General features: G+C 33.3%; 5 protein-coding genes, 2 long non-coding RNA genes and 1 pseudogene across 30 annotated transcripts in view; 4 read left to right on the forward strand and 4 right to left on the reverse strand.

Annotated features, from left to right (window-relative positions):
* LOC105325140 (myoneurin) overlaps window positions 1-3,226 on the reverse strand; it is an 18,338-nt gene extending 15,112 nt beyond the window's left edge. For all 7 annotated transcript variants that reach the window (XM_034482718.2, XM_034482721.2, XM_034482725.2 and 4 more), the window contains exons 1-3: window positions 3,140-3,226; window positions 1,749-1,893; window positions 216-1,348 (exon numbers count right to left, since the gene is read on the reverse strand). In XM_034482718.2, the coding sequence (XP_034338609.2) occupies window positions 216-1,348; window positions 1,749-1,874 (1,259 nt within the window). In that variant the 5' untranslated portion in view covers window positions 1,875-1,893; window positions 3,140-3,226. The remainder of the gene's footprint in view (window positions 1-215; window positions 1,349-1,748; window positions 1,894-3,139) is intronic.
* Window positions 3,227-11,432: 8,206 nt separating this feature from the next.
* LOC105325138 (myoneurin) lies at window positions 11,433-35,256 on the forward strand. 18 transcript variants are annotated; one of them, XM_034482765.2, is made up of 6 exons: window positions 11,433-11,551; window positions 14,368-14,544; window positions 15,503-16,932; window positions 17,216-17,493; window positions 29,692-30,156; window positions 30,410-30,550. In XM_034482765.2, the coding sequence occupies exons 2-5, from the start codon at window positions 14,419-14,421 to the stop codon at window positions 30,105-30,107; spliced, it is 2,250 nt and encodes a 749-aa protein (XP_034338656.2). In that variant the 5' UTR covers window positions 11,433-11,551; window positions 14,368-14,418; the 3' UTR covers window positions 30,108-30,156; window positions 30,410-30,550. The 18 variants fall into 18 exon arrangements, with proteins under 18 accessions (XP_034338656.2, XP_011422844.3, XP_011422838.3 ...); XM_011424542.4 differs by lacking the exons at window positions 29,692-30,156; window positions 30,410-30,550 and adding exons at window positions 24,908-25,283; window positions 25,531-25,690; XM_011424536.4 differs by lacking the exons at window positions 29,692-30,156; window positions 30,410-30,550 and adding exons at window positions 21,205-21,654; window positions 22,258-22,397.
* Window positions 35,257-37,445: 2,189 nt separating this feature from the next.
* Window positions 37,446-40,098, reverse strand: LOC105325137 (M-phase inducer phosphatase). The gene is made up of 8 exons (XM_011424534.4): window positions 39,689-40,098; window positions 39,403-39,460; window positions 39,124-39,249; window positions 38,810-38,989; window positions 38,452-38,697; window positions 38,189-38,319; window positions 37,942-38,059; window positions 37,446-37,825 (listed from the first exon to the last, which is right to left on the reverse strand). Exons 2-8 carry the CDS (start codon window positions 39,457-39,459, stop codon window positions 37,691-37,693), a joined length of 993 nt encoding a protein of 330 aa, XP_011422836.3. The 5' UTR covers window position 39,460; window positions 39,689-40,098; the 3' UTR covers window positions 37,446-37,690.
* A 5,195-nt stretch (window positions 40,099-45,293) lies between these two features.
* On the forward strand, window positions 45,294-67,885 carry LOC105325136 (uncharacterized). The gene is made up of 4 exons (XM_066085799.1): window positions 45,294-45,467; window positions 62,743-63,021; window positions 64,136-64,373; window positions 65,792-67,885. Exons 1-4 carry the CDS (start codon window positions 45,318-45,320, stop codon window positions 66,244-66,246), a joined length of 1,122 nt encoding a protein of 373 aa, XP_065941871.1. The 5' UTR covers window positions 45,294-45,317; the 3' UTR covers window positions 66,247-67,885.
* Window positions 67,886-69,734: 1,849 nt separating this feature from the next.
* On the forward strand, window positions 69,735-70,464 carry LOC105335501 (putative nuclease HARBI1; annotated as a pseudogene).
* A 1,855-nt stretch (window positions 70,465-72,319) lies between these two features.
* LOC117693005 (uncharacterized) lies at window positions 72,320-80,001 on the forward strand. Its single transcript, XM_034482867.2, has 4 exons — window positions 72,320-73,499; window positions 74,513-74,791; window positions 76,476-76,710; window positions 79,056-80,001. Exons 1-4 carry the CDS (start codon window positions 73,350-73,352, stop codon window positions 79,508-79,510), a joined length of 1,119 nt encoding a protein of 372 aa, XP_034338758.2. The 5' UTR covers window positions 72,320-73,349; the 3' UTR covers window positions 79,511-80,001.
* Window positions 80,002-81,956: 1,955 nt separating this feature from the next.
* LOC105346076 (uncharacterized) lies at window positions 81,957-93,445 on the reverse strand. The gene is made up of 4 exons (XR_903158.4): window positions 93,261-93,445; window positions 88,461-88,577; window positions 85,491-85,573; window positions 81,957-82,036 (listed from the first exon to the last, which is right to left on the reverse strand). It is a non-coding gene; the product is annotated as an uncharacterized lncRNA (long non-coding RNA).
* A 14,042-nt stretch (window positions 93,446-107,487) lies between these two features.
* On the reverse strand, window positions 107,488-120,987 carry LOC105346074 (uncharacterized). Its single transcript, XR_903156.4, has 4 exons — window positions 120,376-120,987; window positions 118,164-118,277; window positions 108,678-108,760; window positions 107,488-107,563 (listed from the first exon to the last, which is right to left on the reverse strand). It is a non-coding gene; the product is annotated as an uncharacterized lncRNA (long non-coding RNA).
* Between the last annotated feature and the right edge of the window lie 23,192 nt (window positions 120,988-144,179).

Raw genomic sequence — 144,179 nt, forward strand, 5'->3', positions numbered from 1 at the left:
AAAAAGCATTTAATAATCAAAATATAAATTCTGAAAAGGGCATTAATACTTTTACATTTACCATCACACACCAACTATCAAATGATCAAAAACCAATTTAATTCATTTACCTTTCTAATAAAATCTTCTCAACTGCATGAGGTACAAATAAGTAATTTTGAACATCATGTTTTTAATGTAATTGAATTGTTTACTGAAAAAACATCATAACAAACCTTTGTTCCTCTGCAGACTTATTTGAGCTGACTCTGTTGGTGCTATTTGTATCAGAGTTATGTGTCTTTTCATACAAATTGTGAGCAATATCTGCAGATTTATAACTTGAGCTAGATGGTATGGAAAAAGGCCCATGATCAGATGCTGCTGCCACTGCTGAACCTAAAGCAAATGATCTGTGTATATCTTCTGTTCCTATTCGCTGTTTCTGAACACTTTTTGGTGGACTAGAGCTTAATGGTAATGATCTGACAATGTTTTCTCTGGCAGTGGTTGATGACATGTACTTGTTGGAATCTTCCATATGCCTCACAGTACTTGGTATATGACTATGTCTCTCTGATAAACCCGAGGAGGTCCCCGCCCCCAGAGTGTCACTTCTAGAGTCCTCCATTCTGCCAAATGTATTCTGCTGGTCTCTCCTAATTGACTGTACATCAATGATCTGTATGTCAGAGTTACCTCCCTGCTGATGGGCCACTGACACAGAAGAGCTTGTTTTCAGTGGTGGCAAGTCTGTATTAACAGGCCATCCATCTGGATCTCGAGCTGCTGGTCCAACGTTCACAAGCTCCACACTTTCTTCACTAATGTCAATCACTCCTTCATTCTGACCTCTAGCAGCACCTTGGTCATGTGATCTACTGTAGCTGTCATTCATAGACATGTGATCATCTGGTCGATTTGCTGCAAGACTGGAAAAAGGTTGTGATCTAGGTCGTTTTGAGGCGGGACCTGTCATGTTCACATCATCAAACTGTCTCTTGTTTTGAGAATCTGGAGCCATTTTTTGCAAATCTGTTGTATAGACAAATCGAAAATCGACACTGTCTTGTAAATCAAAGTTGAGTCCTTGGTATGAGCTGTAACCTCTCTTTGCATTCATGCATTTTTGAAAGTCAGAACAACATTTTGTTACACTATCCACATGAAGCATCTTTGCAATTTTCTCCACTTCTCTGCAGTTTTCTTCTGTTAACATCATGTATCCTTCATAGAGATACTGCAAAAAAGTATTCACTGCTGCCTCACTGATGTCGGAATTAAGACGCACCTCTAAATGTGAACCCACGGAAGCGTTCTCTCTGTCTTGTAACATTGGACAGGCAGCAATTAACACCAGTCTATGAGCCTGCAATAAAATAAATAACAAAACATATTCAAATGGAATCAATTACATTCCATGGTGTAATGCAGAACTAGAAACAAAAGTACCAGTACTGAACTGTACAAGTCTCATATGTATGGACTTAAGGACTACATTGCCATGTTACTCTGTTGCAATGATTTATTAAATATTATGCACTTATTTAAAAACCAGCAGAAAATTAACAGAAAATCTTGTCAATACATTATTTACAAACAGAAAATGCACATAAAACTAGGAACAAATGTGCAAAATCTCAGACAAGGCAAGGAATACTACACGTATAATAGTTAAAAAAATTGAATGATTATGTAAACACTGTGCTGGTGCCTATTTATGAGTGGTGTTCAGCTTTAATGTAACAATCATAAGATGGTGTACTTACCTTTGTTTGAATGTTTCCTGTCTTGATGACTGCGTCACACAGCAGCTGGTTTTTCCACATCTGAGCCACCTGCCTCATGATGGAGCTCGAGTAGATCTGGTTCATGTAAACCTTCTGGTAACTCATCCTGGGTTCTGCGGCTTTTCTGCAATATTGACGAAAAAAATGGATTATATGGGATTTTTTTAATATGTGCAGAATTTATTTATCTTATTTATTTTACTTTACACGTCCAAAGAGGTCTATAAATAACATTTCTAAAATTGCAGTCTACTGACAGAGCTACATTTCCATCCTTTTGCCTTAATCTGTTGCACAAGAAATAATGTACATGCAGACCTTTACAATGTGCATTTTCTACATTTTTTTTTTATTTACCAGAAAGTTGAACCCAACTGTTTGGTTAATGCATATATTTTGGTCCTTACACGGCTCAAAGTAGACTTTTGCACAAAGGCAACCTAATTCTAATTTAACTTGATGTATTAAAATTTAGGTAATCAGTTATAAAGCATAACACAGCATTCAGATATTTGCATATTTTCTCTCATTAAGTATACTGTTACGGTAGAAAATATAAGAGAATTGTATTGTAGAAAAGGTTTTATTTTTTGCACGCATGTCTTTTACGTCTAGTGGAAAGAAAAAATGAAGAAAAAAACAATTTCCATCCATCCAATATTGAATAATATCAGTCAAAAATCATACTCATTGTTACAATATTTTCTGGCACTAGTTTTCTTTTACTAATCCTATGATTCTTTAGAGACAAGTCAACTAACTCCAAAATTGAACATTGTTTTGGGGAGATACATCAAACGATAATCTTGTATTAATTTCTTTCCCCCTGGCCTAACAAGATAATTTCACTTTCTTGTTAGGTCTCACAAACTTTCCTTAACATGTTTCAAATTGTCTCATGCAATTTTGCATATATAAAACTTCTTTTGGACAGTCTCTTTTTGTATAAACTAATATATGACTGGGACAACTTTAAGTTCTGCTTTAGATTGAAATCAAAATTGATTTCATTATGATTATTTTGTGGCAAAAAATTTACAGGGCATTGGATTTAATGTTCTATTGTGTACTTTGCAGCCTTTAAAAAGTTACATTAAGAATTAGTAAAACTTGTCTGCATGTATGCAGTTTCAATCAGATTAGGAATGAATTATCCATTTTGATAAGACATTTAAAATTATAAAAGGCTCATTCATAAAAATAAACAGGAATGTAATATAAATAATCATAAAGTAAAAGTTCATGACAAGCCCCCATGGCCATGTTTTTCGCTGTTCAGTACAGCATGTACAGGGTAGCGTAAACATGGCGAATGCCTAAACCTCTAATAAGATATGTACATAAAAGTTCTAATGCATAATTTCTAATACCTTCAATGACAATTAAAATGATCAATTCTACAGTCCGAGAAACACTAATTTGGTTTTCAACTAGTTTCCTGGACAGACCGGATACCATTAAATAGTAATTTTAAAACAAATACCGGTATGATTTTTTCCGGAATTTTAATTCTTTACAAGAAAAACTTGTTTGGGAAATTACTCTTCGCATTAGAAGATCCAGGAAATTGTTCGGGGAAGGTTCCAAATGATAATCGCTGAGGTCTATTTTCGGTTATATTACTGTGTGAATTTAATGCCGAAATCTTGGCAGAAAAAGAGGATAAACCCTAAATCCTAATTCAGAAGGGGCCGGGGGGGGGGGGGGGTCTAAACGTATATGTAGTTGTAGAAAGCTACTGTCAATGTTCATTGTTTCTGAAATAAAGCACGTAGTGGTGAAATTAAATTAAAATCATTGATTCATTCATTCATTTAGATTTTGTCTACACCCCCCCCCCCCAAAAAAAAAAGGGGGGGGGGGTCCCGGATGGGAGCTTACCCCTCCTATATGCCTGAATAGATTTACTTTCTATTTTATACATAAAGAAACATTAACCTTGTTAGTAATATGCATACAGGTGAAAATGAGTGCCGCACATGCACGATATAAAATCTTCAAACACAGTCAACTCCAAGAAGTTGCATCAGAGACATAATTAACATGTTATTTATGTCTCTGGTTGCATTTAGAGGTATTAATTATTCAAGAACAGCTAACACAACCCTCGTGCATTTTACCAAAGCATAACAAAAAAAAGGCCACATGATACGTTGAATTTGATATCACACTGTTTTGATATTTTTAACGTATTTAAAATCATAGTTCAAATCCGTTCAAATGAAAGTAATCCATGAAAGATATTCTTTGCAGATCAATATATGTACCTGCTGGCATGCACAAAACTTTCCTAAGATATGACCTAAGTGTGTTCCTAAGATATGACTTAGGAAAAAAGTTAGGAACATCCTAAGATCAACTTAGGACACGTCTTAAGATGTAGCTCGACGGTTACTTAGGAACATCTTAAGTTAGGATATCCTAACCTTCTACAACCATTCTTATTTTTCACAATTATTCATTCAGATCGAATTTGAGAGACTTGTGTAGGGATGAATCATTAAACATTTTGCCAGAGAAAATTGTACGTCTCGGTAGTTAACACAAAAGGCCTAAAACCAGTAATTTTAATGTATGCATTTTAATAATTTTACATTTACCTAAATATATATCAGTTACCAATAACAATTTAGTTTGTTTTTCTTTAAATGGGGGTCATTTAAAGAAAAACAAACTAAAAATATTACAAGCCCCAAAAAATTCAAATAACTGTTCTTTAAAAAAAAATATTTATCAGGAAATAATTGGCTTACAAGTAGATATTTATGTAAACAAGACGTCTGTATTGTCAATTCATAATTAACATTTGAGAATCTTGTCATTCAAGTATATGTAATACATAAACACGCGATTTTCATAGAATTTGAAACGCTACATGAGGAAACACATGTACTCGTACAAACACAACCAATTTCCCTTTAATCTGCAATATATAAATACACGAACATGTTAAATAAGAAATAAGTTGTAACATATTTCGAAAATATATAAATACAGTTCATTCAACATTACAAATGTTTTAAAGATTATATTTTTCAGACTAAAGTGATAAAAATTAGGAATGATCATGCATGGTATATGTAACCCGATGTAAATTTACTTTTTATAGCAAAGGACATTTAAATAATTGTTATCCAAAATTATTATAATCAAAACAATGAATGTAACTCATTTAGTGTACAATGTAGATAAAAAAAAATAAGTGAATAACTTTAATTCGTCAAACAGAGATAGTATTTGCAAAAAAAATAAAATCTTAATTTGTCAGCTCCAAGGCAGGCATGTAGCAACGGGAAGTGGTGAAAGTTCGCCCCCCCCCTCCACATCATTTTGTTAAAATGAACATACATGATAGAATAATTGACTATGCCCCCCCCCCCCTCCCGGATTAGGAATTTGGTCTTTGTTGAAAATGCTGGAACTGTGGAAAATATTGCCTTATTCCACCGGTCTTAGAAAAAGGCTTCACAACATCCCCATATACCTAAAAACGTGATTTTATAGCTTTAGGATGGTCTTAGCGCTAGGACAAGGTAGGTGATGTCTTAAAGTTAGGACAAAGTTATGGCGGTTCCTAAATTTAGGAGAGCTTCGAGAAACAGACTTAAGACTAAGACGTATCCTAAGATGTACTTAGGACATACCATAGTCCTAAGATAGCTTCGTGAACATGCCTGCTGCTCTGTTGTTATTATCTAATGGTGCATCGTCGTACATTTGCAAAAATATTTACATGTAGAACCGTTGCATTTAGGGTACCGTCAATGTTTTCATTAGGGCTTTTATCTTGTACAAAACTTGAAGACTGATGTGCGTCAGAATATGTAATATACGGTTTACAATTCAGACTGTTCCCTTACTTTCTATGTTTAAAATAAAAAAAAAAATTCTAATTCATAACAGAGAAGGTGTTGCAGTTCCTATGCTAATTTTCCCTAAAGGAGTTGCAGATAAAATGGAAAAATTAAAGTTACAGAATTTGATGTAATTCTTTTTTTGCTTGCAACGTTGAATATAAAGCAGGGTAGAATTTTATCTGGAAAGTTGATATTAACTTTTATAAGAACATTATATAGAATTGAAAATGGTTACACAGACAAATGTGTCAGATTTCACGCTTTATGAAAGAGGAATCCTCATTGTTGTAAAAAACTGCCTCCTTGAAACAAAATTAATTTTATCTTAACGTTTAGAGTAAGACAATTTCTTGAAAACTGCCATTTCCGATTTTTGTTTCATAGAGGCATATTTTTAAAAAATCTAACTTTTGGGAAAAAATCATTAATACCTTTGAAATGTAAGAACTCTTTATTAAATTCCCCGTCGAAAAGTCATCTCTAGGTTAGTCGAGTGGTAACGAGAGAGAATATGTAGTAGGTAATCATGGCCGACTTTTTTGATAGGGGTTCAAATCCCGAAACAGTTGGAAATTTTTTATACATATTTCTTTTAATTGCATGAAAAGGTATTGTACATAGAATAAAGTTATTTAAACTTTTGTCAATGAAATTTTTTGCGTGCGTGCTTATTTTTTTTTTTCAAGGTTTCTTGCTGTGTCCGTGTGAAGTCCCCATTATAAACTTGAATTATAAACATTCAAAGGATTTTAAAAGAATGTACGCATACATGTAGAAAGTTGATTTTTTCTCCTTTTTTATGAAATAAGTGGGTACGCCGATTTCAGAAATACATGTACAGGTTTTAAAAGCTAAAAAAAAAAAAAAAAAAAAAAGAAAAGAAATCATTAAAAAAGTATGAATCGGTAATGAAGCAGTAGGTTAATGAAAATATGTACGGATAAATTTGTTCAATCTTTTTATCTGGACTTAGTGTTTATATACATGTAGATATTATAGAAACATGCGATGATTATAATTACAACTCTGACGGTTTTGAAGAGCCCGAATCAGACATTTCCATGTTACTCCATAGAATGATACTTAAAACACGCTGGACAATTGAAATCCATATATGTTAACACCAAAATACAGAATACATGGCCATCTTCCTTACTGTATTTGGTGGTTGCCGTGTTCGATATAAATACGCGTAAAATGTTTTGTATCACTGTATTTTGCCTACATACGGAACATACCCGCTATGTAAATATAGTCGTCTACGTAATGTGTCTATATTTAGATAAGACTCTTCAAGCGATACGGATATTTAAGGTTCTTTTCACGTTAGGGAATATTCCCGCTGTTCTGCAACACTCTCTTTCTATACGTGTTATAAAAGATCAAGACGTCTTTAGGTACCTCTGTTTAATAATAGAATAAAAAGTACAACCTAACATGTTTCTTTATCGTGTGTTATCTCCTTTTGTTTTATTTATTACCTTGATGTTTTATTTATATACATTTATTTAATTTAATCCGAAAAGATGTGATTATATGAAACTGACTTATAAAATAAACAGGTAACATTTCATTTACAAAATGCTGTCATTGTACATATAGAGGCACATAAGATATCACACCAACCCCTGAAGAAAAAGCCAACACAGCAGATCGTATGTGAAACTACGCACGAGAGAGAGAGAGAGAGAGAGAGAGAGAGAGAGAGAGAGAGAGAGAGAGAGAGAGAGAGAGAGAGAGAGAGAGAGCTATCATGAAACAACAGTAGTTCGAAATGTTTAAACTATGAGAAAAACAAATGCCACTCTATCACATTTGATGAAAGGGGGTCCAAAAATTCTAAGAATAAATAAATGGGTGTTTTACTATAGAGACATACAGGATTTTTTTTTACATTTTAGGGGAGGATAAATTGTTGCCTTGTTTGCTAACAGGCAATATTAAAACAACCCCGCAATCCTCCTCCACCCCCTACCCCCGGTTTCTTCTGATTGCGTATAAATTTAATTAGATTTTACAACAACTCTAAACTTGAATAGACTATAATTTAAAAAAAAACGCCATATGCATACCATGCTTCATAAGTGGAATATATGCTTGTAAATGTACCTTACATATGTATATATGTCAACTGGAGCTTTCTTCTACATGTATATAATTCAAACTTCTATCATCAAATAAAGTCCACTTAAGAACAAGTGTTTTACATGCTATGGTGTCTAGATAGGGCCATAAATTTGCCAAAGGTTAAGGGGGAAATCGCCAAGCTGTCGCATTGTCACACAATACAGGTTCAGAGTCATCCTAACACAACTAAACTCGCCGTCGCGCTGTCGCAAAACATGTTATCTTTTAAAAAAACGTAAATGTAGGCCTGTTCATCTTCGCTATAGCTAAGGGGTTTTGGTCAACTCCGCTCCATGGCGGAGTACTAGTGGACCGAAAACCCTTGGCTAGCGAAGATGAGGCATATGTTGTGCGAAGAGGAGTTGGCGCGACGGCATGTTAAAACCTATTGAACTGTGCATGTTTTGTTAATTACATGTATTGTATGCCGTGTGACATCATTTAACCCTTTGTAATTGTGTAACAAATTTGATACTTAAAGAAAAAAAAAGTCATAGTTCATTGTAAACGTACGTACTATATCACGGGGGGGGGGGGGGTTGTTTGCTTGTTTGGGGGGGGGGTTAATTTTTTGTTTTAGGTTCTGTAAAAACGAATGTCATGCAGACATTTCGTTTAAAAATATTGAACACTTCTTCCTTGTTTAATGAAACGTATGAAAAAATCCTTACGCTTTGAATTCGTGATCACGTTCTCCCTTCCGTTACCTTTCCAAATCCACAAGATCAAAGTTTACAGCCCAAACATTGATAACAGCCTCATTCAACCCACAATAACCTGTCTTTCATAACTTACAGCATGGTAGTCCATTGTCCAAGTACATGTACGTTGCCTTTCTTGATACACAATTAGTATTCGATAATTTGGACCCTCATTGACGGTTGTCATACAGTGAGACACAGTTTGCTCCGTTGCCGTAACTCCCCCCCCCTCCCCCCTAAAATATTTGCAGCATATATCAAAAATCGTTCACAAATGTATTCGAACATGTTTCTACTACATATAATTGTGATGAAACATTTTTCTAGAGAAGCTTGGTGGCAAACTGTTATAGAAAATTTCGACATCAATTAATCTGCTGAACTATGTGGACTTAGTAGTAATGATCTCTATTTATCTTTTAGGCGCAAGGTCACTCCTGGGCCTTTCATTTACAGATTTTTCGTGTAGTTTGCGATTGCAACTTCATAATTTCCGCTTAATTAGGGATGCAGCAGCATGGCATAATAGAATGTCACGTGTAACCGCCTGTCCTTACACAAAGATGTCACACAATTACATTGTATTCTAAGTGTCATTGTATCGATTTTAGAGTGTGCTAGCCTGCAAAATTGTTGTTAACTAAGCAATAGCGTATGTACTGAATCACTGCATCCCAGTAAAACGTGCTACATTATCTCCTTTTCATCATTGAGTCAATGTTAAATTTTGTTTTTTTGAATTTATATATATTTTTTAAATATGTATCTAAAAACATTATGTTGAATAACATAAAAATTGGCAAAGTAAGTTATATTTTGTCCATTTAGAATGAAAAATGATAACAATAACAAATCTGGCCTAAAACACACATTATATGGTTAAATTTACATATTCACAAAATCTCTCAATTAACATTTCTATGAAACCACTGATGAATTATCATGCAAGTACATGTCTTATATTTTTTATTCTCAGTATTGAGATTTTGGTAATACTTTATCACAAATGTACATGATATTGGTGATATTGCAATTGACTAGTTGACCTTGGCGACAAAAAAATACAAATTTCATGAAACACTCATAAAATGAACGAATGCTCGAATATCATTTGATAGAAGAGTCAATGCAAGCATTCGATGATTTTATGTAAATTAAGGGACTCCGTGACTCTATAGCATGCAGGCTCAAGAGAACGTGCATACATTCGATTACTCATTCTATAAAGCCAATGCTGGTATTCATGCAACGACAATCTCTATCGTCATTACAGGCATTGGGCAACTCTAGAACTAATGCAGACTTTGAACCAGTCTCTATAAAGCCAATGCAGGCGTAAGACGACAATCTATTGAGCCAATGCAGGCATCCGATCACTCCCTGTAGAACCAATGCAGGCATTGGACCACTTTGTTTATCTTGTTGATTACTCTCGATGATAATATTTAGTGAGTCAACACCAAAGGTGTTTTAAAAAATGTCTCTACAAAATCAAAACCTATTGCCGATATGTTTGTATTCTTGTGAATATGCTGTAATATTTAAATTTTCTACTGTCTTTGTCTGTGAAAACATTATGAATGAATTTTGAAGGCTAAAACCCAATAATTTCATGAAAGATGAGCGACACAAAATGGGCGTGTCTTATAGCATAACCGAAAAATGATATCGGCTGCACCGCGTAGTAATTAATACGTAGCATGTGCTTCATGAAAAAATAGTGGTTTAAAAAAGTTCTTTTAAAGTATAGTGGAAATAATATGAATATACTGGTATAAGTAATAAGGAATCATTCTTTGAATATTATGAGGTGACAATTTCGGTCGGTCGGAATCCATCATAAAGCCCTTCGGTCTTCATTGGGTTTGACCACGCCCCGACCAAAATTACAACCTCATATAATACTCAAATAATGATTCCTTATTCCTTAATTAATAAATAAAGAAAGATCAGTCTATTGTAGAGAAATCTTATAAGTTTCCACAAAATTGATAATTACATTGTAAGAATAACAAGTTGTTCTTTTCTTTGCAAAAAAGGAGTATGATTTAACTTTGTTTTGACAATTTATACTTAGTTCCTACCCCCCCCTTCCCCCCCCCCCAAAAAAAAATCAAAACAAAAAAAAACCCTAAAAAAATCCGCCAATGATTATATTATCTAGATCTGTAAAAGATAAGTTCAATAATATTACATGGTCGCAATAGGTCGCTCACAGTATCGCTGAAAAATATGCTTGGATTCACATTTACATGTAATAACTGGTAATATACATTAGTGAAACATCACAATCATACCAATCTTTACAGTTTAGAATGCTTGGGAAAATGAATGCATCACAAGAAACCCCATCATTATTTTACTCGGTGTAAAAATTTCGCATGTACGTAGAATTGTGTGTGTAAAAACGTGAAACAATGATTGCGGACGTGCATGTAAAAAACAATACGGCACAAAATAAATTATATTTGCATAAAATGATTTTTTTTTCTAATATTTTGTTTTTTGTTAAGTTTAAATTTCTTCGTAAAATATCATTGTTTAATTAGTGCTTTACTTGTTATTTGTTACATGTATTCTTTAGATTTTATTCATAGATTTAAAAGATATAAAAATAATAACAGTTTTAATTTTCAGAAATATTTATTTAATCATAAAATACAAAATTGACCAGGGAACCGGACCACTTTAGCATATATTTATTCATAATCCTATTACGCATCAATTGAGATCAAGTTTTTTAAAAGCTCTAAAAAAGTTTACAGTCAAAACAAGTTTCCAATTTCACTGAAAATTTACCCCAAAAAATCATATAAAATAAGGGTCTTTGTGTCGAGGAAACTTAATTGATTAATGATGTTTAATTACTTTTGCTGTTTCTATCTTTATAGTTAATCACAGTTTGCATGGGAAAATCATTTTCATAAAGGCATTCTTCATGTAGATTATAAATATTGATTTCTCCGCTCTTCCGGATAATGTTGTTGTGTTCAGTTCGGTTTTAATTATTAGAGAAGAATATTATAATGGTGGGAAGCAGGTGCGCGAAGCAGCATTAGAAATCATCCAAAACTTGATGCTAGCGCAAATTGAGAAGGTAAATACTGATGCCATTTGTTGCAAGTAATCATAAATATGTATTATAGAGCACATTTGTTAAGATTTTAGCTCGAAGTGGCCGTCAACTCGTTTTTCTATATATAGACCTTAAAAGCGCGATAACTGGACGTGTGAAACAAGATGTGAAACAAAGGCATTTTTAAAAACCCACAATTTTTCATTGTTTAGAATGCATGGTATGTGTAAGTTTATTTCATGGTCATTGATTAATTCTTTTTTCACTGAAAGTTAGATAATTTAATGTCTTTTGTATGCCATTTATTTAGGTAAGTTCAACTTTTCTAAACGGAGAAATCTGTTTAAAGAGATGTACATGGAATGCATCGAAAATAAAAATGGCCGATATCTAGGAGCCTGGTGACATGAGAGTGATAGCGATGTGCATGAATTTATTTAGGGACGTTTATGCTAACTAGTTCAGATGAAATAAATGTTTTTTTATCATTATGTGTGAATATGAAAGTGTTTTGATATATAAATCTTGATTATGATTTGTTAAAATATTTAATTTTATTTAAACAATAAAATGCTTTCTTTGGTTATTCATGCAGGATATGAAAATGTCGGCATTGATGAAAAAATATCTAATCTGCATTAGCACGTTTTATAAATTTTTACTGCAATGATCGCTACCTTCAGTCCACATGAATAATTTATAGAGAAAGCAGTTTATTGTTTATAATTATTTACATTTTTCTTTTTTTAACAAATAAAATGGATTTATATCTAAAATTAATTATATTGTTGTAATAAATGTACATTATTTATGTAAAATTTGGGATATGGCATGAAATAAGCTAATTTTATGCAAACATTGGACAGGTTGGGACCACTCTCCCAAATGGGATATAATAGCCCGTTTGGGATATAATAGCCCAAATGGGATATACATTTTAAGTGCAAAAATAATATTTTTTTTTTTTTTAAATTTTTGAAATAATTCCGCATTAATGTAAATAAAACACAACAACTTTTGGTTAAGAAGTTTTTCTATATTTCTATAGTTTGTAAGATTGATCCCCAAGAAGTTTTGGATAAACTGAGGGATCAATCTCAGTAATAGTACAGCTACAGAAAAAGTTGTTTACCAAAAGTTGTTGTATTTCATCTATTCTAATGCGGATTTATATCAAAAATTTCAAAATCAAATTTTTTTATTTTTTGCACTTAAAATTTATATCCCATTTGGGCTATTATATCCCAAACCGACTATTATATCCCAATTGGGAGAGTGGTCCCAACCTGTTGGAGTTATTTTTCCTTGACTCTATGAAAAATATATGTTCATATGCCAATATCATTAAAGAATTTTTCTAGTACCATGTTTTTCGGAGCAAACTGAAGATATCCCAATGCACTAACTTTCTGGAAATATTGTCTGCATTGAAAATAGGAAGCTAATGTTACAGTTCTCTAGAGCTACTGAGTTATTAAAAATGTTTATTTCCTTATTGAAAACCTTCCATCGTGAAATATGGTCCCTTTCTTAACTCTATAAATAAGTAATTTTCTCTTGAATAATTTATACAATATAGTTTTTTTGCAGGGCTGTCACAGCTCTTTTTGGTACAGGGACCAGGTCCCTTTCCATTGGGAAAATTATCAACATTTTTTGTCAAATTGGGAAAATTTAAGATATATTAATATATCATCTAAATGCCTTCTTTATATTCACATGATGTTCTCAGGAACTAACCAAGAGTAAAAAGGAAGACACAAAAAATATAGGGAAATTGTCAGAATTATGAAGAGTTTAATTTGTTTTAAAAATTTTATTTACACATGTTGATTTACAGAATTTGAAATTGTGCAGTGGGCAGGAAAATAAGGAGACTTCATTTTTTTCAAATGATTGAGACGTGTTGATTTACAATTTTTTTTAAAAACCCACAGACAGATTAAAAAATATTTTTTTTTAAATACTAAATAGAAAAAAAATCAAATCAAATTTAGGAAAGGGAACCAAATCTACATGATGTGAAATTATTATATTTCATTTCAAAGATAAGATATTTCTAATATCTTATAAGCATAATTCTGTCTAATATGTTACAGATATCTTGTGTATTTACGGGTATTAGTAAAACCCTGTTACCCAATTACAGCCGTAATGCAGAAGATCTGTTCACAAAGTCTACATGTACCTACGTGTAAATGATTTCCTGATAATCTAAGCATTTACTTGGAAGGTTTATTATCTTATTACCAGATATCAACCAATGCTTCTGTCTTCCCGATAATTTACCGGGGGGGGGGGGTGTATGTAAATTTCTGATCACTTTAAAATGCATCACTCATAACAGCATAAACTGCATAATGCTGTGCATGCTGTATAACCCAATTAACCAACCCAAAAGATGACTCTGCTAGTTGGGCTTCTTAGGTCACCACAGGGGTTCAGTCCAGTTGTAAGAAGCTCTTAAAATAATTATCATCAGTGTTGTCCCCATTACTTGATCATTCAGGATAGAATTAAGCAAGCTTTAATCAATTACGGCAAATCCACTGACCAAAAAGCAGCTCCACAAACGCAAGTTGTAAATAATTATGCATTTGGGAATTTTTTATCCTGAAATTGTTAAGAAAGCGGACCTGAAATTGTTAAGAAAGCGGAAACAAACTTTTTTTTTTTTTAAATTGTCATAACTTCTGCAAAAACAAACGTTTGTTACTTATGTACCTGCATTGCATTTCTTCTCACCATAATTGTAACATTGCATTAAAATCAAATCACATTGTAACTGACAGCTAGTTTTATAAAATGAATCAACATTATTTTTTATTTCATTTCAGGCAGAATTATCATCCAACAAAGATTCTTGTAAGGACATCTGAACATTCAACATGAACTACCAGAAGGTGTACATGAACCAGATCTACTCGAGCTCCATCATGAGGCAGGTGGCTCAGATGTGGAAAAACCAGCTGCTGTGTGACGCAGTCATCAAGACAGGAAACACTCAAACAAAGGTATGCTAAAAAATTGTATTACAACATACAAAGATTGCAGTATTAATTAGAAATTACATTGGTGGAAACATAATCCTTCATCAATTTATTTCCATATAGCTAAACTTGATTAAAATTGACATACTGTTTTATCAAAGATATTCATTATTCAAGCAGGGCACATGGCTTTGTAAAACTTCAATTGGCATGCACCACTGCATTATTTTTCATTCTTTTTAATATAATCTTCAGTCCTTTCATCTCACTTTAGGTTTAGCTTATTTTGAAGAAATAGATTATATAGAAAAGAGAATTAGTGAAAGAAATTTAAGGGTGCCAAATGTTCAGTCTATGACCTTGACCTTACAATTCCTTATATTTTGTTTATCTTATATATCTGTTTTATAATCATGTATAAAATTTTTTCAAATGACTTTGATATGTGAATTTAACACTTTTCTAATATTGATTTTAGTTCGATTTTCTGAACCAGTAAAGAATTTCTTTTCTGATGTTTGGACATGCCACAAATAGAATCTTTCAGTCATAGTAGAATTTTGTGACTTTAGTCCTCTTTTCTGTGAAGACAATAACTTCAAATAAAATGTACTGGTCATATCATATGTACATGAATTCATAAATTTGCTACATAAAGAGAGAAGTTGAATTTGAAATGATCAGATACTGGAATTTTTATAAAATGAATTACAGACTTCATTCTTAAAAGGACAAGAACAAGTCTGAAAGTTATTGATAGGTATACCAGAGTATACAATATACATGGTATTTAAAAATAAATGAAAATTCTTTATTCATTCATATTTTTTTTTGGACTAGGTGAGTTCAAACATTCTTCATTTAAAACAAATCTCAATGCTGAACCCCGAAATTACCCCAACAAATACTTTACAATGTTATTATATCTATATCGAGAATGATCTTGAGTGAATGAAATGTTTATCCATTGATGTTTTTGCAGGCTCACAGATTGGTCCTGATTGCTGCCTGCCCAATGCTTCAGCACATGGAAAATGCATCAGTAGGATCTCATCTGGAAGTACGACTCAATTCTGATATAAAACAGAACTCTATTAATACATTTTTGCAGTATTTGTATGAAGGCTATATGATGTTGACAGAAGAAAACTGCAAAGATGTTGAGAAAATTGCGAAACTTCTGCATGCGGACAGTGTAGCAAAATGCTGTGTTGATTTTCAAAAGTGTTTAAATGCTAAATCTGGTATGTCATCATATGAAGGTGCTAATTTTGAGGTGCAGGACAGTGTAGAATTCCGTTATGTCTGTTCTACAGACATACAAAAGACTGTGCAGGATGGTGCGATGAAGAGATCCTCTGAAAGCAGTGGAAGACCTCCTAGTCCAGGTAGCAAGAGGGCAAGAGTGCAGTCTGGGGGTCCAGGCATGATGGGTAGAGTTGATGATAGGTTCAGCATGGCACACAGTTACACACAAGACCCATTTGAACGTGTTCCAAGGCTTGGGTCAGGTTACCAACAACCAAAGCCACAACCAGGGGTAATCGAAATTCTAGAGGATACCATAGAGATGGTAACATCTGAACCTCCAGAAAGAGATCCAGATGGGTGGCCCAGGAAGTCAGATAGACCCCCTATCCAGAAAAGTATGTCTATATCTGTTGCTGGCCAGGTGAAAGGTGGAGACAGCGACTTACAGATAATAGATGTTTCAAGTTTATCAGTACCCTCACAAAGCAAACCATCAAATACCAGTAGAGTGCGTTCAGACTCTACAAATGATAGACCTTCTACAAGTTATGACATTTCACAGCCAGGAAGATCAACACAGAGACAGTCTCCATACAGTTCCGACCAGTCCCAGTCTCCAAGGACTGAAGTAGATGGATCTTTCCAAAGACAGCAACAACAGTTCAGCCAATCAGCAGCTGCTAAACAGACACAGCCAAGAGCAGCACCACACCCAAGTCACCCTCCACAGCTGAAGCACATGTCAATGTCTGGTGTACAAAACTCTCAAAAGTCCTTTGCTGCTGGCAGTCCTTCTCAAGCCAGCTTTGCTGCAGGCAGTGCATCGCAAGTTAGTTTTACAGGGGTTAGCAGTTCACAGTCAAACAGTCCTCAGATACCACCCACCCCTGCTAGCACTACTGCCATGAGTCCCAGGAATGTTGCAGAAACTACTCCAACATTGCCATCACCCACTAAATCCTTAACAGAAGCATCACGAAGACAACAAACAGTTGTGATTGACCAGCCTCCTACAGATAATGCTAAACAAGGTCAACAGGCACAAGAGCAATCGGCACACAAATCTCAAGAAAAAGACCCAGTTAATCAGAAATCCATTGAGATGCATGCTGAAGATGTAGAAAGGTTGCTGGCTGCATCTGAGCCTGTAGCTTCTCAGAGGTAAGAAATAAGAAGTGTACTGATTTTAATTATCTTAAAAAAAGGCACTTTTGTAAATTTGCTATATATCAGCAATGGTAGTAACATTTGACAAATGAGAAGAAACAAGATAGTAATTGTAACTTGAGTATGTTCAGTAACCAATTCACTTGCAAATATATTTGGATAGAAAAATGACAGTGTTAAGAGGTGAACCTTTTTAGGGATAAAAAGGAGTTTGGAGAGATGCCAATAGGAAGTGTTAAATGTATTGTTGATGTATGTATAACAAAACTTATTACAGTGGGAATACTGGGGAAAAGTCTAAAGAGTCTGTTGCTGACTTGACTGTAATCAAGATAGAGGAGGAGGATGAGGAAGATACTGGGGGTCTGGACATGTATGTAGACGTCCCTGACGACAGCAAGCAGCCCCTTAATCTGGGCAGTCGGGACGATTCCACGGAACAGAGCGAAATAGAAGACCCTCCAGGGGACTGGTCGAGAGAAGATTTCTCCAATGAAAGTGGCAGTTTTGGTGCAGATCCAAATATCTCGTGGCAAGATGCATCCTTTAATAAAGGTAGGCAGAAAGTTTTATCTTCATAGCATTAAGGATGGTGAAATTTTAAAGCGAGTTTTAAATAAAAATGAATGAAAATTCTAGCTTACATTTGATATATTTAACCATCCAGATCCTTTGCCTAGAACAATAGTATATTAGTGTTGTCAGGGAAAAATCATTTCCTATGAGTATTTTTAAGTTTGCATTCTTAACTTTACTTTCAAAATACATCTAGTATCATTAAACAAAATTTAAGACTTCCTAAATAGTTGTCCATGTTGGCTTACTGTTGAGAATGTAAATGTATTTCGGATTTTTTTTAATATTCTATTGCATGCATTTAAATCCATAGTAAATTTTTTAAATTCAGAAATCTAATATGGTAACAAAAATATGTCAGCCATATAAATTTTACAAACAACACTAATCTAAGAATTTCATGTGACATTCACATTATAAAACAATTTGTTTACATTAAGGGGGTTGGGGTGGGGGGAGGGGTTATATTTAACGTCTTTTCCTTACTGATTCTGAGGCTATATTTATTGCACCAACAGATGTAGTGCATAATTAGCCAAAATAATCGGCTAGTCTAAATTCAAAATCTGATAATGCAGTCAATTTATATATTAATAAATATGACTAAGCATTTGATTTGAGTGAACAATCCAGTTATTGAGTAGTTGAGTTACTTTTCGTTGGAAATGTCTCCTTACAAATTTCACCATTCTTAACAAATTATTAGGAGAATATTGCATCATTGCAGGTCAGACAACTTATTTTTGGGATTTTTGATACCCATGATACCCTCAAGCAATTTTTAAGAAACAAACTTTAATTGACAAAGAGTTTGCAAAAAGTTTCATCTTTCAGTTTCTGCTCATTATTTCATGTATTTTAAGATCATATATTATAGATCATTTTGGTCATCTTCTTATATCAACATGCAAGAAAATCATTTATTTGTATAAAAATTTTTAATTAAACATATACACACAAATTTTAAGGTTAAATTGGATGACTAGCAATGTTGAAATAAAACTCCATTGATTTTAATCATATGTTTATTAACACCTATGCATTTACTAGTTTATTCAACTGTGGAACAAGAAAGATTTGTACCATATGCAATATTAAGAAAAAAAACAACTCATCAGAAATGAACTTGTAAACTCAGGTACTGGCTTTAGTGCATGTTCTGTGTGAAATGTTTGCAATGGTACCAAACATTCATGATCCACATGATCTACACTCATTCAGTTCATCTCCTGTTTATTGCTTTGGTGATATGGAATGAATGAATTCACCCAGGCGAGGCTAAAACATACCATACTTCAAAAAATTATGAGAATTGTGGGTCCTTATAATTGAAGTAGGGACCAGACTCTTGAGAAATGAAAAGCGCATGAAAGTCAGAAATGCAATGCTGAAGTAATCTTTATTGTCATTAGAGCTCTTATTTAAACCACTTAAATGTGCACATGGCAGATCATGGTTTGTGTATTACATGTACAGATGTATTGGGGTGAGACAAGTGTGGATTTTTTTCTGGCAGTGTTGCATAAGAAACGAAGGCAAAGTTGTCTATTCTTCATGGGTTTGATTTTGTCACCATAGACAGTGTAATATAATTATGTAAGAATGTGTACTATTAGTGTTTCAAGGAATGTTTTTAAGACAGATGAATTGTACTCCAAGAAGGATCATTAAGTTGATCATTGTATGTCCTGTATAATAGTAAGTGTTAATAAAGATAGTGGTTTGTCACAGGTATAAAGAGTAAATGAGTTTGTTGTTTTTCTCTTGATTAAGTTGAAACAATACTATTATCTCTCATCTAGCATTTTTACACAAATGATGTAGAGACTGCTGTGATGTGGCTATAGATTTTAATTTCTACAAGCAGAAAGTTAAAAAAGTCCTGGCCTAGGACGACATACCTTGTTGGTTTACACAATTTATTGCTTACATTGAACAACTCAGATTTATCAACCCTATGTTTATCTCTTAGTTGTTCAAATGTGTGAAATGCATTTGCATGTATATTTTCAAATTTGAATTAATTTATTCGGTCAACAAACAACAATGCATGTCCTTATTACTGTTATTTTGTATAATTATTAAAGGAATGACTTTCCTTGGTTTTTGAGTGTAAGGCTGCCGGGCAATGCACAGTTATTGATCACCTGAATTATGCCAGATGAGTTACATTTAGTATTTACTATGTTTTTTTTTTCATTTCAAATTTGACTCATTTTGTTCTTGCAAATAATGGTTGTCAGTTTTAGATTTTTTTATTTGTTCATCAGTATGTGAATGTTTATTCCATGTATTCAGTATATTGGTTTTTAAGGTATCACCCAAAAATTTACAATTGACGTATACAAAGTATTCACACACCAATAATTTTGATTTTTTTTAATACATGTATATTGCAATGTTGACTGGTTATAAAACTGAGAAAGCTTATTGAAATATTTATATGAACTTTTTTTTTTACAAGTACATTTACAGTACAAGCAATGTAGTAGTTTGTCAAAATACATTTTACATTCGAAATCTATGATAATGTGTTCATTAATTTTTATGAAATAAAAACAGTTTTATTGCCCTATTGACATGTATTATGTTAATACGAACCTTCAAATTTATATGAAAATGTATGTTATTGTGGTACAAATACGGGTACATTAAGTTTATGCATTTGAACAGGTTATGGAATGTATAAAATATTTGATGGTACACGTACATCTTTGTACATGTACTAAATAGGTCAAAGATAGACACAGAATAGTAAATTACCTAAGAAAAATTGATGATGCATACCAAATCATAGAAAAAAAGGAGCCACAATAAAATAAAAAAATGAAGTGTTTTAAGAAAGAGAACCAGTCCACCATTTATTGTCCATTTTTGTTTTTGATAGGACCAATTTCCCAGTCTTCTCTCCGCGAGAGCAACACAACACTACGATGTAAAGATTGCAACCTTGTGTTTGCAGACTCCAGAAGTTTCACTAGCCATAATTTACGCATTCACGGGTACAGGGCTTACTGCTACCATTGCAGTAAGCCGTTTAAGTCTCAGCTAGGTTACAATTATCATAACAACATGAAACATGGGTCTGGTAGTGAACTTTTCTCTTGTTTAATCTGTGGGAAGAAGTTCCAGTCTCCAAGTCTTGTAAAACGGCATATGGCATGTCACTCGGAAAATCGACCCTTTGTATGTCACGTGTGTCACAGAGGATTCCGGTTTAAAACAAACTTAACGGCCCATATGAAACTCCACACTTCATAGATCTCATATAGTTCACATATAATGCATCACTTATTGTTTATTGGTGTACCATGTGGGTTTTTTTGTAAAAAAAAAAAAAACTGCATTAGCATTTCATGTTGCATGTTAAATATGGTTGCAAGAAAAACTTTTTTTCCAAAAAATAATGTTTTCTTTAATTACATACTTTGTAAATAATAAATCCAATGATGTTTTGTGCTTGTTGCTTTTATTGTTAACTTATAAGAACTTGGTGAAGTCTGACAAGTATTGCGCACCTTATATCGGCACCGTACTGTTTTTGAGGACAAAATAAATATGTGCCTGATTCCGTCTTACCAAGTTTCGGTATGTTACATATACTAGAAGTGAATTCTTCTTTAATACACTTGTTCCTCCTTACATCCTGTCCTGATTGAGAAATTGACGAAGTCTTCCCTCTTTTCGTAGGACTTAAGCTGTCACAAGAAAGATCAGAAATCCAATGGCAGACGGACAGTGAAGATTCATTTGAATATAGGTGTAAAATCTGCGGAATGAGTTGCCAATCTAAGTTAGAATTGCAGCAGCATTTCAAAGAAGTTCAAAATCATGGCTACGTCTTTATTTGTGAGATATGTGGAAAAGGTTACCGGTCTCTACAAGGATACAATACACATAAAAAGATGAAACACGGTTCCAAATCGGATTTACCATCTTGTAAAACCTGTGGGAAATGTTTTCCAGCCGCTAGTAATTTACTGATTCATGAAAGAAGCCATTCTAATGAAAAACCGTTTGTTTGTGGCAAATGTGGAAAATCTTACAAACATAAACAAGACTTGCAACTTCACTTGAAATTCTCATGCAAAGACGGCGATAATTCAAAAAAGATACCCAAGTAATGGATAAACCTTTTAAGTATGCTATATATATATATATATATATATACTTTGGACGTTGGCAATTTAAATAAGATTTACAAGAATGAAAACGAAATCTCGATCAAAATATGTGTTCTTCAACTGTTGAAGAATTGCCAAAACTCGAACGCATGGTGTTTTGCACTGAACAAGGCAGAACAATTCATAACATGGAGCACGGACTTGACCAGGAATACTCCAACCTGCAAATAATGCTATTTTTCGTTAACTTAACCAACTGCAAATGCATTGAAGATTCACCAGTAGTAAACGATCTACAAAGACATGAAAAATATATTGAGCTTGAAATGAACAAGCATTCTTGTTTAAAAGTTGTGAAAATTATGCAAAGACGACAAAAATACTCTGTAACAGTTACTGTCTGAATTGGTGGTTTCTTCAATAAGAAGTTTAAATGGGGCTTCAAACTTAAATTTGTATGATTTTCAAATGAAGGTGCTTATAGTGTGTTAGCATGTTATTTAACAAGGCAAGACCACAATCGAATATTGATTATAACATAACGATGCATGCATACTAAAGCCAGTTGTAGGAACCATCAATAAACTGATTCCAAAAAAGGTTCTATTTTCTTTGTCAGGCAAGCGTGCTGATGCTACCACATCCGACTTTGCCATCAACACCTGTCGTCTTTGCTGTGGATTGGCATTCCCTAATCAAGATTCCCTGCTCAAACATTCAATGGAAAATCACCAAGTTGCCATTTGTGGATTGTGTGGCAAAACGTTCAAGTCGAAATCCGGCTATAACTACCACATGAAACTAATGCACGGGTCAACGTCAGCGGGAGAAGTTCATTTTTGTCCTATATGTGGAAAAAGCTTTCAGGGTCCCAGTTTTGTTAAAAGACACCTGCGTTGTCATTCTGACGATCGGCCGTATACTTGTAGAGTGTGTTATAGAACATTCAGATTTAAAGAAAGTTGGAAGAGACATGAAAGTAGTCATTTATCGGTACAAGAGAACGACAAAGATCCTCCTCAGTGATATCTGTTTCCCGTAGCATAATGATAGAAATAGTGTTTGCTTATGTAACTAGTACACTGTGTACTATAACAACAGATTTGCCCTGATCACTTATTTGATTGTTTTATTCTTTTCAATAGAACCTATCGAGATTTCAAAAACCAAAGAGTGTTGCAAGAAATGTGGAGTGTCGATTGAAAAGTCCCGGATAGACTTCCATATGAGGAACGTCCATGGACTCGTGGAACAGTGTCAGTCATGCCACACTTACTTTGACACGCACGACCAGCTGCTAGATCATGCAATTTCCTGTCATTCACCTGTTGAAAACCCGTCTTCACATCTTGTCGACCTGTTTGTTGATAATGCTTGCAAGGTGTGCGGACATTTTGTGGAACCCACTAATAAGTTGGAACACTTGCGAGTCTATCACGGTTATATAGCAATGTGTGAAATTTGTCCAAAGTATTTTAAGTCAAGAGAGGGATATGGACACCATATGATGATGTTTCATTCTGATCAGAGTCTAAGCCACCCGTGTTCGAAATGTGGTAAGAAATTTCAAACCCCAAGTCTGCTGAAGAGACACATGAAGATTCACTCTTCCTCGAGACCTTTCGTCTGCAAAGTTTGTACGATGGCATTTAAATTCAATTGGGTATTACAGAATCACTTGAAACGCCATGAACAGGGATCATAAACATTTTTTTTTTATCATAGACACGTTTTCTGTGTGTGTAATGTGCATGTTGTAACTGTAATGATTTCTTTGTATAATTGTATTTGATTAATTAAAAAGTTTGAATCAGTATTTTAATCTTGTATGTTATGATTTCCCTGCAGCAACTGTCTGTATCATAAAGAATACCGAGTTTTTTCTCAGTTGCTGCTAATACTTGTTGCAGTTTTGTATAGAGTGTATAATATTCTACACATAAAATGCAATAGTAAGCCATGAGTCATTTGGCCTAAAGAATAAACAATTAACAATAACAAGCGTCCGTTATTAATCGAAATTGCCCATTGCTTTGGTACATGTATTGGTTCCTCAATTTTTTTAAAATTTTTAATTACATGTATTTAGTTATCTCCTTTTTGAAATATTGTAATTAGTGATTTGGAAAGTGAATTATGTTTGTATCAAACAGGTAGTTGTTGCCTTCCTTTTATTGTCCTCGTATATAGAGAAACGTGAGCCCATTCGTATCGATACAAATACATATAAACGTTTTGTATTATACCTCTATTTAATTGGTTTGTTTTGTTTTAGGAGGAATTAAGAGAATGAAAGAAAGGTCGCCATACCGCGTTTCTAGGAAACTGGATATGTACACCTGCAAAATATGTTCGAAAACTTTTCAGAACAGTACGGAGTTAGTTCGTCATATTAAGGTTGACGAAGGAAGAAGTTTCTGTGAGAAATGTGAAAAGTGCGACAAAGTGTTTTTTGTGCCATCCACGTACAAGTACCATCTACAGGCCAAACACAAGGTTCCGCTCAATTTACCTGAGTGTGAAGTGTGTGGGAAGTGTTTCCAGGATAACTACAACCTGAACCGCCACATGGTGGTTCACACGGGGGAGAGACCATTCCACTGCTCAAACTGCTTCAAAGCTTTCAAATCGAAAGACAATGCTAAAAACCATTTGCGCTTTTGTAAAAATCAGGAGTATGTACAACAAGAATAATACCGTAGATCTCGGTACTCATCCATGTTTGTTGCAGATCATCTATTTTAATTTGTGCAGAGTAACAAATTACTGGATGATGTTCTAAAGTGCTGTTTCCTTTGTGTGCGCTTTTTAGTTGTTATTAACTACCGTAGCTTTAGGATCATAGCTTGTTAAAGCCATACTTTGTTATTCATTTATTTGAAAAATACTGTGTAATATGGACTTCTTAATTGTAATGCTTTTAAATGTATAGATATACAATGTCCAGCTGCAGAAATAAGCACATGTCTATATAAACTTAAAGCTGTTCAAGGGACACACATTTTAGTTGTTGTTCAACACGATATTGATTGAATTGTGTTGCAAGAAGTCGCAGGATAAACACTTGAGTCTCGAAATTGATTTCGTCGTATGTAGTGTATTGGTCACATCAACTTGTCTTGCTTAGAAACGATGTGACATTTATATGAACTTCTAAGTGCAGCCACACACAGATACACACTTAATGGTGAAGGGAAAATTGCATATACATGCATAATTTTCAAACTGACTTGCAACGATATCTTAACGAAACTTTGCTGTATTTTCAGCACATCAATCTTTCGGGACAAGCGATCTACGAACTTTAAACAGAAGCAAGTGTCAGTTTTGCAATGAGATATGTAGCAGCGATGCAGAGTTAGATTCTCATTTAAGATCCCGACACAGTTTTACTGGAAGAGATGTAAGGGAGGGAGGTTCGGTGGAACACGCACAAAAACCACAGGAAGAAAATGAACCGTACATTTGCCCTCATTGCCAAAAGACATTTAGTTTCTTGTGTCACTACAAGAGGCATCTGGTAATTCATTCCCAAGATAGACCACATAAATGTGAACTATGCGCCAGTTGTTTTAAACGGAAAGACCATTTATGGGATCACGTTCGAAGGAGACACGGAAAACCGTTTGCACCTAGCAGCAACACGTAAACGCAACTATAAAATGTTGTTATATAAACTATTCGTTACAAGTACTGTCATTTAGATTATCGACAATTTATACAGAATGTTTTTTCAGGTGTTTAAAAATCGAATGTTGGGCTAGTTACAAAAATTGAAATGCATGCGATGACTGTGTTTTGAGGAATGTCATTTCGATATTGCACAAAAATATGCCCATTGAATTTCGAGAAAAAATCATGACTCTTAACTGCAATTTAATCTCTTCTACAGGACTTGCCATTCATAATGGATCGAAGTCTTCTCAGCCGTTTCAAGGAATGTCTTGCAGGAATTGCGGTGCCTGGTTTGTTGATGAAAAACAATTCCTGCATCATATGGCAGTCATTGAGAATCAGAGCGTGTGTGCTATTTGTAGGGAATGTGGAAAATATTTCATTTCGGCCGACGGTTTCAAGTTTCACATGAAAATGAACCATGGATCGGCCGAAGAATGCCCCGAGTGCAACGTATGTGGAAAACGATTTCAGACTAAACATCATTTGCGGCGGCACATGACCATGCATTCCACGGCTAAACCGTTCTCTTGTTCTATTTGTGGCACTCGTTTCAAACGCAAAGACCATCTACAAAAACATGTGATTTGTACTCATCATAAGAGTCCTTCTTAACTTATGTTTTAATCATTTCGATTTTGAATGTTTTTTCTCCTTTTTTTGTATGCTGGATTTATACGTACATCATTTTGTTATAATTTATAGGTGTAGATGTAATTCTATGGATAAAATTCAAAAACAGATTACAGACCTTTGATTTTTTTTTTTAGTTTTACAGAGAACGAAATTGCTAAACTACCTTAATTTAGTCATGGTCACCCTCCCCTTCGTTTTAAGGAGTGCATGAATCTCATTACCTTAAGCAACAGAATTTTTTTTTCTGTCGCGTGAAAAAAAACAAATAAGTGAGCCATACTTGTGCGGATTCTTAATTCTGAATTCCCTTTTTACTTTCTTTAGGGACATATGTTCAAGTTCAACATTGCACAATGGCTGGTACGGGACAAAGACGTCCAATAAAATTTTCCCGGAATTTTCAGGAATATGACCAAAGTGCGCCCTCGCAGTTTACGTGGTTCTGTTACATGTGTAATAAAGGATTTAAATCCTCGTCTGGATATTCAATCCACAAAAAGATATACCACACAGTCAGACCGGATTTCCCAAAATGCCCCGTATGTGGAAAACAGTTCGCAAGTGCTAGTCGACTGATGCGGCACCAACTCTCCCACTCTAGTTCAAAGGCATTTACTTGTAAACGATGTCAAAAGTCGTACAAATATGCCAGCTCCCTTAAATCTCATGCGTGTGCCGATGAAGTATAGTTCTTATGAATCCTTTAAAAAGAATTAGGAAGTGTACGAATTCATTATACTATGAAATGTAATTTTGATTAAGAAAATATCAATGTTACTGTATTGTTCTATAGGCCACTTGTGACAGTTGTTAAGTTTCTTATTGAATTTTCATTTGCTCTCTATAATTTGTTTTGTTTGTAATTATGTTTGAACGAGAGTAGACATATTTTTTAAATAAATACATTGTTAAATATGAGTTTGATGAGCATTTTTAAGCAGAGTAAAACAAATTACACAATGTCAACAAATTTTATGTATACCTGGGTAGATTTTTTGATACCTGTTTGTCGAATGTCGACGTAATACAGTGCGCATTACACAGATTGGGATAGTATTATAAATGGGTTAACTTTCGTCGCTATAAACATCTATATTTTTCCTGTAGATCAACCAGAACAGGACACTTCTACAGAACAAGAGGTAACAGAATCTGTTGCGGTGCCAATGTCTTGTGTCATCTGCGGGTTTCGGGCCCCGAACCAGGATGGCGACGCATTCGGCGAGCACGTCAGGAAGCATGGCTACGCTACGTATTGCGACGTGTGTGGTCTGATGTTCAAAACGCAGCAAGGGTGTTATCTGCATAAAAAAGTTCATTTTCCAGCCGTGCAGCTTAAGTGTGATTTTTGTGGAAAGGTTGCGCAATCCCGAAGTCACCTCAACCGTCATATGAAGTCACACTCGGAGCAAAGACACTTCAAATGCCAGTTTTGTATTTCAACTTTCAAGCACAAAGCGGACATGAATCGTCATTTAGCTAACCGACACAATAGCAAATAACGGAACTGTAACAGCCTTTATTCACTAAGATATCCGCACCAACGTTGATCTGAGTTGCTAACAAATATTTTATTGTATAAACATGTATAAATGTAAAAATATTGAAGTAAATTGTACTTAAATGTATTTTGATATATTCATCCATTTATTAATGCATTTGTAAAATACAAGATGGTTGTACAGATTTTATAATGAATAAAGATTTCTATTTTTGTACTAGAAATTATTTTTTTGTCTTTAACAGATGACAAAAAAGAGAATCTGTGGTGGCTTGGTGTTAGAATTTGCAAATTTATCCATACATGTTTGTTTTAATTATTTTAGGTGAAAAAAAAGATCGGAACACATCTGATGTTATGTTACATTTCTTTTGCTAGGATTCTCTATGGGGCTTCAAGAACAAGGCACTTTCTCCTGCCCAGAGTGTAACGGCTCTTTTTCTAGCATGGAGGCCCTTCTAGAACACAGGAGAACTGTGCATAAATCGTCTTACCACGTTATGTGTGAAGAATGTGGAAAAGTCTTCAGATCGACCTCTGGCTATCGGAACCATCAGAAAATACGTCACAGCTCTGACAGCAACGTCCCTTTTTGCAAGATTTGTGGGAAAAAATTCTCCAGTTCGAGTCGACTTTTTGAGCATCGGAAAAAGCATTCGGATCAGACATATTATGCCTGCCAAAAGTGTGGAAAGTCCTTCAAGCATGCGCGATCAGTGAAGAGGCATGACATAGTCTGTAAACAGTAAATTAGGATTCCACAATGAATATGAGGTCAACACTTTTGCCATCAGTGTCCGCTGAATAATGTATTATTGTATAGTGCATTTGAGCAGCACTGGACTAACATGTAAATATAAACTGTATACTTTTGCCATATGTGTCCGTTGAATAATGTATTATTGTAGAGAACATTTTAGCAGTACTGAACTAATATGTAAATGTAAACTGTGTACTTGTCTGTGTGTCAGGGTACTTGCATACATTCATGTATACTTTACATTGATGTAGAGTATGTATATACACAATGTTGAAATATCAGAAAAAGTTTTATTTCTCATGTAATATTGTTTTTTTTTTATTTTGTTGTTGTTGTAATGTTAATGTTGTAGTAGATTGACTCGCGATAAAAAAAGGTGCAACAAAATTTAATTTGCATTGTTTTTTACTCTTCACATTGAACAACCTCTGGCCAACCCTAGTCAGTTGGCGATGATGTTAAGTGGTGTGGATTAATAAAGAGATGGCTATGTTGAAATCATGCAATTATTGTAAAAACAATTTTGTGTGTACATCTATTTGTGAAGTCGAGAGGGGTTTATATTTCACTGTTCCTTTGCATTAGAAATAAAAGGTGTTGAAAACAGTACAGACTGTATTTATTGTGCAACTTTTTACCCCATATTTCATTCACCAAAATCAAAATGAGCATAACGTTTCCCATACATAGCACATCATTTAGCATCTTTATATCGACGTTTTTCATTTTTCAGAAATCGGTATTAAATCTCGCCAGGCACAAATTATGGAAAACTTCCGTATGACCATTTCCCCTGTTGCAGCGAAAACCTTTCCCAGGGAATTCCTGGATTACTTTTCGGATCACAACCTTATATACAACGAGGGCCGTAAACAGAAATCCTGTTGGAACTGTAAACTTGGCGGAGTAAAATACGAATCTGGCAACATGATTATAACTCGCTACCATTGCCAAAAGTGTAATATACCCCTATGTCGGGGCAATAGAGAATGCCATACAGCCCATCACTGGCGTGAGTGGTTAAAGCTCTGTAGTGACGTTCGTTCAAAGGACCCTGCTTCAGTTGTTCAGCAGTAGACCCCATACTCGACGGATTCGCGTCGTCGATCGTTGAGTAACTGTACATATTAAGTATTGTTATGAGACGGACTTCACCGTTTATTCAGCCTTCTTAAGTAGAATATAATGCTTTTTTTGGTTTAATAAGTATTTTTTGTTTTTATTGTTTGTGTTGCTGTTGTATTTCCTATAATTAGTCATATTTTGTATATTTCAAATAATGGTGCTATTTTTCCATGTACATTAGGTATTTTATCTAAAAACAATGTCCAATAATTTTCATTTGTATATTTCAACCTCTTGAATGCATATTTATGCATTTGTATTTAGTTATTATGTAAACCTGTATATTTTTGGTGGCGGCTCAGAAAGGAAAGCATTTGGTAGCAGAATTTTACTTAATATGTTTTCTTTCTATTCAGGGCGTGATCATCCAATTTATCGTGATTTTCCCACAAATATCGTTGTTGTTCCTTGTCATATGAAAGGAAATCTCCGGTTAGTTTCTGATGAGCCTATTGGAACACCACCTGATTATCTAGGCGAGGAGCACGAAATGGCGGGATTCAGGGATGAGTTCGCGAAACATAAAATAGTTTCATTGACAGGCAACAAGAAGAGGTTGTGTTTAATCTGTAAAATAACAAGACGGCGAACTTCCGGTGGCTGCAGAGTCTCCGCTAGACACAAGTGCGGCCTGTGTGACGTATATTTGTGTAAAGGCGAAAGGGGCTGCTACTTGCACTATCATCAGATTCTTTATCAAAACGGTGGTTCCACGAATAATCCTGAGAGACTGATAGCAGATGCATTTGGGATATCTTATGAAAACATATGACATTGAAGCTACTTTTCCAGCTCTAATTAGCATCATCGTTTAATCAGATGTAAATACCATTCAAACGTGTATATATGTACACTTAACATTATTTAAGAATGATCTACAAAAACAAATATGTTGAAAAAATATATATTGCTTGTGATGTTGATGCAGTTAAGACATTTTTGATTTATCGGTGTCGTGTAATGTAAATAATGATTGTACCGTAGATATAGTTTTGAATTTCATGCATATAACTTAAGGTAGTAATTTCTAATATAAAAAATACAGGAGCTAAGGCAATTGAGTTTTACCTGTAGGTCACGGACAAACCTCGTCTACAGCATACCCAACATTTACCATTCCCCGCGCACCTGCTCCGGGTCACACCTTGGCGTACTATGAAGACAGAAAAGAGAGATATTGTGTCTTTTGTAAAAAGCATAAAATCAAAACCCGGTCCGGCTGGCATCCCAAGTCGCTGTTCCGTTGCAGGGAGTGTGACGTGTGTCTGTGTTCCGGAAAACAGGGCAACAGGAACTGCTTTCTTTTGCATAGCCATTATCCACAGCTTTCATAGTATTGTGCTCCAGGAGCTTGGAGTGGGGAAAGACAATCCCTTTTTGCTTGTTTTTTGGACATTATTTTTATATCAGCCTATTTTTTAATCGTCATAAATGCATATTTGGTAACTGCCACAAGTGCATGTTTGATAATAAAAATCATGTTGCATGGAGTTAAAAATAAATATTGTGTTTACTTCGTTTTGTTTTATGTTTTTGTGAAGAATGTTTTAAAGAAATTCTGAAATGATATTTTTGCTTTTACTTTGTAGAAAATACTGTTGATAATATCAAGGTATATTGTCAAGGAAATGCGTTTTTCAAAAAAGGAGAACTTGATCTATATTTATGGTATTCAAAACCTTGTCTACGTTATGGATAATAGTTTAGATATATTGGAAGGTGACATTCTCTAATGTTAGTGTAAACAATATTATCCGCTTTTTGCATCAGATAAGTAGAATTTTTGTCAAACTTTGCGTTGTGAAAATGGTAACTTTCATAGACGAGAGCCCATGTGGGTATTTCAGCATATTCATAAGAATTGTATTCTTTGGGTTTATCAGTGACATTTTGCCCACTCAAAGAAAGTGTTAGTTCTGATGGTAAAAATTTAACAGTAATTACAAATTCTCATGACATTTTTTTGTTTCAATTACGTTTATTATCAGTCGATATACTAGTTTCTGAACTCAGTAGCTCTTGCACGGTATGCCAGAGGCCCTGGGTTCGAGTCCTGGATTACGCTTGACTTTTCGTACCTGTAACGCGTATCTTATGTCGAACCTAACGTTTACTTAGTAACCAAGGAAATATTTATTCTCAGAGGTGAACCAAGATGATTATGATATACGAGTCAAAAATAAAGAGATAGGTTTAAATACTTATTTAAAATTGAAAATTTTGTTATGATATTATTGGTTTTGATTTATGAATTACGTTAATAAGATTAATTGATAAATACTTGAAAAATAATCTTTACATTTATTACAAGAAATTTGTTTTAAAAAATTACATACTAATCAGCACACAAATAGCAACTGTAAAATCCAAAGTAACTGATTCATTTACATGTAGCACTTTTTCAACTTTTTTAACCGTATTCAAGGTGGAAAGGTAGTTTGCTACAATTTTGTATGAGATAAGACAATAAAAAATAGTTAAAATTGCATATGTATGCAAATCTTCTCTAAATCTAGACTCGAGTTTTGTGTGCATGTAGTTTCCGTATATACTATTGTGAGTGAATACAAAGTAAAGGCACATGTATCTCGTAGGTTTCAAATTATCTCCACCAAATTGTATTTCAGATTGCCCAGGAAATGGGAGACTTCTTGTTTATCGAGACCAATTTGGTTCAGAACACGTGGCCAGAAGACTTGAGAATAACAAGGACAAATATTGTTATTTTTGTAAGATTAATAGAGTAAAAACCAAGTCTGGGTACAATATCAAATCACGGTTTAAGTGTTCGAAATGTGATGTCAGTCTTTGCCTTGGCGAGAGAATGAATCGAAATTGCTTTTACATGTATCATGAAATGCTAAGAAACAAAGCAAAGTAGTATCAGTGTCATCGGGTTTTATGGATTTGTTTCATGAGGTATTATAATTGAAATACCATATTTTGCGATGCATAAATCATAATTATTTGTTGTACATACTTGTATTGTTTTTCATTATGAGAATTTGTTATTATGTCAAAACGAATTGTTAATTTACTTGACATGGTTGTCACATGATAAATGTTTTTCTTGAATAAATATCAGTGAAACTTTCTTTCAGATGTATGGTTTTGTGATTAAACAATACACACGCTTTTGCATGCATACTTATCTGGTTTTTTTGTAAGTGTGTGGAACATGTAACAGGTCAGCTGATCCTTCATGTATTGCACATTTCTTTTGCCAGGATCCTCTGTGGCGTTCCATAGTCCACCACAGAAAGGTGTTCTCTCCTGCCCAGAGTGTAACGCCGCTTTTTCCAGCATGCGGTATCTTATAGAACACAGGAAGGTGGACCATAAGTCGGTGTACGTAGCTTTTTGCGATGCATGTGGGAAAGGCTTCAAATCGGCCTCGGGATACCACATCCATAAGAAAATGTTTCACAGTGCAGAATGCAACTACCCGATGTGCAAGATTTGTGGAAAGAAATTCGCAAGTTCGAGTCGACTTCTCGTTCATTTGAGATCGCATTCAGATCAGAGAAACTTTTTCTGCTCGAAGTGTGGAAAGTCTTTCAAATACGAAGGATGTCTGAAAAAACACGGCGACACTTGTAGATAGATTTTAAATGTATGACAGATCTGGCATTTGGTACCACCTTGTAACTATTGGGGTCAAATTGTTTAATGTTTTGGTTTGTTATAATTTTCATTATCACATTTTATGAAATTGTCTTGACCTTACAGTGGTTTCATGATTTGCAGTTTGTGGTTTTGCAATGGAAAATACAAGTGTATCAAAATTAAACAGGGGCACTTCTTTCTGTGCACGGGTAAGCAAGGCAACTGGAACCTTTGTCCAAAATTTAATCGTATTCAATAATCGAAGATCTAGGACTTCTGAAACCATGCACTGGAATAAATAGTCGTCGAAATTTGCGTTAATGAAACTTTCTCTTTACACCTGCTTATTTACTGTCATTCAGAAAATGTAGTATTATGATTTTTTTTCTTAATTAGTTGTGAAAGAAATGTTTTATTACGATGGCATTATATATTCTGCCCGTGTCGTAATGGAATTGTTCTCAATAACGCTAGAAATTAAAAAAAACCTTCGCATCAATGAGTAGTAGCATCGATTTGCTTTGTAATGATTGTAACTTTAAATGACGATTGTCAACAGACGTAACAAACTAATCTACACGGATCCAGAAAAATGTCCAGGGGGGATCCCAGGGATAACTATGTTTGGATAATAATTTGCGATATAATTTTAATATCATGTAGGATCTTATCCAGACAACAGATGTATATTACACGTACTTCGTGATTGTAAAATTAAACATTGTAAATTTTAGATACAATAAAACGGTGTTTTATTTTTATGTCAAATGGTGAACATGTATTGATTACAAATGGTAGCTTACTAAAGTTTCATAAACCAGTTCGTGAGTATATGTATAGATACATATATAAAAAGACTTCATTTCAAATTATCTCGTCTGAATTGTTTTTCAGAGAACCCAGAATTTGGAGGATCTGTGAGTTCTAGAACCAAATTAGATTTTGGACATGTGGCCACAAGAAATGAAAATAACAAGAATAGGGGTTGCTATTTTTGTAAAATACAGAGAATTAAAACCAAGTCTGGATGGAAAACCAAATCCCGATTCAAGTGTGCTAAATGTAACGTTATTCTTTGTATCGGAGAGAGGGGGAGTCCGCGGAATTGCTTCCATTTGTATCATGAAATGTTGAAAAACAGAATAGCGTACCAATGATCATTGTTTATTTGGTTTTTGCTCTGATCACCGGTAAATTAAATGTTGATTTTATTTGGAATCAGACCCAGACATAATATGTATAACAGATGTATATTATGCATGTACTTTAAGATTGTGTAATTGAATTAAACATTTTAAGAATTAGATGTGATATAATTGTGTTTTATCTGTTATGGAAAATGGTGAAATTGTATTGCTTATAAAACGGTATAGTATGGGCGGATCTCGAGGAAAATCAGGGGGTCCATACCCCCCCCCCCCCCCCCTGCAAAAATTATGCCTTGAATCCCCCCCCCCCCCAATGGCAAACGCAAATAACTGTCGAAACCCCTTGATCCGCGCATGGGTAGAAGTTTCCATTTATCACTGAGTACGTAGTTATAAGTTGGTAAGTGTATTTAAAAGACGTTGGTTATTTTGAGCATGAGTTTTTTTATTGTACCAATTTAGAATTGGGATCGGGCACAAGTTCTGTCAGATTGTCCTCTCCCTATTCAAACATATGATACAATATAACTAGTATTGCATGATTACACAGCATATGGAGGTCAGTGAAATGCAAGGAAGATTAAATTACAATTAACATAGTAAACGTGTGCATGAAATTGTAAATCAGGTAAATTTTCCAGTATTTTTAATGTAGCGATTAACTAACAATAAACGTGGATTCAAATTATCTTATCGAAATTGCATTTCAGATGACCCAGTGTTTGGAGGACGTGTGAATTATCAAGGCCAATTACATGTAGATACGGATCACGTGGCCACAAGAAATGACAATAACAAGAACAAATATTGCTCTTTTTGCAAAATGCAAAGAATTAGAACCAAGTCTGGATGGAATACCAAATCCCGGTTCAAGTGTGCTAAATGTAACGTCACTCTTTGTATCGGTGAGAGAGGGAATCGGAGGAATTGCTTTCACTTGTATCATGAAATGTTGAAAAACAAAGTTATAGCGTAACAGTGTAGGTTATTTTTCAGTTTTTGGAATCTGTAAATATTTATTTACTGGTCCACAGATCAAATTTGGTGATACGTATTACCTGTTTTGATTACAAAGAAAAGCTTTCTATCTTGTGATTAAACAGCGGAAAACTAAAAATACGTTGTTTTACCTGCAGAAATGGAAATTAAACATATTTTGATATATTATGTTGATGCTTTATTTCTTATACAAAAACATCTAACTAATATACGGCCTCAATGAGCATTTGAACGTCCCGATACGGACAAGTTTTATTGTACCATTTCCGTTTTCCGCTCTGAACCGACTTACTAATTCATTATAGCGAATACATTACTTTGAGAATTTTGTAACAAAAAAACCAATTTTATAAATTTTAACAAAATAGAACTTTGTCATAATATTAAATCCTTTGGAAAACATGACATCGTGTTTATTTGTCGGCTATTGATCATTGTACACTTTCTGTGTAAGACTGTTACAATATGTAGTCAAGTTTAATGTGTCATTGTATAAGCTAAAGAGGGAATAAGCGGTTTTAAAGAAGTTTGTCTCATTTTAAAAGTCATACTGAAAATAAAATCGCCATTTAAAAACTTTCAACGTGCACAATTGAAGCATTAAATAACATTTGTACATTTCTATAAGATATAATGTATTTAGGTGAAATAACACATCATTTAAAAATTGCTGACCCCCGATCGAAACGACATTTCGTTTTTGGGAGTTAATTTTTAATCAACTCTCCTATGCAGTTACTCTGGCAAACCGAAGGTGAAACAGTGTTTGGACCTAAGCACAAATCATCACCGCTGACAAGACTTAGTTCTTGAAAATAATAGAAAAATTCGATGTAATGTATGCTGAAGCATTGTTATTCAGGGAAACTTATCCATAAACACTTTGAAAATAGTCAGATGTTATATAATACGAACAATTTAGATATTATTGTAGTCTCATGTGTTCCTACGCCAGAGATTAATAAAGTCTCGTACAACCAGACGCTCGGCTGTCTCCGTAAATCTCCGACAAGCAGAGAGGCTATTAACGGAGACAGCCGAGCGTCTGGTTGAACGAGACTAGAGTTCGATATCAATAGTGCTTGGATCCATACGATTTTTAGAATTGTTTCGATTACTAAATAATACATAGTTTGAAATCTATCTTTAAATATTACACAGCACGATTCATACGGGGTTTCTAGAAATTCTTGTCGGAAAAGTCTAAAAATTCATAAAATAAAAAGTGCGTAATTCAAATACAGACTAGAAACTAATTGCCATGCAAGATAAGTTGATTTTAAAATAAATGATAATCGATTAAATCAACTCCCGTCAGTACTTCTGTAATCAGTACTTTGATATTAAAAGGATTTTATCGACGGCAGCGTGCAACTTACTCCATAGCCGAGTGGATAGAGTGTCGGGCTTATAATCCGTACATACCAAGCAGGGCCTCTTGTTACTTACTGAATTAAATTTTTTTAGAGAGATTTTTTTTCCCCAAACTGCAAATTTTTCGCTTATTTGACATATGTGCAGTTTATTCGTCATTATATCTTTCATAATCAAAAAATTTACTGTTAATTTGAGCGATTTTGATATAAAACCGAACCAAGCAGCTTTAAATATTTTGTTATATTGTTCGTATCGATTGAGTTGGTTAAATACTCTTAGCTCAGTGGTTAAGGTACAGGCTTGTTAACTGCAGATCTTGAGTTCGTATCCACATTGGGCTCTTGATCGTATTCGTTTTTAGAAGTATATTTTTTTAAATGTTAAATAAAATGTTACATGATTACTGGGCCCTTAAATTATTACTTAATCGAAAAATAATGTAACGAAACCTTTTTTTAATATATCATTTGAATATTGATTATTGGTAATTATTTTCTCGAGTGTATAAAGGGTAAAAAAGTGATTTATTATTCCGTTGGGGTGGATGTTACATGTAGGTATTGATTTACAAGTACATGTACTCCAAATAAATGCGTCTTTATCATATCGACAATTCATGTTTTTCTTGTCTAAAATATTTTACAAAATATATAACATCTTGACATCCCATCTCAAGTCGTCAAACATTGTCACATTCCTAAAGTGTGTAGGGGGAAGGGGTCATGACCCCTGGACACCTCTAGCCATTAGAACAACTCTTACAAATGATGCATGTCCTGCTTGCAATCTTTGGTTTTGCATGGTGGTCTCGTTACAGTAGTATCCCTGGTCAGGTACTTGTGAAGAGCATGTTTACATATGATTTAAATGTATATTACATAATATTTGATATTGGTCATTTGACCAGAGATTTTATTCCCCGCAATCTTGGTATTCTAAACAGAAGACTTTTTAAATGAATGAATAAATATTTATTGGTGTCGATAAACTTAAACAATCGTTGAAATAATATCACAGACTACAGAGCACTATACCTCTAAGGTAACAATAACAACAGTTAACAAAAGTAAATAAACAACAAGCAATTAACGGTAATAATCAACATAAAGATTTGGTTGAATGTCACGAAATATGCAGCAGAATTTGTCTGTAAATGTTCATTTGGATGCTGGATTTCAAAAAGTCCGGGGATTTCCTTCCTCATCGAAACACTGTGTCTGTGGACTTAGAATCTAAGGGAGTTCCGAGCGAATTTCTTGGCTCCTGCTGTCATGGATTTGGATTTCTTTCGGAAAAACTTCAGATCGTTGGTGTGATCTTTGTCCAGCATTGGTTTGTAGCTCTGAGGTTGACACAAAGTCTACAGAAGAAATACCAAATTGAATGTCAAAATAATACTTAAGACAACCATCAATTAACCGTTCGTTTGTTTTTGTCTGTTCCAATACACGTAGAGTGTTATCATTGCCTATTTACCTTGTTTGTGGCGTAAAACTCCTTGTACCCCTGATGTAGGAGGTAGATTTCGGGGAAGTTGAGCAAAGGGTAGTTTTCTTTATTCAGGTCCCTATCTCTGTTTCTGAGGAATCTACACCTGGATGACAGAAAACGCTAGTTTAGTCAACATATTCGTTTATCGACATCGATAGATAAGTATTAAGACAAGTGTATAACTGATAGTGAGGTACAATTATTTATCACAAAGCTGGATTGTTGAACTTACTTCTTTGGGCCTCGCTCTGACGAGAACTCACAGTGAAAAATTAAGATGTGCCGCTTTGTGTTGTCCTGATCTTTGTTGCGTGAATATAGTAATTCTAGAATTCCTTCCTCTGTGTAAATATTTTCAGCACCCTGCAAAAATTAATTGATGTTGATATATATTCACGATGACCTGTACAGGATGCAAAATATATATACATTTCATTGATCATAATATATAATTTCTAAATTCTCTTTAATATGTTAAGGTTCATGTCTAGTTACCTGAATGTGCCCTCCGTCAAACTCATACGGATATCGACAGTCAATGATGCGGTAACTGCCGATGCTCTCCGAATATTTGCCTCCGATTAGATCAGCCAGTGTTTCTGGGGAGATTATGTTAAGGTCATTGTGATTCCCGGGAATTATTGGTAAACCGAGTTTTTTCTGTCCGTCCCCGGTAATCCCGTCGTTCTGTAGTACAGCTTCCATGGCCTGGGTTATGCTCGTCAAACCATCGTGTTCTTTCTATAATATAAACAGACATACTGTTAAAATACGACATACTTCATAATGACAAAAGTTCAACATACACAATTCCTTTTTTCCATCTATTTGGTAGGGATGGGGTGTAAAGTACCTTAGGCAGACTGGAGAAGGACTGGTTATCCGTTAGTTTATTTCGTTTGTTTGTTTGTTCAGGGGAACTCTCCAAAATGTCCAAAGTTCTTTTACAGGAGAAGAACGAACGTCTGCTCTCAAAGGTAGAGAATCTTCTTAACTGGGTTTTTTCACCGTCATTTCTGTTGTCCTTGAAAATCTATATTGAAAAAAAAAAACATTACAAAATTAAAAACTTGACAATAAAAATCTTTGTAATTTTTTTTCTCGTTATATTTAGCTGCTTGACTAATCCACACAATTAAGAAAACGCGGGAATTAAGTGTACTTTACCTCCCGGTTGATGCACCGCGGCGTCCGTCTACTGCCGGGGGTGGGGAGTTTGTTTGGAGTGATTACGGACGATAAGTCTTCATCTGCAGAGTCAAACCGAAGTGACAGCATCAGCTGCTTGGTGAGCTGTGAGAGAAAGAAGCCGACATTAAAATAAAGAAATTTGAATTTACGAAAATAACACGGAAAATACAGTGTCTAAGCGCTTTTCAACTTTTAATTTAATTTATCATTTATTTTATGAATCTCGTCATATAATGCGATGCTTAGAATATTTACCGGTGACATTGTGCCGCTATTTTCCAAGGTTGTTTTAGGAGAAGTCCACAAATGCATTCTGAAATCGATTCATATTAAAATTGCAATGATAGATTAAGATATATCTCATTAATATTATTTTTTTAAAGATACTTATGAATGCAAAGCAAATTAACATAAAGAACTATAAATTTATCAGAAATTGAAAATTACCATGATTATATTTCCTATATCTCAATATATATTAATAATAAACTATTACAACGTAATCAGAGGCAAATGATATAATTAGTCTCGGGTAACTTACATGATGAAATCTTGGTCCAACGTTGTATGCTGTAAAGAAAGTAATTGATTATGTTTTTTAATTTGAATATCCGTATTATTTATACTGTAGTAACTAACTCATCGTCAACTCAGAACTCTAGATGAAAAGTGTTCACCCATCGCTGTGTGTGATTCTTGTCGAGTTCACCGCTAATTCACCGACAGAGTGAAAACTGAACGCCAATTATCACACGTTAATTAATGTTTGTGATTAATTATTTATCGGCGTCATTGATAGCGGACGAAAACGACCACTTTACTCGCGGGGTGTCTTATCAATATCGATTAACTGATTGGTTTTGATTGATTGATGATGTTAAGGAGGTTTACCTTAATATTTAATTTTTAAACCAGAATTATAATTACGCAAAATAAACAGTTTTTTTTTAAATCAAAATTTGAATATTAACTGTACATGAAAATACACATTGCTCTCTTTAAGATATTTAAATTGCTTTTTTTTTTTATCGTTAATGTATATGACCAGATGTTTTATTAGAGTGACGTGGTGTAGAAATGTATATTGGTTTAGCAAATAAAAATATATCACATTCTATTGAGTAAATAAAAACATTTAATAAAATTGACCGGTAAGCCTATCTCTACAGTAAAACTTCATATATACGTATTTAAAAATTGTCAATCTATGTGCACATATATCTTAAGTTAGTGTAACCCGAAATTGAAACTGTTAAGGAAAAAATAATTCGTTTCGCACTGGTATAAAATTCTGTTTTCAGCCTTGCACGAGAGTTACCCTGTTAATCTTTGACATTGCATATCGGACATTTACGAAATAGGTACATCGACACACCTTATTATTGACATTTATATAGCAAAGCTATAAGCCTACAATAATGCTATTAATTTCACTACACTTTCCTTAGTTTGAACAATCTGTGTCTCGGGAAAGGCCCTCACCACAGTTAGAATCCCTATCTTATACACGTAATGTAGCAGAAAATTGCAGAATCGCTCCGGAACGATTTTGGAGAAAGTTAATGAAGTTGCATTGAAAATAACAGTTAAATTCATCACAACAAACCTTTTTGAGACTGCAAATACCTTTCAACTAAAAATGTTAGTCTATAGAATGGAAGAATTCAAAACCTTTTCACCAACGTACACGTATTTTCTTTGTAAAACTGGGTACGTAGGACATTATTTATTTTTACGATAAAACATATTCTATCTTCACTCTCCTATCGAATCTAATGTAACTTTTTGCATGTAATCAAATATTTTTTGTCATCACAAAGACAAAAGTAAGTACTTAGTTGAAATGTATAATTGTTATTTTATACTTTCTCTCATAAGAAATCATTAATATATATGAACATAATATATAGCAAAAGTCCAATGAAAATTTAACCGTATCTGTATTATCATTTCTGAGTTTATTCATGGAGATGTGATATTGTGGAAATAAAACTAAAGATCCCGTTAGCGTGAATGTATTGCGCAAGCGCAAGATTGTAAATCCAAAAAACAGGTGATTTCCGGGATTTTTGAGGAATTTTCGTCGATTATTAATTAGCGAAGCTTAACTGAGAAAAAATAAAAACAAATTGGTAATCTCCAAGTATCAATGATGTTTAAAATATATAAAACAAAAGAAAGTATTCTTCCGATTTCTCGGTATTAAAGACCAAAAATTCGAGTCTTTTATTTTAATATAGTAGTTGAGATAAACAATAAGTACAACTTATCGAGTTATTTTCCCGCACCCATTACCCCCCCCCCCCCCCCCCCCCGAACTGTGAGGTTTGGGAATGGCTATGGGGACGCATTTTATTTTGGAATCACTTCCAAAAGTTCCGTTTGTATGAACGTAGAAACACTTTTAAAATAGTTCTACAGACACATGAGGAACTATCTAATGGACGAATGCCGAATCATTATGAAGCTTCTTAATAAAGAGAAAACTTTCGAGTATTCAGTAAATTAAAATTGGATTTAGTAAGCAGCAAAGTTTCTGTAAGTTTATGATATAGATATCTTGTATGTGCAACTCGATTTTGGAAAAAAAATTAACGTTAGTATTTAGAATTAAGGTTGAATAATACGCCTGGAAAAATCACTTAAATTAACAGTATTTTTTTTTATTATAAAAAATATAATGATAAATAGACTGTGCATATGTCAAATAAACGAACATTTTGCAGTTTGGGGATAAAAAATATCTAAAATATTCAATTCACCAAGTAACCAAAAAACCCCACACACTTCAGAGACACTTTATATACGCGGATATGGAGTAAGTTACACATTACCGTCAAGAAAATCGTTTTAATAAAACGTATGTCGTTTCGATCAGGGATCAGCCATGTTGTGATGATGTGTTATTCCTCCTTAACTTTAAAAATATTATCAAAATCACTTTATAGATTTATAGAACAAGATGGAGTTATTAAATCGGATTGCTAAAAGATTATGATATTATTAATGAAATAACATCAGAAGGGTAACGGATGGAAATCAAGAAGCGGAGAGGTCAGTAAATCTCCGGTAATGACTACAATCGTTATCAATATATCGTAAAGAAAGTGTATGAGAGAGAGAGAGAGAGAGAGAGAGAGAGAGAGAGAGAGAGAGAGAGAGAGAGAGAGAGAGATTATCTAAATATTTCATGTCGATTTATTGAAGTGAAGAATATCGTTAGGTTTTCGTCCTTCATTAACAGGTACTCTATAACATCATTTACTTCCATTTGTCCAGAACATAACAAAAAGCGTGGGTGTGTCTGAAATTGAAATACATACACGTAATTATGATAAATGAATAGTACATTAATAAATAATTTCTGTTGTTTAAAAAAAACAACAACAACAAATCATCAAATAGGTAAACACAATAATGAATTTAATATTGATATTTGAATAAACTGCACGTACATGTAGCAATCCATGTGTTTGAAGAACGTTTTAAGGAACCTATGATTGTGTTTATGTGTATAGGCATTCTGTTCAATGTTAATATTTGAATATAAACGATGACGTGAACTACGGACCCAAGTAAATTGTCAAAAATAAATTTCGTAATTTTTATATCATTTTGCATTTACTCATCTTCGTTAGCCAAGGGTTTCCGGTCCACTTTGCTCCCCATAAACCCTTGGCGGATTTCAATACGAACACTCGGTGATGTGGTGGCGCTATCTAGCGAGCAACTGGTCCTTACAAAACACTATGAATAAAACATTCCGTGCTTTCCCTAGGTTATAACTTAATTCGTATTTAATAACATCGTTAATTATGTTCTGATATTCGGTAGTCAACATGTTTTCAAGTTGTATTAATCCCGTAGAGTGTATATAACCCTTTGTTTAATTCGATTAAAATGTGTATATGCAAGGGGTCGCAACTCTGTACCGGGAGTGAAAGGCGATTTATATGAAAGCTTTCATGACATAAAACCAGGTATCGTTGTCGTGAATTTTGCGGACCAAAGAAAATAAATAAAACACAGCTCATTGAACCAGTAAAAGCATTAACCATAAACAGGAACGTATATACTAACGAGAAAGGCAACTTCTATATTCGCCATGTTTACTTCCCATGCTATCACGCGAGCCTTGACAAGTTTGTAGAAGTATGTTCATTTTCAGTAAAACATACAGATTTTTAAAGCGATCTGGTTAGGCCATCGTTGGGGAGGCACTGTACTCGAGAACTTGTGTCTGAACTTGTTAAAAGCACCGAATGTTTTTACCAAAGATCACACTTGTGTTTTCTTTTAAAGTTTATATTTACTAGCACTGCGATTGGATCAGTTATTCGCAGCTGCAGCCAATCATAAATCGGAGCTTGTCACCGAGTTTTCGTAATGAAATACGCCAAGGGTTTATGGGGAGCGAAGTGGACCGAAAACCCTTGGCTAGCGAAGATGGCATTTACTTAAACTACATTCAACCCCCGTAAACTTTTAGCCCCGTCCTAAATTTGAAAGCCTTCAGAATACACACGCGCAATAAGGTGCATTTACCCCCTTTGTCTGGTCAATATGTTATTTCTGATCGTTAAGTTTTTCTTATTGGTGAGATTTTTGTGATAAACATTGACACGTACTATGTAAACGACTCTTGTACGATCTGCTTAATTCCTTCTATACATATCCTCTATTGCACTAAAGCCAGTCCATATTTTGCACAATTTTTAAAAAGTTATCATCCGGGCTATTGCCGACGTGTTTAAATCGAGATACATGTATCCTTTGGTAATCATTTACATGGATTTTCAATAAAAATTGTATGTTTATTGGGCAATGAGTTGGACAATTTGACCTACTATTATGTATGTCAGTATTTTCATTTTCACACCTTCAATTCCAATTGTGGTTCCAATTGTAAACCTTTGTCCTATAAAAATAGCAACATCTAAGAAACTTTTGGTCTCCATCGGAGATTTTTCTGCGTGCACATAAAATTTAATGACGACCCGGTGCTCCAAGGTATCCATTTACGTTAACGTTTTTTACTCATTTTTCTAGCGTTGGTCGTCCATATTAGGCGTTAAAACGGTCAGAAATTCTTTAATCTAATTGAAACTTTCACCAAATGATCTTCATAACATTGTGATATCATATGAAACATCGTTTGTTTTTATGCGCTTAAACTGTACATTTTCTTAATAAGCCTTAGGACAAATCCGTACAAAATATAAAACAATTAAAAACTGACATGCTCCGGGAAGCATATCTTATCAAAATAATTACTCTGTATATTTTTTAAGGTGCATTTAAAATAAACAAATCTTTACATATTTCTTAGAAAATACGTCAAGATTGAATATGAAAAGTTTCGCTGGTATCATGCGAATAGTCCGCTCACAATCGAACTTGTCCGCGAACTTTTCTAACAACCCTCGTATGTAATGAAATGCGGACGGCTTTGAGTTTTGTTAGCTGCATACAATGTACTTTCAGCAAAACGGATGGCGCGTTTCATTTCATCTCAGTGAGAAAACATAAAGCTTCATGTGGCTGTTTTATTATGTTGAAATGAACGAAAAATACATGAAAGTTAACATTTTTACTTCTGCAAGTAATTTTTTGCTATTTTAGATTTTTTTATACATGATAACAAGTATAAGTTATGCGAGTCAGACTTTTGTAATATCGATAGGATCGCAAAACAGGATCGCAAAAAAAGAGAAAAATAGACTCCGAAAAATACCGGGCTTTCAGCTTTTACCGAATAAGAAAATATACGTGTAATTATAATACATTGTTTTGTTTTCTTATATAGTGTGTGGCTATCATTGATTTGGATTTGTTGAGTAAATGGGTTTGCCAACGACCCTGACGAATGAATACACTAAAATTACAAACACTCTCAGCATAACTTTTATCGCTTTGATGTGTTTAAATAAATTTTATTTTCAATAACGACATTACATTGCACGTTTACCAAGGATTATCAACATTAATGGCTTTACCATTTACAAATTGATTAATTCTCAAAAGCTGTAAGCATTAACTAGGAATTGATTTTTGTCATGTTGACAAGACAATAACAACAATATCACGATATACTGTAGGCTTCGATATCTCTAGTTACTTAACTCTTAGACGTTCCAGCACGGGGCGACACGTGTTTTGAATCTTCTAAAATGTGCGGAAAACTTATCTGTTGGATTTTTATTTATTTTTTAAGTTTTGAATTTTGTTTTGCGAACAATCGGTACATTTATCTAAGCTCACGATCAGAAGGCCAGGCCATCACAAGTCACCTTATAAAGAGCATGCAAACGTACTCCGCGGTAAGTGATTTCAATTCAATCAAAGACATGTCTTGGGAAAAAACTCACTCAACGTTAGTTGATACTTATATGAGCTGAACATTTTCACGTAACTGTTTTTTGCAAGAAGAAGTCTTTAAAACTTTTTTATATTTTTTTGTCGGGCATTAATAAACATAGATAAATATTATCCATGTGCAGCTCTTGACTTAAACGGAGGATAAACCTCATAATGAATAAAAATAATTCACATAGATTGGAATTTGTAATGTAAATTTTATAGTCATTATACGAAATGACATCACTTTTCTTTGATGATGATTTTATGATCAAACGTGATATAATGATATAGCTTCACATAAATTTAATAATATGCTGAAAATCTATTACATAAAATAGGCCTAGAACTCTGTCTTTCTTGAGAAATGAAAAATCAGTTATAAACAAGGATTGTTTTCTATTAAAAAAAACAAGTGAAAAGCTGTCAATGTGACAGCAAACCGGGTTTTCTTTTATGTGAACTGTATCCATAATCCATGCCAAACCTGAATTGATAAACACTACCTACCGTATCCAGTGAAATGGAGTACCCATATGCAGTAGTTTCAAAGTTCAAACGCTGGTATTTTTCCCATAAAGTATTAGAAATCAAAATCCTAGCAATATGCACATTTCTAATAAACAGTCAAACTCGAACTGAATGGGACTATTTTAAAACTTCAAGATATCCAAGTATTCGAGATATTGAGGGTAAAATCCTTTTTAAAAATAAGTGGTTTGGACTTACAGATCACTTCGACATATACATTGAATTCGATATACCAGTGTTCGAGATATCGAAGTTCAACTATATGTACAATTGATCTGCAAAAGTACATCTTCCTATCCTACATGTAACTGTAGGAGGAGTTATCCGTACAATGAGGGTACCCTTTTGGCAGCCACCCGATCGCCTACCCGCTCGTCATTTTCACCATTTTAATAACCGGATTTTTCCTTTGAAAAACCCGGTTAAAGGAGCATGGTCACGATTTTGGTAAAATTCTATTTTTATTTCTTACAGTGCTTTAGGAATGCATTATTTGTAATGATTAACCATTTAGAGTCAATCGTAATAAAGTCGTAAGCAAGATACAGGACCCACAAATCTTTGTCATGTAAACAAAGCTCGTACAACAGTGCGACATTTAAGTCCGGACATGACAAAGTCCGGGCTTTTAGCTACCCTTTCCGTTGGACATAGCTTACTTTTGTTTATATATCTTGGTGGGACATTTTACTTTGATCCTATCATGTCAGCATGAATGTACACATTGCTCTAGTTTTCTTATAATTGTCTCTCAAATATCAAAATCCCATGGGATTTTGGTGGGATTTTTCATCCCATCTCAAACCCCACCAAAATCCCATGGGAGAAAAAGTACTGTGGGATAAATTGTCCCATGTGGGAGAAAAAATCCAATAATTGTTAAAAGATGGGATTAATTCTCCCATATAGGACAAAAAATCCCACATAATAAAGAAAATGGGATATATCCCATGATTTTTCACATAGGATAAATGTTCCCATATATCACAGATATTTTTCTCATGATTTCTCATAATAAATTATTTCCTTTTGTTATTTCACCTTAATTTGCACATAACATTAAACTCTGTCTCATAGTAATTGATTGGATCAACAACTGTACAAACATTTCATGTTTTCATCTGATATTAATCTTTTAAAGACATGCGAGAATGTATTGTGTTGATTTTCCAAAATACTGTAGGTGCATGTTTTCTATAAAATGCAGATTCTAATCCTCAATAAATAGTTATTATTTGGTTCTTCATTTTTAATCCATCTAATTAGACTTTCTTGTTATCTATCTCTTAGGAACTTATAATTTCATTACATATTATAAAGCTCTTTCTTGTAATTACCATAGGCGCTTCCCACCTAAAATCAGTGTATAAAAAATCCATCCCGAAAAGAGATGAGTATTTGGCACAATGGTGTATAGATGGTGAGCGTCCAACAGGTGCAGTTCTTTACCTCAGCAGATAAGAATGACCTTTGTTGATGTGCAGTACTAATGCAACGCTCAAAAAATACCTTATGCAGATTGTAAGCAACCAAATGTTTACCCAATGATGACGTTTTTTCATATCTAATGCTCATAAACTTCATGTAGTCATTTCTCAACTCTGATCAGACTGATGTTCCCAGTGATGTTCCTAGTTTCCATCTTGGAGTGTAATAATTATGTTGAATTACGAACCCGATTGTTAAATTACCCCCCCCCCCCCCCCCCTTTAAAAGAATTCGGAATACTAAGACAATCTCATATCATGTTTCATGGAGTCACGTGCACAGAACAAGAACCACATCACCACATCGTCAATAACGGCGATTGTCTACGCCGCATTGTTACCCATTGAACGGATTTTTTTTAAATAAAAGAGAGTAAAATATAACATTTGGAAAAAAAAATGTTTTATATTGACTTCAAAATCATGCTAAAATAACTGTATCAAGTTTTGTAGTTTAATTAAGTCATTATAGTGAGACTGTTTGGTGGGTTTTTTTTTTCAATGTGATTGTTGTTGTTTTGATACATGTAAGAAGGTAACAAGACTTCAAATTGCCGCTAAGTTTAATAAATTCACAAACGCTATTTCTATAGGTTGGTTGCACCGAGCTCAGCTTGAGCGAGTTTCTGTACTTGTGTATATTACCTGCATACGTGTAAGTAACAGTAGATCAAATAAGTTTATTTTAAAAATACATGGACATACATAGTACAGAAGACCAAAGGTGGCAATTTTGCAAACATCAACCCGTAAATTGTCAGACTGTCACCTTGATTAATATTCTTACCCCTCGGTGGTTCGTATTGTATATACCGGTACATGTAATTATATCCCCGGATGTTTAAGACTTGTTACCTGTAATTAAATCCGCGATGTACGGTTCTAGGAAAACACAAAGGTGAAATTTTTGTTTAAAATTCAATTTACTGGTTACAATATTATTTCCCTATAAAAGAAATTATATATGAATTAATCATTTACCAAATGTTTCATTTTTTGAAATCTCTCTCTCTCTCTCTCTCTCTCTCTCTCTCTCTCTCTCTCTCTCTCTCTCACTCATTATTTGCTTGCTTAAGTACTGCTTTAAAGTATACCAGGGACAAACGGTATCTAGACTACCTACATGTATAGTGCGGTCAATTTTTGATATAATGGAGATCTATGTGTAAAAACATCCTGAAAATTTTACTGCGGTCGCATAAGTACTTTTCGAGATATTTGGGGAAAACCCGATTTCACACCTTCAGAACGATTTTTAATCAAGCCGATTTGGCGCGGGATGAACTGTGGCGTCACGGGGTCAACTACTATAATATGAGAAACAAGAATATCGTATGATAACTGTTTGTTTTCTTGCATTGCTTTTTCGATATATGAACATTTTTATTTAAATTTCCTTATCAACACTGAATGACTAAATATACTGTTGTTTGAGTTTAAACCCATATTTTATCGAACAAAAATGCCGAATTCGGAAACTTGTTAACGTTTGCTTCATGAATTTATTCAAATATGTGACACATTTTGCATCACATGTGTATTCTATGTAGCAAATTGACAATCAATCAAGGCACTATTGTTATAAGAAACCTATTTTTAAAACATTTTTCGGATGTTTTTTTCATGACATTAATAATATTGATAAATTTATATGTTTTGTAAAAGGTGACGTGGGGGTCTATTCCTCGTATGAGATATAAAATTCAGGCACGAAGCATCGGTCGGGGGGGGGGGGGGGGGGGGGGCTTGCATTTACCATGTTTACATATAAAAAATTGAATTATCATGGAGCCTCCCCCCCTACTTTTTGGGGGAGTATGTAAGTATTAATTAAGGAAATTAAGAGTGAAATTGAAGTTCCAGATATATACCACGCCAGCTCCCGCCCTCCCCCACGGATAAGGATATAGAAGAATGTCCCCTTTTCCCCTTTATTTTTTTTGTTTGCTTGTCAAGATTTTTTGGATGAGTCTGAGATGTAATTTCAGGCAGGTAGCATCGTTTTTGAATTGGGGGGGGGGATAAAAAACGATGCCACCTGCCCGAAATTACATCAATATTGCCCGATTATTCATTTTTATATTGATTTCGGACTTATAACAATCAAAATAGCATGCACATTTTAACAAACAATCGAGGGATTATTAACGGATCAAGGCGAAAGTCCAAGATGGCTTTGTCTCGTAACTTCTTTGAAAATACGATAATGGAATTTAATTTTACACTTATTTACATCCTTTGTCAAGATATGTTAAAATTTCTTTCAGTTTAAATAATGATTCAGTGTCTGTATAACAATTTAATTAAGCTATTTGGAGTTAAATTGCTGACTATAGCGCTCGAAAGAAAGGTGTTCTTTATTGGACAAGAAATTAAGACCAGGGACGTAATTACTTCCGAAATTATTACTTCATTATTACTTGATTGCATTTTATAAACAAGGTTTAAATTGCTGAATTGTGAGTTTTGTCATTTTTTAAAAGATAAGTAACGATTAAGGCATATTTTGAACATTAGTTTCTTTTTGATAGTCTCGTGCATGCATTCTTTGTCCACTGATTGACGGACTATACCCGTGTATTAGCTAATGAATGCTTATTTTACACAGTCTAATTTAATTTCTGTTTTAGCTGTTAATAAGTGAGTAGCTAATTATACACAAATCAATTTACTAGTCTAGAGGTGTGAAACCTCCTCTTTGTTCACCAGACTCGTGTCCCATGTGTATACATACCCCAGACACACACGTGTCTGGAGCGTTTGCCTGTGCCATCGTCTCGGGTCAATCGTGTGTGAAGGGAGATTATGTAATCAACAACTGAATAATGAACATCAATCTGTCCATGCAAGCATTTAAGATATCGTAATCATCGGTAAAAAAGGCGACGAGAATAGCCAAAATCCTTTAAAAAGAAACTTGATTGTAACAAAATAATTTCGGATACAAATTTCTAAAGCTACAATACTTTAAATAACTAGATACGTCAAAACATCAGAGCTATATCAATTTTTTTAATTTTTGACTGCAAAATCGAATTTATTTTGTAATGCTTTTTAAGGTAATTCCTTTCCTGTTGATCTCGTAACCTCTCTTCCGCATGTTGAATAAGCAAATTAATAAAATAATGTTGAATATGTCGGCTTAATTATAGTTATATTATGTAAGTACAACACATAATTTTCTATAATCAAACTGCTAGCATTCATACCGTATATACTCCATTTCATAGAGCTTTATTTGTGATGCTAAATTAGTAAATATATTAATCACCAATTCCTATATATTTGCTTTGTATATCTGTTTATATTCATGTCGTTTTGTATATACATGTTTATCGAGAAGGTCATTGTGTACACAGCACACAAGTCAGTGTTTTTGTCTAGATTTTTGTTTTCTCTCAACTTGCTTAGCTTGTGGTTAATTTTGCTCTCAAATATAGTTATGTTATAGTCAAGTATTAGTTATGAAGAAATTTTGGAGAAAAATCAGTGCCGTGAGCGTGATTTGATCCCACGCTAGTACATTAGTGCTACTTACATCGCCCTCCGCGCAGCCACTGCGCCACTCGCACTTTAATTATATTTGTTTTTTTTTTTAAATATAAGGTAAGGCTATCTTATTAAAAAGGAAATAAACTGAAAATCAATAAAAGTAAAGCTAATTTTTTCTTCTGAATAATATATTCTTAAAAATATAGAGTATTTCACCCCTTGTTATGGTTCTTTATTCAAAATTTGAATAATTACTTTTTGATGTTTTATAGTACTACCAGGGACATTTATGTATATCACCGCCTGACATGGAATGCACCGATCCAGCTTTTTTTCCTTGGGGAGGGGGGAGGGGGGTGGGTTCGGAGTGACATTTTAGTTTGCCGGGGGGTCAGGGGCATATTTTCGATATTTCTTTATGTAAATTTAAATTTTCAAGGGGGTCCGTCCGGTCAATGATACGCGTTTCGCACTGCCGGTTTGATACTCAGCTTAGCATTAGCTTTGAAATTCGTTATCATTTATATGTTCTAATTAGAAACCAATGATATTTTTTTCATTATAGCCGACACACTTGTTCATTCTTGAAAATGATTCTCAAAATCATGCATGTATTGCATTTAACTTGGATTTACACGAAATAATTTAATTGAATGATCAGCCCAAATTTGTGGCATCCCGTTTAATACATGTTCAGAAGCCCGATAATTTACAGTGTTTTAAAACTTACGCACACTTGTATTGATTGGCAAAATGTGAATATAAAAATCTTCGTTTCGGGATGGCATTGTAACGGGCTTTACAAAACCAGGGACGCTGGTGTCTCACTGTCAAGACAACTACCATTTACTTAAAATGATATATGTCGCATTGATCCACGTAAATATCTAATGCCAAAAGCTATCTGATTCATTAATATTGATAGTAACGATTAAAAGTTAACAAAATTAGTTAATAATGTTTACATTCATGTAATAAAAACCGTGTTTGATTTCGTAGAGACGGAAGACCTTAATGATTAGTGTTCGGTAAAAATTTCTCGCTTCTGAACTTCCAGTAAAAAAAAAATAAGAACGCAGAACCTTAAAAATGGATGAAAAACAATCCAAAATTAATATAAAGATTCACAATTCACTCCTTGTATGTGCCAAATTTCCATTTTATCATGCAACTTGATAAACTGGTTCACAGCCAGTTTGCAAAACTCGGAAGTGGAGTGAAGACAAACGAGGGGAATAATTTTGCTATCATGAGCAGTAAGTACATGTATGTTCCTAATTATTTTCTTCATCCAATTTTAGCCTCGAGCGAGTTCACCTGTGTCACGTGTTTCTGTTCAATCTTGTATCTGCTCGCACGTGTCTTACACGTGTATATCTCCATTCTTTGTAGAACAATAGGGTGCTAATTAATATACACAGACTGACACCTGTAGATACTGCCATGTGAATTGGTAGATGCTTTAGGACAATAGGATAGTAATTAGGTATACACAGAATGTGTCTCCTTGGTCAGTTGACTTATCTATGAGGAATTCATAATGAACACAACAAAGACTTTTAATGCTACATGTACACAGCTGGCACATGTAAAGCTTATTTGTAATTGACATCAATACAATATTTAAAAGTTATTAAAATGATATTATAAATGAAATGAATGTGCAAGTAATAAAATGTTGAAAGAGTAGATTATCATATATAGTCAATATAATACAAATCATTGCATTCACAAAACTATATGCATTGATCTATATTGATAAAGTTTAAATACAGTTTTGTTACTACACTTGTATTGTTTTCATTTTAAGGAAATATTTATAAGTAATATGAACAGATCCATATTTCAAATTTGTCATTAGTACAATTGGCAACATTTTAAAAAACATTATATAGTCTGGCATCATGTCTATTATAGACTGTGCACTGTTGCATTCTCTCATGGGGGGGGGGGGGTGAAGACTTTTTTCAGGAACCTTTTTTTGTCTTATAGTCAAATTATTTTACTACTCCTATTTCAAAGTAAACTAATATGTCAACTTATATTCTTCCAAAAATATTATACATGTGTATAAAATTATCAATTATTAATGTCTTTATGCAAAGCATATTTTTACCAAAAATTATTAATTTGATGTAATATATATCATATACCATATGAGGATTGTAAAAACTTGAATAACTTAATTGACTGAGTTGGACATCTAAGATAGTCTTACCAAACTAATTCAAATTTATATAAGTCCGTTGAATGATTGAATGGTTGAAGTTATATGTAATTAAGTAAATCATTTATTATTGTGACATGTGTATCTTTTACAACTGAGTAGTATACAATTACATAAATCAAACACCTGCCCATTGGACCTATGATAAGTCACTGTTAACACTAAGTTATGATTTTATGCATGGACAAGAACTTAATTTGTCTTAATTAAAATGCAGAATGAATAAAATTTGCAGCTTGTCTTAGAAAATTACAAATGAGAGTTTGAATTTAGAAACTAGAGAAATTAGAGAGATTATTTGGAAAAATAACAATTTGATATAGTTTTTTTCTGAGATTGTAATCTTAGTTCATTTTAGAAGAAATTGGAATGTGTCCTCTACATGTATTTCGTCTACAGAGTTTTCATGTGCACTCAGTCTAGACAAGTTCACCCTGAAATTGTGCAGTCTCTATTTTCAGGGGTAGTATACCCCACACCGAAACTGTGCCATTGTTGATCTAGCTAACAATATGTTTAGGAATGTTCATTGAGATGTTATTTTCTAGGCAAAAATTTTCCTTTGATAGTTTGTATGTTTTTGATTTAGGAGTATTTAATGTGGATATCCATTTGCCATCTTAGTTCATGTTCTAACTGCTGTTTGCTAATAAAATGAGTTAATATATATTATACATGAAGTACATGGGGGCATATTTTCATAGGTTGCCAGCTAGTATATCTACATCATCTAGAATAGACATTGTGGTTTTATGAATAGTCCTTGTCACACTACTACATGTACATTTTAATACGTGTATTGTCAAACAACAATTTATGTACATGATATACCATATATGACTGCCCAGAAAGACAACAACTTCAGTAAATAATGAGTAACATAAATACAAGGCTTTTAGTTACTAAAACATCTTGTCAATGAATAGAAGAAGTCGATCAGAAATAATTAAGTACTACATGTAGGTAACTGCAAGTTAAAAATCAGAATTAATTCTTTAAAACCTATGGCCAAAATTTTCAGAGAGAGAGAGAGAGAGAGAAAGAGAACATACCCGGTATATATAATCATGTTCATAATTAACTTTGAAACAAACCAGAATCATTCATTAGGAGAGCTGAGAGAGAGAGAGAGAGAGAGAGTTGTTGAACATTAGGGTTCACTGGTTAAAAATACATGTACCTGGTATGTAGTCAGAGCTTTATTTAAGCTCATTGAGCATTGTTGAGTAGAGTATTAGGAAAAATTTAATATGTAACATAACTATTGAATAAACATTTAAGTGCTTGTAGTATAACCTCACAATATCCATAAAAGTACCACTGAGACCAACATAATACAACTGCATAATAAATAAATGTTATTTAAGAAATTAATGGGTTCTAGCCTCTGATCCGCCATTCAATAAATATTTCAAAACAATCTTGACTAATAAATGTCAATCATATAAATGATTCCAATATAAGTCAGATGAGCAAATCTAATATTTTGAGGCTGTATGAGCTATAATTTTTGAGAACCTTAAATTTATCACAATGATGGGACCCAGTTCATTTAACAGGCATGGGGCATTGACTTTTTTTTATAAAGGAAAAGCATGGGACAAAAACTTCCTTAGTATTAATTATGTACCCGTGGGATGAACACTTTTTAAAAAATAAGTTACAATTCCCAACTCAGAGAAACAATTAATATCTTTAAACATATTTTATTTAAAAATAAAATAATAATTTAGGAGGGAGTTACTCCCATTATTATCCAAAACTGTCTGACTTGCTCTCTTTAATTTACACTGAAATTCTATGAAAAGATGAAATTAGAAAGCTTATGCAATTCTGAGAAAAAATATGCATCATATTGCCAATTCCATTGAGGTATAAGAAAAATATAACCATTTAAGTGAACCTACCATTTCCCCACTCCTCTATTTAACACAGATTTATGGGGCTCTCCTTTAGTAAAACATATTAACTTAATCTTTTAGACATCAATTGTTGTTCAACGGCCCTCCTTGAATAAGAAACCTTATTCAGTACTATATACATACATCTACATAATATTACTATGATAAAAGCATCAAATCACTTAGAAATACTCTTACATGTATTACACTCCCCGTATTTTGATTGTCAGAAAAAGCATTTATAAGTTTGAAATATTTTACCTAATATTATATGAAACTTGTGGCAATTTTCTTGGGTCATTTCTTACACATATTTGAAATAATCATCACTGATGCTAAGAAATTGCTTTTTTTGGTAAATTGGATGATGTGTAGCATTTTTATTCACATCTAGACATGCCATCCTGCATGTGTTTTGTTTGTTTGTTTGTTTTTTTGTTTCCATGAAAATGGAAGTTAACAATCATATTTAGTGAATATCTTATCTATTCTGGTTTCTAGTCTCCTTTTGATAAACAGTAGGACCTGCAAGTATGATATGCCTACCTTTAATTTAAATAAAATTAAAACACACCAGGGTTACGCTTGAGATGGCGGCATATATATATAAGAATTTCATGAAAAATGTTCAATTTTTACATGTATTTCTACATTTTTGACGCATATATATATACAATAAAAAGGGTAAAAATATGTTGATTCTTGTTCGTTTCAATAGTAATACCGTAATTATAGTAGCTAGGTGTTATTTGAAGGTCAAGTGTACCTTTACATATCATACATGTATACGTAATGAAAGAAGGGAGATGATTTTTTAACTACCTGGTAATGTAAAAACATCTTAAATATCACTTTTGCACAGGATACATACACTTGGGTTTTTAAGGTTGATACTATGATAACTACATTTGTTTACATGTAATTACATTTGTACTACATTTGAAAGAAACATATTCTTTAAAAAAAAAATGGGTTTATAATTTGTCAGGTTTCTTAATGTTATTTCATAAAACCAGAGAGCAACTTCAATGCAGATTTATAAATTTAATGATTAAATTGATAAAAACCGTTTTAAAAGTATTAATTTATTCTTATCTCAGTAATTAACTTAAGCCTATAAATTGTCATCAGAATAGGAAATTCCAACTTTCTGGGTAAGGCCAAATTTCACTCAAGTGGTGGCTATTCTACTCATGTAACCGAAGAGGGAGTATTAATAAACTCTCCTTCTGTATGTATATAAAAATAATTGTTTACATTGTGTAACCTTTTGTAATTAAGTCTCCCAAAAGAAGTTTGGAGACATTGTTTTTGAAAGCGGTTTCTTCTTTTTCTTCTTTCTTGCCTCTGAACTTGTCCATTGCTTTTCTCAGAGATGGCTGCATGAACAGAGTTGTACACAACTCTAGATCTAGAATATGATAGGCCTGCATACCCTGTTTTAAATTTTAAATTTATTGTTTTTAAATTGGGGTTGGGCAACCATAGTTTTGGGGGTCAAATAGGGGTGGAGTCTAACACTGAATCCATAGGGAAAAATTATACACTATATTGTAAATAGTTATCACTTGAAAACCGTTAAATATATTGACATGGATTTTTCAAATGCTAAATATATTGAGTGTTAATTATGGTCAATACATGGTACATTATAGATATGATCTCTGGGGACTATATATATTCCCCAACCCCGAGGTTTGGGAAATTACTTAATATTTAAAAAAACTGTTACTCCTCACCCCTAAACCATATAAATTCTTGTTCCTTGTGTAATGGGGCATCATATGGTATATAGGTTATGGCCAAATGGGAGTGGTTCCGTCTACCCCTGAAACAGGAAGTGCCCTAATTTAAATATCTCATTAAATTCCTATGAGATCCCCAACCCCAAACTACTTATATTCTTGTTCTTTGTGTTAAGGGGCATCAAATGGTATGTAGGTTATGGGCCCTTGGGGTTGTCCTGACCCCCATTGAACAGGAAGTGTCCAAATATCTCGAAAACGGTTGAGATCCCCACCCCTAAACCAAATATATTCTTGTTCCTTGTGTCAAGGAGCATCAAATAGTATATAGGTCATGGGCCCCAAGGGTGGTCATGACCCCCCCCCCCCCCTTTTGCTTTGAACAGGAAGTGCCCAAATATCTTGAAAACAGTTGAGATCCCCGCCCATAAATCATATATATTCTTGTTCCTTGGGTCATGCCGGTTCACCTGATGTACAGTATCAAATCAAATCATATCAATCAATCAAAATTTAAAACGAATATGATTCTCTTGGCTGCAGTGAAAAGTAAGAGTTTATAGGTTTACATAAACAGAAATATTTTCATTAATATTCAATAGAATTGGTAATTTTTGGTATTTATTTTCGCAGAATTTGTTAAATCTTATTGTTATAAGCTCTATTAAGTCATTTCAAGAAGAATATGTTATTGATGGTACATATAATTTAGCATGTGTAATTCTTTAGATGGATATAATGACATTATCTAATAAATTAATACATTGGTTGTTTGAATATTGCTTTTACTAGACTATATGATCAGACAATTGAATCATAAGTGTTTAGTTAACCCCAACATACAATCAATCAAGATGATATATTTAGAGGACTTTTTATCCTCTGGGATAAAATATCCCAACATGGTCATTCATAGGATTTTAAATCCTATAAAAGCCTTTTTTTAGGATTAATTATCCTATAAACACCAAAGATGGGAGAAAAAATCCCATGGGAGTTTATATCCCACAAAGATTTTTTTCTCCCATGGGATTTTGGTGGGGTTTGAGATGGGATGAAAAATCCCACCAAAATCCCATGGGATTGTGATATTTGAGAGACAATTATAAGAAAACTAGAGCAATGTGTACATTCATGCTGACATGATAGGATCAAAGTAAAATGTCCCACCAAGATATATAAACAAAAGTAAGCTATGTCCAATGGAAAGGGTAGCTAAAAGCCCGGACCTTGTCATGTCCGGACTTAAATGTCGCACTGTTGTACCCTGTTTTTGTTTACATAGGTTCAATATACCAGAGAAAATCTTTTTCAAGCTGATATGTCAATCTTCTTATTCATTTTAAGCATAAATAGTCAGTTCCCGACGTTTAACACATTCATTTTAGGTCTAAAACTGGAATTTTCACTTCAACGTTCAAAATGTAAACAAAAGCTTTGTTTACATAACAAAGAATTGTAAGCTCTGTAACTTGCTCATAACTCAAAAAATGACACTCAAATTTTGGTTGCTCATTTAAAATGCCTTATTAATAAAAGCATTATAAACAATAAAATCGGGAAAATAATTTTTGACCGAAATCGTGACCATGCCCCTTTAAAAGTAAAATATTTAACCAGATTCTCTATCTTTTTAAAACAATACTAGTAATTTTAATTATGTTAAACTTTCTTTTAATAAAAAAAATACTAGCGTGCCAAAAAGCGCTTAGCTAGCGCCGCAACTAATTTATCACTGTTTTGAAAGCTTAAAAAGAGATATTGTCTTTGATGTCACTAAAAAAGAAGTTATTTCATATTCAGAAGTTATCTTTAAGATTTTAGATAGATCATAGATATTCATACAGTTTAGCATTCTCACTAGTTCATCGATCTTAGATTAACACGTAAGGTAAAACTACTATTTAAGAATAATGATTCATGTGAATAGATTCTGTTCCTACTCTGTACTGCTTACTACAACAATTTTGAGTCTAAATCATCTACAAAAGCACCTGTTTAAATTTAACTCTTGTAGGAAATACTTTTTTAAAAATAATATTTAATTATATTATATAATTATAATTTCTGTAAGAAATTTGAAAATTCTACTGAATTTTTAAAGTAACACATGGGAAATGTTTTTCTCTGTAAGATATATTTATATTCCAATACGCGTGAAATATTAAACTTTAAAGGTAATTATCTCACCTATCGGTCGCGACAAACTTAAATCAAAAGTGGTAACATACTCTCTATATGGTTAATCGTGTGCTAAAATTGGACTGTATTTTTAAAAGCGGGTGCCAAAATGCAACATTTGCTCTGGCATAATTATCTGCCAAAGTATTATTTAGCTAAATTAGACATGATAAGCACTGGTCAATAAGTATAGATATCATTCTCCACAACTGTTAATTATTGTCTCTAACTCATAAATCTAAACTAGTTTTTCGTCAAACTTAGTGCCAACTACTATTATTACACCTCAATATGATTATTCTATATAACGCGACATCTGATTGGTTCTAGACAATCACGTGACCGGGCGACAAAACGTCATGTCTCCCGGGGAAAAAATATCATATCTCAACTCTTTGGAAATCTCGGGGTTTTTTTATCCCAAAGGTATGAAAAAGCCAATATGAGCATACGATGTTAAAAAATATGATAAAATCAAAAATATTTAATCATTTAAAGTCGTTTTACTTTACAAAAATCAATTTTAATATTTTTGATTTTGATTTGAATCTATGAAAACAAAGATAGACAATCAGAAAAAAAATATTATCCGAACACTTATACTTCCGCTTGAAATTTCACAGGAACTAAACAAATCTCGGGGAAGTCTCGTGAACTTTCATTCGAGCACCTCTGGATTTATTACATACTTAGCAACGATAAAGAAAACATTCCGAACACATTCGCAGGGGTGATACATGTATAGCTTTATAATTATAAGTTACAAATCAGTTTGTTAAAACCATATCGGTAAAAAGTCTGGAAAAAGAAATTGGGACAGAAAGACCGGAAGGCCGCAATTACGATATAAACCCATCTGGTTACACCGTTAGGGGACTAACCTGCACTGTGAGTACCGTGGTTTCATCGATATTCGTTGGATACCAATTTTTTGGGGGATTTCGTCCTTTAGTTGATCCACGAATTTACTTGTTCATTGAAGTACTGTCACAATTTCTACCAACATTTGTATTTACAGGATCATCAACCACGAATATGCGTAACCTTGAAATTGTGATTTTCACTTTATCACTTTCTCAACGAAAATTAATACCCTCTAAATTTAATGAAACTACAGTATTACATAAGCGATACTGGTCCCATACCCTACCGATATTCCCAATTTTAAATGGAATGGCAATTTATTGCCTGACTAAGTAGGTTTTAAGAAAATTCAATATTTTTTTTTGAGAGAGCGAACCAAATTAAAAAAAAAATTATTGTTTAAAATTAATTTCGTCATCATCAATCTTAACTTCAGAGGCGTGTTCTTCAGAGCGGTTGCTCGCGGCGCTCGTCAATATTCCCAATACCTGAAAATTTTTGGCTAACGATCACAACTGCAATCTTAAGCCTCTGTGGTTCCTAGAAATCTTTTTAAAGCTTAAAAACAAGTTTAAAATCAATTTACCTAACCATAATAAAAAATGACAGGAAAACAAGGTTGGATCAGAATAACCGAAGAAAAACAATAAATACTAGAAAGTCTCCCAATCGCAGCTTATCGGGTCTTTGCGACAGAGCTCTGAAAAACAAACATCATCTAGAATGTAATGTTAGAATTTTATATAAAATGGAGTCGCTTCCTATCAATTTACAGATTTGTATGTACATATTTCCTCTGTTGTATTTTAGGACATATCGAAGTCTAACTCAAATCTCAACTGAACGTAGGGGTGGGGTTGTTAAGAACGCCCTTTGTATAGCATTCGAGGATTTTTTTTAACTGGGCTCTGCCAGATATACCCGAGATGGATTGTAAGGCCCCCGAATTTAATGGCTTTACTTGACGATACTTAGTGTATTATTTGATTTAAAGGCGATTCATCTATCGACTCGTTTTAAAGCTTTATATGACGCATTACAAACAATATATTTCTATGACATTAACAGCATTATTTATTCTGGTGAGAGCCGATGAATTGATTTTATGAATTATCTGTCGCGGATTAAAGTGGGGCGTGTTTGATGTCCGTTGGCGTTATCGAGTAGGGGGTGACTGAGTCTTATGCAACACAAGTATATGAAATAAAGACTATTTAAGATGCTTAAATTTATTAACCAATATGTTTATGACACTCTGAGCGAAATACAATTAAAAATAACTTTTATTTGTTCTCATTTCACGTACGAATGACACCAGACAGAATTCTTTTATGAGATTAACTCCATCGGGTTACCTGCGAGTTCACGAATCAATGAACAATAGCTGATCAATAAGAGTAGTCATACCGCCCCGATTAATTTTATAAGGGGCTGGGAAATATGACTATTATACTAAACCATTTCGAAACTATTTTCAAAAGAGGTAGTTCAATTTGTATCTATTATTATTGAATATAAATCGTTCGACTATAAGGTATATCACTCCTCATGATTTGATTTCATTGCGAAGATGTTCATTATATTTTAAATGAATATGATTTTATTAATTTAAACCTCACAAAAAGATCATCATTTTATAATTACACAACATTCGTAAAGAAAATCCATTTGAATTCAAGAAACGAACAAGTTTTGGGGGGAACTATTTTCTCGTGCGGAAGGTTTTTTAGTCGAAAATGACAGAAACAAGCAATTTTATGAATTTTCAATATACTTTTCTTTTTATTATACTTTATTCATTATTCTCATTTTTAACATTTGATAGGTTTATGACATGTTCTATAGGTTCTCTATGGCTTGTACTAAACTAAATTTTGAGAGAATGATAGACGTTTAGCATAAAATCATGCAAATATATAGAAAATGTCTGAATTTTTTTAAGCCAAATTTTGCAATAATTTTACCTTTGAAGCCATGTATCTAAAATTTGAAATCACTGACCCCCATGTTTTATTATCTCAAAATGATACTGAATACATATGTAGGCAAACTGGATTAATCTTCTAAAAATCTTGATATTCAAAATGTTTTTATTTCAAATCAAATTGTAACTATTATAAAAAATTTCTATTTTAAGTGCAAAAAGGTCATACAAACATTTATGCAGCTTCATGCAATTATTTTTTTCGTAATCCTCTATTCAGTGTGACCATTGTACATAATTAAAAACAACATTTTAAGAAAAAGTTTGCTTAATTAAAAATTCTGACAACAAATCCTAATCAGGCTGAAATCGCATTTTAGGTGCAAAAAGGTCAAATTTAATTGACCATAACTCAGAGGGATGAACACTGACCTCCCATTATCTTTGTATTATTTAAGTGTGTTTTGTCTACAGATTTCAATAGAATACTTCTCAAGAAATTCTTGATACAAGAACATTGAGGAGTGGGATACCTTAATATCATTGTTTTTTAGAGAAAAAAATAACAATGTTTAAAAATTTACCGGGATGTGCACTTAATTGGTCATGCGGTGATGTCCCATCAAGATTTGATCTATTTCTCCCAATTTCAAATCCGAGTGAATTTTTAAACGTTTTAATTTTCGCCTTACATTTTAGAAAGACGGAGCGCCGATCAATAAGATGATATAAATACATGTATGCCCTTCTGACCCCTGTAAAAAGTTATACTCATAAATACTTTTACTCTTTAGTAATCAAAAAAAGAAGGAAATATTTCCAAATGTAAACATGAGTATAAATATTTGAACTGATTTTGATACCACTTTTTATCATTTGAACAAAGATTGGGTGCTCTCGGAATTGTTTAAACAACGAAGGCTGTATTGCAATCTCTTTCGGATGCAGAAGTATGGAGGCCAATGGATGGGGAATCTGTGATCTTATATCAGAGGATGGAGGGACACCCTACACTGTGGCTGTGGATCCAGCGATGTGTACAATGGCTGTCGTGGACCGATATCCCGAGGGTCCTTGGTCAAACGTCAATCAACCAATCATTTCATCAGTAACGACCGACGCCATGACGTCAGTCAATTTTCAACAAACAACTGCTTCGACGATTGTAAGTTAATACCAATACTTAACTGATAATCATTCAGGACTTTTAGTGTCGCCTGATTAGCCAACTTTCAACAAGTATCGATTACAATTAGTGTTTAGGAGGCTGAGTGGTCAACAAAATAACCATCAGCTCTACTTTAAAGTTTTCGTTATGAGGTGTTAATAGCTATGGACTACTATAAAGTAAGATCAATTCTATACAGTTGAACATTTTCCTATGTCTTTGTACAACCCTCTTCTTCTAAAGGAGATTTGAATAGTGGCCATGAGCAGCGTTGGAGTCCTCTTACCTGATAATCATTCACAAATATAAAAAGATACATGTTTATATACATATACATCACGTCAAATCAGATTATGAAAAGTTTGAAGAATTAGGTACAATTTCAGACATATTTTGCCCTGTTTTAGAGTGAATTTTAAAAATATCACAAAAAATTGAAATGTAACGTTTATTTACACAAAAATACCTATAAACAATTACGTGAATAGAGTTTCACAAGGTTAATTGTGACGTCATAAACAGTGCATTTTCCCGTAATTTTCATAAAACTGAGCAGAAGACACAAGTTCCTTAGTGGTTTTTTAAATAGAAAAATATGTCCGCAGCCGTCGACCACGATGAAACTCATATTGTAACTTTATCATGTGATATCACATAAAATATATCAATTTCTTTTTAGGCGGCGGCCGCGGACACATTTTCCTCTTCAAAAAACTATGAGAAAATGTGCCAGTTTTCATCATTTTTGACTAAATATTTAGAAACATGCCAAAATGTCTAAGTCATAATTATTTTTTGAAACAAGATAAAAGTTTTTATCCTGGTGCTTTATTTACACACATATTCAAGATGGTATAAAACATTTTGTGTATTTTTATGAGATTTGAACAACTTTTGAATTTTAGGGCAAATATTGAAAGAAACTACTTTCTTCTTTCAAAATATGAAGTTGTAGATTTACATAAAGTTAGATAACTACTTTGTGTTCAGTGAACAAATTTCATGCCTTGAACAGTTTGAATTGATTTTATAAAGAAATTTATCCTATTAAACTGAATGACTTACAATATCAGTAAGTTTTGTTTTTCAGTTTCTTGTGCTTTTTTAACAGAGGGTGGTGGACATGATTGATCGCCTACAAAACATGTGTTCTGCATCCTCTCAGTCGGACTTCGCCGTCATCACCACGGAGATTATTTATTTCTATGACGACAAGGCCTCCCTGACATCCGGGTCATGTAAATCCGTGCACTATTCTACATTGTTTTCTGGGTATAGCGATCTTCCTGATATCACTCATTGGAAAGCCGTCCTCACCATGGCACAGAGTTACGTAGATGTTTATACAGGTATAACAAAGAAACAGGTATAACAAAGATACAGGTATAACAAAGAAACTCGGAAGTTGTTGGGATTAGTTGCATAATTGTAACTCTACATGGGTTGAGAAATGATTCATCGAACTTTTAATTTAATTGACTAGTTTGAATTATTTTCAAACTCAAAGTGAGTAGTAATGTTTAACATAAGAATAGTACCCGTGTATAAAATGCTTCTAGAAGATTATGTCTTCTCATAATACAATTAGCAAGCTAAGTCTGCGACATCCTTCCAATACCTAGCACAGTACATGTAATTGATCTCAATTACCTTTCGAGTAAATGTGTAAATATTGAAGATTTCGTTAATTTTCTTTGGCCTCTTTTGGACAGATGTCAATCATAGTATGTAAATACATGTATTTGAAATTCGGTCAAATGTTAAATCAAATGCAAAAGACAGAAACTAACTGTAACATTTATGTAAATAAAAATTTAATTCTTTTCAGACAATAAATGCGAATTGCTATAACAATTTTAATTTAAGAAAAAAAAATAATTGCATAAAAAAGGGAACGAATATTAGACACGTAAAGATTACACGCAAATCTATACACATAATCACTGAAAATAATTGAATAATTTGAAGACCGGAACAGGTTCTTTTGCATGCATATGGTTTTGGAATCTTCATACTTACTGCCAGATAATAAAGTTGTTTGTTTGAAATATTGACTTCGTTAATACCGTGAAATAAGTCAAAGTCGTTGGAACTCTTTCAATTTTGTGTGCATCCCCTTACCCACGAAGCGACATCTCAAACTAGAGTCTCTAAAGTTATCTGTCATTTTAAAGAAAGAGAGAAAGATAAGAATTTGCACCCCCCCCCCCCCGAACATTTAAGTAAATTTAAAAAACACGAAAATTTGCCTCGCAAAATTAAATGCTCTGTTATTCATATCGATCAAAAACATTTATTATGAAGTTCACTTTGATATTTATTCTTTAATTAAAAACAACACATTTCAAATGTCTTCTGTACCTATATCTATCACAACTGTACATGTGTACAAGACATACTTTAAATATCTTGCCGATACATTCATTTTCATGACGCAACTCTGACCAGAAATAGGGCTCTATTTATAAATGTTTTACTAGATAACCGTTATAAATGTTTGTTTACCTTCTCGTCTAGTTTTGATAATCGTTGGGTATAAAGTTGGGATATTGATTTGTTGTTTGAACTCCACAAAAGTAACCATAACATATACCTAAAACTACTAAATTAAAAAAATCCAAATTGTAATCAGTTGATTGATAAAAAGCGTGTATTTTTCCGCATGTCATTAGGTTGCTAGTTGGCAAGCATTTTTTTTTTAATCAAAGGTCACCCTATTTCCAATTACATGCACATAAAACATACACTAATTGCTTATTTATTGCAGACACCAAAGTTTTTCGCTGGGGAATAACATCTCAAAGTCTTCATGTAATGTCAGGTTATCCTAAATTTAGAGCTGCATACCTGCGTGATATTAAAGGAAGTCCGGTATCGTATATACCTACCGATCCGGTATGGGCAGTGCATCGAGGGACTCTTGGTTCTTGGGACATTTATTTCTACGAATCTAACAATAAAAACTTCAATTTATACTCTAATCAACCACCGGGCGAATGGACTTTTGCCAAATCCGACAATACTATCTTCAACCAGAATGGCTGGGCCCTCAATCCATGGACAGATCTTCCACCGAACACGGTGGCGCTGACGGCACAAGATCACACAGGGATTGACTTTGTGGGAATCACAGGGGATTTTGACGTCTTTTTTTACAAAGTCACGGACCAGTATCAAATGTTAACTGACCCCATTGTCACGATCCAGAAGCTTTCGTTTTAGTTGAAATTTACATCAACGCACTGTCTATTTGTTGTTGACGTACAAATTTATGCGAGGACACGAGGTATCTTTGAGTTAATTGACAAAAGCGATAATGTGGAGCCTCTGTTGTTGGAATAGCTCAACGATATTTTGTTTACACCAGCGAGCTGTCAATCATGTAATTGTTTTTATTCCTTTGACTCTCATGCAGTTGACCAATTATTTTATTTGAAATATCTTATGAATTCCTTATGGATACTAGATAGTGATTATAATTTAATATAAAAGTTGTTTATATTTGTCAAAAAAGAATATATAAACTTAACTGTTTTTACTACTTTTCCTTGCTTGACCTTGTATTTGTACATTTGTAATGATCCTTGTTTTGTACCAAATATACATCTATATCTGTTAGAAAAAACCCAAACAAAGTACCTCAAAGATCACTGCAAAACCTGTCATAAATTTACTAATAAATAATCATTTATACAATTATCAATAATTAGACTTTTCTAGATTACTACTTTCAAGGTATAGACTTTCAAAGGACGTAAATCCTTAACAATTGAATTCAATTCATTATCATATGTCATAAAAAGGTTTAAAAGTTGAAAGAATACACTTTTTAGACTTTGATAAACATACATTCGGCGATAAGAAATCTACATATACAGCAACTGCGTAATATGCAGAGTTAGCAAGGTTCCCATTGTTTTACCACAGGCCATTCGCATTAATTAAATACTTGCATAAATTACTTATTCCAACAACTGTATTATGTCAAATTGTTATGACAAATTGTTTGACGATGTTGAGTATCATAAGAAAATCAATTCGGTGTCTGTGAAAACCAATACCTACTAAGTTTCAAAAATCTATTTCTAAAATCAGATTGTCTTCGCATACCCATGCTGTTTAAACTGGTCGATTCAAATCAGAGAAGCTGTATACTAGTATATTGTATCATTAATTGTGTGGAAGATGATTTTCATTTTATCTTGATATGTCCTTTGTATACTTTTTGTAAAAAAATTTATTAAACTTTATTTTTGGATTACACCTTCAATGTTCAAAGTTGTGCAACCTTTAAGCTTCAAAATGTAAAAATTAGGAATAATTTTGGAAAGTATGTAAATAATAGTTAAAAGACTAAACTATCGATTACAATAGTATAATTTTCTTGTCTATTCTTCTGTTCCACTTGCTTATTTCCGTGGAATATGTATTGTACATAAATATGCGTCTGTAAAGCCTACAGTGAATATAGAATGAATGAAAAATACTGATATAGCAAAAGCCACGTAACATGTAAATAAAGTGGAAATAACACAAGTAGTACCTTAAAATAGTTCTCAGGGTGTATGGATTACAACCCGGGGTAAATCTTCGTTCCTCCTTGATGGACCTGGATAACTTATTTATTTTCTACTTAAACCTTCATGTATACAAATTCGTTTCCCCATTTCCAATCAAGGGTGAATTACACTTTTAAGATAAAGTACCATTTATGTATTTGGATTTTATGTACTCCTAAGACACGAGATCTATGAGCCGCGCATAAAGATTACAATAACGACGTCAAGTTTAAATGATACCAACATCTTTAACTTATATCTTTAACTTATAAACAATAATGAGCAATTTGTTTCTTTGTTTGTTTTCCGTGCTTGTTGAGACAATGCAATGTGATATCACGTTATTTATCGTGCATAAATAAACGACTACAACATATTTGATTCATGAATTTCATATTTAATGCCAATGGGTAAGCGCTGATCCTCACCATGGCATTTAGATCTTAAGATACATGCAATGAGAACACGGAGCCGTGTGTTGCTGACAACCCTGGAAGTCAAACAAAAGTCTCCAAGATGACTTGTTGCTAAATTCCACAATCCAAGCAGCTTGATATTCGACATGATAGATACCACAGCCATGACGTTGATGAAATTATTACAGAATGAACTGTATCTATCTATCTATCTATCTATCTATCTATCTATCTATCTATCTATAGCAGAAGAACAGAAACAAATGAAGCAATCATAAACAAGACAATCAATATAATTTAGCTGAAGGGATAAGGGAATACAATGCCCGATAGCAATATGATTTTATACTTATTTGATCGATGGAAGGAAATCTACTTATATCCATGTTTTCATACATAGTACAGGGTGTCCCATAGTATAAAACTTTTTCAAAAGGCGTAATAACGCCTTTCCATAATGCATAATAACGCGAATAAAGATAACTCTCAGACCAATGATTCAAAACACAATTTTTAAGATTCACAGAAAGAGGACTGCACTAATGTGTCAAATGTCCCTGATCATTTGTCAGAGTTGTATTGTAGGGCAACTGTAGACAAAAATCCAAATGACGAAAAAGAAAATCTCAATCATTCTTCACAAATATCAAGACACATTTTAAAAAACTGATACCGACCTTGGTATTACGAATTTAGTATATCATAAAATAGATACAGGAGACTTAAAGCCCATGAAGCGAGTGCCGTTGGCCTATGCCAATTAAAAGCGTAATGTTATACAACAAAGGGTAGCTCAGGGAATCATATGGAAATTAAGCTCTCCTTAGATTAGTCCCAGTGTCAACAAAAAGAATAGCAAAACAAGATTTAGTATATGTTATAGGAGACTAAATGCTGTCAACCAAAAAGATGCTTTTCCTTTGCAAAAATACAGGATTGCTTGATAGATACAATTCGTGGGTCTATATTTTTCTCTACATTTGATTTGACATCAGGGTACCATTAGGTGTCAGTTAAGGAAGAGGATAATCCTTAAACTGCCTTCATTACCAAACACGGTTTGGACGAATTTAGCACCTCAGCACTGGAAATTAATACTTCAAGGCTTAAATTGGCAAACCTGTGTAATATACATGTACCTTGATGATATTGTTGTTTCCGGCTCCTCTTTCGCTGAACATTTACAAATGGTACAGAAAGTCCTGTCTAGAATTCAAAATTTAGAAATGAAATTAAAATCAGATAGCCTAAATGAAATCTTTTCCAAAAGCAAGTTACTCTCTTAATTAGGACATATAGTTTCTCCACAAGGAATACCTCCAAATCCTGACATTTTTCAAATTTACGATCGCCCCGTCCTTAAACTGTTACAGAGGTTAGGCAACTTCTTGGAATGTCTCAGAAGTTATTACAACAGGAAGTTTATAAAAAGTTTTGCTAAATTTGTCTGACTGTTAGTATAGAGCTTACTAAAATGGGCAAACAATTTATCTTGATAGATAAGTGTGATCTTTTCATTAAACATCTGGAGTCGTATGCATAACAATTCTTAAGTACTTAAGCATATTCTTAAGTAGAGAATTTTTATTTAGCAGATTGAGATTTGACTTAGCATATTACTTAGTATGTTGCATAAAACTTCTCAACTCTTAAGTATATGCTTAGCATGTTCTTAAATTTAAGCATTGTATTAACTTGTCATAAGTTTATAAGCATATACTTAAGTAAATCCAAAATGGCCGAAAGAAGGAAGAGAACATTTAAGCCAAGAGTTGATCCATTAAGATCCATGTCGGCCGCTAAATTGCTGGCAAGATTCTGGTTCAATCAAGAGGGTATTGACTTGATAACAAATTTAATTTGTGAATTCATCGATCCTCAGACAAACAGAAATTACAGCATTCCAGCACATGTACTAGTTATTGTAGCATTGAGATTGCCACTGTAAGAATGCAGCTGTGCACTGGGGACAACGTTGGCATTCATCAATCCACTGTATCGAGAATAATTCACGGGTGACCACTGCTCTCGTTCAGCTTCATATTGTAACAAGGTTCATATACCTTCCTGTACAACCGATCATTATAAGGTCTGATTTTTGTGGCACCGCAAAATTTCCGGGGGTTATTGGGGCCTTTGACGGCACCCATGTTCACATTCTAGCTCCATCTGAACATGAACAAGAGTATGTAAATCGCAAAAACTTCCACAGAATCAATGTCCAGCTTGTTTGTGATGCAAGCCATAAAATTCTAGACTTAGTTTCAACTTGGCCTGTAGCGGCACATGATGCAAGAATCCTTCGGGAAAGTTGACTTTTTCAATTATTTGAAAGACGCCTCTTGCCTGTCAAGTGTCATCTCCTTGAGGACAGTGGATACCCTGCAAAAGACTGGCTGTTGACTACATTTTTAAATCGAGCTAATGGACCACAGTCTCGTTACAACAGGTCTGAAAATATGTAGAATTAGATAAATTCTATTATGTTGGCACTACACATTAGATAAAGTTTTTATGTGATACTGTTCATGACATTACAGTGTAAAGATTACATAAAACGATAAAATGTAATAGTATGTACATATATTTGATAGTGATATTAAACGTTACGTTCGCAACGTTAACAAAAATGACGTCATCTTAATATGTCGTTCATTCCGTCAGTGCGAGAACAGAAATAACGTAATAGTTACAAAGCTTTAGACACCGAGGAATTTATCTTGTCTTTTTTAAGCATTCATGTCTTCTTTGTCATAAGGAGCAGTACATCACCAGCCTTATTTATAAGTATTACGTTCCATTAGATGCTATATCGTATTTTTGTTCCATGTGCCACAGACGATGAAGATAAACTGGAAGAACATGTCAAGAATTATCCCAAGTATAGGGAGGCGAGAAAGCATCTCTTGAAAGCAGGGAAGCGCCCCGAGGTTGACCTTGTGTACTTACACTGGGATGGAGATAGAGCCAACGAAAATGTGCACTTTAAAAAACTCAATAAAGAGGAGTCTATGAAAATTTGGACAGAAAGGAGGAAGAAGGATGGAAAGAACAGGCCTCAACCCCTCAGCCAGCAGCCACTGTAGTTCCCTTGCCCCCTTCTTACTCTCAGACCACTGGCTCAAAGCTTCAGACAACAATTTCCAGTTGATGCTGCAACAACCCTCACCAGTGACTACCTTTTGGGATTCCCAGACTTGTTGGAACTCACGACCCGGTCAATTATTACAACCTCCTAATACGAAATTTCAACATCTACTCTTTCAGTACCTTTATCATTACCTGTGCCACAATTAAAGGCGCCTCTGGGTTTGTTCCAACCCAATTAAAGACATATCTTACATCGAAACCGTTAGGGAAGATTTGCATCAAACAGGATAGTTCAGGTAACAAGTTACTAGTGAGATCTTATCACAGGCCAAGAGGAAATTCCAGTGAGGGTTCAAGCAACTCAGGAGAGATCAAAGGAAATGTCAAGAGGGAATTCCAGGGAGAGATCTCAGGAGAGGTTAAGGGGAAAGGTCTCAAAAGAGAACAAAAGGGGTATCACAAGAGAAATTCCTGGAAATATAGAGACCATCAAGAAGATGGTTGCTGCAGAGAGAGAGTATCAGGAGTACACCTCTGGCTCGTGGACCCTTTATTTAAACAATTGTACTCTGTTTTCTATTTTTGATACTTATGTGTGAAGAATTTTTAATTATGGATGTGAAGTTTGGGGTCCCCACACAGGACAAAATATTGAAAAGGTCCACCTTGAGTTTTCACGCTTTGTGCTTGTTGTTCGTAAAACTACAAATACTTTGAGACTGTGCGTATACCTTTATATTTCATTCGTATTTATCGAATGTTTAAATTCTTGTTTAAATTATTGCAGTCTGAAAATTGTATTAATTGAATTTACTTCAAATGACACAATTTAATTCATATCACCCACGTAATCGAGAATGCCACTTCAAAAATCAACACACAACGTCAACACTGTTTTAGTGCTGGAATATTCCTATATATTTTAGAATCACGTTGGCCATCAATTTTGTCCACCTTACATGGGGAACGAACTTTACTCAAGAACATTTTTTACTATTTCATGGTCAGCTGTCAACGATTTAGCTGCATTTCTGGAATTGTCAACGACTACTACTAAGACATATATATGATCTGCAAAAAGTCTAATTTGGTTGCTCTTTAAGTTAATATCACTTATATCATTATTTAATATATGAAAGAGGAAAGGTCCTAGTAGTGAACCTTGAGGTACTCCAACATGAGTATTTTCTTTATATTCATGGGACCAATCTCTCTAAGATCTGATTAGAATTCACCAACGTCTGAAATGTCCAACCAATTATATTTATTTACATGCTGTGAATGCTGCTAAGCATTGTGCTCCACTGTCTTCCGATATATGAATCTGCCGAGGAATGGGAATTAAAATAACCAATCAAACGTTCAATCAAAAACCCCTTCCAGAGATTACACCTCTGTAGTATGCTTAGGTTGGGGCAAAAACGGATTAGAGCAGAATTTAGTGAAACTGATACATCAATAGCAAATAATAACACAGTCACAGCTGATTAGCTGATAATGAGTGTGACTAAAAAATACGCAAACAAGATACTCCACGTGAACCTCTTTCGAAAATAATGCCACTAAAAACACGGTGTCTATCATATTAAACCGACTCGTTCAAGTCTCAAATGTAAGATGTTCCAATAAAAAGCTGTCTTCCCATCAATAATGATGCGTTGGAATTGCAGATTGACAATTTAGAGCAATATCCCGGTCGGAACTGTAATACAATTACGGGTGTCTCTAAAAGACAAAAACTTCAACAATGTAGCGCTTAAAATGATCAACATGTTAATCCTAGGCCCTGAGAAGAATCAACATAATCACAAAATGAGCGAACAACAGACCCTAAAACTACCGGACTTTTTCTAAATATGCAAACACTTATGTAATTGTTTTATTTTTCTGTATTGTGTGTGACAATCAAAAATTTGGATTTATTGGGTAAATTAGTTTGCCAACGAACCTGAAACGGATACATATACTAAAGTCTACTGATCAGGATTAAACCAACATTCAGCATCAATTTAATCGCTTTGATATGTAAACAAAGAAAATACGGTGCACTTTAACAATGGATTCTCGAAATTAATGGCATTACAATTCACAAATTTGAAAGTTTCTTAAAAGTTGTAAGCATTTATTAGGAATTGATTTTTGTCATGTTGACAAAACTAATATAACAGTAAGTTCACTATTTAATGCTGGCTTCGTTATCTCGGGTGATCAAACGCTTGGACATATCTCAGAAGGCGGCGGACGCTTTTAACTTTCCGAAATGTGCAGGCAACATTTATGTTTGATTATATTTTATTCTTTAAGTTTTGAATTTTGTTTTGCGAGCAATCGGTACATTTATCTAAGCTCACGATCAGAAGGCCAGGCTATCACAAGTCACCTTATAAAGAGCATGCAAACGTACTCCGAGGTAAGTGATTTCAATTCAATCAAAGACATGTCTTGGAAAAAAACTACAGTAAAGTCAGTGGATACTTATTTAACACTTAACAATTAAGTTTTTGCACACAAAAAACTTTTTGAAATTAAAATATAATGCATCAAAAGGCATTATATGACAAACATTTATCGCATATCAAAGGCAGTAGATGCAGATTTAGGGGTGACTTTTATCAATGACAGCTATAATGAATCGGTTGAAAGTTTAGGTGTTGAAGTCTGATCGGAAGACGAAGCGGATCGCAAAATAATTTAACTGAAGTGATATTTTTAGAAAATTCAAAGATAGCGGCGATGGGTACCTTGAGTATTATTAGATAGATGATTTAAGATATCATAACGTCGGGTGTCTGTGTTATAAAGCTATTAATTGTTCAAAGAAATAAGCACACTGTACAAAATGTTCGAACGTTTACAAGGATGTGAACTTAATTTGCCACATGATCAAATCCCTTGAAAGTTTGATTTAAACCCTCCAAGTTCAAATCGGAGTGAATTTGACGTTTCTGTTTAAATTTTGCTTTACGTTTTATGCCTAGGTCACATTAAAGCCGATGACCGGGCGAACAAATTTTCGGTTTGGTTGAAGAAACAAGATCGCCAGACAGTTTTAATCGGACGACACAGAACAATCACATTAGTTTCTAGGAACTTTGATATCTTCAAACGTGTGCATATTTTTAAATCTGTGAATCATCGCTTAATCCTCAAACGTTGAGCAACAGTAACAATTGAACAATTCACCAGTAACCACGTGGGCACTGCTTCAATTTATTGACAAGAAAGTATGCAGCATGGCGTCGTCCGCCTGGCTGCCGCTTACCGACCGATAGACGGTAGATGTTTAACGTAATCCGTATACGGTTATGACAATATAAATATACCCTCCTGTTCCATAAAAAAAGTTATTATACCGTTAATATATTTGCTCTTTAGTAAGTTCACAAAAGTAATATTTTATCTAACATTTTTATTTTAATACAGATTGGGTGTTCTCGGAATTGTTTAAACAACGAAAGCTGCAAGGCGATCTCTTTCGGATGCAAAAGTATGAAAACCAATGGAGGGGGAATTTGTGATCTAATATCAGAAGATGGAGGGACACCCTACGCTGTGGCCGTAGATCCAGCGATGTGTACAATGACTGTCGTTGACCGATATCCCGAGGGTCCTTGGTCAAACGTCAATCAACCAATCATTTCATCAGTAACGACCGACGCCATTACGTTAGTCAATTTTCAACAAACAACGACCTCGACGATGGTAAGTTTATACTCAATTTCTAAAGTCTTTCCCAAGTTATTGCTTCCATCACGTTTTGATGATTTTTAATAAAAATACACATACCATTTTAATAGGAATTGTTTTATTACATCTTAAGATTTATAATGGGAATTGTTTACATCCATTCGGAAGTACTCGGGATACCACGCACAATTTTTCAACGTTATCATCCGGGCTTATTAATGGCTGATGCAATGCAAAATTCCCGTAGACTTTTTATTTTGAGATGTGTATTGAAACCTGAAGCGGTAGAAGGGGCATTTCAAAACAGATAATCTGGACATTTTTCATATAAGTGGATGAACGTAGTTTGAGCACAAAGGTATTAAATTTTACGAATATCAAGCAAAAAGTGGTGGAAGCAAAAACTCAGGACAGATTATAGCTGAACTTCATCTCTTAATAGAGCATAAAATGCAAGTTGTAAGTTTTATTAATACGGATTTCTTTTGAAACAACCAAATTGTAACTTGGAAAAGGAAATAAGAAGGGATATTGTTTAATTTATAATAGAAAAGAAATAATTAAATGTTTGCTATTCTAATAACTGAATGAATTAAACATTTTCGTTTAATTTTGCCAACAAAGTTGTTTGGTCCGTTTGGCTATTATAATATCTAATAATTTTCCATGCAAACCAATTACCTTATAAAGTTACAGACTGCCACTTATTTACAAAAGATGAATGAATTATCGATTCCTTTCAAAAAAAAATATTCCAAGGTTATAAAAATAAATTTTGTATGGGGGCACAAAAAATATATCATGGTAGTGCTTGGAAAAGGAAACCATTTGGGTTCGTTCCCTAATTGGCTGGGTTTAATCAACCCGCATTCTTATCAACGATTGTACACAAAAGAAACTTAGAAATATAAGTAAACAAATGTAAGTGAACAAATGAACATTATGTTAAATTTTGATTTGCATAAACATTCTTTAAATCTTCCTTTATTTAAGGAATAAGGAATCATTCGTTGAGTATTATGAGGTGTTAATTTTGGTCGGGGCGTGGTCAAATCCAATAAAGCCCGAAGGGCTTTATGATAGATTTGACCACGTTCCGACCGAAATTATCACCCCATAATATTCCTAGAATGATTCCTTTTTACTTATATTTATATTATTTCCAATTTCTACACTTAAAAACAACATTATTTTAAAACCACTATTTTTAATATAGCACATGCTATGTATTACGATGCGAAATTATTTTTAATAGCGCACATATCATTTAATAAGTAAACGAACTAAGCAGCTTTAAACTGCACGATGACATCCAAAAACGAATATTAATTATATATAATTTGAAATTAGTTGGTATAAAAAAAGAAAAGTGACAATAGTCCCAAAACATGAAAGGATTAAAATATTCCTCTATCATTTTGTTTTAAAAAATGTTGAATTTATAATTATATGAATTTTTATTGTATTTGTTTTGTTGAAATTTACATTTCTGGTATTTTATTTTAGTTAGAAATTTATCATGTGAACCAACATTGGTTTTTGGTATCTTATGGAATCCATTTTATTTTAAGTAGTATTTTAAAATTGTGCAAAGTATATGATTAAATAAGAATTATTAGCAAAAGTATGGAAATTTCTTTGTTTCTAACATATTGCTTAAGACCCTTTCAAAATGAAAACCTATCTCCCTTTTTTACAGAGGGTGGTAGACATGATCGATCTACAAAACATGTGTTCCGGATCTTCTCTGTGGGACTTAGCCGTCATCACCACGGAGGCTGTTTATTTCTATGACGACAAGGAATCTATGACATCCGGGTCTTGTAAATCCGTGCCTTATTCCACAATGTTTTCTGGGTTTGCCGATCTTCCTGACATCAGTCATTGGAAAGTCGTTCTCGTCGTGTCTGAGACCTACGTAGATGTTTATACAGGTATATCAAAGTTATAAAAACTTATATGTCGTCAATATTGTAATGTTTTACATTTTTAAGTTTAGTATACGTTGGAAAATGCCACTAGACGATTATTCTTTAAGTTAGTAATTACACACTAGCAATGTTTTGGACATATTTCCAATACCAAGCAGGTATTGATCATCGTTAGGAGAAAATCCGATTCAACTGTGCCCTTATATGATTTGGGCCTCAACGTTAAATATTTGAGAACCCATTCAGCTAATGGGTTTTATTTTTGTGATCGGCTTTAGCCGATCACTGTTGTGTCCATATGAGGCATCCGGCAAATGCTTCCACGTGCGCACACATTCAGCTTGCATAAGTAGTTTTTATAAAAACTTGAAGCTTTGGTTTAGTATTTATATAACATTTTACTCATTTTTATTCAATTAATTTACCTAAATAGATGCAAACATACATTATCTACAGTTCGACCTATTAATTCAAGAATGCACATTTTGTCTCACGCGTAAGGATTCATTCAGTAATGCAGCTGACCTCGATGAACTGACCTTGATCATAAGAAGATGCTCCATGAACTGACCTCGATCTATTGATGTTGCATATAATAGAAGCTAGGAAGACGGCTTGATTTATAAACAAGGTTACGTTATAATGCGACCTCAATAGCAAGTTATGATGGCTTTCAATGTTTTTCAGTCGCATTAGATTATTTTAATACAACTATTTCTTTGTATACGTGTTAATGCTCTTTTAGAGCCCTACTCAGTATTCTGAGGAAGAAGATACATGTACGTTAACATTTAATAATTATGTTAAAAATATAAAACTAGACAAGGTATTTACGAACGGCTTTCCCCAAATTTATATCAAAATTAAATTTGTTGACGGTTTATAATGATGAAATTATGGTGTACAGATTCAAAATATTCTCTATTTTGTAAAAATACAGTATTTTTTAAATTATTTTACATCAAATTGATCATGATGATTGCTTTCAGCTATCTATATATCATAATTGCCGATCATTCCTTTAAAAGGAATGCTTGTTTTTTCTCCTAGGGCTTTTTTAGTTTGGAACATAGGTCAAATAAATTATGTCAATATTCAAACCCGGTCAAATAATAAATCAAAACGCAATAAACAACTCGGATATCACTCATATATAAAAATACTGAAGATAGAAAATGGATGAAAATTATAAATGCAATGCTGTACAGGTAAACACGAACAATAGTTAAATCGTTTGAAAGATCAGGACGTGTCTATTGCTTGAAAATTTTAATTTTTTAATGTCGGAACTACTGTGGAACACTTCATCTTCGTTTGAACTCAGTTTTCATTGATTTCTCACGGATGAATATCTCCACCCAGAGTCTCTACAATACTTCGGTCAATTACATTCCCACGTACATTAATAAGAAGATTGGCCCCGCCATTTTGAATTACCTCTTATTTTAAAACTATATTTCGGCATTTATTCTTTAAATAATTAACAATAATAAAAAATAACAAACAGCTTTTATAATGTCTATACTCTGTACCAAGATATCACCGATTCACATTTTGCTTAACTTAATATTTGTTAACACCTCTGGGTTAAAACGATACATGTTCATTCAAAAGTATACATAAATTCCAAGAACTCTCTTTTGAAACGCCTCTTTTAGCTTATCAGGTTTCAATACACGGCTTAAAATATGATTGCTATGGGATTTTGTATTGCAAATGATCCGAATGTTATCGTTAAAAAATTGTGTGAGGTATTCCGAGTAGTTACGAATTAAGTAAAGATGTCAACATTTCCCACTATTAATCTCCGTAAGAAATCAGTTTTCGTTGCCTGTGACTTTTTCCGAGTGAAAAATGATAATGTGTGAATGAATTTATATCTTGGATATTTTACCTTTCATCATGTATTTGAATAGCATTTCTTTCATAAGTATGTGTATTTTTATTATAAAAAATCGCCCAAATGTGCTGCATAAATGTCTTGGGGCAGGAATATAGTGTAGCATTACAATTGTTGGCCTGTCGCAACTGATTATAACAAGTATACTTTGACTGATACATTTACATGTATTTTTCATGACATAACTTTGATCACTAAAATACAGGTACTATAAATGTATTCCTAAACTACCTTTTGAATTTGTTTACCCTCTTAAACGACAGTTTTGATACAACGTTGGAAGGGACATTTTCCTTTTTTGTTTCAAAGTTACACAACAATTAAAAATTAACAAAATAAAAAGAAATCTCTTACGTCAATTATTTTCCTGCATCGTCATTAGTTAGAGAAAAGGCAAATGATTAGTTTTCTTCCAGTTACATAGAATATACATTAATTTTATTTGCAGATACCGAAGTGTTTCGCTGGGAAATAATATCTCAGAGTCTTCAAGTTGTGTCGGGTTATCCAAAATTAATAGCCACGTACTTGAATGATATTAAAGGAAGCGCAGTATCATACATACCCACCGACCCGACATGGGCAGTGCATCGAGGAACTTTCCTTTCTTTGGACATTTATATCTACGAATCTAGCAAAAATCAGTTTAACTTGTACACTGATAATCAACCATGGGAATTGAGTTTTGCACAATCGGACACTACCCCCGTCAACCAGTATGGCTGGCCCATCAATCCCTGGACACATCTGCCACCTAACACTGTGGCGCTGACGGCACAAGACCACCAAGGGGTAGACTTTGTGGGAATCACAAATGATTTTAACGTCATCTTTTACGAAATTAAGGATCAATATCAAATGTCAATTGACCCAAATGTCACGATCCAGAAGCTGGTGTTTTAGTTAACAATATGCAACTGTATATTTGTTCTATATGTCGTAAGCGACGACACGAGGTATCGTTGAGCTGGTGAAAGCGATGATATTAAGCCTCCGAGTTTACAACAGAACAACCGTTACGATATTTTGTATGTACATCAGTGAGCTATCAATCACATAACTGATTTATTCTTTTAGCTCTCAGTTGAACAGTTATATGCGTAGTATTTTGTTTGCTATTATAAATTTGCAAATTGTCTTTCTCGTTGTTATGTGGGAGGATGTAAAAAAGAAACTGCATTCTCTTCATTATGCAACAAATTAATATGAAATTATTAACAAATTAATGTTTTTTCTTGCACTCATCAATACTAGACCATAACTTCAAAATTCTTTGACAGAGAGACTTAAAACAAAGTTTGATGATCTAGCGAAAAAGTGAACCAAACCCAACTTTTTGACCTTGACCTATTTGGATCTCGGGGTCAATAATCATGAAAATATTCCTTACAATAATGACTTGTATCATATATTGATGATATATAACATCATTTTTTTCACTTAAAAAATTTGTCCCATATTACAATCTTTGGAAAGAAGGGGAGACGTGTTTTTTTTTTTGTTAAAAAAGAACAATACCCACTAGTTTTTTTTTACTGCTTTACGTGAATTTTACGGCGAACCGTAAAAAACATGGGTGACACGCACGTTCAAGAAAAATCTTGAGTTTAAGGGCGAAAAACAAGACAAGTACGAGTCTGAGTTTCTGAGTTTAAGTATTAAATTATATTGTGGCACAGTTTGAGAAAATCTCAGCATTGGTGGCCTCGAAACCACTTTTTATAATAGCTAGCCTGAGCTTATATTAGATCACTTTTCTTGTCCGCCTGTTAAAACACAATTTAAAGTGTCAATAGCAGACGAAATACTGTTTTTTAATAAAATTACTGCATTTAAAATATTATGTGTTTTTTAGGTTAAATTCAAACTGGACTTATTGCTTTGAGACTTAAAGTATGAATTATTTCGCTGACAATTTTATGTTTCCGTCTCCTCGGTGAACTCTCCAGCTAACAAGAACAAAATTTCAAATGCTTCTGCAGTGGGGAAGTCTTCGCTTGATTACTGCTATATCATTTTGTAAGGAATGATGTTTGTTTCACAGGAAAAAACTATCACATTATTAATCATGAAATGTCTTGTGGGTCAATGCAGTATTTTTTGAACCATCAACTGCAAACAAGTACGTCAGAAACGTATAGCAGGAAATCCGAATTTCAAAGGAGGCTTTAACATTATATGTCATAAACAATGCTGTCTCCATTTAAATACACAGTATGGAGAGCTGAAATCGGTTGAATAAAAAAGGTTCAAGCCATTTTAACCAACACCGTGGCCACCAACGGGCAGCTCCTGCTAACTAAAGACTTGTTATCGAAGACACTATTAAGCGTCAAGATTAAACAAATTAATATTCGCACCAGTAAACAGATATTACGGAAACATATAGCATTATCTATGAACCTCATCTATTAAAGTGACCTATTCTTTAAACCATGGTGATATTTCATAGGTTTTTAAGTCTGACATCGGCACGACAATGCTATTTACTATGCGTCCTCACATTTGCTTCCCGAATCAATGATCAACTTTTTTTTTCATTTTGTCATTGCATACACAAAACATGTAGCGGAAACAAGCATATCAAATAAGATATCTGTGAGCAAATACTCTCTGATGTGAATATACGAAATAAGCAGACTCTCCCACGATATGACATGCCTTAACAAATTGTGTGTAAAATTAAAATTTCAAGCATCTGTGATTAAATAGTTGCTGAGAAAAATGTTTGAAAATATAGACTAAAAAAAACCAAAAGCCGTCATCAAACAGAAAGTTGACGTCCGATTGATACAAAAAAAAATTATATGATAAGGCATGCCTAAACAAATATATCTGTGATAATTTTTTTGGAGAAATATTTGACGAAAATTTGTTTGAAAATATAGGCAAAAAAACCCCAGAGTCGACATTTAACGGGAAGTTGGCACCCTATTGGTATAAAAATCTATCCGACGATATGGCAAGCCCAAACAAATAGTGTTTTAAAATTTCAAGCATCTGCGATATATAGTTTCTGAGAAATCTTTGAGAAAAATTTGTTTGAAAATTTAAACTAAGTATAAACGAAGTCATCATTTAACAGGAGGTTGACGTCCGATTGGTACAAAATATCCCCACGATATGGTAGCCTAAACAAAAAGTGTGTAAAAATTTCAAGCATCTGCAAGGAATAGTTGCTGAGAGAAATGCAACAGAAATTTTTGTTTAGGACAGACAGACAAACTGACACACAAGGAAATAGAATTCCTCTTCTCCTTCGGAGCGGGGGTATAAACATTCTAATGAAATTAATGCATGTATAGAAAAGAGTAATTCCATAGAGTTACATGTATAAACAAATAAAACCGTGTGTCAAAATTTTATTATTATATCATAGCATATACATGTATTAAAGTTATTCTGCAACTGCAGCGCTGGGATCAGTATCTGCAAAAGAGTACATTAATGAATCATGGCATTTCAATAAATAACAAGATTTCACAATTGAGACAGAGGGATTCATAGACTTCCTAACAATATATTCAGTTTATCCCCCCCTTCTATGGTGGAATATTTTCTTAGATTAAAAACATTTTCACTATACATGTATGACCATATTGGCCCCGCCCAGACAAAGGGCCGGAACCTATGACCCAATTTTGTTCATTCCCACTTTAGAAATAATGCAAAATTAAAGAAAATTTTTCATACAATTACAGGTGTACATACATTTTTACTATATACCCATATTGGTCCCGCTTTAGGGTCTTAACACTGACCTGACCAAGGAGTCATGCATGTCACAATTGAGGTGAGAGCTTCTAACAATTTAGATTCCTTTTAACCTAATGATGCTTCAAACCAAAAATAGTAAGATTTTTAAAAAACGAAGTTAAACATTTTATATAGGTCATCTGTGTAACTTAGGTGTATTAAAAATCTGAATTTAGAAAGACTAATATAAGGTATTGTTTCATTTCAATCTTCAATAGAATGTGTTTCGAAACCTTCAACGTATTGAACGTGCCCATTGTGTACCCAACAAAATATAATCATGATATAAAGGCCGTTAAGAAATTTTGATACGTGATTTATCTTAGCCTATTTTTTATTAATAAACAACTCGTATGCATTTTTAATAGCCAGAGAGATCACCCTTGCTTTTAAGTACAATTTTAATTTTCTTTGGAATTGAATGATTTAAGGAATAAAATGATTCTGAGGTATCTTTCTTCATACTGATTGACGAGTACCTTGTAATTGGATGTCGGACGCGGAGCGTATTTGTCTCACTGTCCAGAATACTGCAGATATTTTATTAACATCAGTCTATGTCACCACAAGAGAGTGCACAAAGGGGACAAACAGCTGATTTGTTGAGAGAAAATTATATATGGTCGAGGGTCCGAATTTTGACGGTGTTCATCTTTTGTTTACCTCTCGTACGCTCTCGAGAAAATACGCACTCTATTCTACGGAGACTGGAGATTCATTGATGAAAGTCACATGATCTTGTTAGGATAAATTTAAGGACAAAACAAATTAATTTTACTTTTTTGTGTCCAGTTTTATAAAAGAAAGGTGAATGATGAAGATAGAAAAAAAAGCAGCTTAAATGCTTTTCTCTATTGTTACAGGCAAATCCTATGAAACATTCCTCAAAGTATAGACTGTATTCACCAACAGCAGTAACAAATGCTTATCTGTCAATTAAAAATGACCATAAATCAGTTATAAGAGTAGCCAGGCAGTTTAATGTTCCAATCACTACCCTTAGAGATCGAATACTAGGGAATGTAGATCCTGAATCAGTTAAAAGTGGCAGAAACCCGTCTTTTAGTACCCTAGAGGAGTCTCACATTGTTGACCATTTAATTAAAGATTATGGCAAACTATGGCTACGGTTATGCACGCCAGTAGGTTGTTGATATTGCAACAGATTATGCTGTTCAACTTGGTATTAGGGACAGGCAGCATCCATTTACTCTCAAATGGTTCCGTGGTTTTGTAAGCAGATGACCAAAGATTAGGATATTAAAGCCTAGAAGTCTTGAAATTTCTAGGGCTTAATGTGCATCAACTTATGTAGTTGACAAATATTTTCAAGAATTGGAGCAAGTAATTAAAGATCATGGTTTTGATAAAGAACCTCATTTGATATATAACGTTGATGAAAAGGGATTTCCTCAAAACCATTCTGCACCTCCAGTGGTGTGTGGTAATCAAATTACCCCACAGGCAGTAACAGCTGGGAAAGCTTGTACAACAACTTTGATTGGATGTTATCTGCCACAGTAACAGCAATACCTCCTTTTCTCATTTTTGCAGGCAAGAGAATGATGACTGCTTTGATGGATGGGGCTACACCAGGTGCTGTTGGCAGAGTCTCTGATGCAGGGTGGTCCAATTCAAAACTGTTCCGCGAATATCTCGAGGAACATTTCCTGAGGTATGTTACAATGAAAGCAGACCGAAAGGTTCTCCTTTTATTGGACGGAGACAAGTCCCACACATCTGTGGGGCTTGTACAATGGGAAAAAGAGAGAAACATTATCTTGTTTATTCTTCCTGCCCATACCAGTCACATTCTGCAACCCCTTGATGTTGGCTGCTATGAACCTATGCAAAGAATGTTTAATGCTGAGTGTCACAAATTTACTCAAATCGCAATGTGTTGTAACCAGGGATAATGTTTGTCAACTTGTCTGCAAGGTGTACAGTAAGGCTATGACTGCAGACAACATGATATCGTCATTTAGGAAAACCGGTATCTATTCATTTGATAGAAATGCCATACCGGCAGCACGCCTCATACCTGCTGAGGTATTCAACACTGAAGAAGACAAGATCAATACTGAAGAAGAATTATGGTGAAACAAAAGATGGCACAGTCAGGTTAAAAGACCACACAAGGAAAAAGCCAGTGATTGTGAGTCTAGAATGTTTTTTAATTTGAAAGAAAAAACATTCAAGGATGTTAAGAGAGAGAGAGCACTTTGCTGAAAAAGAATAGAAACACAATGAGTAAAATTACCTCAGACCATTGTATTACAAGCAGTGCTGTTCTTGAACAGATGATCAAACATGCTGGCAGTCAGAAGAGAAAATATCCAGAAGCTAATCATGATAAACCATCAGGTTCGGGCTACAAGAAAATGAAGAGTCAAAAAAGTACTAACAAAACTGTAGATGAAGAAGCAATGGACAGTTCAGATGAAGAGGTTGGAGTTAATGAGAAAGATTTATGTTGTGTGTGTGTACGGAGTTTACTCCAAAAGAGATAAAAAATTGTGATGTGGTTATTTTTGCCGAATGGGCCCAATGCGACGGTATGAGGAATGGGATGCCATGCAAGCATTGGACTCACCTCAAGTACTGCTGCAGTACACGTGTAGTGCGCTTGCATGGTAAGTTCTTCTGCCCTCATTGCATTGAGGAGTAAAAAAAAACCCAAAAACTGAAGTTACCACAAACTGTATTATTGATGAAAAAATTCCTGACTTTATCTACAGTTACACAAAAAATTTGATTTGTTTGGCCTAGCTATAACCTTTGTATTATGAGCAATGACGCAAGCGTCGAATTTAGGACCTGGTAATGCTTGCGCCTGTTGAATGTTGTCGATGATTTTAAACTTTGTAAATAATAATAATGAAATGGATAAAGGTAAAATAACTTATGTAAACAAGTAAACTATATACGATAATCAAGATATACTTTTAAATTTTAAACTTGTTGCTCATATAATTTGTAAAGTAACCTTGACTGCTTAGACCGTCGAAATATGGGCACACAAGGATACTATTACCAGTGTAAAAAGGAAGCAGATTGCTTTAATCAGTTTATTTTATTTTGTTGGTATTTACAAACGAGGAAAACTTTCTTAGATAAACAGTCATACCCTTCTACTGTTCATTCGGATCCAACAGCGTAGCAGTGTTTAGGTGAAGATTAGGTTGTGTATTTAATCTCTTTTTCCTACCACTGTAGTAAAGAAATGAACAAATGTGATTACAATATGTTCCTGTCAAAAGAAATTATAATTGAAGAATTTCTACAAAATTCATACCTTTATACGTAATATTTCATTTTGTTATATTCAGTAGTATATTCTCACTAAATAACTCTTTATAGACGATTACTCAATAATTGTAATATTTGCTCGTCCGAAAAATATTGACCGGTCAATATTTTTTTTAAAAAATTGACCGGCTAGGAATAATATCTAGAGAATATTCCCTATATTTCAATAAATCGCTTCTGATTTGTTGATTCGTAAACGATGACGTAAATATTATCAAAACCGATTTGGTTGGACTTTTCCTATAACGTCACGATCATTTCTATCAGCTACGTCATGCATAAATTATACACGCCGCCGTTGTGAAAACTATATGATTGGTTAACTCCTATTTTTAGGCGGAGTTATCAGTATACGCTTATGCAATGCCAGAGCTGAAGGATTTCTCAGAACAGTTTATTCCCCCCAATATTATTCATTCAAAATCGACTATCCCCTATGTTTAAATTCTGTGCAAAACTATCTCTTTCTCTCTTTCTCTCTCTCTCTGTGTAAACGGGCGTTAAATCATAGCCTCAAGCTACGGTCCAGAGTACGGCGTTATTAAAATATAATATTTAAAAGTTGCATGTGCTAAGCGTTCATTTCATGTAAATACCGTAAATGTGTAATGCGCATGTATTACCTAGACTACTAACTTGCCAGTTAAAGTGATAGGTATGAATTCCTCGATTTCTACACCTTTCGATCGGCAATCGACAGTCAATAAAAGAATTGAACGATGGTGTGAAAGAACGAGACGGAAGTGGAGAGTGCAAGGGGGTTTGTACATGTGCGTCTTCATTAGGGAAGTGTCCGATTCGTTTCTCTTCTGTTGCCCTATCACTTTCGGTGTAAATATATATACTAAAATATCCCCAAACAATTTACTGCAGATTTCTTTATTTTACCTGTCTCTGAACCCCCGATCACCAGCTCCATACATGAACACTGGTTTGTTTTCATACTTAAAAAATACAGTTCTTGATCCGCTTTCCGAGCACGGTTAAAGGTTGTTTAATAGGAGAAAGTTTGGGGCAAGTAAAAAACAATTATTAACAGTAGTAAACTAAACGAAGAATTATTTAAATGGATTATATGCACAAAATGTGGTATGGTGTGATGTAAATATTTTTCAAAAATAGTGTTATTTTTATACGCGGCAAATTGCCGTAAATTTTTTTTGTACATGTAAGTATTGTATGCACTGTAGCTTTGTATTTTCTAACCCAACATTTATACACAGAGCTACAGCTATATATGTTAGGTACCGTATGTATTGTTTTATCACAAGTGTACACTTTCGAAAAATAGCCCAATTTCGACAGTCACGAGTACCCATGTGAATTTTTCATTCCCTGATATGTTGTTGTTCTGTCCGTGCATAATTTAGTCTTAGTTAACCAGCAGCCAATCAGCGGTAAGCTGAATCCACCAATAAAAAAAATTGTGGTTAAGGTGCAGGTATTGTTTATGTATGACGTAGCTAAAGAGTTGAACGCGACGCGATCGGACAAGTCCAACCAAATCGGTTTTAGTAATAACTCTTCGCGACTCTAAAACAAGGTGACGTCATAATATTATTGACAGTCAAGGCAAGTAAACAACAAACGCGCAATGCGACGGTTTGCTATCATAACGGATATGAGGATTTGCGAATTACTGTGAAGTAAAATCAGGTAGAACATTTGTATGTTAATTCTAACAGGCGGCGGAATATCACCAGTGAACGTTTGATGCGGAGGACATTTAGGAAATAAACTTTGCACAAAGTTGAATTCGTGAATTGTTTGTTGAGCTGAGAAAATTACGGCGATCTGTTTTCAATTACTTTCTTAAATATTTTTTTTTGTTTCTTCATATAACAAAACAAATGTTGACTGTGTTTTCGGGCAACATTGATTATATTAGCCCCCTTGGGACGAAAATATTGCCCTCGGCTTTGCGTCGGGCAATATTTCGTCCCTCGGGGGCTAATATAATCAATGTTGCCCTCAACCCCAGTCAATATTTGTATATTATTAATATAATGTTATGCTCTTTGGAATTACAACAAGTATTCCTTTTTAAGTAATGATCGGCATGTAAAATAATAAGTTATGTTAATGTAATGAGAAAGTATTACGGTATATCAAATAAATAAGATAAATAGGATTTCTCGCACCGTTTTCTTGAAATCCGAAATAGCAAGGCATGAATAAATCTTACTCGTAGAAGGAGAACTGTACTTCTGATAATTATTTTTAATAGTTTGTCAAAAAAAAGTGACTTGGACCAATAAATATGTAATTGTAGATATATTTTAGTCTCAAAGCAAACGAATTAGAATAATGATTTTAGTATTCTACAGGTAATATAAGATTTATTTTTAATATAAAGCTATCATTGCATAGTAAATAAAGAAGTGCAAGGCGCAATGCGTGCGCGAATAATATAATTTGCCGGATGCCTCATATGGACTTAACTGTGATCGGCCAAATGTATTTAAATAGGAGCTTGTTACATAAACATTGTGATCAGGTTACCCTGTTTTATTGCCATTGAAATGATCATAAACTCAAATAGATAAAAAAACCAATTATAGATGTGTGACATTTAAAAGTATATTAGTACTATGACCATCATAAAAATGAAACTAGTGTTGTTATAAAATATGTCCGAAGTTTTCCATGACTGGATAGCCGAGTTTTAAAGTAAAACAATGCTAAACAGATACAAATAACATTGCTTTAAATCAGTTAAAATATAAAGCAAGTTCTCTGACTGTAAATAGGTAATAAAATCAGTTTCGTTCGGCAGCGACTGTCTTACTTGGCTTCCAAGTCGATTAAACCACACGCTGGGTCGTGCAGACAGTCTGGGTCTGGATTCATTGCCATGCGGATGAAATATTCCATCGATTTCACATCAGCATTACGACGGTGTACCCTAGACCAAAGTAAAGCGCAATTTATTTGATAATGAATATTTGTCTTTTTTGTACGAATTCAGTTACATTTACATGTACGTACAACCCTTTAAAAAAAAATTCAATGTATGACGACCACATCTTGTACTGAAAAAAAAACCGTCCAGTACTCCTAATCACGATATTATTTGAGGTTTTATCAATCTGAACTAATGCTTGCAACTTGAACTTAACATTTAAGTCAAATGGGCAACGCATGTGTAATGAAGATGTTGTAAAAAGTAACCTAAAATTCATACAAATTAAATATCTCGATAAGTGTATGCGTAAGCTTCCTTTTAATCAAAATATGAAATAAAATAAATTCTTTGCGCAGAAACCAGTATATCAACATGTTGTTTTCTTCTTTAATCAAGGAAAGCTAACTAAAAAATGCATACCCTTTCTTTTAATCCAAATATAAAACAAAACAATAATTTGCGCAGATACCGGTATATTAACATGTTGTTTTCTTCTTTAATCAAGGAAAACTAAAATATATGCATACGCTTTCTTTTAATCAAAATCTGAAATAAAATAAATTCTTTGCGCAGATACCAGTATATTAATATATTGTTTTCTTCTTTAAATCAAGGAAAGATAACTAAAAGAGCTTTAGGTGCAAAATAACTGGCCTCTTATATGTTGCAGTCATATGACTTCGGTTAATTCCACTTTCATTGTTTTCTAGCAACGTTCGGATATGAACTTGATTGGGAACGTAATCAATGTTAAATAAATGTGACGTTTGACTGGCAAATTAAAAAAAAATTAATACATGTTGTTTATTTACTTAAAGAAGTATTTTATTCATGGATTGAACAGCAGGCATAATGCCTAGTTATGTTCTCTCCTGTAGTCAAGGTATAATATGATTAATTATATAATTTCATATAAGATATATATACATATACATGTATATTGCAAATGAATTTTGTATAATAGATTGCTATTATAAATAGCATTGGAAGGAGGTACAGTGCAAAAAATTAAACAAAACAAATAACTTATGATAGGAAAATGAAAATAAAAAAAGAAGAAAAATATTGGTTAATTGCTAAGCTTGAAAATAAAAAAAGTATATGTAGTGTAGAGAATAAATGAGAAAGAAAAAAAAAAACATGTAATAAAAACAAATCAAAAACTGATAACAGAGTAGAAAAAACATTCACAAAAAATACTACATAAGTATTCAGGCGTATAATTGTTTAATATTTTTTATAAATAACTTGGTTAGATTTTCTTTTTAATTATTTACACTTTATACTTTAGTAATTCAGACAGTTAACTGATGTATTAACAACATACTTAAAAAAATCATTTCTGTTGTTGATATTTTAAAAAACAAAATGGTTTTTTTTTAGATTTTTTTAAAAATAAAAATGATTTTCTCCGCTTTTAATGCAAACTGTCTTATTATTTCTGCAATTTATATTTGCATTCCAAAAAGGATGCTTTATGCCAAATTTTGTTGAAATTAGCCAAGCAGTTTAAGAGAAAAAGTTCAAAAATAAAAAGTTTACGGACGGACGGACAGACAGACGGACGACGGACAAAATGTGATCAGAAAAGCCCATTGAGCTTTTAGCTCAGGTGAGCTTAAAATATTGAAAAATGTCCATAGGAATATCTTTGACCTTTATTTATATTAATAACGAATGTCAATGCCTTAAAGGGGCATGGTCACGATTTCGGTTAAGTTCTCTTTTTCTACCTTTATTATTTACAATGCTTAAGGAATGCATTTCTAATAATCAAATGAAATTCTAGAGTCAGCTGTAGAGTTACTTTGTCGTGTAAGCAAGGTTCTTGTCCTGTTTTTGTTTACATTTGTTCAATATACCATGCAGTAAAAATCTTTTTTCAAGCTGAATTGACTATTTTTTTTATTTTAAGCATAAATGAACAGTTTCTAACATTAAATACATTCATTTTAAGTCTAAAACTGGAATTTTGACTTCAACATTAAATATGTAAACGAAAGCTTTGTATACATAGCAAAGAATTGTAAGCTATGTAACTCGCTTATAACTCAATGAATGACAATCAAACTTTGGTTGCCTTTTAAAAATTGCCTTGTTAATGCATTTTAAACATTTAAATTGAAAGAAAATTGATCAAAATCGTGACCATGCCCCTTTAATACAATCATACCCTCGACATCGTCTATCTTAAAAAGGGGGCGAAATGACGTGGTACATGTTCCCTTGTACAGTATGTATAGTTTATTTTATGAAGCAATTTTTATATAATTTTTCTCATTGAAATATGGCTAAATTGACAGGAAAAACTATCAAAAAGACTATTATAGTCTGTTCCAAGATATTTATGTAATACATTTGGGCGATTTTTAAAGGTCATAATTAACGATATCCTGACCATATTGAGTTTTATACGGGAATTAGTTCCTAAGTGTCTCTTTGATAGGACTAACATTGTTTTTTGAGTTTTTAAAAAAATATTTTATGCAATATATCAGCGCCACAGTCGATCAAATGTACCCAAATGGGAAAAAGGAACATCGAACTACGCGGCTTACCTACCTTATGACGTCATTAAGACCCAATCGCCGTATAAAGCTCTGTAGTTGATACAAATATCCATGTCATTTTCAAGTAGATAAAAGAAAAAATATTACTTTTCTATATAAAAACTTAAATAATTAAGCAATAATTAACAAAGGCAGTATATTTTCTCTCATTAAATTTAATCGTATGCGTTAACATTTTTTTTCATTTGACGCATGTACATATTCAGTTTATAATAGAGACTCGAAAATGAGTGATTTTCGTCATAGATCTACATGCAAATATATGCATGTATATATTTTTAATAAAATTGTCAAATTCAAAGATATCCGATCGTTTTTCCAATTTGCATGTTCATGCAATTCATTATGATTTTTTAAAATCTAAACCCGCATATACAGGTATATGTAGGCAACATATTCATGCGGCCTCATTCGCTTCACTGTTAATTTTTTTTGCTTAGCTTTCAAATTGACGGCGTTTTACTCGAAGGCACCTTCTATCTCTTTCTTCGGCAATTTTTTCTTTCGTTTTTTCGTTTTTATGAATGCTTGTTTTTAATAAGATTTGTTGATTAATTATCTATACTCTCCTTCACATATTTTTTTCATCAAGCAACATATTTATTTTGCCGGTACATTTATAAATCCTTATGCCATATTTCCGCAACTTAATTTAATAAAACGTTAAAACACGTGCACAATAAGTATTTCCTAAAGATATTGCTAAATACCCATAAGTCTGAAATTTGTAGGCCAGATTTATAAGAATTTATCAATAGATCTTTTTCTCAAATTAAATATTATCGTGGCATTTTATAACCGCTTTTAAATAAAAACTATATGCATAATACAATACCTCAAACATTTTTATTGGGCTGCCTTTTACTTTTTATATATGCGACAAAATAAATTCAATGAATTAAAATGTTTTAATTCTTTTTAAATGTATTTAAATCATTATATGTATCGAGGAAGAAAAGCATGTTTCTGTTTTAAAATTTTATGTTACTTTATGAGTGGTGGAGCATTTTCTTTTAAATGATTTTCACTGCACAATGGGATATTCATCATGATATTACTCTGGTGAAAGGCTGATAGATTTATCCATTAAAGACCAATTTAAACTAAGTCATCTGTACTACAAAATAAGATGGATCTCATCTGAAAAAAAGGCAAGTTCATATATGCAAACATAGCTAAAATTAAATCGATAAACTACTGTAAAACTACCCTAGTTCTAATGCATTGTCTACATGGGTGGGTCTGTGTGACGTCATAAATCCACAAAATTAACAACGATAAGCAGGGAACAATTTTTTGGAAGCTTTTAAACTATGATAAGCTACACAAAGTATTTAAACTACAATTGATGTGGGCTTCTGGAGCCAAATATTTTTATTGAAACTTTTGCCGAGTGTATACACACATGTACCAGCATATATGTGAATATTTATCCTATTGTGGAATGTTAAAGGAGTATCACCATGCAAATAAAACCATATGTTTGTTACATAAAACCCTTTAGTTGATATTCAATCAATAAGGCAGACATTCAGTTTTAATCAAATGCTTATTCGCTTCTTAAATTTGATTTAAAGATTGTTTTTTTTTTTACTGTGAAGGAACAAACAACAATTTCCTTACTAAGATTAATTAACTAACATCGTAAGGTTTTAAATTAAAAAAAAGCAAATGCATTTATGTCAATGTTTTTTTCTTATAAAAATATACTTATATATATATATATATATATGTCCATGTTTTCGTTATGAACAATTTGTGACATTTTCTGTAGTATCCGTCTATCGGTTAAAACTAGTTAATTATGTTTAAATTTATAGTAGAGAGTAGTATGAAATGTTTACAATCAACAATTCCAAAATGTTTGGTGTTGGAAGTAAAGAGGCCAAGAAATTTTGCAAAATACTTTTCAAGTACTATTTACATATTTAAGTTATAAAAAAATTATTGTGATCAAAAATATTAATATTGGATCTATAAGATAAATCATATTCATGTATATTGCAAAACAAGTTTTTAACAATGCACTCAGAAGAAAATCAATGTTTTCAATTAAAAAATTTGAAAATATTTCAAATATTGACATTAAAATGATGAAATAATCGTTACTTACCCATGCTTATCCATGTACTTCCCATAAGTAATGCCATTTAACATGCCACCCAAGACTGACGCTATGAGAACCGTGTTCAAGCAATGCATTTTAGCGATTGATAGTGTTATAGCTACAGCGTTGAATAACAACAGATATATTATGCTATATGATGCAGTCAGCAAAGGATTATCCAACGTGTAATTGTAGAACCCTGTATATATACAAAGAAATAAAAAAAAATGAGGGCCATTGTTTAAAAACTCCCATCTGCCATCATCCGGCCAACGTCACTTATTTGAAAACACACTTAATGAACACTGTTCTCTAATCTCCAATGCATGAAAAAAATCTCAACATTATCAAATTTAATACCCGCATGACATTGTCATTCAATTATCATCCGTGCTCTATTTTAGAAATGGCTCGAATAGATAAGAGCCGTCGCGTCATGGTAAATTAGTACCAGAGGATCAGAAGATTTTACTAATACACTGATCACATATGAATTAACATTCCTGATTTTGAAAAGGGCCATGGAGATGTGCTATTTGTTTTTTTGGGTACAGAGGTTTTATTAAAGTAACCTCTGAATGTGTACAAGTTAAGGAGGAATTTTTGTATGCCTTACATGTGAAAAAACACACAAAAACGTTGTTGGTGTAATTTCAATTCCAAAGCCCTCGGTGACAGGATACCTGAATCTTATCGATGTCAAGTTCTGCTAACCCAATAATGAGTAAGCAAAAATCAGTTCTAGTCTGATAAGATATAAAAAAGATTCCCTTCTGATCTAATGAATCATTCGATTTATCTGGATTATCTTTATTTTTAAATCAGTCAAATATTTCTTCCAATGTTTTCAGTCCATCATAACATACATTGAACGATGGGAAAGCATCAAATACATCCAAATTTACTAAAATGAACATCATCAATTTACTGTAATTCTTGATATACTGCCAGGGGAGCAAATTAATCCAACACATAGGTAAAAACGTTTAAAATAAAAACGGTCCAAATATTATAACAATTTAATGTTCCTAAAACACTTAAAAAATTGCGATTATGGAGGCCAAATTTGACTCATATCATAAATAGTTTTTGCCATTTAAATTTTTTTTAAAAACCGTTGCATTTATTTTCAAAACGAAATTCATGTGCTGTCTCCTGAACAAATACAATAGGACATTACTTTCTTGCACTACAATGAATAATGTTATAGGTTTTTTTTATCTACACAAATACTCCATTCTAGCGTTCCCCCAAAACTTTTAATATAAGCATTGACTCCCTTCACCTTTAGAAAATCCAAAGCCTATTTGATTGACTGTAAAATTAAATTGTAACTAACATGTTTGCTTGTAAAATATCTGACTTAAGTAAAAATGGGATAGGGTGTTAGGGTAACAGTAACCCTCCCGAATAAAAAAATCCTGTGGACCTTATGCATTTGGTTTACCTTGAATATCATAGACACACTTTATGTAAACATAGCATTATCATCAAAATCGTTGCAGATTCTTCCACATATCATTTATAACTACTAAAGGTTTAGTTTATGAGTATACATGTAACACACGTGATATATTGTACATGTAGTAAGGGTGTGTGTAATGTCACTTCAATCCAAATACCTTCCTGTATATACTGTGGAATCATTAATATTCGTGGGGGCCAGTTTTCGTGGATTGCTTAATTTTTACAACTTCATGGGGACGTAATTTCGTGTATTATTTTATACCCACAAAAGAATTACGACTTTATAACACTAATTTATTAATTCGTGGATGAGAGGTACCCTCGAATTCCACGAAAATTGAGTTATCACGAAATCTAATGATTACACAGGAACCAGATTTTATTTAATACATATATTTCTTATTCTTACTTACGTAAAAGTGTCGTAAGAAAGGAAGTTTATTGTCTCAATAAAGGTGATAAATAATCTATATGTAAGGCTGTGACAGACCCATTAGGTTTTCGCTAAAGTGTTGATTCTTATACAACAAATATTCGTATCGCTGGATGTGCTCAGACAGAGAGAGACAACATGAGGCATTTTATAGATTTAAAAAAAATTATACTGCAAAAATGATCATAATGAAAATATCAACAATGAGGAAAAAATATGTTGAATAAATATGAATATGAAATAAAATCCTATAAAATATGAAAAATGAAATTAATTAATGCTCTAAAATATGAATATTTCATTGATAAACACACAAATTGAAAAATGTAATATTTAGAAAATAGGACGTAACTTCTAGCCGGTTTTTCTTACGTTTTCGTTAAAATTATAGATTAACTTTCAAAACTAAACTTTTGAGGAAAAACATTCCGAACGAGTCAATGACTGACTTAATAAATTATAATGTAACAGTGAAGGCTACATAAAGTAGCTTATGTGATGCATCAGTACCTGAATAGAGTGCTCTTATAGACAACTCAACAAGATATGGTCCTTTTGTACTTTAATTAACACAACCAGTTTCCTCCACTCTTTCTTCCTTAGAAAACAAATGTGTAAACATTATGCACCATAGATAATTATCAAAGAAAACTAGAAAACAAAAACAAAAAAACAAACAAAAAAACGATATATCCTACAAAAACAGATCAAAGACATAAAAGGTCATTTACATATTAAAGGCATACACAAATATTGTATTGAATTAATATCGTCAATCACTTGGGTATTTATTTACAACAAAACGAGTGATTATCATCATCATCATCATAATAAACTTGCATGGGCATATAAATAACATTATCAACCAAGTATATGTCATTACACACACCAAAGTCACTCTCACTAACTTAATACAGCAAACTTGAAATATAACGATCAGCAATATAACAAATGTAAGGCTATAACGAATTATTATTCATGTACCGGCAAAGTTTTCATAAAAACCTATAAAAAATGTAGTATACAACGAATACGGTTACATGTATAACACACTTACGGCTATAACGAAGACATTTTCTGTCTCCGCTGCATAATTTTAACGTACTTAATCATTTGTATAACGAATATTTTCCATTACAAATGTCCTTGAAAATACATGGAACTTTAAGGATGACGTTTACTCAGAATGAAAAAAAATTCCACTGATGATAATGAAAAACCAACTATTGTGTGTTATAGACCTTACATGGTAGTGTTATTCTTCACTTTCAAAAAAGTAGGTCAATGACCTACTTTTTGAGTTAATGGCCATTGAATATTATTTAAAAATTTGAGAAAAATCCATAAAAATTTTAGACTATGATTGAGATTTTCTTAATTGTGAAAATAATGCAAATTGCCTAACTCTTTGACAAATGAAATACAGTTTATGGATGGTAGAGACATTAAATTGATACAAAGCATTAAGTTTTCATTCACAATTTTTATAGATATTCTAGTCCGAATCTCCTATATCAGTTTTCAAATTACTACCCATTTTTGATTCAATATTACAAAAAACTGAATGATGATAATGCTAAAACATTAATAGTATTCAACTAAATAAATTGACTTTTCTCTGCTGGCATAACATTTATATGAGGTCAATGATCAAAATTTTGAGATATGGTGTCTTTTATCATTTTTAAGCATTTTTCAATATTTTTGTAGTGTGTGCCATGCGATCATCTAAACGAAAAAGCAAGATAAAACCAACAGAAAATATGCAAAAATATGTTGACTAACAAATAAAATCTTAACTTTAAATATTATAGTACTACCAAAAATATTTCAGTGGAAAACAAAATCTGAAAAATTTAGTCCGAATTTCCTCTGTTTCGCTAAAAGTCAAACTTTGTCAGGGCCTAATTCCATAATTTAGTAAAAATATCGATTGTTATGTCAATAATAATTCATTTCATAAATACTTTTTGTATTTAAAACAAATTTTACTCATGAAATTGAACTTTTTAACAATCCAGATTTGAGAACTCAAACCCTGAGTAAACAACGTCCTTAAGATGAATACAAAAAAAACTCAAATTCATATATTACACAGAGTTTTGACATATTTTGTAAACGACTTTATTATTGATTTTTTTAACATCGATAGTATTGTCAGCTAATTATTTTATAACCAATTCGCTATAAACAAACAACGAATTACGACTACATCGATATTTTCTATGATCCGCTGAAATTCGCTATAAACGAGTTTTTCTGTAATGTTAATATGTTATTCATTGGCTAAAGAGGTGTGACTTTTGACCAATGGTGATTTGTTATGTATGTTACTGTTGTTTTTTGTTGGTTTCAATAAAATAATGTTTTATTTCTAGTTATTGATACCTGGATTTAAATTTTTGGATAAAATAGAAGTGTCTGGAAAGATTTCAGAGCATCACATGGATAGATACAGTCTTTATTTATGACTGCGATGACGGTGAATTCAATTTTCGTAGGGTGCTGCCTTTCAAGTGTCGCCTTACGTTTGGCTTAAATCACATTTATTACAATTTGAACTATGTACAGCTTTTTAAGAGAAACGAAGCGCATTGATGAAAACGTTTTCCGATTAACCTTTTTTTGATACGTCGATCAATAAAAAGATTATTATTTTCATTTCTTATCATTTCATAAAACATTTTCAAATCATAAAATGTTAAGTGTCATTGGTCAAATATGTAAATAATGTAAATAAAGCGGCGCGTATGAATACAAAACAACAACAATATTCAAAATGGATGCGCCTTCAGCTGATGCAGAGCTATTGAGCTAAGTTTAAAGGATTAAACACAAATAGTGAGTTAAAATCTGAATCGGCTGAATTGAAAACGAAGGGAAAATGCATGCGATAACTTGTGATATTATTCAATGTACAGAAAGATTCATTAAAACTGGTTTTCATGTGAGCTCGCTGGAATATGCAACTGGGCATAACCATGCAAGGAGAGGCGATCGTGGACGAAAATAGTTGATTTGTCGACAAAGCATAGTATGTATAACCGACTTTTGTAAACGTTGTTGTAACTAGATAGCCAGTGATGTACTGAAATGGTATATCTGCAGCTTGGAATGCGCCGAAGGAGTTGAAGCATTACTCATAGCTTTGCTTTACGATGCTTATTTTGATGACCGATCTTGCACGTGTGTAAATTTAAAACTCATTGTTACCAAATTTGAACAACAGTGTTACCGTAAAAGTGTATAGGCCTATATGTTCGCTATACTATTCCTGGAAAAGGAACAGCCAACCCCGCTGTAAATGTTGATTGTTCTCAAGCAGACGAAATCGTGAGAAGACGCTTAATTTTCTATTTAGTAGTTATTATTATGTTTAATGATAATACCTTTTATGTGCCATGTGTTTTCTTCTTGTTTTATCACAAACGTCATTTTTGTTTACATTTATTAAGTCTCCTATTTGGGCATTTGTAGATAATGTAATTAATTGGGGCTATCTCTAGGTCAAGATTCTAAATTTAATACTATCTGGGTAGGATGATATTTAAACCAATCAGCGTGACTCCTCTAGATCACGTGATCATTCTTGATTTATTTACTAGAGGAGAACGCCACGCTTTATTTTAAGAAGATAATTTGGGAAAACCCTCCATCCACCCCTTTCTTCCGCCATAAATTATAATTTTCACTTTATTTCTATTTTCATGTATTGGTATACTATGTATCTTGTTATTGTGTGTATCTTGTCATTTTCCACCCTTTTTTGATGTTTGGCATATATCATTGCCTTGATTTTTGATATGTTTTACTATTGGGGGTCAGCATATTACATAATGTACTGCCAAAGACTTCACACAGTAGTCAGTTGTTTTCTAGCCTATGCTGACCCCCTTGATGGTGTATATATTTATTTTTCGTCATTTACTTCAATAAATGACATGTGTTCATTTCTATACCTGTTTTGTTTTCACTATGCTTAACATCAAAAAACTAAATGCAGTTGTCTTGGCTTAAAAAAACATAGGAACATAAAGTGAATTAAATAATGTGTATTGTTTATATTTGAAGGTTAAACTTCTATAAAATTGTATTTTGTCTGCTGCCAATTAAAACGAAAATTCCCATTCTAGAAGTGAAGCATTGTCAGTCTTAACTTTGATGGGTCTACCATATAATTAATGGTGAAAATGTATTGTAGATTTTAAACTAGCCAATAATTCTGTTTTGGGATAGTACTGCGCTTAATCTGTTATTTCAAAGCGTCAGTATCGAGTATTTATAATCCTTCATTGTTTAAATAGGAGATGATAGAATAACTGTTTAAGGCTCGTTTGAGATTATCAAAAACTTCTTGGCAGTGTTGTCATCCCAGCGAAACTCTTGCTTAGATTTTGTGAGTTTATGTAGGGGTTAAGCAATAACAGCAAATGTGTAAATAAATTTGCGATAATAAGAACATAACCCAAGAAAACATTTGCTATTTTTAGTAGAGAATGGGGTTGACCAATTTCGAGCTGATTCAGTTTTGGATGGGTCTGTGACAACTCTATTTTCATCAACAATAAGTCCCAGGAATGAAACTTGCTTCTGTAGTAGGCAACACTTTTTGAGGTTATTTTTTATAATTAGTTTTGCCTCTTTTAGTCTATCAAAAACTCGTTTCAAATTGATATTGTGTTGATCAAATGTCTAGGAAGAAATGATTATATCATCTTAATAGACCATCCAAATTTTCCAGGACAAGTGGAAGAGGTCTTTCTCCATAAGCCTCTCGAAAGTAGCGCCTCCATTGCAAAGACCCAAAGGGCATGTTTAAGAATTGCCATTCATCACCACCAGGAATGGAAAACGCTGTTTTGAATTGTTATCTTGGGCCACTTTTTTCAATACAGAATTGGTGTTCTTGGATTTGCTTAAAGAGGCACGGTCACAATTTTGGCCACGGTCACGACTGAATTTTATTTTTGGTAATGCATTTCTAATGATCAATCGGAATTTAAGTGTCAGTCGTAGAGTTATAAGCGAGAAACATAGCTTACAAGTTTTGTTATGTAAACAAGGCTCGTGTCATGCTTTTGTTTACATTGATTTATTATCCAGGTTAAAATTCTTAAAGCTGATTTTTTTTCTATCTGCTAATTCATTTTGAACATAAAAACTGTTCCTAGCATTTGTTACAATCAATTTTGGTCTAAACATAGAGTTTCCCCAACAACATTCAATATGTTAACGAAAACCATGTTAACATAACAAAGAATTGTGAGCTCTGTATCTTGTTTTAAATTGTAAACAAAATTCAATATGTAAATCAAAATTATGTTTACATAACATTGCGAGCTCTGTATTTCGCTTATAACTCGACGACCACTGACACTTAAATAACTTAAATTTTGGTTGACTATTATCTTTGACAAAAATTGAGACCATGCCCCTTTAAACAACCTGCAAGACAATTTCTTACGGATGCAAAAGGATGAGTGTCAAAATACGGGGTATCTGTGGCTTGATATCGGTTGATGGAGGGACACCCTACGCTGTGGTCGTGGATCCAGCGATATGTTCAATGGCTGTCGATGACCGTTGGTTGATGGTTCATGTATATGGTCCAGCGTCGATCAACCAATAATTTCATCAGTTACGTCTGACGCCATGACGTTGATCAATTTTTAACAAACAACCGCCTCACGTTTATAATCAATACTAAACTAATAATCATTCAATTTGTTGCATCGAAACGTTAAACTTCGCTCTATTTAAACTGAATTATAAACAAGAGCGCCGCTAAGAGGATCAGCCTATTACAACAAGATGCCCCATCGCTCACCTGAGTAACAAAAGCCATAACTGTGATTAAATGAGCATAATTGTATCAAATTCAATATATCTTGACAAATACGTACAGTATATTTTACACAAACAATTGAAAAATCGGCCGATTTACATTCATATATTACCAAGACCCTTTTGTTGTTGTTTTTTTTTTTGCTTTTTTTTTTTTAAAGACTTTTCTCTATTCCTTTGTAAAATCCCGCCCTCGCCGCCCCTCCCTTTCTTTTGTAAATCCACTTTTGATTAACAGATTTTCCTCTATATCGTCCCATTTCAAAATTTTAATCGCCCATAGTGGCCCCACCATACCCCGGGATCATGATTTGAACAAACTTTAATCTACTCCACCTGAGAGTGCTTTTACACAATTTGAGTTTTTCTGGTATAATGGTTTTTGAAAAGAAAATATGTAAAGATTTTCTCTATTTATTCCTATTCAAAACTTGATTCCCCACTATGGCTCAGCCTACCCTCGGGGACCATGATTTGAGCAAGATTCAATCTGCACAACCTTAGGATGCTTCTAAACAAATCTGAACATTTCCTGTAGAATTATATCTGAGAATTGTTTTTAAAAATTTATTGTTATTTTATTCCTATACAAAACTTGACACCCCCCCCCCCCAATTGTACCCCCACCATACCCCAGGAGACCACAACTTAAACTAAATAAATAAAATTTATACTCTCAGATGATGTTTGTTACATGAAAGTGCTTCCACATAAATTTGATCTTTTCCGGCCAATCTAATTAAAATTAGACATGAATTTGATCTTTTCCGGCCAATCTAATTAAAATTAGACTTTTCATTTCGCTCTCTGTTATGTATGGTTACCGCTCGTGAAAAGACCACATGATAAAATAACTATAATTTATTGTAAAAAAAATGTGAGATGAACATTATTGCTTCCTAAACATATAACATAATATCTTTCAGTGAAGTGCTATAAAAGAAAGACTTCAGACCCTTTATGGCCCCTAAAAATAAAAAGATAGGTCTTTGATATAAGACATATTTTGTTCAACAAGTGTTTAGACATTTTTTGCCGTTTTTGAGCTATTTTGTAAAGACCGTTTTAGGGTGATCCCTTATCTCCTTATTGGGGCCATATGACAAAATTTCGATGGTTGAATATTGACAAGCGCATCATTTATTATTAAATATTGCTTTTCAAAATATTTCTTAGGATAATGCTATGGAAGAAGGCTTAAGAGCCCGTTTGGCCCCTAAATTGAAGGTCCATCCCCTGTTTCTTAACATCACATGAAAGGTCTCTTGATATTTAACATATTTTGTTCAACAAGTGTTTAGAAATTCGTTGCCGTTTTGAGCTATCATGGATAGGACGTTTTAGGGACTGACCCCTTATCTCCTTATTGGGGCCAGATAACGAAACTTTTATGATTGAATATTGTTTAAAACATCATTATTCTTTAAAGAAGTTAATTTTATTTTCAAAAAATTCCGAATATGTATTTACACATGTATATGCAATTTCAAAGTTGTTGACTTAAAAAAAGAATAAGTTACTGTCAATGATTCCAGAAACGTAAAATGATAAGACACTCCCCTGTCGGTATGTTTGAAACATTGAATTAAAATGTAAATTTGTATTTGATTTGTTTAGTTGAAATTTACAAAAAACATATTTGGTAATTTATTTTGAATTTGTGATGGTAGACGTCGTCAGTCTACAAAACATGTGTTCCGGATCCTCTCTGTGAGACTTAGCCATCATCACCACGGAGGCCGGTTATTTCTGTGATCTATGACATCCGGGTCATGTAAATCTGTGCCTTATTCCACAATGTTTTCTAGGTTTGACGATCTTCCCGACATCACCATTGGAAAGCCGTCCGGGTCGTTCCACAGAGCTCACATAAATGTATAAACAGGTATATCGGAATTATTCAAACTCATAAGTTATTGATATTAGCTGCATTACTGTAACTCTTCATAGACTAAGAAATGATTCATCGAACTTATAAAAATGCACCTTTGTTGGTTTTATTTTTAAATTTAAAAATTAATGTTCAATATCATTTTAAGTATTATAGTGAACGTGAATAAAATGCTTTTAGAAAACGTCTTTTTAATATCATACTTAGCAAACTAAGTGTATGACATCCTTCCGATACCTAGCAGTCATTGATCATTGTTAAGAGTTTACTAGATGCAGCTGTGTAGATTTGAGCTTTCCCGTAATACCGGTATGTTGATATTTGAGACCTAATCGACTTTCCTTTTTTTCTTCGGAATCTGTAGTTTGGAATATACGTCTATCAAATATGCCAATTTTCACAACTTCCGGTCAATAAATAAATCAAAGCGGAATAAACAATTTGGGTATGACCTGTGCACGAAAAGAACTTTTCATGACAAAATGTCATAAATACACACCCACGTTTTACATCAGGGCGCTAGACTCTAGTTATTCTATATAATTGAAAGGGAATAAATTTTACATTTAGATAACATGTAATTTTGTACATGTTAACACACAAAAAAAGCATATTAATGATATCATAATTATAAGGTTTTGAAAGGTGATAAAAGTTTAATGTAAAATTAAACATACAATATTTTATTCTCCCCCTTACGTTCTGTTTTTAGAAAAACGACCCCCACCATACGGTATCGTTGCATCTAAACAGAAAATGCACTTATAATTTTTTCCCAGAAGATTTGATAATTTCACTTACAAGATTGATCATTTGTTCGACTGTTTCAACTGCCTGTAACCCAAACCACGTTATTTAATTGACAAATAATGCATATTGACCAACCACTCGATTACCATAAATTTGAAATCTGCCAAATTGTTTCGAAGTCTTTGAGACTACTAGACGTATAGAGCATTCGGACCAATGTCCAGCATAGTTTAACTATCGCTGACTTCCGTGCAGCATCTATATTTTTTAAAAACTTAAGCTTGTCATAAATACCTACAAAAGGCGTGACCAAAATTTATCCCGTATCTGAAACGGAGATAATCGACTCCCCATGCGTTGGAACCAACCGGGTTGTATACGGTGCATTATGTCTCGGATGGGATGTAACTTGCTTGTCTTACTTGCATACACGCTTAAATTTCAGCCGATTTAATAATAAGATCGATGTTTGAATTATAAATAGTTCCTTAAACATTCCACTTTATATGCCGTTGTCAACAAATTCAAAACATCTAACGATTTAATTGATTTATCCCCCCTATCCCCATGGAAGAATTCGTTCTACCCAGAATGTTTCATTCATTCATTTTTCACACCATTGGCATTATATTGTACGAGTCTAAAATAGGAACTTTGAAAGACCCATTAGACTTTGTGATCGATTTGAGGGTCCTTTGCTTGAAAATGACGAAAAAGGCCTTCAAAATGACTATTCTTATGCAACAAAACATGAATAACTGTTTTCAATTTACTAACTAATTGGAATAATACAAAAATCTTTATTGGAAATAATAAAAATGGACGTCCGTTATAAACCTTAAGTTGAACGACTTATTACTACTTGAATCTGCACATCTCTTTAATGAGTTTATGAACAGCAAACATTTTAATATTTAACACTGTGCCGAATAATTATGCCAGTGCCAAGGTGGCATTTTTGCACCCGCTTAAGCTGCATATATCGAACAATTTAAATATGCCATATGATAGAACATTGCTTAAAGAGTTAACAACCACCTTTGTTATCAGTGTATCTCACCTGTCAGGTAAGATATTTACCTTTGAAAGATAAATTCCTATAGGAAAATAATTTTTCCCATAGGAAAATCAATATTCCTATAGGTAATTTGAAATTTCCTATCGGAATACAAGAACTTCCTATAGGAATTTCAATTCCGATAGGATTTCATAAAATCCGATAGGAAAACTTAATATCCTATAGGAAAACTACATGTCTGAATCAAATTCCTACAGGAATTACCATTCTCCTATAGGAAATATAATTCCTACAGGACTTTTAAAAAATCCTATAGGATTGTCAATATTTCCTGTAGGAGAGTCAATTCTCCTATGGGAATTATCATTTTCCGATGGGATGTTAATTTTTAAAGGTAAATATCTCACCTGTCAGGTGAAACACACTAAAAACAAAAGTGGTAATATACTCTCTAGACAATGGTCTATCATTTGGTATACATGGATTTTTCCGAAACTGCATCTTAAGCGGGTGTAAAAATGCCACCTTGGCACTGGCATAATTATCCGGCACAGTGTTATTTGTGAAAACACATTAATTAAAAAGCACGCAGAAACAGTCTCAGTCCGGACCTCAACACATACATTGTTCGACTTTAATGGCCCGAGCATTGTAATTGCATTTCTTTGCACGTGTACAAAAACTTAGAAAAATCAACACATAAAGCTTTATTCATATGGCTTTTCATATGTACACAGTATATGCATAGTGTACACGCATGATTCAAAATACCCAAATGCAATTATTGAGTCTACAGTTTATAAGGTTTGTAAAAAAAAAAAATGAAGTCCATGGGCCATATCGCTCACCGGAGGAACAATATGTATAATAAAATCAGCTTAATGGAGTCAATTAGGGCTAGATATTGAGGATAGATTTTGTGTTCCGGTATATTGCGATATTTTAAAATGAATTGCGATATAAATTGCAACATTTTTCTTTATCAAAAACCGTTTTTTTTAATGTAATTTATTTGCACAATATGTCTCTATAAAATAAAAGAATAAATCATTTTTGTTGTCAAACATATTAAACTGTTTGAGTAAGAAAAACAGACAAAATATGATCAGAAGATCTCACCTGAGGTTTTCAGCTCAAGTGACCTAAAAAGCCACATTGCAGGTCTGAAAGTTGATTAATCTGTCAATAGATCAATATACAGTTTCTAAATATTCAATTGTTAAGGCTACAGCGTGCAGTGCAAATTTCCTCCATGGAGAATAGCGTTTACGTTTACTTAATCAAAAGTTACAGTGATGTCTGTATCATTTAATATTTATTCGTTTGATGAGATATCGTCACTTCTGATTGGTCGAAAAATTTCTTTGATACCTGCATCAATAAAATTTTGCCGGATCTACTTTTCTCAACTGTTCTGATCTAACACTATTTATAGAACGGGTATTTCCAAGATAAACACTGTCAACAAAATGTAAAGCTGTGTCTGTTTTATTGTCAGCAAAGAAAATGCAACCTTGTGAATATAAAAACTTGAAAGTTTACCTTCAAAAATGAACAAAACACATTATGCCTATTTGATTCACGAAATAGAAAATTAAGAGTCTTCTCACGATTTCGTCTGCTTGAGATCAATCAACATTTACAGCGAGGCTGGCTGTTCCTTTTCCAGGAATATTATAACGAACATGTAGGCCTATAAACTTTCACGGTAACACTGCTGTTCAAATTTGGTAACGATAAGTTTTAAATTTACACAGTACCCTACATGATCGGTCATCAGAAATTCAGAATAAGAATCGTTATGAGTACAATGCATCAACTCCTTCCTTCGGCGCATTCCAAGCGGCAGATATACCATTTAAGTACATCACTGGCTATATAGTTACCACAACGTTTACAAAAGTCGCTTATACATACTATTCTTTGTCGACATATCAACTATTTTCGTCCACGATCGTCTCTCCTTGGATGGTTATGTCCAGTTGAATATTCCAGCGATCTCACATGAAAACCAGTTTTATTACGAATTTTTCTTCACAGTGAATAATATCACAAGCTATCGCATGTATTTTCTAATCGTTTTCAATTCAGTCGGTTAAGATTTTAACTCACTATTTGTGTTTAATCCATTAAATTCAGTTCAATAGCTCTACATCAGCTGAATCCATTTTGAATATTGTTGCTGTTGTTGTTTTTTGTATTCATACGCGCCGCTTCATTTACATTATTTACATTTTTGATCAATGACACTTCACATTTTTTAATTTGAAAATGTTATATTAAATGATAAGAAATGAAGATAATAATTTTTCTATTGATCGACGTATCAAAGAAAAAATTGACCGGAAAACTTTTTCATCAATGCGCTACGCGCATTGATGAAGTTTTCCAGTCAATTTTTTCTTTGATACGTCGATCAATAGAAAAATTATTATCTTCATTTCTTAAGTCAAAAGTATGGCAGGTTTAAATTGAAGGAACCAATGCAGTTTAACCCAAAATATGCAGGCCGATGAGAGGTAACTCCTACTAACCGACAACTTTATATTGGTGACACAACACACCAAGATAAAACAATTAAATTTGATTCTTTCATCATTATGATTATTAGCAAATAAATATTACGGAAACAGTATGATCTAAAAACCTCATTAATTAAAACTACACGTTTTTTAAAACATCGTGCTGTTTTAGGTTTTTCAGATCAGACATTAGAACAAGATTGTTATTTAGTAAACGTTTTCAAATTCGAATACATGAAGAGTAATTTTCTAATGGAATGAATGCATGAATAAAGAATAATCATTTCAAAGAGTTATAAACACATAAATTCGTGTGTTAGAGTTTTATTATTAACTCCTTACATATATTTTTGATCATCTGCAACTGCAGCTTGGGATCAGTATCTGCAGAAAAAAACGTTCATTAAAATTGATTAGGAAAACCACAAGAGCCCACTAGATTTGACAGTCACCTGAGTATTATTATAACAGTTTGTAGATGGTTCTATCAGGGAGTCTCAAGTTTGCATTCTATACTTCATTTTGGGGTCTAAACTTTATTCCGACACTCCTCTGACTGTTAACCCCACTTTTATAATGTAATGCCTGTATACATCAATTCATAAAAGAAAGGGGGGGGGGTCAAGGACAAAGTCGGGTGAATCTCAGAAATACAAGAAAAAATATATAAAAGTTCATACATTCAAGGTGTGACAATTTTTACCCTACCCAACGGCTCGAACCCCTGATGCAGGGGTCATGAATTTCACAATGGACGTAGAAAAGAAGATTGTTTTTAAAATTGCATATATTTTCATTAAATGATGATATTGGCCACACCTATGACTCAAGGGTCACGATTTTTCACTATTTTGTAGATTAATTAAATGACATTTTAACAATATGTATAGTTTTTACACATCATTATAATGCATCTAGTTCATTCGCACTAAATGCCTAAGTAGAGAAAATGTACTAAGATTGGATACATGTGCAATCTATGGCCATTTTGGCCTTACCCTACGATATGAACGTAGAAAAATCAGGGGCCATACATTTTACAATTTAAGTACAGGTTCTTAAGAATATCATAACCATCGATTCGGTTTTTTTTTCTCAAACTTATTTAAGGAATAAGGAATCATTCTTTGAGTATAATACGGTGATAATATCGTTTGGGACATGATCAAATACAAGAAAGCCCATTGCATAAGATTCATCTTCACCTATAGATGCTTAAAACCAAAACCGTAAACACAGTATCAAAATGAGGTTAAAAAAATAAAATTGCCAATGAATGACGCACGACCACGAAGACCAATGACAATAGGTTACTTGAACAACTCAGGTGATCTTTAAATCTTAATTAAGACAGTAAAATAGGACACGGTCCCGTAGTAAGTAAAATAGGGTATTTTTTAATTTCAATATTCAGTGTGTCTGGAAACCATCAACGTAATGAATACTGTATACCGTTCTAAATATTGTATTATCAGGATACACATTTATATTAACTTACCCTTCTACTTTTCCTTCGGAACCAACAGCGTGGCGATGTTTAGGTTTGAGGTTGGATGTGTAATTGATCTTTTTTTCCTACCACTTTAGTAAAGAAAAAAAAATCAAATGAAATTTAATGAAAAGGACTATATTTGATATTATAAAAAATCAACCCCAAATTTTAACCAAGTTTTAAATGGTATCGTTTAAAAAAGTCGAATCTTCAATATATATATATATATATATATATATATATATATATATATATATATATATATATATATATATATATATATATATATAACTTAAATAAATGAAAACACAAAGATCGAGTAAAACATAAGCGCTTTCATTTTCTTCAGATGTTTTACAATACTTGTATTTAAAACATAAGCGCTTTCATTTTCTTCAGATGTTTTACAATACTTGTAATACAAGTATTGTAAAACATCTGAAGAAAATGAAAGCGCTTATGTTTTACTCGATCTTTGTGTTTTCATTTATTTAAGTTTTATATATATTTCACCGACCACTGAGGTTTTTCTTGGATTTATATATATATATATATATATATATATATATATATATATATATATTTATATATATATATCTTTATTTTACTATAATTATAATATGTCATTTTCTTTTGGGATTAAAAAAATTTCAGATAAATGTAGTTCAGTACATTATAAGAGTAGCTCATTATACATAATTCCAGTACGTAAGATTAACGCAGTTATCGCCCTTAGACGGAAGGTGGCGCTATCGTCGACCGCCATTACGGTGCTGACAGTCTACATTCGATTGATACGATGCCGTACGAAAAAGGAGGTGGGAGACATTGTGTTGTCTTCAACTGTACCAATAATCAGAGAAAGTTGTATAGATGGAAGATGGAGGAATGCTCTGATCACGGGAAAAGACACGAAGATTGTCCTTGCCAAGCGCCTTTCAGGATGTTTTGCATTCCAGCGCAAGTAGATACCAGATTGCGATGGCTCAAAGCTATCAATAGAAAGGATTATCAACCTGGAAAAAAGGACCAAGTATATCTATTATGTCGCAATTTATCAGTTATCGTCTTTTAATTTTTAAATTGATCTTATTAATTTCATATCTGAATGACATCGTCGATGATAACAGCTGAATATGCAATATATGCTGACAATATATATCTACACATGTACATGTATACACATGTATAAATACCACATGTGTTCTTTTATTATATATGTAGACGTATAAGGTATTCATTAACATACATGTTTATGTATAAATATGATATATGACTGTGCATCTTCACAGTTTTCATCAGGGTTAATTATAATTTTATCTTTTAATGCTAACAGGTCTGTTCAATTCATTTCCTTGATGGGTGTCCAACCAAACTGAACCCTGACCCACAATTACATATGGGATATCACAAAGAGGTTAGGGTGCAAAAAATTACATGTTTGTCATAAATTTTAGTTTGAATTTTGTTTAATCTACTTTCAGAATGAGATACTTGCAGTTAATGTGATTCACATATTACTATGACTATTATTAGAATAGTTTAGTATTTTCAAACTGTCAAATTAAATAGCAGTTTGAACTTACATGAAGCTATTTTGAGTGGTCATACTTTCACCAGTGATTGCCTGCTGGCGGGTACAATGACTGTGTGGGACATGATTGAAGTTAACTATGGATGCAGGATCATCCTCGGGTATGTAAAAACACAATATGTGTTCAGATATGTATGATATATTACTATGTATGATTTTTAATAGATAAAGCAAGGTAGGAGAAAACTGGTAAGGGACGTGTCTAATCAGGAGGATGAGCAGGAGCAGGATGAAGAAAGTGGCCTTATATGCATAGGAGGAGATGAAGCAGCAGCAGAAGCCACAGACATGGAAATCAATACTCCCTCAGCAGCAACAGCTTCTACCCAGACACCACCTGTTATTGTTCATCAGTGTGGGGTGTCTTGTGTTACCTATCGACCAAAATCAGATGCAACAACTCAAACAATTGATTCATTGCATGACCACTTATATTGTCTACAATTAACATCTAATACTGTAGGTACTCAAACAACACGTGAACTTTCATCTTTCAAAATTTTGACAGAGAAAGATTCAGTGTTTTATACAGGGTTGTCACTGACAGTATACTCTACTTTAGTAGATATAATGAGGGTACATGGCAATGAATTACCTTATTTATTGTCCATCGATGAACAAGTTTTGTTAACGTTAGTTAGATTACGTTTAGGGTTACAGTTCCAAGACTTGGGGAAAAGATTCGGAATTTCCCATCAGCTTGCTAGTAGAATTTTTAATTCATGGATAAATATCCTAGCTGTTCAGTCGAAAGATTTGATAATGTGGTTGCCAAAGGACACAATTCAAAGATCTCTACCAACTTCTTTTAGGAACACATATCCTAAAACTACATGTATCATCGATTGTACAGAAGTGTACCTTCAGAGGCCATTGTCCCTGAAAGCCAGGACTGCAACTTACAGCAGTTACAAGTCGCACAACACATTAAAATTTCTTGTTTGTATTGCACCAAATGGTTACATCATGTTTTTGTCAAAGTGTTATGGGGGCAGAGCAAGTGATAGGTTTATCACTAAAAAATCAGGGTTTTACAACTATTTGAATCCAAATGATGAAGTTATGGCTGACAGGGGATTCACAATAGGTGAAGAACTATTCAGTTTACATGTTGGGCTTAACATTCCTTCATTTTTACGAGGTAGAAAGCAGCTTAGTGAAAAAGAAGTTATCCAATCGCGTAGAATAGCATCAGTGCGCATTCATGTTGAAAGGGCAATTCGTAGAATGAAATCTTACAGAATTTTGAACAGCATTATCTCAATAAAGTCAGTCAAAAAAATGAACAAAGTAGTGAAGGTAGTGGGTGCTCTTTGTAATTTGAGACCTCAGCTTATTAAAGATTAGAGGTGCTCATGCATAGTGTAGAATTTTTACATTGTACTTTTTTGCTACTTCATTGCTCTTTTCTGAAGATAACAAGAAATTATGTACAAGTGTAAAGACTGTTTATTTTTGTTTTCACAAAGTTGAACACAATTTTTCATACTTCTCACTGAAAACAAATCTGCCTTGTGAAAAATCATCAACAATTCTAACAAGTAGATGATTGAAATAAAATGCTCTGATTCTTGGTAAAATATTGAAAACAAAAGTTTCGTTATATTGTACATCAATGCACACTGAATCCCCATTTTTTGCAAACCATGTAAAATATTTGCACATTGATTTTCTTGTACAGAAAAGTTGCATTTGTATTTGTGTATAATATCCATTTCTGCCTGACTTATTAACAGTGATAGTATCATTTTCTTTACAAATGTCATAACTTTTGTTGTTTAAAAGTTCATCAATTGATTTTACTGGACATTTTATTTCTAAAAGCATATCATCATCAATTGTGCCATCAGGACTTGCAGACAGAAAAGGTTCATCTTTATTTATAACAGTACCACAATTTTTAACTTCCAAATCAAATTTCTTTTCAAAGATTTCTTTGGCTATTGGTTCTGATACTTTTCCATGTTGTGTTGCATTGTTGCCCTTGAATCTAGGATATAAATGGTTTGTAACAAAATTTTGTGGATTTGCTTTGCTTGTTTTTGGTACTTTGTTAGCCACAGATGCTGGAATTCTAACCTTGCGACTATCAAACCACAAGTCAGAATTTTGTTCCGTAGTATTGAGACAGACTTCATCAATTTTGTTTTCAGACAGATGAACATATTTTCTATAAAAATTTCTACAAGGCTGACACTGAATATCAGCAATATTGATTGGATTTGAATAATCAAGCTCATGATTCCCATGATGCACATCTTTTGGGTTACTTGTTTTTCCTGCAGATGTGCTTAACTGACAGGGCTCAGATAACAAAATCTTATTTATAATTGTGCCCTTGCACTGAAAAATTTTTGAAAGGCATGATGAATGTGAAAACTCAACCAATTCATTGTGTGATTCTAATTTCTTAAATCTAAATTCTTTTTGAGGTTTACATCTCACAATAATGTTATCTGTATTTATCGGTTTGTTTTTATTTGGCCGTGAAAAATCAATTTCTTTGAGCTCCGCCTGATGGTCAACTCCAGAGGATGTTGCTCCCTTGCCCCAAGACACTGGGAAATCTGTAACAGATTTTCCTGCGAATCCTTGATTCCATGCCATGACAACAGCATATCCAATGGCTGAAATATGGCTGCATCCTCTTCCTAAACCTGCTGGGCATGTGCAACTAGCATTCTCAATCTTGTAGCTATCTTCTCCATCGGATGCAATTAAAATCCATGCATGATAATCTGCACGTCCAACTCCAGGCTGGGATGGAGATACTTTTGCTTTCAGGAAAACATTTTGTCCAACATTTATACTTTGAATATCTCCTAGCCACCTGGAGTTGACATAATTTTGTCCCCAAAGAGATCTAAATGACTTCATTTCTTTACCATCATAAGCTTTTGAAAATATCAAGTAGTCTACTAAATCTTCATATAAAATATGAGGCCAGCTTTTCAGATCATTTGTTTTCCAACCTGGGTCAGATTCATTTGGTAGATCTGCAATTTTTAAATATTGTTATTTATTTCAATTTTGTTCATTATGCATAACTTTTTGGCGAAAGGAAAACTAACAATTAAAAGCAACTTATTATGAGGAGTTGCTGGTTGAAAAAATACAAAAACATTGATAACTAAATTTTTAATGCATGCAAAAATTTTGAACTGCATAAGAAATTGGAGATCCACCAGCATTCTCTTCAGATTATCACACTTCACATTACGGGATTTGATTGTTTGTATAAACCATCCAATTATATACTCAAATTCTCGACTCAATGCGTAACTTTCATTCAAGTCAGAGAATTGAGGGATGTAAATAAAACAAATTTACGTTAAATGTGCGAGGTGGGCGGGTACGGATCCAAGTTTTACTGTGTAATAAACAAAATTACAAACACAGAAAGACCCAAAACAAACAGAACGTGAATTAAAAGAGGTTTAAATATATATTTACAAATCTTTTTATCCATCACAATGATGTTCCACACACAAAACGAGACAAAGTCGACGTAGTAAATATGACACTTGTTTACCGTTGTCAGCACCGTAATGGCGGTAAATCACGTGATCGTAATATGGCGCCGCCCATAAATTAGGTCAGAGAATAAAGTATAACAAGCAATACACGTCCCCTACCGGTTTGTAGAAATTTGTGAAAACAATGCTCTGTTATGCAGAATATCATTTCTTACCGTCTAAACAGACAAACCCGATAACGAACCCGATTGCAATAATACAAAAAACCCTGTCGATTAAATATACAACACAATGCTTGACACTATTTTACAGAACTTATTTGTTTGTTAAAAACAATAAAAGGAATGGTCCAAGAAATGCATGATATTAATTACTGAAAACATACTTTCCTCGTTTATTTGATACACACCGAGCCCGATAACGAACCCGAACATTAATCAAAGTACTGAAAGTACTGACACGAGTTGATGCTTCAGAAATCAGACATTTATTGCCCTTTTCTGCTCTCAATTGCAATAAGCAGAACTTAAAATAAATAATTAATGAAGTATATAGGTATCTTATCATACTAAGCCATAACATAACAAAGAAAAAAAAATCATGAATCGTGAAAGATCATTTTTTTAAAATAAGTTATTATATAGAGGACCATATCTAAAATTCTTTAAATTGAATTAGACTGAACATTTTAAATTTCATTTTTCATTTTTCTTTATGTTCAGAAAGGTTAATTTGGGTATTATTAATGTCTGGCCAAAATTAAGTCATAAATTGAGTTAGAAGCACGATACAGAGTTTTTATTTCTTTGTTTTGTAAACAAAACTCGAGTCTTGTTATTGTTTACATATGTGTGTTTTGGTATGAATTTCCGTCAAATGTTGCTGTCTTCTGTTGATAATATTTTTGTTATTATGTTCAGCCATCTTGTACATATGAGGGTCAAAATGTAAACATAAACTGAACTGGTATGTTTTTGCCCAAAACTGACTAAAACAGTTGTCATAACATTAAAAGGCAATAAATATGAGTTTTACTTATTGTTTAGTCTGCAAATTACGCATACAAAAACAGGAAAACAGAACAAACCTTTTTTAAAGCTGCATGGTCTGATTTTATATCAAATTTTTGTATACTTTAAAACGATGGTTATGCTAAATATGTGTATAATAGCAGACATTGCGGTAGTTTTCCCGGTCAATTAAGCCATATTTCAATGAAAAAAAATTATAGGTGTTTTTCTTCAAAACACACGTCATATAAAGGGTATCGCGTTATTTTGCCTCATTTTAAAATTGAAGTCGAGGCGGGGATGATTGTATTACGACTTTGACATCAAGTGTAAATGTGAGTTCTGGCTAAACAAAAATAAGATTGGTTTGTATGGAAAATTATTTGATACTGTAGTAGCCAAAAAATTAGACAATACAGCGTACACAAATAAAGTTAAGTACATTTAATCGGCCACATTTAACTATATATCTTTCTCATAATTAAATAACATAATATCTACTCTCTATACCGGGACCTCATTATTAGGTAGAGTGTATACATTTTTTATTATGAAAGAAATGTATAACGTCTGTGCCTGTGATTTATCTGTATCTACTTTACTGAGAGCAAACCGTCAATATGATCAAATGATGGTCTCTTTTCTGTCATTCATCAAGTTATTATGCTTCCTTTCAGAGCCTTGTTCCATTTTTATCAAACCATTTTTACAAAACTATATGGACACAAGATTTTAAAGGGGTTTATAAATCAAATGCACGTGACGTTTTAAACTTTTCTCTTTAAAATTCTTTTTTTTTCATTTGGAGAAAAAAGTTTTTAAAAACGTCAGGTGCCTGTGTTATATTTAAACAATAAAATGCTTTCTTTGGTGATTGATGGGGGATATGAAGGTGGAGACATAGCAGAAATATGTAAATTTTTCTGCCGCAATAATCGCTACCTTCATAACCCACACGAATGGTCAAAGAAGCATTTAATTGTTTATATTTACATCTTCTTTTTTTTTTAAAAGTAAATAAAATTCCCAAAATGACTGTTAATATACATCAGTACGTTAGCTAAAAGAAACACTGAAATCATCTACATGATTATATTCCGTGCAGTCCGTGATTTTTCTTAGGTCGCTGCATAGTTTTTGACCAAATGATAAACGGGGCGTGTAGATTTTATTCTTGTTGTTTTTATTAAATAGCATTTAAAGTTATTCTTATTTATATAAAATTCAAATCATTACATCAGAAAGCAAAAAACAGAACTGACAAAATTCTACTCATGTCCAAAATGCACACCATTTACTATAAAATACAAGCTGCCATTCTATAGACTGGGTAAAATAGTTTGCCTCTGTTTATCAAGCCGATTTGTAAAAAAACATCATTTTATGATATTATTTCTTAATCAACGCTGCTCAAAACTATATATCGTCACACAGTAACTACCACGCTAATCTATTTTTAATCTATGACGTATATAAACAGGCGCGCCGTTTTCCTCATGTGCATGTTGCAGGGCCACACTGACCTTCACCTCGACGAAAGATCACATAGACCCCCCCCCCCCCTTTGTTATTTTCAACTTTTGTGCTTCAACTCTGTTTTGTCATACTAAATTCATTCCACGTTTGATAAAGTGTAAGTAATGAAACGCATTTATGTTCTTGAATTTCAACTCTTGCGTAGGAAAACGTTAAACTTCCAACACTCAGCTGAGCTCATCTGCATAAATGCGATTACAGCGCGGGTATCACTGAAGTTTCATATACATGCACATACGTCAAATTTAATTATAGCGACATTTTTATCAGTCAGTTAAAATGTTCTTAGTTATGAAAAACATACTTGATATGTTTTATACAATTTATTGATTGCGACAATGATGTATCCTTAGTATATGAAATGTGTCAGCAGATTTTCCTTGAACCTATATTCTTGTGCGGATTGATATCAATTAACAAAAAGAAAATCATGATTTTCTGTTGATTAAAAAACGTTGATAACAAATTTTACCTCCGATAAAAGAAGTCATTCTTTCATGATTCATATGATTGCATTTTGATAATTGATGCATTACTGTGGAATCATTAGATTTCGTGGTGGCTCAATTTTCGTGGAATTCGTGGGTACCTCTCATCCACGAATTAACACCCCCCCCCCCACGAATTAATAATTTAGAGCTATAAAGTCATATTCCTCTTGCATGTTTACGAAAATACACGAAATTTCGTCCCCACGAACCTGTAAAATTTAAGCAATCCACGAAAATTGGCCCCCACGAATTTTAATGATTCTACAGTAGTTTGACAATCAATACGAAAATGTGATCTAACCCAGTGATGGGAAACCCCTTAGCAGTGACTAAACTGAGTTGATATACATCAACTCGTAAAAAATTGGAATATAAAAAATTAATTTTCTCGATAGGAAATATGTCAACCAGACGCTACAAAAGTGTCAAATTGATCTGTAGTTTGACATTTTGAAGCTGTTCATCAAATTTCATATTATTCTTCAAACGCATAAAGAAAAAAAAGTGTGGAAAACTGAAGTGGGACAGACAGACAGATGAAAGGGCGGACTGACGGACGCAGGGGAAAGCTATAGTCCCCTCTGATAAAAACCGGTAGGGGACTAATGACCTGGTTAAGGTTATCCTGTCACATTTCCATTGATCTTAGAGATTTACTTGATCATAAATCGGTAGAAGTATACAAATATAGGTGTCCATCATAAAATATCTCAAAGTGTATTAGTACGATGCTTATCACAACAGAGAAATTAGTGTTTCTTCGAATTATATACTAACATAGTTATCTATGACTTAGTAGCATTGTTTGAAAGTTAACAAATCATTCGAGTTATAAGTGTAGATTTTATTTATACATACTTGTATCATACTAACATATAAGGAAAACACATATTGCTTTATATAAGGAATAAGGAATCATTCTTTGAGTATTATGAGGTGATAATTTCGGTCAGGGCGTGATCAAATCCAATAAAGCCCGAAGGGCTTTATGATAGATTTGATCACGCTCTACCGAAATTATGATAATTTCGGTCGGCGCGTGATCAAATCCAATACAGCCCGAAGGGCTTTATGATAGATTTGATCGCGCCCAACCGAAATTATCACCTCATAATATTCAAAGAATGATTCCTTATTACTTATATTTATGTAATTTTAAGCCATCGTACGATTAAATATTTAAATATAAATAAGCAAACCCCGCTGGCGCCTCAATTTGGCGTCATTTGTATTATGGGTTATATAGTACAACATCGATACGTAGTGTTATCACAGGCAAAGACACTGGAGAATGTAAATATATAACTTTAAAATAGGAGTTTCTTTATGGTATATACGGAGGTACAAGAAATCATATCAGGTTTATTGGGCCGCTATTTTCTTACCTTTCTTCAATGTCAACTAGGTCACACGCTATCTCCGTACATCCAAACATATTTTCCAATTCTCGTCGGACATCATAATGATGCTTTATACTGTCAGCATTACGACGTTGTATCCTGTACAATATTAAAGCGCAATCTATTTGATAATCGATGTTATGGTGTTTATTTTCGAAATATTCACTGAATTGACTGCAATTTGAAAAAAGAGGTCTGGATATGAATTTGATTGGCTACGGTGATCAAATCCTGTGAAGCTCGAAGTGCATTGCAAAAGATTTGATTACAAAACAACCTATGGTTCCTATTTATGTGAACTTTATAATATTGCTTATTATAAATTATATTTACATTTGGGAAAGATATATATTATAATAGTTCAAATTAAACAATATTTTCAAGTTTTGTTTATAAGTTGTTGAACCAATTGATATTGTGGCAATGGGTATATAACACATAAGACATAATAAAATCACTGTTTCAAATATTAAGTTAAACGATTACAAATGAAGCTTTTTTAATCAAATCTATATAAGGATATAGATAAAGTTTGTCTTAATGACAACCTGAATAACCTGTGGAATCAAATATTTTCCTTTGAACTTTCACCGAGCAGATATACCAGCATACATGTATAGAATTAACCTATAAATGAATGTATTATGAGAGTCACAATGCAAATAAAAAAATATGTTTGTTCAATTTGAAATTTTTGGTTGATGTCAAATCGATTCAGCAGTTCTTATCGAATGCTCATTCACAGAGTTCTTGAAATCTTTTTTCTGCTGTCAGTCATTTGGACTGACTACCATCTGAAGTTTGTCAGTCCGGACAAATTTCTATCAGTCCAAAATATTTTAATAGAAGGATGAAAAACTATATTTGAATTTTATTATCAATTTTTTTCGTTCTTAACTTACAAGCCTCTCAATTTCTCTCAATTTTTCCTGATATGATTCCTCTTAACTTTCACATTTTGGCTTCTCACGTTCACATTCTTATTTATCACTTCATTAATTTTAACTTCCTTCCCTTTCTCTCATTAACTTTCCTTTTTTATCTTTCTTTCTCGTTCTCTTTTTTTCTGCACACATCATGCTACAGGGACTTATTTGTCGGATAGTGGAGTTCTTATTATTTGCTCCCGAAGACATAAATGATTAAAATTAGTATTTTTGTGTGTATTACAATGAAAACATTAACTTAAAACCCTGTTTCAGTGTTTAAAAAGTGTATCTATATACATAAAAAACGTAAAAAAGACGACACTCGCCATCTTTGATTTATAGGGGGCCATTGGTTCACGCTATGTTTTAAACAAGTTCTCCAATTTCTCTAAGTGATTTCTGACTATATCTATGTTGGAAAATGATCGAAAGCCTTATTCCTATCGCATGGCTTTACATCTGTTAGTTGCATTATAAACCAACCGTGTCAATATGTACTAAACACTCGCCAAACTTATCGAAAGCCTCTGAAGTTTACATTTAAGTGACGTAAATTATATTCATTAGTACTGAAATGTTCCGAAAACGTATGATCAGTCTAGAGAGAGCCAAAAATGCGCGAAAAAATCCTCTTGATTTACCGTATGCATTCGGATCTCCTCAGTGATTACCCAGAATAGTTTGCATCAACTTCGTTCCTTTTGTACGAAATTTAGTCTTGTTTTCGAAAGTTCCCCTGTCAACTTTTACCGGTCATTTGGACTGACATGCAAGCTCAAGTAATCGGTCCTTGGTTATTTTAATCGGTCTTGCCGACAGGACCGAAAGATTTCAAGAACTCTGCATTCACTTCTTAAAATTAATCAAAATATTTTGCTTTAATCTGTGAAGAAACTGACATCTGTTTCATTATTTAGATATTAGCTTACTTCGTCAGGGTTTAAATTAACACAGCGATTGAATTTATAACAATATTTATTATCTTATACTCAAGAAATGCTCAGTGTTGAAAGTTAAAAGTCCAAGCAATATTGTCTTGCCAAATTTTGTAAGTTGTTAAAAAAAAACAGTGAACAAAAAAAACCAAGATGAGTATATCACACACGGATCTGTAGAATAATATCGATTGAGAAATAAATTGCCATTAACTCTGGAACAATGCACCAACGCACACTTAAGGGGGAAAAATCAGCTTTTTCACAAAACTAGTGCAAATATTTCAAAAATTGACATTAAAATGAGTTCAATAAAAAATAAATCTTACTTACATGTACCCTTGATCACCCAGGTACCTTCCATAAGTAATGTCGATAAACATGCCACTCAAGATCGACGCTATTAGAACTGTAGTCAAACAATGCATTTTAGCGATTGATTAGCAATATCTACAGTGTTGAAAGACTATATGCTATATGCTGCGTTCAGTAAAGGGATGATTCAACGTGTAACATTAACTGTAGGAAAAGCCCTGTATATATATACGTAGAAATTAAAAAAAATTAAGACAATACTCTTGTCTATCAGCATCCGGTCAAAGTCACTAATTTGAAAACACACTTAATGAACACTGTATCAACATTATCCAAGACTTCAATAAATGAAAAAAATCTCAACGTTATCAATATGAATATCCGCATGACATCATCATTCAATTACCGAGCTCTATTTTAGAATTGGTTCGTGTAAAATGACCAGTCGCGTCATGATTAATTATTAGGGCATTAGAAGATTTTATGCACTGATCACACGGGTATTAGCAATCCTGATTTTGAAAAGGGCCATGTAGTTGTGAGGTTTGTAATGTTAAAGAAGACTTATTTAAGCAATCTCTAAAACTGTTCTTAAAAGTGACCATTACAAAGTTTAGGAGAAACGTCTTGCATGCCTACATGTAAAAAAAACAAACAAATTAAAGCACTAAGGCAAAAAGTAATGGAAAAAGCAAAATCTCAACTGAAAACAATTAAAATTAATTTCAATAAGGAGAAATATGTTTCACATCACAGACTTAAAAGTGAATTTCAGTAGTTTGAACAATTTTTTTTTAACAAAATCTTTTAAAAATACATGTACATGTTATTCAAATTTGAAAATCTTATGGTCTTAATCCGAGTGAAAGTTAAAAATCAGTAATGATCAAGAGTTTTGCAGAAAAATTATTCTTCAGTAAGTGCTATACACTGAAACACTTGGTAGATCTCAATCCACATACATGTACGAGGTACATGTATGTGCTGAAGAATCTGCTCCCGTACTGATGCCACCTGTGTTCGATTTTCTTGAGAATGATAGTTGTCCGACAATGATGGAATTCATGGTCCTATAGTAGGTAATGAAACTGTAGTTGGTGTTTTTTTCCATTGTAAAGTCCTCGGTGTTGAGAGGTTATATTTTCGATAATATCAGAGTTGATTTGACAAGGACTGATTGCTGAAACTGAAGAATGAAATTTATTGGTGCAAAGTGTTTTAATCCCAATGGTGAGTTAAAGCAATTATCATTTCTAGTCTGTTTAGATGTCGAAAACGTTTTCTTCTGTTTTAATGAGTCATTAGTTTTGACTTTGTCTTCCCATTTTATAAACTTGTCATGTATGTTTTTAATGTTTATCGTAAGATATATAATAAATAATTGAACGAAGCCCATGACACCATATACATATATATATATGCATCCAAATTTACTACTGATCCTGTATATCTTTATTTTAGTCAACTTAAATACATGTATAACACGGGCCTAATACCGGTATATAATAATATGGCCCACTGAAATAAACATGATCAATTTTCATACTAGTCTGTACTTTTTTGTTTGCTTTGTGCGGATATGTGAAGTTTTTCATAATTTTTATTTTAATCCGAATGTCCATTTTTGTTATAGCATTGCTCTATACTTTTCACAGGCAACTATTTTTTCATAATAAAAATTAATACGCTATACTTGATAATAAACAAGGTATCCATTGCCGCCATCTTGGATTTACTTCAAACTGTCCCATTAGGTGAACTTTTTGCTGAAAACACATCGGTAAAATTATTTTGCGATTCTCTTAAAGCGGTGCTTCAATACCTTAGCTTACAACTGATTCAACTTTAACGGTGCATTATACCTGTTTTTAAGGTGGAAGGCTACATCGTAACAGCATGTCTGACTTCCGTTCGAAACGCCATTGTGTTCCGGATTGATAACATTATGTCGTGGTACAAAATAGCTATACACCGTTTAATTGAACTCTTCTAACTAAAGAGATGAGATAGGAATGAAATCACCAAAACGCTTAGAAAATATGTCAATTTTCTTCCTGTTTAAAGCTTTTAACAAACATTGATTATCAGCTGTTTTGTACGGAAAACGTGGAATCTAAATAATATACCGTTTCCCTGCTCTGCTGCTATGGGCAACACATTTTTGTCATGTCAACTGCAACAGACGATCATACATATGTGGCGGATAACCGATATAGGTAAGCAGATGTCAAATTTTCATTTAAACTATATATGTATGATGAATATAAAACGAAAGTACCGTAGTACGATCTCTTGAATTGATCATAACTTACCAAATTAAAAAAAAAACATTTGCAGTAAAAGACTTTCATTGAAACTTTGACATTAAACTAATGTATTTTGATTAAAATAAATACAGCTAGGTAGCAATAGCATTGGAAGCCCGGATTTGCAAGCCAAATGAGGGAAATTCTAAAAAGGAGCATGTTTTTCATTTCCACACATGCATGTGTATCACTATGGACATCTAATATATGTATTAATATGCGTATGGTTGTTGTTTATAATTGCTATTGTATATAAAAAAGTAAAAGGCAATTTATAATATAATTAACTACTAATATTTTGTTTTAAAGAGTTAAATATATATAATGCATTCATCAACAATATAATTTTTCAGCTTCAAACATTATCATAAGCACAACTAATCTTATATCTACATATTTAGCACAGACTTGTTCCTTTTTTAATTTTTCTTCGTGATTTTTATTAATTAAAAAATTGATCCCAAGATATTTGAGACCATGTAAAATAAAGAAAGACAACTCTTAAACAGGGTCTTTCATACCAAGATTTTTGCAATAATTAAGTATTTCCTTTAATTTTTCAATTTCATTCAATTTCATTTCTTCATCCCATTAACCAACGAATATTGTTTATATTTTCAGGTTTTTGTGGGATTTTGTCCAGCAGTTTGCCTTAAAAGAATTTTTTTTATATTTTACTTTCATATTTATGTGGAATCCAATAAAAATCATACAAACTTCATTCATTATTTTTTTGTTTTTCATTTCTAAACTTAATAACATTTCACTTTTATAAGAATTTTAAAACAGAAATGTTTAAAAATTTGATAAATAAGGGGTTATTTGGAACCAGACTGATATTTTAAAAATTCTCTAGAAAATAGTGTATTGTATTTTGTTGAATACTGTGCCTAGTATTGATAACAAATGCATGCAACAAAAATCTCCTACACTTATTTGGTGTAGAGATCCACCTTAAATAACACCATCCTTCATTCTGTATCTACTGCCCTATATATGCGATAAATTTCTAAAGGGTGGACGAAAGTCGTCACTTATATGTAAATGAGATTTTCCTGCACCTGTTTGTTTCAATATTTCAAAATATATGCGTTTATAAAATGTATTATAATATATAATTTTTGTGTATTAAAAGTGATAATTAACAGTTTATAGTTTATTTTTCCCTAATTTTAACTTGTATATTGATCGAATTTAAAATTGTGTTTTGATACTATGCAGTTTGCACCTTGCTGTGATGTCACAGTTTTTTTGAAATCATCACATAATTAGGATGTTTTCTTTTATTGTAATATTGGTGTAAAGGTAATGAATGGACAAGTATTGCTATAACTACGTGGTGTTTTGCAAACTTGAAATTAATTAAAATTGATTAATAAATATCCTATCTAAAGTGATAGTCAGTGCATATGAGTTCTGTGATACATAGATACTGTGACTATTCTTCAATTAAAATAATATTGTATGCCATTTTTGTAAGTCATATTTTAGATTTTGATGTGCAAAGTGACATAGGTAACACATTTAATGAATAGTCATGAAATTTATTCATGAATGATTTATGAATGTAGTTCTTTAACTTGTTCCTGAACATAACACGACAATGTAATGAAGATAAAATTGGACAATTCATGACTGTTCAAATTATGAATATTCATAAATGCTGAAGTTCATGAACTATTTATGAAAAAAGATAATTAATGGATGATCATCAATAATTATTTGTCCAATTTCAACTTCATAGGATCTTCATAAACATTTTATGATTTATTTCTTGAATATTATTGTCATACCTTTTTTGTTTAAATTTCTTCTGCTATAGCTACCTAACAATATTTTCAAATGATTTTTCATATCAATGCTTTATGCTTAAATGTCATTTTTAGCTAAATGTACTATTTTAAGGGGAGAAAAATTTCGCCCTGTATTTAAGAACATTGGTGAAATGATCTGTATGTTTGAGGATGCAATGCACCTACTTCTGTCGGCAATAGCAACTGTCAGTGCCTGGATGTAACTCTCTCCAAGGTTATGAATTTGAAGGCACCAGTTGTGGTTACTGAAAATGTGGACAGACCTAACATTTTCTTGGAAATTAGAAACTGACTACTCAATATTAAAAAAAATTAGGAAATCTGATAATTTGCCCCACCCAGTTGCTCTAGAACTTTAGAAAAAAATGAATGCTTCCCCAGTAACCATCATGTGCATTGAAAATCTGGAAGCATTGGAAAACCTTTTTTAAATTTCCCGTTTATGAGCTCTAGGGTAATGCTTTGAATGGTGAAAAATCCCTCAAAATGGGCTCTTTGGACAGTTACATTAGGATTATTCTGATCGACAAAACAATTATGATTAAAGAACTGGCCAAAACCAACCAAAATCTTAGATTAATTTTGGCGACAGTTGTTCTGGGCATGATATTGAATGCACCAAGTGTCAAACGCATAAAAATCTGCACACCGTTAACAAATCTTGAGAAATATTTGCAAGAAGTAGGACATGATGCGCTGGATGCAGTGGACAACCTTCGATGGCTGTAATGTTGTTTTTTAAATGACAATGCCAAAAACCGAAAGGAAATCACAGAGGAGATAAGAATGTATTGTACGGAAATTTTTTAACGACTTATGTTGATTAACTAAACTTTGGTTTTGAAAATTTGATTTTTTTTTCTGGTGCGAGAGAGAGAGAGAGAGAGAGAGAGAGAGAGAGAGAGAGATCTGCTGTTCAAACTGTAAGATCTGTACATGTAGAATTTTTATTGTAAAGTGGTACGAACTTTTTTGAAGAAATTAAAATAGAACCTCTCCACCATTTCAGAAAGTGTAACTTAGTCTTCTTGTTCTTTATTCTGTAGTTAACGCTTACAGTATCCAGGGTCGGGTGTGTCGATTACCGGTGTGTCAGTTGCTCGTTAATTTACAAAGATTTCAATTTACAAAGTTTGATCTTGTGAAAAAAATTGTCACTGCATCACGATAATAATTTCCGTGAAAGTTAAAGTTAATGTTTGGTTTTACTATTCACAAATCACAAGGCATGGATATACTTTATCTCGAAATCGACTGCAAATTTGCACGTCTTCCTGGGCTAACTGAAATTGCAGTGGGGCAAAGCAATAACAATAGATGGTCTACATGTCTTAAATTTTTAGTCCCTCTCTCGCTTTCTGCAGAGAACACACTTCAGAGGTATATAACTTTATCATTACAAATAATTTATGTGAACTCTGTGACTAATTGCATTGTTGTCAGTGTCATTGTTGTGCAGAAAATACTCTAAATATGTTTGTAAAGATGGGATTCAGACAGCTTTGCTTTGGACGTGACTTCTCAGAACAATTTTACTCTCAATGCCCAATAAATTCAATTTTACCTGATATTAAAGACATCCCCTCTGAAACAATTTTAGACTTTATACATTTTCCAGCAGAGCAATAGACTAACCAAGTATTAGAAAATTTACTTGAAACAAACAACAAACTTGCTAAATGAGTGGTTTACAGTCCAGTGTGCAAAAAAAGGACACATAATGTGGCAACTTCTGGTGAATCTGTTGAGATTACACAAAAGCACTATACTGAGTTTTAATGTTGTTTAATTCTTGCTTAACGTCCGCCCAATACTTGGATTCTTTTAGACATTAAGTAGGTGATCTGAACAACTGTGGAAGCATTATCAAGCAGTTAATGACATCTGTATTACTTTGAATTCAACTAAATTTAACTTACGATTTCTCTTTTACAGTACGTGCATTGCACATGGGAACATGACTGACTTAAAACGGAAAACCGCCGCTAACTGTCGCTTGATGCAAACTTTCGAAGCTTTCAATGAATATGGATTGGTATCGAGGATCAACGTTTCAGTTAATACGACATGTATACATATATGTAAAGTATAAAGAAAAGATCATTCTGTGACCTAGATCTCGCCAGAAACCGGTAGGCATACAGCTATTTATTAGTACCCTCTCATGGGCCGAAATTCGGCCCAATTCCTAATTTAAAGTATAGGCTCAATTTTTCCCAAGTTAGCAGTGTTTTTCCTCAAAAGGTGAACAGTACATTTGTATGTTCTTTACTATTTGAAAAATACTAAAATTACTAAAATGTTCTTAATTGTTCTCTATTTAAGTCATTTAACAAAGCTGCAGTCATCTAAAAAGTGCAAACCCACTCGGTAAACTCGCTAACTTTTTCTCCGAATTTCCTCTACTTTTCTTAAACATCTTTATTTTGGTAAACTGTAAATGGATCGTGTTTTTCAACATGCTTAATTGATGGTTGAGTAAAAGTTAAACATTAGGAGTTATTCCAAATAGAAAGATATATTCTAAATCCATTTTTGCATTTTATTAGGTGATATTGATAAAATGTATGCTTCTTTGAAGATGTGTATTTCAGTAAAAGACTTGTTTTAACGACCAAATATACGAATTTTAAATAAGTTGGAATAAGTTGTCCAAATCGGAGGTCTATTTGGACTACACCCTAAATTCATGATGTATTCGAATTAGAAACGTTTTTCCCAGTTTTATCAAATTGTCGATAAAATTTACCCAATTCCCCCAAAAATGACGTTTCCAAAAGAGGCTTAAAAATCTCTGGCATAAAGGATAAACTGTTGAAAATAAACTGTGAATCGAGGCCTCCTAAAATCCAAGATGGTGAGTGTCGTCCCTTTACTTTTTTAATGTCCATTCCCTTTACTTTTTTAAATGTTCATATCATGATAGATTTTTTAAAGCGACAATAAACGGAAATTTTAACGGTGGGGTTTATTTCAATACCACGGAACATATATTGAATGATCATTTATGTATATATTTTTATTCGGAAACAAATGGTAATAAAAAGTTCAGTGTCTAACAACCAGGGGATTTGTCAAGATTCGGTTGAATATCTGATAATCTTGACGCGTTCACATTTCCTTTAGGACACATGCATATGATCTATGTATTGCAGTCCTGTTTTACAGGACAGCAATTTGTTTATTTCCAGTACGATAGAACAAAGACACGATAAAAACTATACTTCTTCAGTCCGTGACAGTCAATGTTGACTTATCAAAACACATAACGACCTTAAAATAAATTAAAATAACCTCTAAAGCTAAAACCAAGAAGAAGAATAAAATCCCCCTTTTTACTACAGACTTATCAAAGAAAATAATAAATATGTGTATAGGCAGACGAGACAATCATTGGATGTTATGTACAACAAAATTATAGAATTAAAAGTACCAACAACATCTACAATAATATCAATAAAAATCCAAAGCCCTTTTCGAAATTGTTATATAAAATTAATAATGAACAGGCTTTGTGTAATGAAACAATAATGATCTAATGTTTATTGATAAAAAAAAATCTGCCCTAAAATTTCAAAAAAAATTAAAAAGGACTGATCCTTGTACTGTGGTTTCATCAATATTCGTTGAATACCAATTTTCGTGGATTTCGTTATTAAGTTGATCCACGAAATTAAATGTTCATTGAAGTGCAATTTCTATTAACATTTTGTATTGATATGGTCAGTGACCACGAATTATCGTATCCTTGAAATTGTGATTTTCACTTTATCCACGAAAATTGATACCTTTGAATAATAATGAAACCACAGTATATAGTATGAAAGAATGGATTTACAAGCTCCTCTTGATTTTAATATTTTTAAAAACAATATATTTCGTTTTCTATGTTTAGTAACTTACAAACAGAATCAAAATTTCTGATGGATTTAGTGACATATTTGCTCTGAATATGTTGTCAAGTAAGGGAATAATTTGAGCCCCAAAATTTTAAATATTTTTGTTAGTGATACTGTCAATGGCCTGATGTATAAATTGTTTATTTGGCCTGAAATTTTGTTGTGGCTAAGACGAAATACAATTATCTTATTTTGTCTCTGCCACTGCAAGATATTGCGTTTAAAGGTATATAATATGTGGCGTATTTTTTCATGCTAAGAAATATTTGATTGATTTATTTATTTAAATAAGTTATATAAAGATATATCTTCACAATAAATTACGCAGTTTATATCATTCGGGTTAAAAAGATATAGAAATAAAAAAAAAATTATATTTATTATGGAGTCGATAATAAATCCAGCATTTGAATAAACCCCGCCTTAAATCGTCACGTGATACCACGCTCAGTCTATCACAACAACAATGACGACGACGAGAAAGATAGATATACCGTTAAGTTTGACAGATTTGGCAAAGAACGAAAAAAGAGACAGACTGACAAGGAAAGGAACAAAGGGAAGATTGTCATCGGATACCATGTAGAATGATGGAATAGGAATTAAAGCCGAATTAAACTTAAGTTTTTATCATGAAGTTGTAGGGGTTTTGCTAGTCAGGTTCATACGTACTCCATTTGTTCCATGTGTTAACTTTACTTTATAAGTTATAACACACAAGTAGAGGAATTTTCAAATATAGAATAGATAAACACTTTTAGTAAATGCATCCCTCAGGGAGAGGGGGTATTCACTCATTTTACCGTGTCGTTGATGCTAAAATCGTGTTTCATCTTTATTACACATAATAAGCAATTTATATCGTTCTACATTAATGAATAACAGAATAATAATGCTTCAGGTTTCTTCTGATATAAGAATTATCTACTTTAAGGCATGAAAAACGTGATTCTTATTTGTAAACAAACTGTTTTTCCATCGTGTTTTCAATACTACGTTTCCCCGCACTCATGCGCAGTGGCGTTAAAAATGGCGGATCCCATTGACGTGTAGCAAAGTTTAGAGACAAATAACTAAAGAAAGAACATGTTTTACGGGCCTATAGTTTGTGAAACGTCTCATTATAAGAAGCACGATGAATATTTTTTACTCAAACTCATGTCAAAAATTTTACTCCAAATACGCCACATATACCTTTAATACCTTTATTAAGTGCATTGTACCAATTCTTTGTTTTTGTTCTACAACGTAGTCTAAATGCAGGATATGAAATGTTTTTCTCTAGCTAGCCAAAGCTCGCACAAAAGAAAAACCTTTTTGAATATTTCTTTTTAGTTACTAGACTTTGACCTGTGCGTCCACGGGTTGACATTGCATATGATATCAGACATTTACGAAATAGATACATCGACACACCGTTTATTGTTGACATTTGCTTTAAGTCTACACTAATGCTATAAATTTTACTACACTCTGCTGAGAAATATATATAATCTAACTGTCATGTATATCGAGTTATTCATGTACGACTTGTTTATTATATGTATGACCGGAAACTAGTTTAATAAAGTACTTGTTATGGTTTCACACGTGTTTTCTACATGGTGTCAGAAGTGATCTAGGGATACCATCGACATCGTTCGCCATCATCTCTAAAAAGGACGATGGATAGTCTAATGGGTTCAAGCCCAACGATGAATTGGGAAAGTAATGACCTAGAAGGTTCGTGGAAATCGTTCAAACAGCATGTAGAATTTGTGTTTACCGGAAATGTGCGTTTCTGATGATATGGGTAGGAGACAAAGGCCGAAATATCTTCGCTACCTGGAACCTAGACGAAGATGATCGTAAGAAGCTGAGTGTTCATTTCGAGAAATTTGAGGAGTATGCCAAGCCACGGACAAATGTGATCTACAACAGGTACAGATTTCAAACTAGAATTCAAGCTGACACAGAAACTTTTGATCAGTTCGTAACAGAATTAAAACTTATGGTAAGAGACTGCAACTATGACAAAGGTGAGGATATGGTTCGTGATCGAATTGATATTGGTGTGGAATCGCATAAAATACGCGAGAAGCTCATAAACGTAGGATCTGATTTGACTCTACAGAAGGCGCTTGATATCGCTTGTCTTCATGAACAGTCTACATCTCAAGCAAGACAAATATCTGGTGAGGACACATCCGTTCATGTTATTCACAACAAACCGCAGTCCACGCAACCAAAATCTGCACAACAATCTACTGGTAATCCACGCAAAGCATTTCACACACACAAACGACAACCTCAACAACCAAAACCAAAATAGCACCATGGCAAACCACAGCAAACGAATGAATGTTCACGGTGTGGATATGAACACGGTACTTCGGTGTGCCCAGCTAAAGGAAACAGATGCCATAAATGTGGTCAACCTGATCACTTTGCAAGGAAATGTCGTACCAAAGCTAAACGTGTGAATGCAGTTGAGACTTGTTCTTCAGATAGTGAAAGTGAAGTGTTATTTCTTGGTTACATCTGTGCAGACATCAATACAGTAGAGACAGAGTGGAGTGAAAACATTGAAATCAATGACAGAACTATTCGTTTTCAATTAGACACAGGTGCTAAATGCAATGTGTTACCTTTAACCACGTTCAAGGAACTAGGATTGAATTGTGACCAACTTGCTTTGTCAAAAACTAACCTGAAATCGTATAGTGGACATAGAGTCAAACCTGTCGGAAATATAATACTGCAGTGTAAATATCAAGATCATGTGAGTTACAATTCTTTTGAAGTTGTTGACTTACCTTCTGAACCAATTCTTGGATCTGCCTCTTGCTCAGCAATGGGACTTGTTAAACGCACCTGGCTACAAACTTGACCACGCAGAGACGACGAATATTCCTAAGGACATTCAGTCAGAATACAGTGATGTGTTTAAGGATCTAGGACTCTTACCAGTGAAACAGGACATTAAGATTGACCCCTTGATACCTCCTGTGATACACCCACCTCGTCGTGTTCCAATAGCACTTCGTGACAAAATCAGGGATGAACTTGATCGCATGGAAGAAGCTGGCGTAATAGTTCAACAGAAAGAACCTACAGCATGGGTAAACTCCATGGTTACTGTCCAGAAGCCAAACGGAAAGCTATGCATTTGTATAGACCCCAAAGACCTCAACAAAGCAATCCGTAGAGAACATTACCCACTCAAGACAATTGAAGATGTCACACAGCATATCACTGAAGCAAAGCTGTTTTCCAAACTTGACGCCACGTCAGGCTTTTGGCAAATTGAGAAGATTCGCGCTGTGAAAGATATGCCTGCTCCACAGAATATCTCTGAACTTCAAACCTTTCTTGGTTTTATTCAATACCTTGGAAAGTTCTTACCAAACTTGTCTGAAGTTCGTGCACCACTCAGATTACTTCTGGAAAAAGACAAACACTTCCATTGGGACAAGCCACAAGAAGACAGTTTCCAGAACTTGAAGCACCTTGTGAGCAACACACCTGTTTTGCGATATTATGACCCGAAGAATCCACTGACATTGACTGTAGATGCAAGCTCGAAAGGCCTTGGTGCTGCACTTGTCCAGGAAGGCCAACCTATTGCGTATGGATCACGTGCATTAACGAAGGGCCAGCAGAACTATGCTCAGATTGAAAAAGAGGCTTTAGCCATATCTTACGGATGTACAAAATTTCATCAATATGTGTTCGGTCGACATGTATTGGTAGAGAGTGATCATAAGCCACTCCAGTCAATTTTTCGAAAACCTCTTTATCAAGCACCTGCTCGACTCCAGTCACTTCTGCTCACGCTACAGCGTTATTATCTAGAAGTTGTTTATAAACCAGGCAAGACCATGTTTATCGCAGATACCCTTAGCCGAGCCTTCATCAATGAAACGAAGGAACAGCTTATGCCTGACGTTGAAGTTAACTCAATCAGCTACTTACCTATATCTCCAGAGCAATATGAGCGCTTTCAACAAGCTACTCAAGACGACCTGGATCTACAAACCTTACAGGCAGTAGTCAAATCTGGATGGCCGGACACCAAAGAAAACTTACCAAAGTCAACTTACCCGTACTCGTGATGAGATCACTTGTATCGATGGATTGATGTTCAAGGGACACAAAATTATTGTACCATCGAGACTACAAAAAGAAATTCTAGATCGCAAACACAGTTCTCACCTAGGAGTAGTCAAATGCTCGAGAATCCTTATTTTGGCCAGGAATGACGTCATCAATCCAAGAGGTAGTGGAAAAATGTCCAATCTGTGCGCTGAACAGCAGATCTAATCTTAAGGAACCACTGGTGGAAACGGAAACCCCATCACGTCCATGGTCCATCATTTCTGTTGATTTGTTTGATTACAAAGGACTCTCATACTTACTTTGTGTTGATCATTTCTCAAAATGGCCAGAATTTGCAAAACTTGAAAACCAAACAAGTGGAAACACTATCTTGCACCTGAAAAGTATATTTTCACGTAATGGGATACCTGACAAATTAATATCGGACAATGGGCCCCAATTCGCTTGTGAAAATTTCCGTGCATTTTCAAAGGATTATGGTTTTGTTCACACAACCACAAGCCCACACTTTCCTCAAGCCAATGGACAAATTGAACGCACCGTGCAAACAGTTAAGCAACTGCTACGCAAGTCTTCAGATCCGTACAAAGCTATTCTTGCATATCGGAATACTGCAATTGACATGCTAGGAAAGTCTCCAGCACAACTCTTCTTTAACCGACGTCTGAAAACTGACTTACCTACAGCATCACCACTCTTGGAATCTAACTCAGTTGGCATGCAGGACATTCAAGAACGCTTGAAAACCCGAAAATACCAACAAAGGATCAACTACGATGCACATGCGGGAAAGGAATTGCGGGATCTTTATCCTGGAGAATATACTGTTATGTGTCATGAAAAATGGACTCCTGCTGTAATAGTACAACAACACAGTTCTCCAAGATCATACATTCTCCAAACACAGTCTGGAAAGCGATACAGACGGAACAGACGGCACATCAAACCAACTTCTGCCTCCTTCTCAGATAAACCTGAAGTTGATGACACCGTTATTCCTATTCCGTCGGAGAAAACTTATACACCATGCCGGTCGAATACTGTCCAATCTCGGATTGAGAAACCGACAGATCTTCCAAAACCAGTTCCCAGTACCACTTGTACCAGATCTGGGAGGAGTGTAGTGTGTCCATCCAAATTCAAGGATTTTGTGAAATGATTTGTATATGTTCAAAATTTCATTTTTGTAATACAAGCAGTATTATAATGCTAGTATTGTAAACTTGTATGTGAAATGTTGTATGGTGGAACATTAATGTATCAGATATTGCACAAGTTACAATTTGATAGTTTTTTATTTTAATGCATATTGGTAAAAACTGATAATCAAAATTCTAGTCATTCCAAATCTCTGAAAATGTCTGTCATTACTAGATGTCATGTATATCGAGTTATTCATGTACGACTTGTTTATTATATGTATGACCGGAAGTCAGTTTAATAAGGTACTTGTTATGGTTTCACACGTGTTTTCTACACTAACTGTGTCTCGGAAGAGGCCTTCGCCACAGTTAAAATGCCTCCCATATACCCGTAATGTAGCAGAAATTGCAGAATCGCTCCAAAACGATTTTGGAGAAAATTAATCAAGTTGCATTGAAAATAACAGTCAAATTGTTCATAACACAGACCATTTTGAAGCTGTATATACCTTCCTTCGAAAAGTTTAATTCTATAATTGCAGACTTCAACATTTTTTCATCAACGTTTTTTACACATGTTGACATTTGAAACCCTCGGGATTTTTTATAGTTAATGCACTGTGTTAGAGTTATCTCCCGTATTTTCTTTTATGAAAAGAAAAAAAATATCCACGCATTTGTTTTATCGTTTCTGAGTTTATCATTGCAAATGTGATATTGTGGACATATAAAATATAGAGCCTCCCATGATTTAGCGTGATTGTAATGCGCATGCGCAAAATTGTAAAATCCAAAAAATTCAAATGATGTCCGGAAATTTTTTAGGAATCCTTCGTTGATTATTAATTAGCGAAGCTTGATTGAGAAAAAATAAAAACAAATTGGTAATCTTCAAGTACCAATGACATTTAACATATTTAAAACAAAAGACAGTACTCTTTCGATTTATCTGTATTAAAGCCCAAAAATTCGAGTCTATTATTCTAATATAGTAGTATAGATACATCAAAGAACCACCATCTCTTCCCCAATAATACCAGAGATCTGTAGGCTCAAGGGTTTAGGAGAAGAAAGTAACCTACAAGGGAGATGAACAGGCAATCCCTAATTTTAATGTACATGTATTCTTTCTATGAAAACTCTGCTCTAATGGTGTCAATGAGGCACCGAAAGTGAAGAACTTTGTACTTGCGAATCTACTCTGCCAACTGCAACTCCTGTCAGATATTTTTACGCAGCTAGGTAAAAGGCGCCCATGGATAACCGTGTGCCATAAATCAACGAACTGAACCTAGCGCACTGCAATGTTTTTGCTTTTTGTATGTATATACCAATGCAATATGTGTATCGTTCTGACCCCTTCAAATTGTCGTTTAACTGCATTTCAATTGTATTTCAAAGGACCGCGTAGTGAGCGACAAGAGCGCTAGGTTCTGTTTGTCATCGAAAGGATGACAAGATTGTTTGTCTTGCACTACAAGGTAAGTGCGATGGTCGCTCATTGCCAGGACAGTGAATGCCAGAAGTGGTAAATACAAGCCTGAGGAGTGGCAATTTCCCTGTACTTTATGTATATCTATAGCCTTCACTATGGGCAGGTATGTGTCAATTTATGAGGTGTTGCAATGTTTCGCTTACTATAAATTGTGTATATTTATGCAATGTGTATCTCAAACGACCATTAAGTGAGCGACCAGCGCGCTAAGTACCGTTCGTCATCAGAAGCGAGATTTTGGTTTTGCAAAGATGACGAAGTGATCAGCGCGGTGGCCGCTTATTGTTAGGAGAGTGCCTTCCAAGGGTCGTGAGTTCAAGCCCCAGCCGGGACGGAGTGGTGTTCAATATCCAATATGGTGAATTTCCCAGTGATCTATATATACATGTATATATATCAGAAAATCAATGTTACGAATATCAATATCGATCACGGAATGTTTAGATATGTCCCGTATTTTTGTCATTTTCCCATGCATTTCAAGAATAAAATCAACAGGAAGTGGAAGTCGTTTAAAGAGGAAATGACGTAATGATTCATTGCTGTATTTAACATGTTTTTGTTAGTTTACGTTATGTCAAATAATTTCAAAAATTAACTGCATCGAGGTGCATATACGTCTAACAGTATTAAGCCTAAAATAGTACATCTGAAATGATTTCCAATGACTATTTTACCTAACTTGGTTACCCAATTAATATGTTTATGATTTTTTTAGACAGTCATACATGAAAATAAATCTATTTATTATAACGTTAAATGCAAAGCATTAATGGACGTAGTGGGGGATTGGTGATGACAGCTTTGTACTTTTCATCAGAGATTTTATTTTGAACATTTGATATTTTTGACTTCAACATCAATAGGGGTCCTTTTTATCCAGACACGAAAATTAAAAGTTAACGTTACGGTAATGATTTTTGTGTGTTGATTCTATTTAAACGTTTGTAAAGCAGTGTCTTCAGTACGAATACGAACCCCAGAAATTAGTAATAAAGAAGTAAATTACAATTTCACGGTCCTTCAACGAGTTCCTCCAGGCAATTTCAGATGAAAAAAGAACAACAGATCAATGTCTTCCTGATAATGTGCTTTTTGTAACATCTCTTTAAATAACTGTTGATAACTTTTCTATCCAAATGTTTCCACTCTGGTTCACGTTTCTTTGAAATGCAGAACAGGTTAGTAACTTGAAACGGACATTATTGTTAATTTCATCACAGAAATATGCAATGACAACTGCGAAAAATAAAGTTTATTCATTGTCCTTTTTTACCCCAAAATCTAAAGGGTATGTTTAAAATTTAAATGTAGGATTCTCTGTACAATACACATTATAAAAATAGTGCCTGTTTGGGTGGTTAACAGTCGAAATTGACACCCCGAGGAAACCATTGTCAACCTCCGCTTCGCGTCGGTTGACAATGGTATTCAAGGGGTGTCAATTTCGACTGTTATCCTCCCAAACAGGCACTATTTATTTTATTATACTGGATGTCTTAATTTTTATTACTTTTATATAGAAATGACGTGAATTCTACGGCGAACCGTACGCGCACAATTTACGCGCATGTAACAATTCGTTGTGTTACCCGTTTCTAAGTGTGTTGCTAACGCTGAGGGTAATAGAACGGATTATCAACTGCGTCTAAACCAATCAGATTTCAGTATTTAGCATGAAAGTATAATAAAATAATTTATTACACCCACATTACATGTAAGGAAAATCAAATCAAATAATTTAGCATATACATTGTAATATGGGTGTAAATAATTATCATATTTTTATGTCCATTTCTTCTATTTAGATACTACATTATGGAATTAATTCTGCTTTGATTTTAAGAGGTACATGTAAGGGCTTTCTATCAGGATCAAAAAATATTATCCATAACTGAATTGCAAGGCCAAAAGAAGACCTATTAAAATGTTTCTGTGAAGCCAAGTGTTTGACGTTTTAAAAAACATACAGATAACAATGAATATTGAAGTTCATTGTTAACAGCTTATTCATATCTCATTCTATATACTTTGTAAATTCTTTGCCTGATGACCCAAAAATTAGAATAAAACCATCTTATCATGTTTAACGACCAACTTGTTGTGATTATACAGATAGTTTCATTAAGGTTAAACACATAAATTGTTTATCAATACACGTGTCCTGAAATTGTAATATAATTATGTTTCACTCTCAAAAATTCAAAACAATAATTATGCATGCAGAAATCCATCGTCGGAAACCCACAATCGGTCCCGCTTCTCACACAGACTGACTGTAGGTTTTCGACGATAGTAGAAACATAAGAACATTTTCAAAATCAAACTTTCTCTGTTGCAACCATAGGTATTAGAAAACAAATGGAATGCAAGTATGAAACGCTAATTAAAAGCAACGTAATAACAACAATAATTCACGACACCTACATCGTAGATAAAAAACACCAACGATAAAAGAGAGTTCCTGTTGATTCAATAAAACATCTATATGAAATACACTTAATAACGTTTACGCACTTTAGTGCCAATTAAATGGCAAAAAAAAACTCGGAGGGTATTTTATTAATTTAGGATTTGATTTCAATTATTAACTATAAAAATGTGTTCTTAAGATTTGTCTTATTTTTTATCCTTAGAAATGAATTTACTTGATAAATTGTTCATACCTCATATTAGAACAAACATCTCTCATAAAATTATTTTTGTTTAAAATAGTCCGACGCCAACTACCATGTTTTGAAAACCAATGTTTTTACATGGCGGTTAAAAATGCATCACTTTAAAAAATATATCATAATACTCTATGCGATTCTTGATCACATTGGGAAAAAAAGGAAAAAGGTAGGTGAGCTGAAAAAGAGGAATATGGTTGAGTGTGATGGCTTTCCTTACACTCCAGCAACAAGAACCATCAATTGGTCACAGGGTATGATAGAATAAATGCAGTAAATCTTTAAAACGAGAAAACAAAATTGAAGAACTGACAAGAGTTGATTTTATTGATTTTTATTAGTCCCCTACCGGTTTCCCCTGAGGGGACTATAGCTTTCCTCTGCGTCCGTCAGTCCATCTGTCTGTCCGTCCGTCTGTCTGTCCCGCTTCAGTTTTTCACACTTTTTTTCTTTATGCGTTTGAGGAATTATATAAAATTTGCTGAACAGCTTCAAAATGTCAAACTACAGATCAAGTTTACACTTTTGTACCGTCTGGTTGACATATTTTCGAGAAAATTAATTTTTTATATTCCAATTTTTTAATTTTCGGGTTCGTTATCGTGTTCGGTGTGTATTGAATAAATTAAAGAGGGTAGTATGTACATGTAGTCAGTAATAATATCGTGCATTACTTGTACCATTCCTATTATTGTTTCTAATAAACAAACAAGTTCTGTAAAATAGTGTCAAGCATTGTTTTGTAAATTTAATCGAAAGGGTGTTTTTGTTTGTTTGTATTTTTACAGTCGGGTTCTTTATCGGGTTGGGCTGTTGAGCATTGTAGCAACCTCTAATGATACAACGTCCACTAATGATACAATGTTGCATTAGTGGTCAGGATGTTGACCACTAATGATATAATTTGATCATTAATGAACAACCTAACCGTCCGCTAATGATAGAATTTCAGATTTATATCATTAGCGGTCAAAAACCGTAACCTCTAATGATATGGGGAAAAAATGTGAAATAAGTACTACCTTGACCACTAATGATACACATTTGCACACTATTTTAATTGTATTAGTGGATTGATTTGCAACCTTTAATGATAATGATATAACATGATAAAAGATATATATATATATAACACTGTGCCGGATAATTATGCCAGTGCCAAGGTGGCATTTTTGCACCCGCTTAATCTGCATATATCGAAAAATTCAAATATGCCATGTGATAGACCATTGCTTAAAGAGTTAACAACCACCTTTGTTATCAGTGTATCTCACCTGTCAGGTGAGATATTTACCTTTCAAAATTAAATTCCTATAGGAAAATAATTTTTCCCATAGGAAAATCAATATTCCTATAGGTAATTTGAAATTTTCTATCGGAAAACAAGAACTTCCTATAGGAATTTCAATTCCGATAGGATTTGATTAAATCCGATAGGAAAACTTAATATCCTATAGGAAAACTACATGTCTGAATCAAATTCCTACAGGAATTACCATTCTCCTATAGGAAATGTAATTCCTACAGGAATTTTTAAAAATCCTATAGGATTGTCAATATTTCCTGTAGGAGAGTCAATTCTCCTATGGGAATTATCATTTTCCGATGGGATATTAATGTTTAAAGGTAAATATCTCACCTGTCAGGTGAAACACACTAAAAACAAAAGTGGTTATATACTCTCTAGACAATGGTCTATCATTTGGTATACATGGATTTTTCCGAAACTGCATCTTAAGCGGGTGCAAAAATGCCACCTTGGCACTGGCATAATTATTCGGCACAGTGTTATATATATATATATATATATATATATATATATATATATATATATATATATATGGGTTTGTTATTTATAGATTAAAACAACGAAGAATATCAATTAAAGTTGGTTGAATTAAAACTACTTATAAACAATAGGGATCATGTAGTTGTAACAAAAAATATTAACTCGAGTTAAAAATTGACCCGCGTTTCATTTTTCAACATTGAATATTGATTTTGGAGGGGAGGGGGGGGGGCTATTCTAACGTTGAAAACTGAGACCAAAAGTCGTGAAATGTATACCCGGATTTCATTTTTCAACGTTGATTATTGATTTTGGATATTGGGGGGGGGGGGCTTTTCTAACGTTTAAACTGAGACCAAACGTCGTGAAATTTATGCCCGGGGTTATTTTTCAACAGCTTAAACAAGTTTTTTTCTAATTTATGATGACCTCACACCTTGAAAATTGACCAACTACAGGTTTTGAACTGTCTCTGAAATGGAACTTGCTCTACGCAATTATTATGTATTCTGATAAAAAATTTCAGCTCCATATTTTAATTCCTAATGTCCTTTCTGATATATTTTATTTTATCAAATAAAATATACAACAAAATGACTACTTATGTTGTATATTTTATTTGATAGATAAAATATATCAGAAAGGACACTAATATTGTCCAATATATTCATGCCGATTCATGGATTTTTGTTTTGTTTTTTTTCCTTGATAGCAACAGTTTGTTATTAAGACTAAGAACTCTGTCTCTTGTTGTTAAGCTGTGTAGATAGAGCTAAAAGGAATATATGTCAAACAACACCGTCTCAAGCCATGGTCCGGAGTCCGTTTATATATACCTCTCTCAATCATGATCGTTCATGTGGGCCGTGCTTTGCTAAGATTGTCAAACCAATACCGGCCGCGTATGTAATATTTCCGGTAAATCGCTTCAACTTTAATTAATTTTGAGAAGTGATGATAATTAATTGACAGCACAATAATGAACAGTTGTCATATTTTTATCAGACAAGTCGCGATCAGTGATTATTTAATTAATATTTTTCTTAAACTTGCAAGATTAACAATATTAATTTATTAAATGATGAATAATAAGCTACTGATCTTGACTTGACAGAAAAAAATATTGTGTTCAATACAGATACAAACTTTTTCGTGGGTGTGTTAGGGAATATTGGACATTTCTGACGCATTCTCCAGCGTAACGAAGAATCTTGACCCGGGTTGAAATTTGACCAGGCTAACGCTAGCAGCCACTAACAGCAGCCATTAAGGTTGCACTACAATATTATATTTTACTATATATTCTTACCAAAATTGCACAACTTAACATACAGATTAAAAATTCAAAACGAACTTCTGGAAAAAATCCTCTTGACATCTTTTTAAACAACGCCTCATTTACAATTTTCTAGCAAAATACACACGTGCATCCAGCAAGGCGTGAGACTTTGTTTACCTCAAAGTTACACATGTGCTTGAAAATCAAGCCCAGGCCTTTTCACCCCCCTCCGGAAACAACACGCATCAAAAATTCAAATGACCTCGCATTATTACAAAACTGGAATAGTTAGACCTCTTACACATTGGTTTTCATCTCATAAAAAAATTAGCTCCTGTCTCGAGCGGAAACGCCCCAAATTTAAAGGAAAATTCGGAAATTATTTTGCGTCAGCCATGTTATCAACCTTCTTTGAAATACTGTAGCGACACCTGCAGCCCGTATAAGCTAGCAGCCAATAAGGAAATTCATCTGAGAGTACTGGAACAGAAAAATATAATTCTTAATTATCGACATGTTTTAATTAATATCAAAATGATTAATGCTCTAAAATTTGTACGAGCATTGACGACTTCGGAAGCAGTAAAGCTCGCCTGGATAAGAGTTATAAATGCGTCTTTGTTGGATAGAAATGAAATACGTGTAATAAGTTATGAAAATAATGTTTTCCTAAGTGTAGTCTTATTGATACAAAAAGAAAAACTATATGCATCGTATAAAGTAATCTTATGATATAAAATATTGATTATGATATTATGATATAAAAGACATGATAAATTAAAGTAAATTTAAAGGCATAAAACAAATAACAATAAAAACCCCAAGCCAATCCAGTGTGGCAAGATAATTTGTTTACATCGAAGTTGAACATGTGCGTTTATTATCCTTTGGCCTTTTTACTCCCCTGGAAACAACATCAATCGAAAACTAAAAAGACATCGTATTATTACGAATATGTGATAATAGAACACCCAGCATTGTGATCTTATTCTCATAAAAAAATTATCAAATGTCGCAGTCAAAAATGGCGAAAATCATCAGGTGAAATTGGGATTAATTTGTCTCGGCCATGTTTTGACGTGAATTTGACCCGGATATCATTTTTCAACGTTGAAAAACTGATACCAAAAGTAGTGGAATTATACCTGGGGTCAGTTTTCAACAGCTTGAAAAATATTTTTCAAACTTCTAATGACATCGACACGTTAAAAACTGACCCTGTTGAAAATTGACTCTGACTTCAGAGTTTTGAACTGTCTTCGAACAGAAGTGTAACTTGCTCTTCACAGTTTAATTTTACATGTGTGTACTTAAAAAGTTTCGGTTTCATACTATCCGCTATATTTGCCGTCTTAGGTAATTTGAAATTTCAAAGGTTGATTTTTCCTACTTCAATCATTTAATATTTCATTAGACTAAAAACGTAGTATGTAGCAACCTTTAATAATACATCGTCCACTAATGATATAATGTTGCATTAGTGGTCGGGATGTTGATCACTAATGATATAATTTTATCAAACCCAGGTCAGTTTTTAAACCGGGTCAATATTCTTTGGTACACTGACATAATCACCATTGTTGAAGTAGTTTTAATTCAGCCATCTTTAATTAATGTTCTTTGTTGTTCTAATATAAAATTAACAAACCCACATACATGTATTCAACTTAACAACAGATTAGTGATTCAATTGTGCTACAGACCACAATAGCAAATAGTCTTTTGAATTGGACCTTTTTTATGCTAATAAAATCCCGCTTCAAGTTTAACAATAATTTTTTTAATATCGTAAAATTGCTTTTCTTCAAACTTTCTTCAACTAAACATATTTAACACAACTCCTTTTTGATTAATGCTAATCAATTTGGATCTTCAAGTAAACCGACGAAGTCGTAAATTGTATGTATTTTGTTTGTATGCGACTATTTCAGTTCAAGTAAAAACGCAAAATATCAGGGGCAATGTCAGAATGGTGTATTTTACAATAAAGCACTATATATATGATCAAATAACTGCTCCCCCCTAAAATGTTAACCAATTCTTATGTAGTATCGTATCAAAATCAAATCTTTATCCAACGTTATACAGAGGTTGTCTAACATATTAGACTCAACATTAGTCACCATTGTCCCTGACCTGTCCATCTATGACGTCACTTAAGCATTTTTTTCCAAATGTAAATATCGTCATTTTTCCTTGATACTTTGCCTTTGTAAGTATAGAGCGCAGGTATACTCAAATACGATTTAATATTATATTAAATTCTATCATATTTTATCATTAAAGGTTGCAAATCCATCCACTAATACAATTGAAAATATATGCAGATGTGTATCATTAGTGGTCAAGATAGTACTTATTTCTTGGGTTTTTTTCATATCATTAGAGGTTACAGTTTTTGACCGCTAATGATATAAATCTGAAATTCTACATGTATCATTAGCGGACGGTTAGGTTGTTCGTTAATGATAAAATTATATCATTAGTGGTCAACATCCTGACCACTAATGGAACATTATATCATTAGTGGACGTTGTATCATTAGAGGTTGCTACAGAGCATGTTGAGTCGAGGTACAGAAGACGGTAAGAAATGATAGTTTGCATAACAGTGCATTGTTTTCATTAATTTCTACCTGCAACTACTTAATGGACTTAAAATAAAGAGTATTATTTTACCCATTTTTATTTTATTTCTATATCAACTATGTAGTTTGAATTTCCTCTGTTCTTTTTTCTCTGATTAAAGCATAACATCTCGTTTATAATAGTTTTGAAAAAGATGTATGCTTCGAAACTTTCATAGAATAATACAAATCGGTAGGGGACGTGTATTGCTTATGCAATACTCTCAGAATGCTTGTTTATTTTGATATCAGAATATTAAGTTATCTCTCATGGCAAGTAGTTTCTTAGCTGTATTTAAATAATTACGCACATTGTTTTCTAACATGAATTATCGGGCTTTTCCGACGAGAATTCCGAGCTATAGAAGGAAAACCCCATATAATCCACGGCAATTTTTAACAAACAAATGATAAAGAGGTCGTACTATTAAAAATCTTACTATTTTAAGGTATTTATCTATTAAGTAAATTTCCTTAAAAAAACATGCTTCCTAATACATTACATCGAATTTATTGATAATAACCAAGGCAGAACAAGCACCTTTAATACAAACATTGATAAATTTCAAAAATATTTTTTATGATAATAATAGTCATAAGAGACACGCCTTTTTTTGTTTTGGTTCAATCGCCAAAATCTACTTTAACATTTATATTCATTTACATTGTAGATAAGTAAAACTGCGGAACTTTATGTGATTT

The sequence above is a fragment of the Magallana gigas genome, chromosome 5 (genome assembly GCF_963853765.1).
Source record: "Magallana gigas chromosome 5, xbMagGiga1.1, whole genome shotgun sequence".
NCBI classification, from domain to species: domain Eukaryota; kingdom Metazoa; phylum Mollusca; class Bivalvia; order Ostreida; family Ostreidae; genus Magallana; species Magallana gigas.

What these genes read in the sequence shown, in the direction of transcription:
- LOC117693005 (XM_034482867.2), top strand. Translation starts at nt 73,350, where the DNA reads ATGTGCAGGCAACATTTATGTTTGATTATATTTTATTCTTTAAGTTTT. An exon ending in AAACAACGACCTCGACGATG is followed by an intron (nt 74,792 to 76,475) that starts GTAAGTTTATAC and finishes CCTTTTTTACAG; the next exon opens with AGGGTGGTAGACATGATCGA. An exon ending in CTACGTAGATGTTTATACAG is followed by an intron (nt 76,711 to 79,055) that starts GTATATCAAAGT and finishes TTTTATTTGCAG; the next exon opens with ATACCGAAGTGTTTCGCTGG.
- LOC105325136 (XM_066085799.1), top strand. Translation starts at nt 45,318, where the DNA reads ATGTGCGGAAAACTTATCTGTTGGATTTTTATTTATTTTTTAAGTTTT. An exon ending in AAACAACTGCTTCGACGATT is followed by an intron (nt 63,022 to 64,135) that starts GTAAGTTAATAC and finishes CTTTTTTAACAG; the next exon opens with AGGGTGGTGGACATGATTGA. An exon ending in TTACGTAGATGTTTATACAG is followed by an intron (nt 64,374 to 65,791) that starts GTATAACAAAGA and finishes TATTTATTGCAG; the next exon opens with ACACCAAAGTTTTTCGCTGG.
- LOC105325137 (XM_011424534.4), bottom strand. Translation starts at nt 39,459, where the DNA reads ATGCATTTGTGGACTTCTCCTAAAACAACCTTGGAAAATAGCGGCACA. An exon ending in ATAGCGGCACAATGTCACCG is followed by an intron (nt 39,250 to 39,402) that starts GTAAATATTCTA and finishes TTTCTCTCACAG; the next exon opens with CTCACCAAGCAGCTGATGCT. An exon ending in CGCGGTGCATCAACCGGGAG is followed by an intron (nt 38,990 to 39,123) that starts GTAAAGTACACT and finishes TTTTCAATATAG; the next exon opens with ATTTTCAAGGACAACAGAAA.
- LOC105325138 (XM_011424535.4), top strand. Translation starts at nt 14,419, where the DNA reads ATGAACTACCAGAAGGTGTACATGAACCAGATCTACTCGAGCTCCATC. An exon ending in CAGGAAACACTCAAACAAAG is followed by an intron (nt 14,545 to 15,502) that starts GTATGCTAAAAA and finishes ATGTTTTTGCAG; the next exon opens with GCTCACAGATTGGTCCTGAT. An exon ending in AGATGCATCCTTTAATAAAG is followed by an intron (nt 17,494 to 22,783) that starts GTAGGCAGAAAG and finishes TCTTTTCAATAG; the next exon opens with AACCTATCGAGATTTCAAAA.